Source organism: Pinus tabuliformis, chromosome 8 (assembly GCF_031772625.1).
Source record: "Pinus tabuliformis cultivar Carrire ecotype Pingquan chromosome 8, CPIR1, whole genome shotgun sequence".
Classification (NCBI taxonomy): domain Eukaryota; kingdom Viridiplantae; phylum Streptophyta; class Pinopsida; order Pinales; family Pinaceae; genus Pinus; species Pinus tabuliformis.
In genome coordinates this window covers 822,214,489-822,358,667 of record NC_142294.1, presented here as the reverse complement: position 1 = coordinate 822,358,667, position 144,179 = coordinate 822,214,489, and the positions used below count along the sequence as shown (strand labels likewise).

Sequence of the window (144,179 nt, the reverse complement as noted above, 5' to 3'; positions counted from 1 at the left end):
TGGTATGTATAGGTTGTCATCCCTTGAGATGGAAGAGATAAAGAAACAAGTATAGGAATTGTTGAAGAAAGGGGTCATAAGACCAAGTTCTTCTCCACGTGGCTCACCCATTGTGTTGGTTCCAAAGAAGGATGGCACATGGAGGATGTGTGTGGACTACAAGGCACTCAACAAAATAATGGTGAAGAATCGATACCCTCTCCCTCACATCGATGATTTATTAGATCAATTGAAAAACAACCTCTATTTCATAAAACTGGACTTTCACAGTGGATATCATTAGGTCAGGATTGAAGAATAGGATGTATGGAAGACTACATTCAAGACAAAACAAGGGGTTGTTTGAATGGATGGCATTAGGGGATTTTTTAGGTCCAAAATGGGCCTCTTAAGAAAATTTTACAACCAAAATAAACTTTATAAGAACCAATAGGATTCAAGATGACGCGTGTGGACTACAAGGCACCCGAAAAAATAATGGTGAAGATTGATACCCTCTCCCTCACATTGATGATTTATTAGATCAATTGAAAAATGATCTCTATTTCATAAAACTGGACTTCCATAGTGGATATCATTAGGTCAGGATTGAAGAACAGGATGTATGGAAGATTGCATTCAAGACAAAACAAGGGGTTGTTTGAATGGCTGGCATTAGGGGAATTTTGAGGTCTAAAATGGGCCTCCTAATAAAAATGTACAGCCAAAATAAACTTTATAAGAACCAATAGGATTCAAGATGATGATGTCAACCATGGGGAATGATTCTCCATTTTTGGAGTAACAAAGTAAAAAGATTAAAAACTAATAAAATAATAAAACTACTTTTTCAACTCGTATTTTCAACTTATCTCCCTAAGGTTTTACTCAAATTTCGAGCGACAATACTCCTTGGATGAAAACTTCAATTCCTCATCCAAGGAGTACACATGTTGCATACTTTCGATGGACCTTGCGACAAGAGAAATGAGAAATACATGAAAAAACGTGGTTGTAATCATGTTTTACATGTATTTCTCATTTTTCGTGTAGCAGGGTCCATTGAAAGTATGCAACATGGGTACTCCTTGGATGAGGAATCAAATTCTGCATCGAACAAGTCTTTTGTCTTGAAATTTGAGTAAACCCATAGGGAGATAAGTTGAAAATACAAGTTGAAAAATAGTTTTTTTTTTTTCCCTCTAAAATTGGATGACGTAATCTAATATTATTTTATTATTTTATAATTTCCTTAGGAGGCCCATTTTAGACCTCAAAACTCCCCTCATGTGATGTCATTCAAATTGTGCAATGCTTCGCCCACATTCATGAGGGCAATGAACGACATTTTTAGACCTTTTCTTGATGATTTTGTACATGTGTATCTTGATGACATTCTTATGTTCAATAGAACATGGGAAGATCATGTGAGTCATGTTAAAAATGTGCTTGATGTTTTGCAAAATAAAAATTGTATCTCAAAATTTCTAAGTGTGAATTTGGTAAGACCTCTTTGGTTTACTTGGGCTACATTGTTGAAGGTGAACAACTAAAAATAAATCCTTCTAAAGTTGATGTGATTGTGAAGTGACCTAAAACCACCAATGTTACAGAGGTTTGCAGCTTTTTGGGTGCAGTACAATATTGGGGAAGGTTCATTGCCAGCTTCTCCACCTGTTACATCCCCCTCACATGCATTGACAAGTGTGAAGCAAACCTTTTAGTTGGGAGGAAAGCAACAAAAATCGTTTGATACACTGAAAGAGAATATTAGTACCACACTAATTTTTGCCTTACCTAACCTCAAACAACCTTTTGAGATCGAGACAGATGTCGGTGGGTACGCAACGGGAGCAGTGTTGATGCAACAAATGAAACTTGTATGTTACCATTTAGAGACAATCTCCCAAGCCATTGTGAACTATCCCACCTATGACAAGGAGTTGTATGTCTTGCTCCAAAGTGTGAAGAAGTGGAAGCACTGTTTAATTGGAAAGGTGACCATTATTCACATTGATCACCAGCCTTTGCAGTACCTCCAGTCGCAAACCAAGCTTCAGCATGAATGTCCTTTCAGGTGGATGGCGTTCCTTCAGTAGTTTCACCTGGTAATAAAATACAAGAAGGTCACTAGCAACAAAGTGGCAGACATGCTTTCTCACCCTTCTATTTCTGCATCTATAGATTTTCAAAATGCTTCTTTATATTTTTAGATTTATGTTGAACAATATGTTGATGATCAATATTTTAAGGATATTTATGCAAAGTCGACTCATGGATCGCAGGTAGACAATTACCATTTGCAGAGAAATTTGTTGTGCCATCTTGGCAAACTTTTATATCTCCATCAATGAAAGAATACATGTAATTAGAGAGGCACATACCTCTTTTGTGTCGGGTCATTTTGGTGTAGGGAAAAATTTGGGTAATTTACAGAGCTTTTGTTATTGGCCTCACATGAAAAACATTGTGACTCAATATATAAATGGATCTGTGTTTTGTTTAGTTTTCAAGCCCACTAATAAAAAATTAGGGATCTAAACACCACTCCCTGTCCCGAGTCGTCCATGGGAAAGTGTGTCAATGGATTTTGTTGGTGTTTGACTTTGTCTAGGAGAGGTCATGACTATTTGTATGTCATTGTGGATCGATTTAGAAAAATGTGTGTCTTAATGCCTTGTAAAAAGAAGATCACTTTAGAGAAGATTGCTCATCTCTTCTTCAAATTTGTATGGGTCCACTTTGGGTTTCCCACATCCATAGTGTCTGATTGAGACTCTCATTTCCTTGGAGAGTTATAGATAATTCTATGGAGAATGATGAACACAAAGCTGAAGAGGAGTATGACATTTCATTCGCAGACTGACAGGAAGACAGAGGTTGTCAACCACAGAGTGATACACCTACTTCGAGGCTATTGTGGCAATTATCCCAAGTTGTGGGATGAGAAGCTTCCTTTTGTACAACATACAAACAACAGGGCAGTGCATGCATCCACTTAAATCTCACCATTCAAAACATGCTTTGGATATTTTCTTAACGATCCATTAGACATGGTATTTGGGAGAGATGAACATTCCAGTGAGCAAGACGACTTGGAAAAAGCATGGAAGTTCATTCAACAAATTCAGATGATTCACCAGGAAGTACAACAAAAATTGGAGAAAATTCAAGCTTAATACAAGGCTCAACATGACGAGCACAGGGTTGATCACCAATTTCAGGTTGGAGACAAAGTGGTGGATCCACGTTAATAAAGACATAATGAAAGGGGAATGAAAGAAGTTGAGACCGATTCAATATGGTCCTTTCACCATATTAGATAAGATTGGAGACAATGCTTTTTATCTTAATTTTCCAGCATACATGTAGATGTGATAAGTGGTGAATGTAACTTGAAGCTTTATGAGCCTCGTTTGATCATGGACACCAAAGCGGTTGGACAGGTTCCTACAATGGACAATTTTGCACCCGAATACTTGGATAAGCTACCTGAAGATATCATTCTTGACAGGAGGACTAGGACTTCATGATGGGGAGACGTGGAGTACCTTCGTATTGGTTTCAAGGGAATGCATCCAAGTAAGACCCATTGGATTGAAAAGGAGAAAGTGAGGGAGAAATTCCCTCACTTTCCAATTGACTTATAAAACTTATGGCGGCCCAAAAGCTCATTAGTGGGGGGAATGATCGATGAGGATCCCAAAAGGCCAAATTTTTGAATTTCTTAAAACACATCAAAATAAGTCTCAAATTGAAGAGACTGTCATTCTGAAATGAATGAAGTGAACAACACCTCAATCTGACATTGTATGGAGAATTTATGGCCCGCTGAAGTTTTTCAAAAACAATTAAAATTTTTGGAGGCATGACCCACTTTAACACTTGGCATGCTGACATCAACAACCATACAGATGATGATGTAAACAAATGAAGTGACAATACGGAAAAGGGAGATCCAACCAAAATGTGACACATGGCAGCTGACATCATCAACCCCATCAGTCAGCCAGTGAGTCGTACAGACCAATCAGGACACAACATATGGCAAGCCACTCAACATCACCATATTTTGCTAAGGAAGTTACAATTTGGACCAGTCTAGTGGTTGGCGGCGACGAATTATTTTCCTATTTAATTTGTCAAGTGACCTCCAAATCCATTGGCAGGAAAAATACCCGTTATGGGTTAAATTCAAATAAAAAATATATATTACCAATCGGTTGGTCGATGTTCAAACCTAGCCAACTGGGACGACGGGGGTATATATATATATATATATATATATATATATATATATATATATATATATATATATCAACGGTTAGCGGTGGTCTTGGTCCATCAGCCCATTAACATTATTTCATACAATAAACAATAACGGGCGGGTCGTGGGGTTTGAATCCCTAACCTCCCTTCTCCCACATGACTTAACAAGGACCAACCACCATTGGGCCAAACAGCCTAACATTAATTACAACACTAATCACGCATTACTTAAACCAATTCAACCCAGCACCAAAGGGAAAGCGAACGTGTGGAGCGTGAAGCCCAAATTCCGAAGCGTGTAGACCAAAGCCAAATTGGAACCCCTCGTGGGTGTGTTTTTCGATATAGATTCCTAGGGAATATTGGGGAATATTCCCACAAGGAATCTTGTAAGGAATCTAAAAGATTCCCTAGAGCCCATAGGTCACTAACATGGAACAAGGTTGACTTTATAGTCATTTTTCATGATTGTTTGCCAGGAATCCAATCGTGTAATCGATTTCTTCGATAAAGGTATACATTTTCAGGCCATCCCTAGAAGTGAAGGTATAAGGTGTCATTTTTTTATTGCTTGTAATTTGATTTTGCTACCGATTAATCAAAGAGGCCTCCCTACGTTGAGCAGGGCCTGAAGACGTAACCCGCACTAGGTGAACTTCTTTATCAAGTTGTTTGTGTGCCTTTGATATCATGGTTGAATTTTATTTATTCATCTTTTATGTGTTTATGTCACATGATTACATGTTATTTTCAAATGCAATTATGTATGCATCTTTGAAGTAAAAGGTTTAGATCAACATCGATGTTATTTTTCCATGAAGCGCACCACTAAAAAAATATTTTTAAGACTACCAACCACCCAAATTTTTTCAGTTGTGATGAAGTTTCATTATAATCTTTGCTAAAACATATGCTACCGAAAAACAGATTTTTTAACGGATATTTTTTTGACAATTTTTTCCAATTTTATAACACTAAAAACCTTCATTATAACCTATGCTAGAAGGTATTTTCCTTGTAGTGGAGGGAAAGAGCAAGGAAGAGTGAGAGATAGAGAGTGTGATGGAGGGGAGATGGAAGAAAGAATAAGAGAGGAGGAGGGAGTGATGGATATTAAGAGAGAAAGAGAGAGGTAGGGAGATATAGAAAGAGCTAGAGAGAGAGAGAGCGAGAGAGCTCCATCTATCTCCCACCACTCTCCCTCTCTCTCAATCACATGGTCACCTACTCTCTTGCTCTCTCTCTCTTTCTCCCTCTCCCTCTATGCCCCCGTCCCCTCTCCAATGACTCCCTCCCCTCCTCTATCTCTATCATTTTCTTTCCCTTTTAATTTATTGTATTTCCCCTTTAATCTCTCTTTATATCTCTCCCTCACACACACACACACCTATCTCTACAGTTGTCTCCCCCTAACTCCCTATCTCCCATCTCTCTCACTCTCTTTTGCTCACTACCTCTTTTTCTCTTCCCCTTCTCACTCCCTGTCCCTCTCCCTTCCTTTCTTTCTGCATTCCTCTCTCCCTCCATTATTTCCTCCATTACAACAACCCCAAAAATTTGTATCTCTCCCCCCATCCCTCCTTCCCTCTCTCTCTCTAAGCATTTATACACCTCTCTATTTAGGGGATCGTGGAGAAAGATTGAGGTTGCAGTATATTTAGAGAATCACGGAGAAAGATTGGGATGATACAAAAGCAATTTACAACTTGCAACCTCAAGATTAAAGGAAATTCTCCCTACCCTATTCTCTTGATTGAGGCTAGCCTCTCCCCCATTAAAAGCATGGTTATGTTTAGGTATTTGATGTACAAGAAGAAGTTGTACAACATGGAAGCCAAGAGGCTCCAAAAAAAAATTTCTAACTCTAATCAAAACCCCCACCTTCTGCTCAAGCAAGGTTGGCACAGGGATGCCCAATCATGGCTCATACATTGGGGGATAAATGAGGAGATAACCTTGGAGAATAAGGATGATATCAAAAACACTATTACTTCCAAATTTAAGGATAATTTGTGGGATGATAAAGAGTTAAATGGAAAAAGAAGCTAAGATATTATAAGGAGGTGATCAACCTCATTCTTTCTAACCAAAATGATATTTTTATCTTGATCAATGCTAATAAGAAAATGAACATTACAAAGAGAAGAACTAATTCTCATGAGCTTCAGAGTGAAACTGGGCGTTGGTATATTCCCAAAACACCTTGGGACAAAATAATTTGTCCCCTTTGTGATACTAAGAGAGTTGATGATGAAAAAAACTTTCACTTTGATTGTGTAACCTTTACATTCGTTCTCATTTTCAAAACATTTTCCACACTACCAACCTTCTTGACTTATCAAGTTAGCAAAACTATAGTGATCTCAGAACACTTATCTCCCTTGTTTTTTATCATAGATATAAAATATTAAAGAGCCCTAGTTAATCTCTTATTTTCTTAAGGTTTGATAAACCATATTGGTCTTTGTGGACGTTAACCATCATCATCATCAATAATGCACTATCAAGTATAAATACATTCTAGATATACATACTTAATATGAAGAGATTCTAATTTTATTTTAGTTCATCTTAATATCATATTAAAATATTCATCTTCAAAGTTACATAGAGAAAACATATCATATTGTTTTTAAAATTCCATTTTAATTATTTAAAAATAATTATTAAATGCAAATTATTATAAATATATGTTAAACAAAACCAAAGAGAAATAAATATTAAAACAAATACATTAGAAATATAATATTTTAAAGTGAAATTCTAAATTATTACCCATTTTGATATAAGATTAAACATTATAAATTTAAAATAATAATAATAACAAATAAATATTTTTATACATATATTCCATATATTTTTAAAAATTTCAATTATACTTAATAATTTTATTTACCAAATCATATTTATATACTTTATATTTAAAATTAACAATCATTTAAAAAAATATTAATTTTTAATTTTTTTATTTTGGAAATGTTTATATACTTTATATTTAAAATTAACAATCATTTAAAAAAATATTAATTTTTAATTTTTTTATTTTTATTTCCAAAACATATGAATTTTTATCCTTATTTATTAGTCGATGCCTTGAGCAGCGTGCAGACTATTGCGATCGATGAGCGTTTACCCAATATTAAATTGCTTTGACGAATCATTATTTTTACCTTTTAACCAATGTTTCAGCGGAAATATTTCATCCAACAGATTTTTATCCAAACTTAGTATTAAATTGCTTTGACTAATCATTATTTTCATCTTTTAACCAATGTTTCAGCGGAAATATTTCATCCAACATATTTTTATGCAAAATTTTATTTGAACTTCTTATTGCAAGGAAAGACTCTGATTTTATTAAAACTTACAATAATCTTTTCAAATTTCACTGGAATGCCACTTTAATGCTAACTTGTAATTTAGCATTACTTAAGATACATTTAATATTTTTCTTCTTCAGTGTAATACATATTGAAAGTCACCACTCCAATGAAATGCACAATGTCGTGGCAAGTTGCATGTATGTCACCTCCCTAGTGTTGGACACAATATTGTCTTTGAAGCTCGAGTTCTGATGGATTAATCACCCTTCCAAAAGCTACTTCTACATAGAGCTAATTCTAATAGTCATTTCAGGCCGACAACCGAACTACAAGCAACTGAACTATTGTTGAAGATTAATGCGGTCGTCTGAACGTAAGGAAGGTCACCGAGCCTCTGGAACTGTTTGAGATTATGCCAAAGAAATTCATATACAGCCATGGACAAAGCAGAGAGAGAGCATACTCTAGAACAATTTGAGACTATGCCAAAGAAATTCGTATGCAACCATGGACGAAGCAGGAAGAGAATGTTGAAGCAATAGAAGGACATATATATGGCTCTAGGAAACTTAATAGAGTAGGTTTGGTGCTTCGAGCATGGGCCGATTTGCTGAAACAAAGTAATTGTTACAAATTCAAATAATGATTTGAATTTACATATTTATTAAAACACTGAAGCCTGAAAAATACTTTGTAAAATACGTTATAGAAAATTGAGAGGGATAATTAACCTGGAAAAAGGGCTATTCTTACTGCTGGCCATATTTACTCCATCGATAACCATTTTTCTTTTCTCTTTCACTCCTATACAAATACAATCAGTTAGAAAAATCGTTGGAAATAAATAGATAAGTGGATGCCAGCAAGGTGGAATATGAAAGCCTCCCACCAAAGCCTTTCAATTTTAATGTAATTGCGTTCACTCTTATTCTTTGAATTTTAAAATGTTTTCAAAATTTGTCATTCAATTAAGTTTAACTAATAAAAATAAATTTGAATCTCAAGAATAATGTTAACAGAAGATTGGTTTTCTTGCTACCGTTGTGTCGACAAAGAAGTTGATCTATTTACTGGAAGGTTTTGCATTTCCCGTTCTTGATTTTTTTACCTCATATTCAGTCACTATCGCCTACGGCTTTCCAATGGCTGCAATGAAATATATGAAAAAATGGGAATAGTAAAGCACATTAAAGCTTTAAATTGAGATACTAATTAATTAATTATTTAATTATTTTAACTGTTTTGAAAGTGGATAGAGCTCTACATGTTTGAATTTTATTTGGAAAGACCGAAGTTGAATATAACGTACGGTTCAAGTATGGCAATCCCAGTGTGAAGAGATATTAAACATAACAGTTAACCCCATTAGTGTTCCAATTCCAATCCAATACTAGTAGTTATTGGTAATAATTCCATGTGATTGGAACATTATTGATTTTTATTTTGATTGGTTGAATCACATACATTTTAAATCTTTCTTGCAATAACCTAATAAAACAAGAAAACCTAATAAAACTATGGATGCTTCTAACGCATAATATATATTTGTCTCACAAAATTAATTTTATTTAATAAATAATGAGTGGAAATTTTAATAAATAATGATCCACTTAGATCTCCCTGCCAAATTTTCTTGATCTCCTGTCAAATCCCAGGACTACCATTGCTTGCAATCCTTGTTCATTTTTAAAGACGTATGGACTTTGATCCTAAGGCATACCCTAGTTGATGTTGGAAGTATATCTAAATTGAGAGATTAGAAACATTTGCAAGGGATGAGAATGAACGTCTCATGAATTATAATGTTTTCCGGTAATGTTGGCTCTTTATTTCTCTGATATTAGAGTCCAATCATTCATCATTGAAAAGAAGAAATCAAAAAAAGTTGGGATGTTGATAAATGGCTTTTGAGAATGATCTTTATGTTCCTTTTATTTAATAAAAGAAGAATGTGATGTCAAAAAAATATAGGGTTGGACATGAAATTTGGTTTGGTTGATAACCTTTTATTTAATAAAAGAATGTGATGTCAAAAAATTATAGGGTTGGACATGAAATTTGGTTTGGTTGATAATGTTTCTGTTGGAAACACAGAGAAGCTAAAATAGAAATTCACCCAAAACAGACGAACTACGATTCTTTTATTGATCACACAAAACTTGATAATTCCAATGAACCTGGTGAAGGGTCTTTAACCTTTTCTAACTAGTGACTCACATAAAATAACTTGACATGCAACCACACAACTTGACATGCAATCACACACTATAAGTTCGACTATGAATTAGCTTGACTTGACTCAATGCTCAGTTAATTGACTCCCTAACTTTAGCCAACTTCTCATGCGGGAGTAATTAGCTTATTTTAACACTACCCCTTAATTACGACCGCTAAACTAAGACATGACTCGTGACAACTCAAACATGCCTACTAGTCTATGTCTTGGCTGGGCTTACAACACCCAAGTTTCTTCTATGAAACTCAAACACATCTTTTGTTAATGACTTAGTAAATATATCACCAATTGATCACTAGATTTACAAGGTTTCAAGTGAACTTCTCCATTGCTCACAAGTTTTCTAATAAAGTGATATCTAGTATAAATATGCTTGCTCTTTTGATGAAACACACCATTCTTGGATATTGTAACCAGACTGCTTGACATATTGTTGATGTTGCTGCTATATATTCTGCTTCTACTAACGAAAGTGTCACAATGGGTTGCTTCTTAGATGCCCATGAAATCACACCTGAACGAAGATGGAACACAAAACTAGAAGTTCTCTTCCTATCATCCAAACTTCCTGCAAAATCACTATCTGTGTATCCAATCAAATCCTTCTTTTCTATGCTTATATGTACATTATGTCACAATCTCTAGTTCCCGCTATGTATCTTAGAATTCTTTTTCTTGCACTCCAATGTGTGTCTTTTGGAGTCTCCATAAATCTGGAAATCAAACTCACTCCTTGCATGATATACGGTCTTGTAGTTGTGAGATACATGAGGCTGCAACCAATATTTTGAATAGATTTGGATTGACATATGATCCTTCATCATCCTTGCTTAAATGTGTACATGTTGCAACAGGTGTAGGGGCAGGTTTTCAATTTTCCATCCTGAATTTTTTCAACAAATCTTTCGCATATTTATTTTGACAAATAAAATTTCTTTTTCAGATTGCTCAACTTTTATGCCAAGAAAATATTTCATGAGACCAAGATCTGTCATCTCAAATTATTTCATCATGGCTTATTTAAATTCATCTAACTCAAAATCACCTGTTAAAATCATGTCATCAACATATAAGAAAACAATCAAAATTTGTCCATGCTCATTTACCTTTGTGTACAAGGTAGGCTCAATGTTGCTTCTACAAAATCCATTCTTAATCATGTAGCTGTCGATTCTGCTATACCAAGCTCTAGGTGTTTGCTTTAGTCCATTGAGCGCTTTCTTCAACCTATAAACTTTATCTTTCAACTTCATAACCTTGAGGTTGTTGCTGCACATAAATTTCTTCTTCTAAAATTCCATTCAAGAAGGTTGATTTCACATCCATTGGATATACTTTCCACTTGTTCTGAGCTGTTGTGGCTAGAACTGCTCTTATAGTATCCAATTTTTCAACCTAAGCAAACATTTCTCCAAAGTATATTCTTGGTTGTTGCAAGAATCCTTTTGCTACAAGTCTTGCTTTAAATCTATCAATTTCACTTTTCTCATTCAACTTTGTCTTGTACACCCATTTCACACCAATGAGATTTTTGTCCTTTGGTAAATCAATCAAATCCCATATATCATTCTTTTCAATAGCTTCAATTTCTTCATCCATGGCTTGCACCCAATTTTCATCTTTGACTGCTTCTTCAAACGAAGAAGGCTGGAATGACAACAATGCAAAATTTGAAATAACATCCAAATCATCATAAATATCTTTCAGACTTCTCATCTTTCTCTTACCATTATTTGGTTCATCACCTGATTGATTTTTAGGAGAACCTCGATCCGTTGATCTGCCTGAATATCTATGCTTTTCATCAAATCTTAGAGTCCTTGTTGGTGTGTCTCTGTTTGGTGTCTTCACCTGTGATTCTTGCTGCTCCTTTTCTGCTACATCATATTCTTCCATCAGTGGCACTTGTGCATCAACTATTTTGTCTATACTACCATTCCACGACTCTCGTTTTTTGAACACAACATCTCTACTAATTATGGTCTTCTTGGTGATAGGGTTATACAATTTGTAAGATTTTGATTTCTCACTATAACTAGTAAATATACATTTTTCACTTTTATCATCCAATTTGCTTCTTCGCTCTTTAGACACATGTGCATAAGCTACACATCCAAATACTCTTAGATGAGATACGCTGCATGACATACTTGATCATGCTTGTTCTTGTACTCTATTCATCACACTCTTTGTAGGATATCTGTTGATCACATAAATAGCACATGCAACTACTTCTGCCCAATGCTCATTGGACAAGTTTCTATCCTTTAACATGCTTCTTACCATGTTCATAATTGTTTTGTTCTTTCTCTCTTCTACACCATTCTGCTGCGGTGTGTACCTAGTTGTAAACTATCTTTTGATTCCATGTTGTTTGCAGTAATCATGGATGTTCTTTGAGTCATATTCTCCACCATGATCTAACCTCAATACCTTGATTTTTTGATCACTTTGGTTCTTTTCCAAGGCTTTGAATTCCTTGAACTTTGAAAAAGTTTCAGACTTCTGCTTCAAGAAGTAAACCCAAGTCTTTCTACTATAATCATCAATGAAAGTGAGGAAGTAACAACTTCCACCAATCAACTGTGTCCTCATAGGTCCACCCAAGTCTGTATGCACCATCTCAAGAGGTTTCTTTGCTTTGTATGCAACTCCCTTTGGAAAACTTTCACGGTGTTTCTTTCCCAAGATGCAACACTCACAAGTACTAACAGATTATTTGATGGGAGGTATTCCTCTAACCATCTGTTTCCGCTGCAATAAATCTTAAACCAAGAAAGTGCAAGTGTCCAAATCGAAAGTTCCATAACCAATAATCATTAGAACGTGCAATTGTAAAAGAACTTACGTGATCACTGTAATTCATAATTAGAGGAAAGAGTATGTTCCTCATCATCTGCACCTTCACTATCAGTTGCTTGCTTTGGGGCTTGTCATATATAACACATTCTTGACCTTGAAAGATAACTTTGTATCCTTTCTGTGTCAATTGACCAACACTTATCAAATTATGTTTGAGACTAGGAACATAATATACCTCTGAGATTGTCTTCGGCTCCCCTTGCTTGGTCAGAATGTTGACCACTCCTTTTCCATCTACATCCACAGTCTTGTCAGTCCCCAACTATACCTTTGTTTTCACATATTGATCTAAATTTTCAACGAAATTCTTACTGCAACCACTTTCTAATAGCCACACACTCTCAGAAGGTTCATGCATGGTATGGCAAGCTAGGAACATGGAGTTAGTACTCTCTGCAGTGACATTATTTATCTGGTTCCCTTAACCAACTATCTTCTTCCTGCAATCATGAGCATAGTGACCAAATTTATTGCAATGATAACATCTCACCTTTTATTTGTCAACTCTTTGATTATTGTTGAAGCTTTTCTAGTTGCTTCCTCTTTCATGCTCTTCTCGACCATCTCTCTAACCACCATATCTTCCACCTCGTTCTCTACCTCTCAATCTACTTCTACCTCGACCTCTGTCTCTTGAAATAGAAACCTAACTTTTGAAGACAGTCTTTAAGGTGGAATCCTTATTTCGGTCTATCCTTGCCTCATGCGATAGAAGTGATCCCATCAACTCATCAACTGTTAATGATGCCAAATCCTTGGCTTCTTCTATGGTTGCTACCACAACATCAAATTTGGTAGACAAAGATCTGAGGATCTTCTCAACCATTATTTGAATTTTAATTTCTTCACCATAAATTTTTAACTGATTTACGACAGTTATGACCCGATTCATGAAAGAATTGATGTCCTCTATCTCCTTAATCTGCAGACTTTCAAAATCTCACTTAGTATTTTGCAACTTACCAATATTGACTTTGGCCATACCTTTATAGTTTGTCACCAAAGTATCTCATGATTCCTTTGCCAAAGACGTGATCCTAATTTTCTGGAACACTGCTCGGTCCACTCACTGCTGGATAAGCTACAACACTTGTGCATTCTTCTTCTTGTCTTTCTTCCATTGTTCCCTCTCTGCATTACTAAGAGCTCGTTCTTCTGCTTCATTCTTAGGTTCTGAAAAACCAAATTGGACATAATCCCAAACATCATAACCCTATAAAGTAGTCATCATCTTATTGACCCATACATCATAATCTTTCTCTATAAACAATGAGTACTAAGGCTAGAAATTTGAGAAAAGCATCTTCTTTCAAAAATCTCTTTTTAAAAACCCTAAATATTTTTTTTTTAAAGCTTTGCAAAACACTTTATAAAAATTAATTTATAAAAACCACCTTTTAAATAAAACCCTTTATTATTTTTTAATATAAAAATTATTTATATATAAAAAATCTTTATAAAAAAACGCTATTTATAATCACTCTTTGAAAAAATCATTCGATAATATTTAACCTTCGAAAAAACACACGTGAGAATATATTTAAAATCGTACTCACTTCGCTTTATGAATTTAGAAAGATCACGTAACTTTTGACTATGGCTTTCAACTTTCAAACATAAAGAAAAACGTTGACTACGTTTTGAGTTACGGCTGCTCCACTACGTGTATTAATGGCTGATCTTTACGCATAAAAACTGAGCATTTAAAAATTGCCCACTCAACTCGCATAACTAAGTTTGAAATTTCGCATATTCTAAGCTACATGTAAACTGCGCGGTTTTTTTTTTATTAATTAAGTGTGAAATTTGTGCGCTTTTCAACAGTTTTAAAATCTGTAAGGTTATTTTTTTTAATTATGGGTAATTTTTTTGGTTTTTTTTTAGCTTGTGCGAACATTATGGATCTTGTATTTTTTTTAGTTTCGATACCAATTTGTTGGAAACAAACACAAATTCACTCAAAACATACTAACTGCAACTATTTTATTGATCACACAAAATTCGATAATTACAATAAATTCAATAAATTTGACTATAAATTAACTTGATTTGAATCTCTAACTTTACCCAATTTCTTGTTGGGGAGTAATTAGAAAAAGTTTCAATGTTTAGATTGTGTTTTCATGTTATTAAAAATAGATGAGATTGATATGATATTGGGTTTGGCTTATATATGAGTGGTTGTTGGGGGAGTAATTAGAAAAAGTTTCAATGTTTAGATTGTGTTTTCATGTTATTAAAAATAGATGAGATTGATATGATATTGGGTTTGGCTTATATATGAGTGGTTAGAGAGGTTATAGTTTTTTAATACTAGGAAATATTTTTTGAGATTTTTGATTTGACTATAAATTAACTTGATTTGAATCTCTAACTTTATTTCTTGTTGGGGAGTAATTAGAAAAAGTTTCAATGTTTAGATTGTGTTTTCATGTTATTAAAAATAGATGAGATTGATATGATATTGGGTTTGGATTATATATGAGTGGTTAGAGAGGTTATAGTTTTTTAATACTAGGAAATATTTTTTGAGATTTTTGATGATATATTTTATGTTTTTTTTTATAATATAATGTATATGTATTTTTATTATTATTGAAATTTTTATTAAAAAATTAATAATCAAATTTTTATTTGTGAAACGACAAGATATTCGTGGATTGTCTTTTACTTTACATGGTATGGACTGACTCCAACTTATATGTTGCAACTAGGAATCATATAAGAATAAAAAGAGCGGCTTGTATACTTTAACGCCGCATATGATTTTGGGTACTCCTAAAAGTTAGAAAGAAAGTTGATGGTACGAGAGGTTGACATTCTGTTCTTAATCCGTTAATGCACAAAACATTTTGCCAGTTTATCAGGACAGTTGAGCATTGCATTTAAACATTTGAATGTTTATCAGGACAGATGAGCATTGCACTTGAAAAATCCATAAACAGCTTACAACGTTCATGAAGCAATAAAAAAATCCATAAACATGTTACAACGTTCATGAAGCAATAAAAAAATCCATAAACATGTTACAACGTTCATGAAGCAATCAATGGTAGGGTTAATAAAGAATTTAAAGAATGTTGAACTGGTAAAGCCCAGTATTATGGCCTTGTAGGGTTAATAAAGAATTTAAAGAATGTCGAACTGGTATAGCCCAGTATGGCCTTGTACAAGAAAAATGGAATAATTTCTCTTTAGAAAATCCATAAACATCTAAAAAAATTCATGAAGCAATTTTACAGTTGATAAAGAATTGAAAGAATGCCGAGCTGTGAAAGTCCAGTATGGACTTGTCTTGTACACGAAAAATGGAATAATTTCGATTTATAAGTACCATCCTTAACTCCCGGCGGTCGCGATCCCGAACATTGGCGGAGTTGGCGTGCCGTGAGAGTCCAGACTGCCACCATCGCAACCAATATTCCAATCGGGCACTCCACTGATTTTATCCACCTTTTTCTTCTGGCTTCGTGCGGCCTTTACCTTATTCTTTGATGAATTGCGGTCGCCAGGGCTGGGACTGGAGGAGGTCTTCCTTAGAGCGTTGGAGGATAACTGCATCCTCATTGTCGACGCTGATTTTTGCACATACGAGTGGCCTCCGCTGGGGCTCGGCCCTCCCGGAAGCTTTTCAAATATTGGAGTATCATCACTGTCCTTTCTATCCTCTGATGCTCTCTCTAATTTCTCCGGTTGATTTGCGTTGGTGTAAGAGTGGCCTGCTCCCGGACTTGAACCCGACGGGAGTCTGTTAAATGTTTTTATGCTCATTCCTTCCTCGTCTTTTTCTTTACCCATCTTTTCCATCGCATTCCGACCGTTGGTAGCCGAATTGCCTACTCCTGGACTTGGCCCAGACGAAAGTATATTCATCCTCATTGCGCTTTTCTTCTTCGATTGTGAATCTTGGGTGATTTCAGCTTTCTTCATCGATTCTGGCTGTATACTGATCTTCTCCATCATATTTCGCCCGTTTGTAGCCGAATGGCCAACTCCTGGACTTTGCCCAGAGGGCAGTATATTCATCATCGTTGCGCTCTCCTTTGACTCCGACTCTTGGGCCATCTCGGTATAGCCATTGGTGACCTTGTGCCCCACTCCCGGGCTTGGCCCTGAAGGCAGTTTGTTAAATGTTCCCAACTCTGATTGAGTGCCGGCAATACCACTTGTATGGCCATTCCCAACTCCTGGGCTCGGACCGGAAGACAACACATTGTTGGGTATTGTTCTTGCCGGAGATGTGGCCGAAAATGTAGTTGTAGATTTCTCCCAATGCCCCACGCCAGGGCTTTGTCCTGAGGATAATATATTTCCTTCGATCCCATCATTGAAGCTCACGTGCCCAACTCCAGGGCTGCTGTGTGAATTCAGCACCTCGTGAAGGATGTCCGGGTTGCCTTCGATTGGTGCGACTTCTTTAATACCTGCTGGCGCCTTGGAGCTACTGCCATCTCCTGGCGCGGCTTCTTTCTGTGAAAGCTCTGCTGCTATGATCGTATTATTGGCCGCGTGGGTCGAAATCTCAGAGTTGCTCCCTGGATTTGACTCAGAGTAGTTTGCCACATGTCCTCCCGAACCGCTGTAGTTTTGTCTGGAGGAAGCCACGGCCACGGTGTCGAGGTCGGAATCGAAGATAACTGCAGAATTCTGATGCGAGAGGGCGGCGTTGTCAAAATGATGCTCCAAAACCCTAGCGTCCGCAAATTGTAGAGCAGACAATGTGGTGAATAATAGCACCAGGAAACCCATTATGCGGAGGTGATCCATAAAATGAATTATAAAGAATATTGATGAAATGGCAATATCTAGAATAACAAAGGCTGCCTACAATTTGAGGCTTTCGTGACAATAAATTCTCCTAATCCTCTCAGAAAGCCAATCTTCCTCGGACAGACAAAAGGACCTTACCAAAGATTATGGTTGGTAATGCGAGAGAGTTGCAGAGAATACCCACCCGAGATCCCTGTGGTGAGGTTGTTTGATGGAGAGTGGAGTAAGTTGGCATGAATATATAGCTGTGGTTTCCAAGTTGGGGAGTTAGCTTCAGCAATGTGAAACAAAGGGGAAGTCTCGCAGCGGTTTGAGTCTTAATTCTCAGTCAACCAACGGATCTAATTTATATTATTTATGCTGTAACCGCATGATTTGACTTGAATGGATGGAAATAAGAATGAATTGAATTGAATTTTGAAGTAAGGTGTAATTGTTCAAGTAAAGCTTGAATTCGTGAAGTCATCTCTGGCGGCTTTGCAAATAACGCATGCAATTACAATTTCAAATGGCACATACATCATTTCGTGGTTTTGCCTTTGATTCATTTATGTAAACTCCTCTTTCAGACAACAATAAATAAGCTCGGTGATCAGCGTTGACCGTAATACAGTCCGCACACAAATATTGTTGTACTTGTTTCCCTAAATCTTGTACTCTGTAGGCTTAGGGTAGGTATGGTAGTCTCACCAACTCAAAGATTTACCGGGAGAGTGTTAAAGGGGTGTAAGAGTCCCTTTAATTGAAGTTTTAGATTATGACGAGTGAACCTCAAGGATGATTAAGTGGCGCGCCCTTGCGCAGGCAGACGCTCTGAAAGTCCGGCTCCGCCTTGACGATTCTGAGCGTGAGTCCCTTTAATTGACTTGAATTTTGAAGACCATCAGACAAAATACAACGGTGGTCATCCCCAAAGCCGCCCGGGATTCAAAAGGGGCGTGCTGCGTAATTTAGGCAGTCTCTTTGAGTGACTCTACACTGAAATTGCATCCCGCTTTCCTTTATTCTTTAAATTTAAAGAGAAACACGTTTAACAGTGACTATTATCTTTTTACCGAAAATCGATATAGATAGTCAACGAGTCTATAGATATATTATAAATGGAAATGTTAATGGCACTCAATAAGAGCAGTTGGCCGATGTGTTTAAAGAAAAATTATAAAAATATAAAAGAAAATATAAGAAATTAAGAGTTGTAGTAATCACTTTTCTTTCTTTCTTTTCTTCCCTTAAACCTTCTGCTACCTCTCTTTTGGAATCATTGCCCATTCACTCAAAATTGTGTTGGTGAGGGTTCTTTGTCTTAATCAAAACTTTTCAAAGCACGAACTCTTTTTCTACCCACCATCCCATCATCTTTGTGTGCCGCATCTTTCTATTGATATGATTCATTGATCATTTTTTATTATATACCATTCTATTTGTGTGTTGTACTTCCAACATGTATAAGAGTACTCTCTTCTTGGTTTGATGGGCTCTCTATGGTTTCCCATTCTTCCTCCTCTGTGATGAGGGGTTCAAAAGGTTATCATCCTTTTGTTTTGTGTTCCTACCCATTTTTCTTTTTGGGTACTTTTTTGCTTGGGGGCATGTGTCCTACAAATGTCATGTTTAGTAGCATGAGAAACAACGAAATGTCATATTTTCATAATCCAGAAGTTGGGTCCACTGGAAGGTTTTATGTTTCATTTAAATGCAGTCAGGTAGACTTTTACTTAGATCCATTTCCACACAGATTACGGCGAAAGTAAATAACCATTTATCCATTCTTTTAGAGTCCATCTTTCTAAATGACCCCAAAGTGTTTCCAATATCCTCAATAAACTTGTGATGCCAAAAGGGAAGGGGAATATTTGGTAACCTCACTAATATTGCCATTGTTGAGACCACTACTGTTGTGGAATCAAAATGTGGGAACCAATGGGTGATGAGAAGCCCTGCACTTTGCCAAAACCAAGGTCCTTCTTTCAAAACTCTCTCCAAGTCATCCCAAGCATTGAACTGAACAATGAAAAAACCTTATCAGCATAGGTATATGTCACAGTGGTTGGTCCAAGTTGAAAATACCCATTGATGCAAAGCATCAGACTTAGGCCAAAACCCACTGAATCTACAAATCACTACTCTGGATTGAAGAATAGAAAAAAGTTGTTTTACTTCTATTAGGTTTACCTCCATGGTGGGCGCTCGTTGTTGTTGTAATAAAATGTATGTTCTAGGAGTGTATTGTGGTAGATCCAATCGATTAGAACCATTACGTCATGTTGCATCCCTGTAGGAGACTGAACCTCCTAGGTTCCTAGATCCCAAATCACCCCCTTGTAGCCTTAAATTCAAGAAAATGGTGGAATTTCTTGAAATGTTGTAATATTCTAAATGAAATAGGTCCTGAAGTTGCTTCCCTTCATGAAGACGATGTTATATGTTTGTAGGAAATCCCAACCAATTCTCTATATTCTACTTGAGATTCACCACATGATACAGACCTAAGACCCAAAAAAGGAATGATTTCTAGTTAAGGGTCTTAACGAATATCTAAAATTCCTCCTCCTATTCCAATTCTTCCAACCATCCACACAACCCAGGTCAATAAGCATAGAGGGTTTTTTTAGTGGACTTGCATTATTCTAAGAGATGTTAGGGTTATGTAAGCGTTGATCTAAACTTGTGGCCCAAAAGGACTAGAGGAAGGGGCGATACATGCCTGATCCAATTTGATATGAGTCATATGCTCAAGAAATATGTACATAACATATCACGTGATATGCTCAACCAACCATCTTCGTCGAAAGGCCACCCCCTATAAAGTAGAATAAATCCCTTTAGGAAAGTAATCGAGAGTCTAATAAATGAACCAAGTAATCCCCCTTTAACCAATAGTTCAAATCCCACCACCTTACCATCTAAAGGTATTAAAGAGTTGTGGGAGCTTTAGGATGATGGTAGCCAAACCACTCTTGAAATCACTTCGATAAGTCATCGACCTTCACCTTGAATGATATGGTTCTTTCCTTCTATGTTCGCTAATAGTTATCAATTGTCTGGCTCGGCTGTGTGGTTGGAGGTCGCACGTAACAATAACCCACAAGCTCTTCCTATGCTCAAAACCCTAATACTCATATCTAGCAACATTTTTCCCAGCATATTATTTTAAATATATGTGTGTGTGTATTCTTAAGACTTGGGCTTACCAATGAGGATTATGGATTGTTCAATTCCCATGAGGGTATTCAATCTATGAATTTTCCATGGAGGCACTAGATGTAGTTCTCTTGTTACTAATCTTATTAACAAGGTTGGCAAGGTTTATGCAATCTATTGGATGGCACACATAAGGAAATCACTATGACCCAAACCTTCACCATTTAGACCCAACTTCCTCTTAAAAATTCAAAGTAAGAGTCCCATTTATACCCCAATCAAATCCAAATAAGAGTAGTGCCTTAAATGGGGTCAAAAAGAGGTGGGAGAGATAATTAATGGGGTTGTCTTATTATTTTGGTGTATGATAATGCAATAGAAAACTAAAACAACAAATAAAACCACACCAAATAATGTGAAATATAACATGTAACCATCTAAATCTTATGTAGAGAAAAAATGCTAATTGATTATGGTGCCATTTCTTGGTTTGGAAAGTTGGTTAAGGAATTATGGACCAAATTAGGTCAATGTCTTGTTACATTAGACTACAAAAATTGTAGTAGATAGCAATGACAATAACCTATTTAGCTCTAAACGCCCACCCAATGAGTTCCAAAACACTCTTTGATTATAGATCTAGGGATATGGGGCTTAGAAGATGAAATATAGGCCCTTTAAGACCAAATTCCATCCTATAGAAACAAAAATGACAACTTCCAAGTTGTATTTTCCAGTGGATTTGGGATCACATCCATCTAGATTAAGTGTCTAGAAAATTCCAGATATGAAATATACTTTAAATAAGACTAGAAATTAAATGTTTGACTCTAAAATAGTAAAATTAACAACTAAAAGTAATGTATAGTCACTAGAAAATATTTTTAAAGGATAAGTTACTTGTATGGGGATGGAAATATTGATATTTAATGCAATTTTTGTATGGTGAAACCAACAAATGGTTCATATTTGCATTCAATTCACTAGATACAAAGTGTAAAATATGCCCAATGATAACTAAAAACCAATGTATCTAACCCTAATTTATATATGTTATTTATCAAATTTTCCAAGTTACAAACTTGTTATTATGATAAGGCAATGTGAAAAACAACAAGCTATAATAGTTATTCTAATGTGAAAAATAAAAGTTCTGAATTTTTTTAAATAGAGCAGTTGTTGTAGATTATACATTGTACCAAACAATGCATACTTCACTTGTTGGGATGGGAAACATGTGCCCGTTAAGTTGATGTTGTAATTGGTTAAGGATGTGGGTTTTGTCTGCCAGAGTCACCCCCACATGTGGCTTAACAAGAATTTCTTGAACTTAGGCTTATACCAGAGGGGAATGAAACAATATAAGATCCTTCTTCTATTTTAAATGATCATTCATCAATCATTCATTAACATCAAAATATTAAATGCATGTAAACTCAAATCAGAGTATGCAAAGTTTAACGTGAAAGCCCTTGTGGGAGAAAAGCACATAAACTTATTTTTATAAGTGTCTATAGGTACCAACCTATTGTTACAAATATATTAGGCGCTAGCCTACCTGAGACAACAACCTCCTTAGTTGACCACCAACTCAACAAGATATTGTGTAGGAACCAACCTACTAGTCACCAATCTCCTTGGCTAGGCTCAAACTTAGTTTGACAACCCCAGTTGTATTTTTCTTAAGAACTCCATGTTATAACATCTTATGTATTTTGACGTTAAAATTTAAAAAATGGGGCTGAGTGAGGGAAACAGATTCTAGAGACTGGGTGGTTACTTTCTTGAGATGTTCAGTTATTTGTTGCAAGAGAAATTAGACTATTTTGGGACAACCATTGAAGGTTAGTTGTTGTGTTTTAATAGCAATGATGTTCTTAATTTATGGGTTGCAAAAGAGTACATAGACCAATGTTTCTTAGGGAAAGGAACAATACAACAAAGGGACACAATTTTAGTGAAAAACATAGGCAACACAGGGTATTGGCCAGAGGAGAAAGTTAATGGGGGTCATGATTGCGTGGAGGAGAGGAGAAAGGACACATGGAAGTTAGCAATCATGCATAGTGAAGCGTGTAGGCAAGGAAAGGAAAAGGAATAACATGAACACATAGAGAGAGGGATTACATAGAGAATTACGCAATAGGAGATTCAAGAAGAATACTGACAAAGAAGAACCATTGTGGACAAGAAATTGCAGAGAAGAACCACCATGGATGATAATGCATAGGGGATCACTCACATCTAGGAGACTCAAAGCTTCAATTATGTTGTTTGGATAGTTTGGGTGGGAAGGAAGAAAAATGAAAAGCAATTGAGAACACTCAGGATAATTGGCATTATGGAAGCTGAGAACCGGCAAGGCAGAGCATATTGTGCACTGAACTGTGGAAGGATTTTGTATAATTGCAGACAGAGGAAGAATTTATTGTTAGTGCAGTGTAATAGTGGAAGCACTTCTGGTCTATTCTAGGCTCTTAGAGGAGATTATTTATTTCTGGTTGGGCAATAGGGGTACAATAGGGGCTTCTCCAGGTGAGGGTAAATCTCAGGACATATTGGGGGGGTGTAGGGAGAATATGGGTTTTCTCCAGAGTCCCTTTACAACCTGGAATAGAGGTTTAGCCTTTGGAGTCTTGGAAAGAAGTTATGGAGTCTCCTTTTCTTGTTTCATTCAGTTTGGCAATGTCTTCTTGAGTTCCCATAGTGGGTGGAATCACTATGTGACAAGTTCAGGGTGATGGTGAAACTTCTCGATCCCCTAGACCTCATTATTATTAAACAATTGGAGGGTGGAGGTAGTAGTCCTCTCGATTCCCTAAATACTTTTTAATTGTTATTCGATTGGTGGTTGGAGGTAGGAGGACCTCTAGAGTCCCTGTTCCAGCCAGCAATTGGTATACAATCCCTTGAGAAAACCATCTTAGCCTGTGGAATTTAGCTCAGGGTGATAGTCGCAAGAGAGAATTGGCTACAATTATCTACAATTGGGTGTAGATTCATAGTCCCAAACTTAGTTTCCCCAAGAATTACAAGATAAACGTTTCTTATGTATGTCTCCCGGTAATGAATGTGAGATTCATTTTTAGTTGGAAATGGCGTTGTTGTGAAAAATACGTGATTGTGTTACTATTATTACACAAATGAATATAATACAGTGCAATATTTCAAGGCATTGAAATAGCCTACAAGAATCCTGATTTTATTACAACAATATTTAGCATGAGAATTGCTTCTTATTACAACGTGATAATTATATTGAAGTTGAATCTCCCAAGGCAAGGAGCCATATTTTGTTTGTTGTCCCAATGTCGTGATAATGTGGTAAATATTGGCTTGGAAGGCTAGCTACAACCATGCTACTCATCTTGATTGGTACCTTGCTAGTGTTTATGTATACACTGGTCAACTCTATTAGTGAGTTGCCTGGAAACCTCAAATAAGTTGTTGTGTTCATGCTTGTTATGTAGGAGAACATTTATATATGTGTAGATAACCATAGTGTGGTTGTAATACATGTTGAGTTAGAACTGTGGTGTGTGTTGTGAGCATTAGAATCCCTTCAGGAGGCACCAAGCCTTTAATAGAGGGTGGTTGATAACTATTAGTGCAACCATGCATAGAATTCCCTGTCCCTAAAGAGGGAATGTTGGTAGGCCCATGATCTAATCCATTATGTTCCTATCCATAAGGCTCTTATTTGTAATCAGACTTAAGGAAAGGAATCCCTATTTTCTTGAGGATTGTTGATCTCCTTATGAGCCTTTTAGAACCATATGCCTCATGGTGACTCTTATAAGCTCACTATGATTTTTTGGTCCTTGGATGAGACCTATAGATCTTTAATTCGATATCTGGCTGATCCCAATAAGGCATTAAAGACCTTAGGGAAAACAAATCCTTAAGGGACTGGATTGATAAGTCTATATCCTAAATGGATAGGCCCCTAACTAGTGTTAACCATTACAGATGACATGGACATGGGGAGAGGAAACATGTTGTATGCTCAAGAGAGATAGGACCAAAGAGTTCTTTAGCAAACCTTAGTTGCCATAGCTATAATCCGGCGCATGTCCAAATTTTTCTAGAACCACCACATTCAGGCCACGTTAGAGCTCCCTTGTGAATGACATATAGTGTAGGTGTTGGAAAATCAAAGTAATTATATTAGGGTGTGATTCTCCTTTCTTGATAATTACTTGTGAGTGAGTTGGCTTCTTTTGCTTCTTTATTATCTTATCTTTCATTAAGAAATTAAAATATTATGTGTGTATGAAGATCACAAAACAAGAGACACAAGATTTAGGCACATGGTAGGGAAAAATCCCTCTTGAAGGGAAAACCCAATCAAGATAATTCGTCCTTTCAATATTATTCTTTGAGACTATATACCCTAGACCAAGACGATACTTTCACTCCACACTAAGTCAGCCTCCCAGATCTTTGACCCCTTCCAGCAACTTCGACTAGGTAGCTACTTCCAGCAACATGCAACTTTTGGAAAAAACGAAATATTAGGAGACTATGATCTCCCAATCCAGACCACGAAATAGAGAAAGAGAGGCACCAAAATCTCGGTTTTCTTCCTCTATATAGACTTCCCCAAATGCGCACTTCTTTTGACCTCCTTGCAACGGACTACACACTTCTCCAGCTCTTCTTGAGATATCGAACTTACTTAAGAGTTGATGCTACAAATGACTTCGACCTCCTTCTATATATAGGCTTCTTGTGGGTTGAATTATGGTCCTTAGGCTGACTTAATCTCTCTTATGCCAACTTGATGTGGAGGGTACATAATTCATATTTGGCTTGACACAAAACCTTTTTACATGATTCAAAAGCCTAATAAGGGTCTCTTTGAATGTACAATGACTCTATAAACTCAATATTAATCCTAAGAGTACACAATGTGGACTTTTACTAATATAATGATGACCGAAGCCTGAATCTCATGCTTTAATAAGTCATTGTTACAATAATAAAATCTATTTTCTTTATTCTTTTGACAACTACATTACATAATGACTTAAGTACATTAATGAAGATCGAACATAGTTACATTTTCTAACACTCTCTCTTAAGTAGGGAGGTATTCACAATGTACATATACAATGGAATATCTCAAACTATATGAACCATGAAGAAATTTTAGGCACGACAATTCAGTGGACTATATTCCTGACCAGGGAAATATATCCAACCAGTCACTCAACAATTTAGGCACCGCGATGCCATGGACTAGATTTCTGACCAGGGAAATCTATCCAAGTGGGAATAAGGTGGACTCAAGATTTAAGCCCCTCTAGGTACCATTAGGCTTACTTGATAACCACCAACCCAAACATACAAGTGTGTATCCAAAACAGAGCTCAATAACCAACACCACCTCTTCAACTTCAGGACTCAGACATCAACACAAAGTGTCGACCATATGTCTCCTCAGGCAATGCTTCACTCGCAAAGCCTCAAAAAATCACTTCCACTTTCTTATCATCAATATAATCAGAAATACCTACCAAACCAAGAAAGTTCCTTAGATATTCAAACTTCTTATTAGGAAGAACCTTTGTCAGTATGTTTGCTACCTATTCATCAGTTGAGACATACTCCAACTTCACGATCCCATCATGCACCAAGTTCCTAATATAGTGGAACTTATTATTGATATGTTTCATCCTCGAATGAAACACAAGATCTCTAGACATCTTGATATAACTTTGATTGTCACAATTAATCACAGTAGGACCCAGAGACTTCTCAAACAAATGTGTCAGAAGCTTCCTTAACCAAAAATCCTCTTTTCCTACTTCACATGCAGCCAAATATTCTGCCTTGAAACTACTCAATGCAACGAGATCTTTCTTCCTACTCATCTATGAGATCATAATAGCTTCCAGACTAAAGCATCCTCTAGCATTTCTCCTTCCATCAGTCTCGCTGCCACCCCAATCAGAGTCTATGAAGCCAATTAGATTGACTTCCTTACTATAATACTTTAGGAAATGATGTATAGTGCCACAAAGATACCTCAATATATATTTGGCAATTATCCAGTGATCATGATGAGGCTCCAACTAAAAGTGACTAAGAATGTTCACTGCAAAACATATATCCAGCCTAGTATTAATCAAATACATCAGGGAACCCACCAACTTTCGATATGAGGTAGGATCAACGAGACTAGATTCAGAGCTCCTCACCTTCTTGAGGTTGGTGATCATAGGAGTAGTCCTTGGCTTGGAATCCATGATCCCAAATTTCTGCAATAACTTGATGATGTACTTTCCTTGTCCCAAATATATCTCCCCATGTCTCTGCCATACTTCTAGACCTAGGCAATAGTGCATAAATCCTAGATCCTTCATTGAAAATTCAGCTTCAAACATCTTCTTTCATTCTTGAATCCTTCTTTCTACACTTGTGATGAATAGATCATCCATAGATAGTAGAATAATGATGGGCTCATTATTAACAACCTTGATGTAGAGATTCAGATTAACATAACTCTTCACGAACCCAATTCTAAGTAGATATGCATCCATCCTAGCATACCATGCCCTAGGTGCTTGCTTCAAACCATATATGGCCTTCTTAAGTCTTCAAACATGAGAGTCCCTGTTATTCACTTCAAAGCCCTCGGGTTGTTCATTGTACACTTCCTCATCAATGGTCCCATTTATAAATGTGATCTTAACATCCATTTGATGGATATTCCACCCCATTGTAGTAGCCAAGGAAACCAACAATCTAATGGTAGTGTACCTTGTGTAGGTGTAAATGTTTCTTCATAGTCAAGTCTTCTTTTGAGAGAAACCCCTTGCAATGAATCTTGCTTTTCACTTGACTATACTTCCATCAACAACATGTTTGATCTTATAGATCCACTTCGATGTGACTACTAATTTGTCACTAGGTCTAGGAACAATCTCCCAAAACCCATTCTTCATGATGGATTGATATTCTTACTACATAGCTTTCTTCCAAACCTCTTCATGCTTAGATTCCTTGAATGTAGATGGTTCATCTTCAATTGACTTTGTCATATATGCAGCATAGCTATAGTATCTCTTTGGTTTCTTACTTTCCCTGAAGGAATTTTTCACAACTTCATGTCCTTCAACATACTCTAATGTAGCTTTCGACCAATTTGCCCTCTTCCTTTTGGTTGGGAAAACCACCAATTGAATAGGCTCACTTGGTCCTTCTTCAATATTTGTAGTAGAGTATTCATGATGAACTTCTTCTTTTTCAAATACGAGAACTTATTCATCATCAGAATCAATAGGAATGTCCTTTGATTTCTTGTAAGCTTGATTTTCATCGAATATGACATCCCTGCTTACTTCAATGTGTCTTCCTTCCTTTATGTAGATTCTATATGCTTTTGAGGAAAGACTATAACCAACAAATATTTCCTTGATACTCGTTGAGTCCAACTTCTTTCACTTGTATTTTGGAACATGGATATATGTTGGACTTCCAAAGATTTGTAGGTTATCCACACTCAACATCTTCCTTGTGAATAATTCTTCAGGTGTAGTATTATCAAGACTCTTATGAGGACTTCTATTTCGAATGTATACAACAATCATTGTTGCTACTCCCCATAAGAACTCCAGTAGATATTGATCAAGGAGCATAGTTCGAATTCCTTCTTCAATTGACCTATTCTTCCTTTCAGTCAATCCATTTTTTTCGGGATAGTAGGGAACAATGAGCTCCCTCTTAAAACCTACTTCCTTACAATATGCAATCAATTCTTTAGAAGTCTGTTCCCCACCATTTTTAGACCTCGGATTTTTTATCTTTCTTTCAGTTAGGGTTTCCACTTCAACCCTAAACTCCTTGAACTTATCAAATAATTCATCTTTAGTTTTGAGTAGGTAGAGCCATGTCTTCCTAGAATGGTCATCAATGAATGTCACATAGTAAAGATGACCTCCAAGTGATTTGTCAGACATGGTCCCACACACATCAGAATGGATGAGGTCCAATATTTCCTTAGACCTAGTTTCACTGTTATGAAATGGCTTTCTGGTATTTTTCCCCAAAGAACATCCCTTGAACACACCTTCATGATCTAACTTCATATTAAGAATACCATGAACTAGTTCACTAGGAGTAGGAATGACCTTATAATGTAGATGACCATACCTCCTACGGCATAGCTCAATGGGATTTATTTACATATGAATCAAAGCTTGAGGAGGTGATGTAATGGCCCAATAAAGAATTCATTCACGAACTCCAATAACCATAGCTTTATCATTGCTAGATTATTTTACCCAAACCAATACTTTTCCATCAACAAAAGAAACTTTCCCCATTTATATTCTAAATGAGAAATAGAAAGAAAAATATCTTCCAAACATGGAACATAGAGAATGTATTTGAGATGCAGCTTCGATCCATTATCTAGCTTCAACGATGTTGATCCCAAGCCTCTAATAGCATAGATTTTGTTGTCACCCAATTCCACTGCATCAGAAGATGGCTCCTTTGATAGTGTATGAAGTTGCTTGCTTTCACCTGTCATATGTCTTGATGCTCCACTGTTAATGATCCATGCATTGTCATTAGTAAAAGATCATGTAAGGGCATCCAAGAATCCTTGACTCTTGAACCTGTTGAACAAGTAGTAGATGACCTTATTTATCCAGCTTCTAGTAATATAGTAACCCATTCTTATGTAGTTCACCATAGAGGGATAATCCATGCCAACAAAGTGATCTTCGACTCTTCCTAACCTTAGATCTGATACCATGTTGGAAAATCAAAGTAATTATATTAGGGTTTGATTCTCTTTTCTTAACAATTACTTGTGAGTGATTTAACTTCTTTTACTTATTTGTTTTCTTATCTTTAATCAAGAAATTACCATTTTATGTGTGTATGAGTGTCACAAAACAAGAGACACAAGATATAGGCACATGCTAGGGAAAAAACCCCCTCGATGGGAAAACATAGTCAAGATAATTCTTCCTTTCAATAGAATTCTTTAAGGATCTTTACTCTAGACGAAGACCATAATTTCCCTCCAAACCAAGTCAACCTCCCAGATCTTCGACCAATTCCAGCAACTTCGATTAGGCAACAGCTTCCAGCAACATGTTTCTTCCGGCGACAATCAAATCTTAGGAGACTTTGTTCTCCCAATGTAGACCACAAAGCAGAGAGACAAAGGCACTAAAATATCGATTTTATTCCTCTCCATAAACTTCCCCAAATTCACACTTCTTTTGACCTACCAGAAACAAAATTCACACTTCTCCAACTCTTCTCGAGATACAGAACTTGCTTGAGAGTTGATGCTACAAATGACTTTGAACTCCTTGTATATATATAGGCTTCTTGTGGGCCAAATTATGGTCCTTAGGCCAAATTCATGTGGAGGGTACATAATTCATATTTTACTTGATAAAAAGCGTTTTACATGATTCAAAAACCTAATAAGTGATCAGGTGCTCAAAATTATGCTCAAAAATCAAAGTGTCAGAATCTTGTTAAACTTAGATTCAATTCAAAGAGCTTGTCATTCTAATTCCAACAATGTGAACGGCCCTCAAATTTGAGCTTGTATGCAGAAGTTATAGGAAGTCAAAATTCAGGTTTGACTTGCTCACATGGGAGGATTGGATGATGTGGCAAGCTCCATCAGCGAATCGAGAGGCACCAAGTGGCAGGTCGCCATTGGTTCTCCCACTTCACAAAATTGCATATCAACGAAGAGTGGTGTTACAGAATCGACTGTTGACAAGATCAGGGTTGTGATGCGATAAATCGCATATCACACATCGCAACAGGGAAGCAGATCGGCATTACAAAATCAGCCATGACAGGTTTGGTTTGCAATGTGATATCACAATCACAAATCACAACACAATGGACAGGTCTCGCATATGTATAAGACCGCCAGGTTTTTCCGTCAATTGTAATATCCGGATGCAATAGGGTTATAGGTTGCAGTTTAATGTCCCATTGGGTCGGCCGATATCGCAATCACACATTGCCCACCTTGTTCACGGATTATAAGCCCGCAGGACTTCGACGATTGTGATTTGCGATGGACAGTCGGTTTTGACGGATTATGGCGGCCACGCGGAAAAATTCTCGCTCGGTTAGCAGATTTTTTGAGTGAAATTGTGGGTTCCTATCAGATGTGGAAAAATTTGTGGAGCAAGTAAGGGGAAAACAAGGCAAATTCATAGCTTCTTCCATTTTCCATGAATTTGGTTGCAAAAAGAGGCTAGATGGCAATTTTTGAGTATTCTGAATTGATTGGAGAATGTTTCAGAAACATTTGAGCATTGTAAACACATATTTTTACAATTTTGAGCATAATAGAGAGGCACAAGCCATTGGAAGTTGGACCAAGGAGACGTAGCCCACGAGGGGTGAACCCCTTTATCATGTGCTTGTTGTAATGTTTTTTTGATGATGTTCTATACATGTTTATGAAGTTTTTAGTTTCTAGTTTATGTTAAATTGCTCATAAAATTAACATAAAAAATCTTCATTTCACTTGCAAAAAATGATGAATCCTTAAGCACAATGAAAGAATTTTGTTTATAATTTGAGGAAGATCTTAGCACTGAAAACTAATATTCTAAATCAGATCAATTTAGTATCAGAGCACTAGATTTTTCTTTGTGAAATAAGGATTTAATTGTTTGCAAGTTTATGTCATGCTTACAAGGTTAAAACTCAAAAGAGGTGAAGGAAAGTTGGTTGGAAGTCCTGAAGTTGGGTCAAGGGGAAGTAGAGCAAGGTTGCCACAATCTCCAAGACCAGTTTAGCCTCAAGTTGTAGTTAAGACTCCAGAGATCATATCTCATGAAGGAGAACCTACAAACATGACAAAATATGATAAGACCTTAAAAAAGGCTTTCTTTGATATGACAGAGATGGTGAAGGTCCTATATGAAGAGAGGAATAGAAGGTTGCAAGGAGAAAGTTCCAAACCTCTTTTTGTAACATTCTTGTTTTTATAAGTTAGCTATTAGATGATAAAATCAAAATGCCATACAAAAAATGATAAGTTAGGATATGGACCAAAAACAAATTGGAAAATAAAAATGTTAGGAATGATTATTTTACAGGTCCATATCAAATAAAATGATAGGATAGTTGCTCTTAAAAAAGGAAGGCAAAATGAAAATGTTAGATAAGAAATAAAAGAAAAATATTTGCTTTAGAAAATAAAATTAAGGTTGCTAGCTCAAAATGCACCTTTGAAAATGTTCTTTTAATTAATCATGCTTAAAGTTCCTTAAATATGATTTAATTTTTGTAAATAAAGCTTGATGACCTTATAAATAAGTCATATCATACACTTTTGTCATATTGGTGGAAGCGACAAAATGACACATTGGGCACTGATAACCAATGAGCACTTTTCAATGAGGATCGTTCACTCCACCCGGATCAACAGCGGAGGAAGCCTTTTCGCTGCCCTTCGGTTGTTTCCAGTTAACACGAGGGGGGGGGGGTTGAAAAGTAGTGTTCATGGCTACCGTTTTTGTGACATGGCACCTCCACAATATTTCTGACCCCCAAGGCTCAAAACCACAAACCATTATGCCCCCCCATCGAAATCCACTGCCGATTTGCTTCCATTCGACCATTGACTTCTTCCCGTGCCATATGCATCCATTATCTCTCATCCAATCACAAACCTCCACGTCACCAATACATTTCATTCATCCATTTACTATCCGCCACGTTATAATACCATTTCTATACGCTCCAAAGTCGTTGTTGTGCCTAATTAACCGTTTAAACATCCGTTAAGCATTAATTTGCATCCTTCTACAAATTGATTGCCTACAGCTAGATCTAAATAGTAAATTGAGCCCAATTGAACCTATAAATGCTCCATGGTTCCAATTTTTGCCACTTTTTGCTTCCATCCATAAATCAACAACACCATTTGTCATTCTGTGTATTTCCGCCACTGTTATCCATTTTTTATTAAAATAGCTTCTGAATTTCCCCTGCAGCGAGATGGCTCCTAAAGAAAAGATACAAAAGACTGCTGAAGAAGGGAATCCCTCCACAGTCTCCCTTGATCTGGATCATATGCCCCTTGTAGATTCCCTTTTTAAGATCAATGTCTGTGAATGTGAATTCGATTTTTATGAATTACATTCATGGTTAAAACTAAAATATGCTGATAAAGAGGACCCCATTCACTTCTGGGAGACACTTATGTCATTATATTATTTTCTTAAGACCCATCACTTTCCTGATTTAATCTCTTGGTGTCAAGCCAGGTATGATCCTGTGCAAAGAACAGTGATGACCCAGGATGGAAAAATCCTGATCACCATTACTACATAGAGAATAAATCAAATGTTAATGATACCTCTCTCTAATTCCCTTAGCTATTTCTCACTTGCAACTCTCATGGATCTCTACAATAAACTTGCCTTCCCACAGAGAGCCCTTATCTTTCAAATTTTCCTACCAGAAGATGTTGAATTACCTAAGGGAAATCCACCATATTCATCTTCCATGTTCCCTAAAGATACTAGGCACATTATCTCTCTGTTATAATACCTCATAGGTTATGAAAATGACCAATTTGTTGATGAATCCATCCTTGCATTCTTTTCTATTTTTAGCAAAGAATATCAACCTGCCTTCATGTATAATTATAGCCACTTTTTGGCTGATAATATACATGAACAATTTATTAAATTGACCACTCAAGGAGTTTTTAGGTACAGTTTAGTCATAATCCATTTAATTTTTTTTCAACAATAAGATATATTTCCCATTCAGCTGAACAGACAAGATGAGAAGGGAGTGAATCAATCAGTGATTCACTAGATAGATTTAGTAAGAGCAAGATCATATAACTTTACATTCTCTCAGTTCATTGATTCGTTTATACATCCAATTATTCAACTACTCAATAGTCAGCAGAGCCTAGAATTGGAGAAGAAATTAAAAAGACATTTCACCTATCAGAGCAGACCAAGACTGGTGACTGGTACCTATACCAGAATTACATTGATATTAGGATCTATTGAAGTGAGTTGGCTCCATATGAACCGCCTAAGTATGTTCCAATGAGAATATTCTCACTGGAATACATCAGGTAGATGATAAATATGGATGAAGTCCATTTTGTCTCAGGAAAGAAGAAATCAAAGTTTAAACTCAAAGCCAAGGTAGGAAATTTCATTTGTAACACTAGGTCTACAGGTACAGAAGCAGACAAATTACTAAATAACATGAACCTCCAGTCAAGATTTACTTAGCCTTATGATCCTTTTGGGATCATTTTAGCTCTCAGAGTGCAGTTGAAGGCAACATCTTACAACCATACTCTCGGGCCAGAATTGGAAAATTTATGAACCAAGAGCAATGGTATGAAGGTACTCTCATAGAAGTTGATGAACAGGTTATATCAACTCCATAGACAAAGACTCCAGCTACATAGAGTACTTAGCATAAAAGAGCCAGAGAGGAAACTCAGTCAGCTACAGAACCAGGTAAAGAGTATTATATCTTACAAAAGAAGTTGAAAACCAGACTATCAATGTCATCAGGAAGCAAGCCACCAGAGATAATTGATCTTGGAGAATTGGAATATGTTTCATCAGTAGGGACCACTGATCCCAAGCCTCCCTCTACTTCTTCAATTCCTTCTTCAACTGGACCTATGTAGATTATCCAATCAATTGAGACCAACTCAGCAGGAGATACTAATATCTTCTCAACATTTTTGGAAATCAAGCAAAAGAATGAAAGTCTTAAATCTCAAGTTTACAGTCGGTTTTGGAAATAGACATCCACTTCTAAACATAGACTTCTCTCTGCCTTTGATGGTGAAAGAGGAAGGATGTAAATGGAATTTTTGCAGGCTCGGCTTCCATTTCTCAAATCCACAGCAGACTACAAGAAGATCATCTTCTCATTTGATGTGAACCAGATACATCCCATTCATCATGGATTTGCATAGGAAATTAGGTGAGATGTTATTTTCAACAATGACTACAACTTCCATGTCTCTTTCCAAACTTAGAACTGCTTTGTCAAATGTACAGTCATAGCTTAATATTGAAAAGCTGGCATCCTTGTATAAAGATAACAAATTAAAGTCTTTAGAAGATATTATTATCAATATTGGATATGATCCCTAGGACTGTAAAGCAATTGAAGAAATACTACAAAATAAGAATGTGGAGATTACAACCTTGAATAAACAGTTGAAACTGCATTCAATTGAGGATCCACAGACCAAAGAAATGACAAAAAATGAATAGCACAGGGAGGAGATGTTGAAGCTCGTCATTGAGAAAAACATACAAATCAATAAAATGGAGGAGCAGATAGAACAATTGCTCAAAGAAAAAGAGACAACACAGCTTGTTGTGACCTCAGTGACAACAATGCCAAGTGCATATTTAAGCTCATCTCCTATTGACATTGCCTCATATTCAGAAACAGGTGAAACAACAAGGTTATCGCAGGAGCTACAAGAACATAAACAACAAAATGAGAAGTTACTCCAGAAGTTCCAAGCCCTGGAGTCACAGAAGGTAAAAAATGATACATTGTATGTAGAGTTAATGAAAAAATCACACAGGTTAGAGCTCAAGGTTAAATAGTTAGAGAGAAAGACTCTAATAGCAGACACTTTGGCCCAAGACAAAGAAAACAACTGGTTAGATATTAGCCACTCTATAACAGAAGTATGGCCATCCATACAAATCATTTTTGAGTAGCAAGAACTAATTGCTAAATGCAGGGCAGAGATAGAAACCCAAAAGGCAGCATTAGGCACAAAACCCAAAGAAGCATCAAGGATGATCAGGATATTAAACTCTAAAACTAGGCAGCAGTTACAAGAGATGAACATTCCAGATAGGATAGCTACTATTTTGGAAATTAAGAAAGTCCTAGTAAAGGAGAATCTATTAACTCATCTAAAAACAAAATGTGAAGCTTTGAACACTACAGTTAGAAGGTTTCATTCTAAATTTAGTATGTTGTGTAAGAAAGGGTTACCAGAAATAGTGTCATCAAATGATCATCTAGTAAAATTGGAGGATTTCTATGAAACATTATATACTATTGTAGCAAACAAAAATCAATTTGCAGGGATAAAAAGACATATTACTGGAAAATAGTTTCTGGAAGCCTTGAGCTCTGACCTCACCATCAAATATGAATTTGGACACCTTTTTCTCACTAAACCCAATTTTGAGAGATATACTAAAGTTGATGAGATACTTAGAAGGATGGTAAAAATCAAGATACCTGGTGAGAAAAGGTGGGATCAATTGTGTGAAACAATTTATTAACTTTTCATTCCAACAAGAACATAACAACAACAAATTTTGAAGGAATGGTCATCAACAACTTCCTATCTACTAGAGACACATCATGCAATAGTTTTTCTTTTCCTATCTTCTTTCAAGTTATTTTGTAACTAGTTCAGGATATTTTGTTTAAACTTGTATAAATAACTCTCTTCTATGAAGTATTAAAGGTGGTACCTTTCCATAAGCAATCTTGTAAAAGCATTGATGTAAAATCTCTTTCTAGATCACTGATAATAAAGCAAAGGATTCTGAATTTGGTGTCATACAGTCTCATTTTCTTCTGTAAGTTTTCACTATGTTTCAATTCAATTTGTTTATTCTGCATATGCTTAAGTTTTACAGAGAAATCAGGTGAGAATAAATGTGTTACAATTATTCTTAAAATTCCTTCTGAAGTTATTATCATAAAGAGACTGAGATATTGGACTGTTTGTCTGAAATTCTCCCTCTAAATCATAAAATTGTCAACATGTTATGTAATTTTAAGCATAGGTTGTTTAACTTTTGAACATTGGACAAAGCTTTTCCCACTTATGATAATTTATGTTTCTGTCTGAAATCTAAATTAATAATATCTCCTTACTATTCTTTCTACACACCTCATAAATTCAAATCATTGTGTGAAGTTAAATATCATCCCTTTGATTATCTATTAGTACAACCTAGAAGAGTTAATACATCATTCTTACAGTTTGTTCTATGCATTGGTCCACCATAAAAACCAAAACCCATACCCCTAAAACAAATATCTTAGATGCTCTGGCATGATCAATTGACTATTATCATCTCAGAGGAACACCACCTCCCAAAGGAGAATGCTCTTTAGGAGGAGGTAGTTGGAATGGAGACAAACCTCCACCCTCTCCACCATATTCTTCATCTTCTTCTTCACAAGCATCTTCACCCTCTTCCAGTAACACAACCCTTACTCATACTCATCATCATTCTTCAAAAGGCATTGGTAAATCACCTTTTTTAAAACTTGATGTTAAATTCGAGTTGCCCATGTATAATGGTGAAGTGAATGCAGAGAAGCTTGATAATTGGATTCGTCAGTTGGAGGTCTATTGCAGGATTCAAAACCTTCAAGAGGATGAAATAAATATTCAGTTAGCTTCCTTGAGAATGGAGGGTGCAACAATTGTATGGTGGGTGTTGGCTTAGTGGGTCCTAACCCAGGTTCAGAGTTAGTTGTGCCAAACAAAACCCTACACTACTGGCCCTTTCGGCATCAATCCATGTAGCATGGATTGAAGTCTCAAGCGAAGTAGTATGGGGGGATGCTGGAACCAAGTTTCTACATCCAGAGATCAGTGTGATGTCCTTTTATATCCTAGATCTGCCTTCGCGCAGATTGATAATCCCTTAGGGCTTGGTACTGCAACTCTATTAAAACAGCCTTTAGACCTTCACGAAGGTCCACGATCAGTCTTTGTGGACCCTTAACAGTCTATTCATCCACTTACATGCACCAGAAAACAATCCTAGATCAGAGTTCGCACAGATCTACTTAAGTATTTAATAAACATAACATAATTTATCATAGTCTTCGCGAACTCACATAAACATGCTTGCATACATTATTTAATAGTTATTCAATAGGATCACGTACATTTAGATCAATATTTCATAACACATTATTCATCAACAGCATATATTGCAAGCATAAATAAACAGAGATAAACAGATATACACAAGATTTCTTTGGTAACTTTCTTTATTGATCTTTAGTTTGGATTTACAGACTCAAAAATTCCGTGCACACTTCGCTGCAGGGGTCTGCACACTCAGTTGTGAACTCTTCTCTAGGCCTCCACGCACTCAGTTGCAGAGCCTTTCCCTTCTCTATGACTCACTTTCCGCACTATCTCCTATTGGAACATTACATTCCTCATTATCTCCTCTATGACATGCCTTAGACTCTCTAAGACACACCTATTTATAGCTTTCTACATATAGTCCCATGGTCTGTGGACCATGGGTGGATCTCAAAACCAACTCAATTTTACATAATCAAAAAGCTCCTTTTTACTTCTAACTATCTACGTGCTCTACGTCCATAAATCATAGAGACTTTACATATTTTTACAAACTTTACATCAAAACTTGGGTTTTTAACCCCAAAACTAACCTGGGGGACCCCATCCCAACAAACCCCCAACACAAAGGTCGTGACTCGCCCTCGAGTCACTCGGATGTCATGGTGATCTTACTACAAAGATCCCCCAACTCCACCTGCACAACTACTACCTCAACAACGCTCTGTGTAGCTGCCTGCTTCACTTGTTCGATGAGCTGCTCCATAGCTAGTCCTTCGCCGACCAGCTTGATCTTCTGCTATGTGAGATGTAAGTTTGTCAGCTTCTCCTGAATGTTGTTCACGACTTGGTAGGCTTCGTCCAACCAGGGCTCCAATCTGGCCTTAAGCAAGGCCTCCTTCTTCTGTGCTGCCTCAACTTGGGCAAGGAGCTGCTTCCCTTCCTACAATTTGGCTAGGCATTGTGTTGGAGCAATAGAGCACACCATTGCACTGACTTCCTCATACTACTTTTGCAGCTCCTTAGCTTCTGTGTTCAGCTTCTGTAGGGTTGGGTCTTCTTGCAGAGTAGTTACCAGTTCCGTTGCTTGCTCAAATAATGTTGTGCACTTTGCAATGGTGGAATCCAGAGTGGCCAATCCTTCCTTGATCACAACACTACGTAGCTCTCAGACCGTCAGTGGAGTCAATGGCTGCACCTTCAATTGTAGCTTGATTATTTGCATATTGAGTTCAAATTGAACTCAAATAACCTCGGCCTATGCCTCGCTCACACCGATAGCTAATTTTCGAACCTTTGCTTCTGGTTGTGCGTCGTCCGGAATATGGAGCTCCGGTACTATTCGGCATGCCTCTGCAACTGTGGACTCCAATCGTGAGTTGTGTGCCTAGAGTGCCTCCTTTTCTTCCAATACTTGAGTCTTTTCGGCAAACAGCTATCGATTATTCACCTTGATTTTGTTGACAACACTAATGGCATGTTGTTCCTGAAGGTGAAGCTCACCAACGATTACATGTAGCAACTCATGCGATGTATCTAGTTTGATTGAGGCCAAGTTCAAGCCCATTTTTGGTATGCTATCTAGTTTGGCGTGCTATTCCTCGGTCTCAGCGTGAACTTACCCTGTAGGAAAGTGAAATACTGGCACATCCATCGTCGATCATAGAATTAACTCCATACCAACACATTGTTCTAGTACTGAGCTTCTTGTTGTGCCCCTGGCCTTACCTACCTCTGCCTGGATCTTAGTCGCCTGAAGCTGCAACTCGTGAAGGTCCTTTTGGACTCCCCCTAAGGACTGAGTGTATTTTTGTTCCAGTTGTTGCAGTATTTCTATTGAAACATCTCGTACTTTATCACCTATTGCATCTAGGATGCTTTATGTAATCATCAAATGATCAACCTGTGTTTTCTGCGCCTTCTGCTTCTTCCTTGATCCTCCTTGATGTTCCAAATCTCTCTTCTTCCACTCAGAGGTTGTGCACTGCCCTACCACGCCATCTTGCCCTATTTCTATCTCAGTTTCTATTGAAGGTGACTTGTCACCTTTCTAGGCCTCGCGCTGCTTGTGTTATGCCCTTTCCTTGGCAGCGCGTTCCTCCTCGAGCCGCACTTTTTCTGCTACACCTTTCTCCTTTTGTGCCGCCAAGTTCTGCGCAACCTTCTTGGCTGCCTCCTTTCTTTTCCTTGCGGTCGTACTTTCTGCACCAGTGCTTGGCCCGGTAGGAAAATCCAAAGGGGCGCGCCACTTGGATGGCTAGCACCACACATTAGAATCTGAAACCAAATAGGGTAGGTCATACCATTTCTGTGTGGGATCCTTCCGGGCCTAGATGTAAACTCTATGAAAGTCATATTTAAACATGGCAAAGGTGGACATCTGCGTGTACAAGGTTGGGGACAACCTTGGGCGCTGGTTGATGGCCATGTGGAAACTTGCTTCCATCAAGACCCAAAAAATCTTTGTCTCCATAACATGCGTGGGGTTCTTCGTAGCCCATAGGGAAGCGAATTGTGCTACCTCTGACAACCCTTTTTCCAGCGGAGGAAATTGGCTATCCTCCAGCAACTCCCACACAACCAGAACAATAGATAGCATCAACCAAGTGTAATGGAATAACTTGGTCTCATCTTGCACCTCGTAGCAATTCGGGAGGAACTCTTGGTAAAGGTATTTGGACCAATTGAATATGACACTTTCCGTGCATCGGGCTGCTCAAGAAATGACAGGTGCTGGAACTTCATCTGTGCGACACTTCCTCATTAACTTGCCTACCAATATTTGTATAGCCAACTAAACTGTAGGGTCAAATATGGACAGGATGGAGTATCCTCACAGCTTATTTACCAGCTTATAAGTTCTTTTCATGCGCTATGCAAGGTCCCTTTCCCCTATTTTCCAACCAAATTCCTTGGCCGGATTCAGCCCGTCATGCGGCAAGTGTGTAAGACTGTGAATCAACATATCAGTGATGGGGATAGGCCCTTCGAGCCATAAACACCCATCATGTACCAGTGTGAGCAGTTGGCATATACACGCTATGTTAATTGGGGTGCGGTGGTAGTGTGGCACCCAAAGCAAGTAAAGCATCCCGAATTGCTCAACGCCTCATGCCCATTCATCTATTTCCAATTCTGTCATAACTATGTCTTCGTAAACTATGCGCTTCATGAAGGTATATGTCGATAAGTGGGGTAACTTAGTGAGATCTACTAAATTCCAATCCTCCATCTTCAACAGTAGAAGTTAGGCAAGTTGTGGTCTTCGAATGGAAACTTCTCGAGTAGCAGGGATGTGGAAACGAGGAATTTGTCAGAATCTAGGTCTTTGGGAATCTTTTCCTTACCCTTCCTCGGAGGGAAATATTGAGGGAGCTTTGTGATGGGATATTTTCCTTCATCCTCTACATCTTCGGCTCCCTGGCTGTCTTTTGCTTCCAAGTCAATAAACTTCTCTTTGCCTTTGGTTGGTTGTTTTCCTTTTTCCTGGGTTGGGGTCGCTGTATGTCCCCTTGGGGAAGCGCGTGTCTATACCGACTTTTTCATATTTTCTTCAGCCATGGATTTTGTCGTCCTTGGCGTTGTAGCTTCAACATCATATTTTTCAGGGCCTTGGGCATCAAAGGCTGCTATGTCCATACTCATATTCTCCATAAATAGTTCACAGGCCTCAATAGACACTTTTGTGAGGGCAAAGAAATCTCCCAAAAGGCTCGACTCATCAACAAACAACAAATTTTGGAGAAATCCTGAAATGTGAAAAGTTTAATTTTTTGGATTGACACGTGTAATTTATAGGGGTTTTTGGAGTCACATTTAACCATTCCCTCAAAAATATGATCATTAATGTTGTATTGGCGGTCGATCTTTATAGATATTGACCTTAAATTCTTCCAGCCCACTCTTTGTACCCGTCTTCGGGCCGTCAAATCGTCAATAGTCACTTTCTAGTTGTGTGGCGTGGTACTATCGTCCATAGCGTAGCTACCTTTGCATAAAGTATGATACTACACCATCGCCAGCTTTTGTGTAGCCAATTCGTCGCGTAGTCTTCTAGCCATGGCAGGGTAATTTATACTCACATGCTCCCTTACAACTGCCCGAAGCACTAACACTTTCCTGCCACCATATAGTCATTGAGTTGGGTCTCTTTTATATGGCTTCAATCGGTCTCCATTCACTCTTCCCGGAAAAGGTTCTCCATTCAGCTTCACGAGCAGAATTTCACCTCCATATGTAATTTCTTTGATGACATATGGCCCCAGCCAGTGCATCTGAAACTTTCCTTGAAACTTAGTGAAATTAATATCATATAATAAAACCAAATCGTTTACCTTGAACGTGCGCAGCTTGATGTGTCGATCATGCCATGCTTTTTCATGCTCCTTATACACTTGCTAATGGAATCCAGCTAAGAATTGGTCTTCTTCGAGGTCCATCAGTTGCACGAGCCATTCTTCCAAGGCTTTGCAGCTTGACATCCCTTTGAAAGTTGTTATGCGCAGACTAGGCATGATATATTCCATTGGAATCACAGCTTCGATGCAATATACCAATCAGAAAGGTGTTTGACCTGTTAGCTTTTTGCAAGTAGTCTTGTACGCCCACAGTACTATCAGTATGCGCACATCCCAATCATTCCACCATGTGTTGCAAATATTTGTTAGCGCGTTCTCTAAGATCTTATTAAAGGCCTCAACTACCCCATTATCCTACTAATGATACGGAGTGCGCTTCTGATGATAAACTTGGAACTCTTCGTTCAACATGTTGATTGCTTCATTAAGGAAGTATGTTTCGCAATCACTCATCAATACTTTTTGGTAGCTAAATTTGGTTAACACGTACTCAAATAAGAACTTTGTTGATGTGGCCCTCGTACAATCCTTCACTGGTGTTGCTTCTGCCCATCTAGTTAGATACTCTGTCACGGTGATGATATAATGCACACCTGTCTTGCCTAGGGGCTCAATCAGTCCTACAAAGTCAATGACACCTGAGGGTTTAGTGGCTTCATCCCTCCGCGATGGTCTACCTGTTCTTTGACATGCATCGCATGCCCTACAATATGCTTTAGAAGCTTTATGCAACGTAGGCCACCATAATCATGCGGCAAGATCTTCTGTGTTGTTGCCTTTCCTTCGTAATGTCCTCCTACAGCCCCTCCATGAGTTTCAAATAGGATGCTACTTCGTTCAAAATTGGGGACATACCATCGCAATATCTCATCAACACCCATCTTATACAAATTTCCGGTGATCACTGAAAAATTTGTTGCGTGCACCACTAGTTCTTTCTTTTGTTGACTAGTATATTTGTCGGGATCTGTTCTAGTAGTCAAAAAGTGGATAATATCCACAAAATGATTATTTGTTACGCATACCATGAAGAGCTGCGCGTCGGGCAATCCCTCCTCCAAATCAGTAGGTTCCTCCCCTGTTTCAATTCGCAAAAAATGGTCAAGTCCTGCATTCAACCTTCCTGGCTTCAAATTTACCTCAAATTCATATTCTTGAAATAACAACAACCATCTACATATTCCCCCCCCAACACATGTTAGGATATTCTGACACATAGGAAATAGTTAAGTATAACTTGGTCTAGTGTATAGTTAGGTAAAGTGTGTTTCTTTACTATGTACTTTTGTAACCGTTCATGAGAGAAGTTTTGGTGAAATTTGTAACCATGTTAATAATACTTGTGTATTGATCTGTGATCTATTTGTGAGCATTGTACTTTAGTGTTTTGTATGAGGAACTTACCCTGTAAATTCCTACATGGTATCAGAGCTATTTGAGCGCCGCATTTGTTGGTTATCCAAATTTGAAGCCCATAGAACTGCATCCGACTGTCATTTCCTAGATTTATAGTTTTTGACTACTTTCGGGCCAAGAGGACTGCTCTATTGTGTTAGGAGCATTTGTTCCAATGAGGAACCCCTTTCATTTCATGCAAAAAGGTTTTTAATAGCCCTAGCTACATCATTTTTAAGATCTGGAGGTAATAGTCTTTATTTGCAGTTCTAGCTATTCATCTCTCTGTTTATTTTGGTTTATTTAGCTCTCTGTTTTTTATTACCGGATCTATACTTTTTATTTCTGTGTATGTTCTTTTCCCCGCGACTTTGTGTGATCTAGGAAAATCAGAGACAAAAAGGAAGGATTTTTCTCATGCGTATGCTCTTTTTTGCTACACCTTAGTGTGATCTCAGAAAATCAGAAACATTGAGGAAAATATTTAGTTTCCGGCTAAGGGTAACTTCAAGCCGTAAGGTTTGTTTTTTTTGTATGTCCGTGTTGGGTTTTGTGGTTTTAGTTTTGTGATTTTTTTCAGGTAAGTACGCACCCCAAAGCTTCAATGACTTTAAAAAAAAAAAAAAAAAAAAAAAAAAAAAAACCACCCTTCCTCTTTTCCAAAAATTACTAACCTTTTAAACTAGCTCACTTGGTCCAAAGTTACTTTATGAGAATAGATGTCTTGAGTTCAAGTCTTTCTTTTCGTTGAGTTACTTTTTCAAAAAGCACATGTAACTTATGTTTTAAAGTTACTTTATGTAAAAGTTTTCTCACCCATAATAAAAAGTAAGTCACTTATAATTCTAAAGTCTCTTTCTCTTTTATTTAAGTTACAATTTAGTGGGTAGCTCATAAAGTCCCATTGTAAAAGTGACTTTCACTTATTTATAAAAGTGAGTCACATTTTTTTTTTATTGAGATAATTAGATTAAGTTTGGAAAGGGGGGAGATTTTTTTAAATATAACATTATCATCCATTTCCGCATATTCACGCACTTCGTCGATATCTTCAACAACTTTTCTTTAAAAAGCCATAACTTCTTCATCCGGAAGTTGTTTTCAGAGCCGTTTTTTTTAATCAGCCTAATTTTTCAAGATATTTCTATTGGAACACTTATTTTTAGCATCTACACCTTCAGTTTCTACTAAAATGGAAAGTTCATGCCAAGTTATTCTTGACAACACTAACTACTTCCAATGGTGGTTCTACATTGTGGATTTACTTAGAAGTAAAGGTCTTTATAGAATAGTCTCAGGCCAAGAAACCAAACCTCAAGATGAAGATAAGGAAATCAAATGGGAAAATAGGCAAGATCAAGCACGTGGGTTGATAGGGATGTCTATTTCTCTAGACCTTAGATTCCATATCGCAGAACTTGATACTCCTAATGAAGCAATGAAACAACTCACTAAAGTTTTTGGAATTAAAAACGAAATTAGAGCCCTTCAACTTGAAAATGAGTTGCTTAAATTGGACCCCAATAATTTTTCTTCCATTGAATATTTTTTGTCCAAGTTCAAGACCCTTAGAATTCTCTTGGAAGGTGTTAAGGTTAAGAATGGTAGCCTTATCTATTCCATTCTTACTAAGTTGTTACCAGCCTACTCTGTGTTTGTTTCCATCTTCTATTCTACTAGAGAAGCCTTTATTTCTCAAGGACAAGACTACAAGTCCCCCTCTTTTGATGACTTTTGTGATTCTTTAATAAGAGAACAACAAAATGTCTTATACCTTGGTCTTCTTAATCTTCGAAACTCTTCTAAGAAAGACTTGGCTGCCCAGTAGCAACCAAATTCAAAGAATCCTAAGAAGTAGTATCTTAAAAAGAACAGTCCTAAACCAAACAAGGGTCATAAGCAATTTCAGTCTCAAAATGAAAAATCATTTCAACAAAATGATAAGGAAAATAAAAAAAAGGGAAGAAGATTGATAAGAATTTCCACTTTTGTAATCGAGATGGCCACTTAGAATCCAAATGTTGTAATAAGATGGAAGCCTTGGAAGCAGCAATGAAGAAGCATAACATCCATTTGGAGCACTCTTCAACTTCAACTTCATCTTCAGGAATAAAACTTTATGCATGTGGTTGTCAAGCATCTCAATTTGGGTATGCACAAAATGTATCTTCTTCTTCTCATTCTCATGAGTGGCTCATTGATTCTGGAGCTTCTTATCACATGGCCAAAAACAAAGCCATGTTTTCTTCTTTAAATGATTGTAACACCAAAAATATATATGTTGGTGATGATAGATCTCTTAGTGTTGTAGGGACTGGAACTGTTCATCTAGACAATGGTCAATTTAATGATGTATTATGTGTTCCAACCTTATCCTGCAACATTCTATCTATATATCAGATAACTCAGTCAAGTGAAGGTAAAATCGTTGAATTTTCACCTCACGGTGTTTTAATTAAGGACCTAAGAGATCCTAGACAAATTTTAGCTACTAGAATTGTTGATGATTCTACAAGGTTGTATAAGTTTAACAACTTTGGGTCATCAAATCTTCCCTCAGTATTTGTTGCTCATAATGATGAAGTCAGCAAACTTTGGCATGAGTGATTTGGTCACTTAAACTATCACTCCCTTAAAAATCTATGTAAAGAAAATATGGTGACAGGTCTTCCAATGGTATCTTGCAGAGATGGTGTTTGTTTTAGATGTTTACTCAGGAAATATCATCAGGATAGTTTTGAAAAACGTGCCTCTTGGCACACCTCAACCCCTTTATAGCTTGTGCATAGTGATTTACATGGTCCACTTCTAGTTGTTTCATTCTCTGGCTACAAGTATTTCTTAACTTTCATTGATGATTTCTCCAGACACACTTGGGTATACTTCTTAAAACTCAAGAGCGAAGTATTTAACATGTTCTTGGCCTTTAAGGCCTTTGTTGAAAAACAATCTGGACATCAAATTCTTAAGCTAAGATTTGATAATGGCGAAGAATATGTTAACAACAAATTCATCAACTTTTGCACTGAGAATGGAATTCAAATGCAACATACTATTCCATATACTCCACAACAAAATGTTGTAGCTGAAAGGAAGAATCACACCTTAAAGGAAATGGTTAATTGTATGCTTCAATCTAAAGGACTTAGTCTTAATTTTTGGGCAGAAGCAATTAACTATGCAAATTACATAGTAAATTGCACTCTTACTAAGGTTTTAAATAATATCACTCCAGAAGAAGCATGAAACTCAATTAAACCAGATGTAAGTCACTTTCGTGTTTTTGGAAGTGAAGCATGGGCCCATATTCCAGATGAGAAACATAAAAATTTAGAACCTAAGAGTGAAAAATGTATTTTTGTTGGATATTCTGAAGATGTCAAAGGATATATAATTATTCCTCTTAAGTCCAAAAATGTTATCATTAGAAGAGATGTAAATTTTGCTGAAAATATATCGGCCTACAACCCTAGTTCGGCGGATGTGCCACCTCTCTCTATCCCTTCTACTTCTGAAAATATTTCTTCTTTAGATGATGACAGCGAGGATGACAATCCTCGCCCACCTTCTCAGGATCCTCCTTCAGCTCCTCAGCTTCCAAAATGGGTCTGTGCTACTCGGGATACAGTAGGTGCTCTTTCCAGTGATCCTACAGATTAGCAACGTACACATTCTTAGTTCGATAGAGCCTCTTCTTTACTAGCTCAAGCTTCAACGAATTATGATCCTGACACCTTTGTAGAAGCTTCAGGCCATCCATATTGGGACGCAGCTATGAATGAAGAATATCATTCATTATTGGCAAATGATACATGGGATCTTGTTCCTCTTCCAAAGGGACATAAACTTGTTAGATGCAAATGGGTTTATAGAACCAAGTATGGACTAGATGGAAAAGTTGATAAACATAAAGCTCATCTTGTTGCTAAGCATTTTTCACAATTTGAAGGCATTGACTATACTGAAACCTTCTCCCATGTTTCCAAAATGAACTCTATTTGCCTTGTTCTTTCCCTTGTTGCCTCTTTCAAATGGGAAGTCCATCAGATGGATGTTAAATCTACCTTCTTGCATGGGGACTAACATGAAGGAATATATATGGAACAACCTACTAGCTTTATACAAACAAACTCCAGCCTTGTATGTTGGCTTAAGAAATCCCTTTATGGTCTCAAGTAAGCCCCTCTCCCTTGGTATGCCAAAATGGATAGATTTCGTTTAGAAACTATCTTTTCTAGGTGTCATTCTGACAATACTATCTACACCAAGAAAGTGGGAAAGTCTCTTGTCATTCTTGTTCTTTATGTTGATGATCTTATCCTTATTGGTAGTGATCCAAACCTTATAAGCCATGTGAAGTCCAGCCTTAAAAGGAAGTTTGAAATGACAGACTTAGGACACTTGCATTATTTTCTTGGTCGTCAAGTCTTGCAATCAAAGGAAGGTATTTCCCTTTCCCAGTCCAAGTATGCATGTGATCTTCTATGCCCTTTTCACATGGAAGATTGTAAGCCATCCCCTTCTCCCTTTCAATCTAGAGCCAAACTTTCAGTCACTTGTACTTCCCCTGAAGTTGATGCTACCTTATACCATCAACTTGTAGGAAAACTTTTGTATCTGACCCATACACGTCCTGACCTTTCCTTTGTTATTGGCCTTATTGCTTGGTTTATGCAAAACCCACATGAAAGTCATTAGAAAGCAGCTAAAAGAATGCTTCGTTATGTTTGAGGTATAGTTCAGTTTGGGATTCATTACATTGTAGAAGCATCTCCTCTATTGGTTGGTTTCACTAATTCCAATTGGGCTGGTGACCCTGATGATCGGAAGTGTACTGTAGGTTATGTTTTCACTCTTGGTTCAGGATCTATTACATGGGCTTGCAAGAAACAAAGTGCCATTTCTCTTTCTTCAGCAGAAGCAGAGTATCGTGGTGTCGTAGAAGCTAGTAAGGAAGCCCTGTGGCTTCGTCAGATCTTGTCAAAGTTTGGCTTTTAGTAGTAGCATCCGACTACACTTTGGTTTGATAATCAAAGTGCCATTCAACTATGAAAAGATCCAGTCCAACATCAGTGCAACAAACACATTGAACTACACATGCACTTCATCAGAAAGCTCATTCATGACCATGTTCTTGAAGTGCAATATTGTTCAACAAATGATCAAGTTGCAGACATATTTACAAGGGCTCTCATAGAGAAGAAGTTTACTAAACTTCGATTTATGGTTGGAGTTTAGGAAGTTGTCACTAATGTGAGATAGGCTCTAATGTCTCCTTCCTTCTCCTATTGTTTCATATTTGTACATCCTTCAATCATTTCCCAAGTTGTTCTTAAGGGTGGATGTTAGGATATTCTGACACATAGGAAATAGTTAAGTATAACTTGGTCTAGTGTAGAGTTAGGTAAAGTGTGTTTCTTTACTATGTACTTTGGTAACCATTCATGAGAGAAGCTTATGTAAATTTTCATTCTTTTATTAATAAATTGCCTGAAGTGGCCACGTTGGCTCAGGCCATGGACTGTTTCCTTCTTTGAGGTTTTAACCATGTCAAGAATGCTAGTGTATTGATCTGTGATATGTTTGTGAGCATTGTCCTTTGGTGTTCTGTCTAAGGAACTTACCTGTAAATTCCTACAACACGAGCTTATTGACTAGGTATTTCAAGGCGAAATGATCTGTGTACATCTTCAAACGTCCTTCGAACAAATAGTGTCTGAACTTTTGGAGTGCATACACCATAGCCAATCCTTTGCGCTCTATCATTAAGTAATTCTTCTCAGCCTTTGATAATTTCCTGCTCGCAAAGGCTATAGGGTGATCCATTTCTCCTTCATCGGCTTGTGTCAACATTGCCCTCAACGCAATAAACGAGGCATCAACGTGCACATGGAATTCCTTCATTCAATCCAGGAAGACCAAGATCAGCGCAGTGACCATCTTTTCCTTTAATACATCCATACTGCGCTGACATTCTTCATCCCAACAAAATTTAGCATCCTTCTTCAATAGCGCCTCCATAGGCATGGTAATCTGAGCATAAGCCTTAATGAAATTTCGGTAATATCAAGTATGGCTTAGCGTTTCAAGCAGTTGTTTGACACTCCTCCGGGCCTCCAAATTGACGATTATTGCGATCTTGGTAGGGTCCACCATTAGTCCTTTCTTGCACATCATATGACCCAGCAAAATCCCGAAGGGGATGAAGAATAAACACTTCTTTAGGTTCAGCGCGATCTGTTGTAGATCTAACCCAGAAACATATGAAAATATAATAAACCCAAGAAATAACAAGATAGAAATAGATGGAAATGCTTCTTTATTATCAAACCCTTAAGGTAGGGCAACACCATAAATTCACTCCTTAAGGAAGGAGAACACTCCACAAGCCATATGCCTGTTCATACAATAATACTTCACTATCTCCCATGTGGAGTCTCTAGCCTCTATATAGGCCCCATACATACAATACCATGGGTCATTACCATGGCTCCCTCATACCATCAACTAATACCATGGAAACCATTACATTATTATTAACTACTTGTGGTCCCTTACATGACATGGGTTAGCCACCTTATTTATTACTATGGCCCCTCCCATTATTACATTATTACCTTGGGTACCTCCCTTGGTACCCCATATTATCCCCCTAGGTATATAATATTCCACCCCCCTAAGCATGTTTCGTCCCCAAAACATGGGAAGAACATAGATAATAAGATCTACTCAAAGAGTAGTCCACTGGTACTATGCACGTGGATCTAGCCATCCAAGAGAAAGGTGAACCCTCGATCTCGCTGGTGCCTCGCTCGCTTGAGATGGAAGTTGACTGTGGCAGCTCTTCTGTGTTGATGTGTAGTGGGTGGATCTTATCTCCTCGCTATCCGTCATGTGACTACTTGGTTTCCATCTTGATGATTGTCTTGCGGGGTGATGCGGGTGATGATATGTTGAAGTTTTAACCCACGATGTCGTTTTCTTTAATTCACCCTGCTGTGGTGCCTGTTGTGGTGTCTTCTTTTCCAATATGGCTTCAACCACTGAGCCGTCCTCTGATGTATCAGCACCTGTAACCTTTTCTGCTTCAGCCTCTATATAGGCCCCATACATACAATACCATGGGTCATTACCATGGTTCCCTCATACCATCAACTAATACCATGGAAACCATTACATTATTATTAACTACTTGTGGTCCCTTACATGACATGGGTTAACCACCTTATTTATTACTATGGCCCCTGCCATTATTACATTATTACCTTGGGTACCTCCCTTGGTACCCCATATTTTCCCCCTAGGTATATAACACGATCAGATATCTCTGCCACATATCCAACATTAAGCATAGACTAGCTACATGGCGCTTTACTAACCCAAACGTTGTCTAGTCATCAAAATACACCTCCAAGAACTTGTGAATAAACTTCTTGAACACCGTGATGACTACGCGAGAGAATATCATTGGCGCATTCTTGAGTCCAAATGGCTTTACCGTATACTGGAAACAACCCCATTCCATCGCGAAGGTTGTTTTACTCTTGTCTTCTAGCGCAACCTTAATCTAATGGTATTCGGGAGAATCCATCAGTGAATGAGTAGGCCTCCTGCCCTCCAACATTATCCATAACTTCATCAATAAACGATGTTGGAAAAGGATCATGGATGCAAGTGTCATTAAGCTTCCTTAGATCTACACAAATCCATATTTCTCCCTTTTGTTTCTTTTCTTGGACCACCATTGGGCTCTCCTAATCAGATTCCTCCACAGGTTTGATAATTCCTGCCTCAGGCATCTTGTCCAACTCCAAGTGGACCTTTTCCTTGTATTTGTGATTAAGGCGATACGATATCTTCTTAATAGGCTTCGTGTCCGCCTTCAAAGTAATTTTCATCACACCCAAGTCACCTATGATGCATTTTAAGTCTGAAAATTTTATAGGAAAAATATCCTGTACTCGTACTCGTCAACATTATCCACTATGCATCATCCCTGTAACCTCCAATCTTCACAAATTTTGATTCTGCTTCAGTACAATTGTTCACTTGCTTGGTTTTCAGTGGCACAGTGATGTCCATATTTTCTATCTGCAAGCCTTCGACCTCACAGTGGCCCTATGCCTCTGGGATATTAATATTTCTTGGATCTTCATCCTCCCCCTTAGCAGTCATATTATAGCATTCCAGCACATGGTGCAGTTGGGTGCTTCAATCTGGTTGAATCAATTCTAAAGGATCATGCGGGATTCGGAAGATCATCGCCTTAACCTCCTGCAGAGCTTCAGCAATGCTTTCGAACCCATCCTCAAAACTGAAGGTTATTATGAATCCTTCCCTTAATATTTCCCACTCGGTAGTGCCATGGTGGAGTTGCATTTCCAGGTACAAATTCATAGGGATGATATCCAGAGTGTGACAGAATAAGTGCACCTGCTCTGGCTGTGGCTCTGTTCCATAGAATTTAGTCCATCTTGCAAAATAATCACATGGATCATTTCTCCCATCATATTTCTCGGTTAATCGTACCTTCGGAGGACCAAATCACAACCTCATCGTCCTCCTGTAATCGTGTCATTAATCAAAGTTGTCTTCTTGCATACCCCACCACTGTGTGGGCGTAGTGTGTTGTGCCAAATCTAGCACTTGAAAGCAATGATCCTTAGGTACTTCTCTTTCAAAGGCATCCAAAAACTTATCTACATTAGTTAAACCATCGTAATAGGGTAAGTTTCTTACCTCTAATGACACACAGCACAATGATTTAGTCATCATGTTACAACACATCGTAGATACTTCATGCAACCAATTCTGCCAATGCTCCAATTCTTCATTTGAATCCAAGGTACAAGAGCTTTCACGGTCCCATGTAATTCTTCCATTCGTTGTTGGATTAATCTAGTCTTGGTCTCGTGCTGTAATTTTGTAGATTTGATCCAAATCATCATCACTTTCTTCATAGTCGCATACCTGTTTAGTATAGCGGTCATTATGTAGGGTCCAATGATACCACAATGCGGAGCTATTTCCTTTCAAATGACATTGTCCGCTTCTTCAAGTTGATGACCCCATTCATATCAATAGCCCAATCAATTCCAAGGAGCACGGGGTATGGATTGCTATCATCAACAATTTCTATCACTTCAAAATCAGCCAGCGTGATCACACCTTCTATATCTATGGTGACTCCATATAGTCGTCCCATAGGGATAATCTTTTGCTAGTTCGCCATCCTTAGTTGAATCAGAGACCATTGCAGCGCAGGTCTCCCCATTCTCTCCCATATCCATTTAGGAAAAATTTCACATCAGATTGCAGATCCAAAATAACCTGGTCCCTCTCGTAGTCTCCTATTTGCGTAGTGAGCCTCATCACCGCCCTGTTCTTGCTTATGTTTACCAATCTTTTTGACTACTCGGTGTCCATCGGGAGAATTTTATTTACCAGCACGCTTGTTTATCAATTCCTGTAATCCCTTCACAGCCTTACTATCATGCAGAAGTTTCATACAAGTTTCTAAGAACGTGGTGAGTACAGGGGGATCAATCTCTATGGGCGCAATGGTTTCTGGTAGTTTGTCCTAACTTCCTGAGGTAGATGCATCAACGAAGCTTTGCTTCACTTCCATAAATGTCTCCTTCGTGCATTCTAGATTGAAGCCAACTTCCCTTTCTGGGGCCTTGCGGACCCACCCATTCTCTTCAGGTTGTTTTCCTTTATCGTCACCAGTCATTATTCTGCTTCTGAGCACGATATTCACATTCAGATCTTCCTCGTAGGGCTTATCCATCATCATTTGCAAGTTTTGTGTAGGGCGCTGAGTTGAGCCTTCTTCTCCTGCATCTTAGCTATCAACACATGCCATTCTTATATTAGGTGGTCAAACTGAGTGCAATATTGACATGACAAGTGTGTCTGATTCGGACACTCCCACGCGTAGTGCCCTAGTGTCCCGCAATTACAACAAATTACCTATCCACAACCTCTACGAGGTCCTCCTCCTCGGCCTTGTCTGCGCCCCTGATATCCTCCACGTGCTCCCCTAGTGCCCTGATCTGGAGGCTGAGTTTCTGCTTGCATTCGATAGGTAGGCGTTCACTCCATCATCAATTCATAGCTATGACAGTGGCACTCATCGTGGCCCACCGATTTGTAGAAATCGTAGAACAATTGTTGTGGTGTTTGAACGAGCATTTGCAGCAAATGACAATTATCTGTTACATGTTTTCCAACCACGTGACAAATAGCGCACTATAGCGCAGACCCCGTACTTGGTCCTACTGGAGCTTCCTGCCTCAAGGGCATTGGTCCCCCCCATGATATAATTCGCGAAGACAGGGTAGTGATATTTATCGGTCTTTGCATACCCTTAACAGTCTATTCATCCACTTACGTGCACCATAAAACAATCCTTGATCAGAGTTCACATAGATCTACTTAAGTATTTAATAAACATAACAGAGTTTATCACAGTCTTCGTGAACTCACATAAACATGCTTGCATACATTATTTAACATTTATTCAATAGGATCATGTACATTTAGATCAATATAACACATTATTCATTAGCAGCATATATTTCAAGCATAAATAAATAGAGGTAAACAGATGTACACAAGATTTCTTTGGTAACTTTCTTTATTGATCTTCAATTCGGATTTACAGACTCAAAACTTCCCTGCACACTTAGCTGTAGGGGTCCCCGCACTCAGCTGTGGACTCTTCCCTAGGCCTCCGCACACTCAGCTGTGGAGCATTTCCCTTCTCTACGACTCATTTTCCGCGCTATCTGCTATTGACCCATTACATTCCTCATTATCTGCTTTATGACATGCCTTAGACTCTCTAAGACACACCTATTTATAGCTTTCTACATACAGTCCCATGGTCCACAAGCCATGGGTGGATCTCAAAACTGACTTGATTTTACATAATCAAAAATCCCCTTTTGAATTCTAACTATCTACGCGCTCCGCGTCCATAAATCATGGAGACTTTACATCTTTTTACAAACTTTACATCAAAACTTGGGTTTTTAACCCCAAAACTAACCCGGGGGACCCCATCCCAACAGTGCGAATCAAAGACCCAAGAGGAGATTAAAAAACACAGTAAGATCTCTATTTCTTGGAATTATTTCGTTGTTGCAATACAAGGATAATTATACCCTCTAGCTTATATATAGAAAGCCATCATGAATTGGCAGAACTTTAGACAGCTTAAAGGTCAAAATGTGCAAGATTACACCCAATAATTTAGAAAAAAGGTCTCTGATGTTAGGTGTATATTTGCAGTCACAGGACACTTTGCTGAAGTACATAGGGGGTTTACACAGTTACCTTAGGTATACTATCTTAATGTTTAATCCCAATATTCTAGTTGATGTGTGTGTGCAAGCCACTCATCTCGAGGCAAGAGGGAAAAACATCTCAGAAGAAGGTAGTAAAAAGTCGTTTAAGGGTAAAGAGAAAGAAAATGGTTTCAAGGGAGAGAAAAATACATCCATTAAAAGGAAGGAGAGAAAACAATTTGTAAACATTGTTCCAGAGAGGGTCATGATGAAGCTCATTGTTGGAAGCTTCATCCCGAAATGAAACCAAAAAGAAACAACAACAAGGGAAAATAGAAGACAACTGCAACCACACAACAAGATTTGGGATCCGATTCGGGTGATGAAACAAAAATCATAGCCATGGGGTTTCAAGGAAAGGAAACCATTGCCAGCACTAGTTCTTCAAACTCACATAATGAAACTCTAAATGAAAAGAGGAGGATAAAATTGTTTCACATAAGGGCGATATCGAAACATAACAAGATTGATACATTGTTTGATAGCCACTCTCAAGCCAATCTTATCTCAAAAAACATTGTCAAGAGTTTAAATTTGGAAACTATTCCACATCATAAAGCGTATCCACTTGGATGGCTATGTGACAATGCGCAATTGCAGGTTACGAGAAAGTGTAAACTAAAATTTGCTATCACTGCAAAATTGATAGATGAAATGGAACTTGACATTGTCCCATTAGATATTTGTGGCATTGTTTTGGGCAGCCCATACCTTTATGACAGAAAAGTTATCTTCCATCGACATGAAAAAAATATCACATATTCAAAACTGGAGTAGAATATATTGTGATAGCTCACAGCAAAAAAACAAATCTTTCGATTGTTAATGCAGGGCAGATGAAAAGGCTAGTGAATTTGAGCAACAATTTTCTGCTTCTCATGATCAAACCCAAGAATGATATTGATTATGAAGCGTTTGATCTTTGTAATTCAAATTTGAAAACTGATTTGGTTGACATTGTTAACCAATCTGATGAAATGTTTCAGGAATCAAAGGGATTACTTCCCAAGAGGGGAATCCAACCTGAGTTACAGTTGTAGCAAAAGTGTCTTCTTCCTAACATTGGCATGTATAGGATGTCAGTGATGGAAAGCATAGAAATTAAGACACAAATCCAGGGATTGTTGAATAAAAGGATCATTCGGCCTACTCCTTTACCATGTGGTGCACCTCTTGTTTTGGCACCCAAGAAGAATGGTAAGCATTTCCTTGAATGGGATTCAAGAAGTGGTTTTCATCAAAGTAGAGTTGTTGAAGGAGATATAGGGAAGACGAAATTCAAAACTAGGCAAGGTTTGTTTGAATGGATTGCTATGCTTTTCGGTCTTTTCCATGCTCCTACTACTTTTATGCATATGAAGAAATATGTGTTGAAGCCATTTCTAGATAGGCTAGTCTATTTGGATGACATTTTTATTTTTAGAAAATTTCATTATGAACATGTCATGTGTGAGAAAAAAATACTTGATGTCGTATGTCAAGAACATTTGTTTCTGAAGATGACAAAGTATATGTTGGATAAAACTTCTTTGATTTACTTGAGGCATGAAATTGGTTCTTCCAAGTGTGTTCATGTTCCCAAAGGATTTTTGGTAGTCTGCATGGGATGTGGAAAAGGTGAGTTGAAGTTAGACCTATCTAAGATTGATGTTGTAACAGTTTGTGGTGGTATTGATGTTGGGTTGTGTTATATTCTTTCCACATAGTTAACAGGGGGTTTGACGGGCACCCATAACCCCACTTTATGGGGTCCGGGGCAGCGCCCCGGAAAATTTTGGTTTTGGACCCTATGTTAGGTTGGGCGGACCCACCTATGGTTTTGTGCATGATTTTCACACATGCTTTTTGGATGCGATGGTTTTCGGTCCGTGGTATTGGACGCGATGGTTTTCGGTCCATGGTACTGGACGCGATGGTTCTCGGTCCATGGTATTGGATGCTTCGGCATGTATAAATACATATTATAACATTGAAAGGAACATAATGAAAAATCAAGCTGATAATCCCGATTTTGGGATCTAGTGGGAAAATCTCTGTGTATATGTATTTTATGTGTTATGCTCTCGCATTGTTTGTTTTTCTATGTTTTAGAATTCATATGTAGGTAATTTATGTACGGGGTTAAAACCTACAATTGACTCCATGCCTACAGACACAGGTGAAAGAATCATACATCCCCGTGAAGCCGCAGATGCCTTTACTTTGCTCGCAATTTACACAAGCGGGCTCAAGATAGTCATTTGGATAAGAGGTCTTTTGGGAGCAACCCAATGTTGGAGGAGAAATTTTGTTAATTTTTCTTCTATTGTAGTTCATTTTCATTCGCTAGTAGTTGTGAAAAAGGTCTTCCGGTGGGGAGGCAAACAATGAGAGGCATTTGATGCTTTAAAACAAAAGATAAGTACAACTCCAGTACTTGATTTTCCAGAATTGAGACAATCATTTAAATTTTAGGTTTTTGTATGTGAATATGCCATGGGCACAGTCTATTTGCAATATGGTAAGCCCATTTCTTTTCATTCAAAAATTTTCAATGATAAAGTTTTTAAGTTGCAATGACAAAGGCACTTCCATTAGTTGTGTTTTCTTCTATTCCACTCAATCAAAAGGTATAAGAAAGATATAAGCGACACATTTTTTGATGCGATTTCTAGGCCTATAATTTGCATAAACTATTTTCAAGATGTATATTCAAGCTTGAGTCAAAGGAATCAAGTGGATGAATTTGTTTACCATTTGCATCATAATGTATTGTATCATTTTGGTAAGAAGGATGTTTCTACTAATAGTAACATGGACAAGGCCAAAGAGTTCATTGAACGACTCTAAATGGTACATCAAACAGGGAAATAACAACTTGAAAAGGTTAAAGGCAAGTACACAGAAAGGCATGACAAGAATTGTGGAGATCACAAGTTCCAATTCAGTGATCAATGGGTCGAGATTGGAAAGGTGAGGAAATTGTACCCTCAATTGCTAAACATGGTCCTTTTGGGGTCCAAAAGGCTTCTAGTGGGGAGGAGTGATCAAGTGCTCAAAATTATGCTCAAAACTCAAAGTTTCATAATCTTGTTAAACTTAGCTTCATATCGAAGAGATCGTCATTCTGATTCCAACAGTGTGAACGACACTCAAATCCGAGATCTTATGCAAAAGTCATCGCAAGTCAAAGTTCAGGTTTGACTTGCTCACATTAGGGGAATTTTGAGGTCTTAAATGGGCCTCCTTAGAAAAATGTACAACAAAAATAAATTTTTTAAGAACCAATAGGATTCAAGATGATGATGTCAACCATGGGGGATGATTCACCATTTCTGGAGTAAAAAGGTAAAAATATTAAAAACTAATAAAATAATAAAACTACTTTTTCAACTCGTATTTTCAACTTATCTCCCTAAGGTTTTACTCAAATTTTGAGCATGAGTACTCTTTGGATGTAAAATTTAATTCCTCTTCCAAAGAGTACCCATGTTGCATACTTTCGATGGACCCTGCTACACGAAAAAATGACAAATATATGAAAAAACGGGATTGCACTCATGTTTTTCATGTATTTCTATTTTTTCATGTAGCAGGGTCCATCGGAAGTATACAACATGAGTACTCATTGGATGAGGAATCAAATTCTACATCCAATGAGTGTTTCCGCTTGAAATTTGAGTAAACCCATTGGGAGATACATTGAAAATACGAGTTGAAAAAATAGTTTTTTTTCTTTCTCCCATCTAAAATTTGATGATGTAATCTAATTTTATTTTATTATTTCCACTATTATTTTATAATTTCCTTAGGAGGCTCATTTTAGACCTCAAAAATCCCCTAATGCATGGTAGGATTGGATGATGTGGTAGGCTCCATGAGCAAATCGAGAGGTGCTAAGTGGCAGGCCGCCATTGGTTCCCTCATTTTGCAAAATCGCATATCGGTGAATGGAGGTGTTATAGAATCAGCCCCCGGAAAGATTAGGGTTGCGATGTGATAAATCACATATAGCACATTGTAATAGGGAAGTGGGTTGGCGTTATAGAATCAGCCTAACAATTTTGGGTTGCGATGTGATATCTCAATCGCAAATCAAAACACGGTGGACAGGTGCAGCATATGTATACGATTATCGGGTTTTTCCGGTGATTGCGATATCCCGGATGTGATAGGGTTATAGGTTGCAGTTTAATGTCCTATCAAGTCCATCAACATTGCAATCACACATTGTTTGCCTTGTTCACAGAGTAAGCCCACAAGACTCTGTCAATTGCAATTTATGATGGACAGTCAGTGTCGACGGATTATGGCCTACCGCGTGGCAAAATTATCACTTGGTTAGTGGATTTTTGGAGCGAAATTGTGGGTTCCTGCCAGATGTCGAGAAATTTGTGGAGTGAATAAGGGGAAAACAAGGAAAATTCATAACTTCTTCATTTTTCCACTAAATTTGTTGCGAAAAGAGGCTACATGACCATTTTTTAGTATTCTAAACTAATTGGAGTAGGTTTCAAAAGCATTTGAGCACTGTTGTTACATAGTAATTTGTCATTGTCTCCCTGTCAGTCTCCCTACTGTGTCATGAAACCAAATTAATCATACTCATGCTCTCTAAACTAGCCAAATGACCCACTTTGCCAAAGTTTATTCCATCATCGCGACTGTTATTAAAATAACCGCGCTGAATGGCGCCTCATAGTGCAACTGATGTGCTGTCAGCGCGGAAGCACACGGGTTTTCCGCGCTGGTCGAATTTCATGAGCCAGCACATCCTATGTTTGTATTAAGTCGCGTTGACACAGCCTGCTCCGTTATTAAGATGCGATGTCAGCACTACAGTGCAGTTATACACCCGCGCTGATCTAGTTTGGGCGAGTTTGTTCTAACAGCCAGCCTTCCAGATGACTCCAGACCTGGTTGTTGGCCTTGTAAATATCGCCCTCCCTTCTATGGCATGTCTGTTCATCATTTGAACCACCTTCCTTGGAGATAAGCTCATCCTCCCACCATTCATGGAGACTCCTTCTCCTATTTAAACCTCTACCATTGCCATGAGCAGCTAGTTTGGATAGTGTGGAATTCACAGTGCTTAGAGTGCTGCTGCTAGTAGGTAGTTGGTGTGACAAGTGTGGATTTGCTAGAGAGCTTAAGGAAGGTTGTGAGTATTGCTTGTGTGAGAGAGAGTTTTTGTCTTGGGAGATCTACCTCCAAGGGTGAATGCTTAAGAGACTTGCTGGCTTGACCCTCTTGAGAAGGACTCGACGTCAGAACTTTGGTTGTACCTTTATCTCTTATTGATTAATAATAGATGACTACTATTATGGTTCCATTCTCATTTGTCTTTGTAATGGTTAATGTGAATTCCGTCCTTTCTGACTGATGTATAATTGCATTTATTAGATTTCACGCTTGTGTTTGTGTTTCTCTTCGTGTGTGCAGGTATCTATCTACGGGGATCGTGGAAGATCGTGACCGACCAAAGCGAAGGAGCGAGAACGACATCTCTTCATCAAACAATAGCGTTGGAATCCAAGTAGGTGTTCATTGCCTATCTTTTAATTGCAATTAGGAACCTGCATAGTAGCATTGACTGATTGTTGCTAGACCCATTCTGGGCTAGTAGGGATCGCCTCTATCCGTAGAGGGGATTTACCTCTCCAACAATTTGGCGACTCTGCTGGGGAGTGGCCTTTGTCTCTTTTTGTTCATCCTTGTTTTTGAGTTTGATTGTTACTCTCTTTTCAAAGATTGGGGATTATTGCTCTGTTTTTAGACTTCCTGGTTCAGTCTGGGAGGTGCCTTAATTGTTTAAAGAGTTATTGCCTTGGTTTGGGAGCTTTTGGCTTGATTCTGCCTGTTTTTTAGCCTCAGCGCGGTTTATATCAAAACAGTCGCGCTGACAGCGCATAGCTATTTCTTTGACTCCGTAGTCATCGCGCTTGTACACTTAACAGTCGCGACGATTCTGAAAAACGAACCAGCGCGACTAAGCCGTGTGCTTCCGCGCTGACAGCGCTTTGTTGCTATGCGTGACTTCTGGTCAGCGCATTGTTGCTGCGTGTTACCCGCGCTGATCCTGTAGAATTGAATTTGTTTCAATTTTACCTCCTGAGCTTGTTGGTTTGACTATCTCCTACTCTTTCCACCTGGTTTATGACTTGATTTTTATTGTTTGAACTGTGAAGCACTTGCTTGCGAAGTCTTGTCGGGCGGATCTTGTTTTGTGTCCTGTAACCTAGTGTTATCATCCCATTTTTGCTGGGTTGACTTTGTTTTATCACTCGTTCACAAAGATTCGTTGCTACTTGCCTTTGCTTTTGCGAAAACCTTCCTCTTTTTCTTTCTCTGCTTGGTTGTTTAGGTGATTGTCATCGGACCAGTCTTTGGATTGTTTCGATTACTTCTCGCTACCCAGACACGGATTACAATTGCTTGGGTTCAACTGGCTCTTTTTGCGCTTGTTGTGTTTTTCATTGAGTGATTTTATTTCTCTTTACTCGATGTTGCTGTCTCCCAAAATTCATTTTAAGTGCATTGTGCCATTGGAAAAAGAAATCGAACTAATATCTTTTGCATTCAATAGTTAATGGGAAAAAGAGCATTTCATTGATTTGTGTTCTCAAAAGAAAAGTCTCATTTCTTTGCCATTAGTTGCATTAGATTGCTTGATTGATTGAGTTCATTTTGTTTGATTGAAAACTCTTAACCCTCTCATAGTTAGAATTCATCGAACGAAATGGTGTTCTTTGTCATATAGTTTGCATCTAGGTAATTGTGAGAGATCACACGATAGGGCCTGAAACCGAAACTTAATTCAAGATCAACCATAAAATAAACTGAATAAACCTAAAAACGCATTGGAACTTAACGCAAACATCTAGAGGTCTAGGCTAGAGATGTGTTCCGGCGTCTTTAAACATAGTCACTATTGTTTCACATTACGGTTGGGTGATTCCTCCTTCTGTGACTCGATAGTGGTCTAACACGGACTGTGCTCCCACGTACCGTCGCGTATATAGGGAGACCCCACTAGGCTTTTATCCTTGATCCATAGGAAGACGAGTCTGCCGCCTTGCGAGCCGTAATGCACCGAACACAGCATTCAGGAAGATTGACTGCAATACGGAAAGTCCTTGGTTCTCATACGATTGCCAAGGTGTATAAGAAGTTTTACGGATTGCTTGGTAAACCCTTTGCCTAGAATCTCCAGAGCATTCACTTTTGATCCTTTTCGGACTCCCTAAAAGAAAAGGTGCCAGTGAGCGTCTTGTCACTTCGTGCTCATTAAACATTTGAAGGAGACTAGAGTCATTTTTTCGTCCTTTTCTCGACTCTTGAAACATGAAAAGGTCAAGTTTAGTTCTTGTGTCTTAAAAATTTATTCGGCCACGATAACATTACCTGGTTAGATCTTGTGTGCGTTAGCTTGAGTAGGGTCTTTGTCGTTAGTTTCCTTTAGGTTTTGTGTGGGGTTTGTCATCCTGGCTGACCCGTCAACTCCCGGTCCAAGTGATCAAGGTTCTCCATCTTCTGTTGCTCTTGAGGTACCAGTTGTGAGCGATACACTTCCTGTTATCCCAAGTATCCAACCTATCAACGTACGTGCCCCGGGCGACGAGGATTACGAAGAAGATTGGAACCCTATCTGGGAGCCTGACGAGGACGATATTCCTGTTACCCCTCCTGGTGTTTCGTCTCCAATGTCTACTTCCCACATGGATGAGACATCTCCCAGCGCAAGTGAGACACCCGTGGTGTCGAATATTGACACTCCCATTCCAGCTACTTCTCCACTCCCCCCACGATATCAGTCGATGAGGGATAGAATAGCTGCCAGGACTCCTGCTACGACTATGTGGGATCCTCATGTCATTCCCACCATGGAACCCTTTGTTTCACAACCCCATACTACACCTGTTACCTCAGTTCCCACGAATCCAACTGTTTGTGTAGCATACTCGACTCCGGTCGTCAGTGCCGTGACAACGTCTTCATCTACAAACACTGGTGCTGATCCCTCTCACGGTCAAGTGAGTAATGGCCAGCCGGAACTTTCGTCTGGAGTCGTCGACCCTGCACAAAGTGCTCAACCCTCTTCTGGTCCTGTTCCAGGAGGGGGGCCATATGATGCCCATGGGCAACCCATTGTGGACCCAAATGCGCAAGGTCCACTCTTTTATTATGATTCTACTGGTCAGTACCTCCAGTTTACTCAAACCACGCCTCTTCAACCTTTCGTTGAAGTCTCGGTACCGTTATCCATCACTTGGGACGCCAGTACTCATTCTTTTCATGGGGGCCAGGCAATCCCTGGACAGCCTCAAGGACCACCTAATCAAGGCCAGCCGCCTTATGTGCAAGCCCCCCAAGGGCAACCACTTTATGGCCAGTCTTACCCAGGACAATCTGGGGGCCCACAAGGACAACCCTATCCGGGACAACCTTCGGCCGCTGGTGGTCCATCATTTTCCTATCAGAGTCAACCTTCTGGTTATCCAGGGCAACCTGGTACCCAGCAAGGTTACCCGTCTGGACAACCAGGACAGCCTTACATCCAACAAGGCCAACCTGGTCTCCAGCAGGGTTACCCCTCTGGACAAGCTGGGCAAAATTATATTCCTCAAGGTCAACCAGCAGTCCAATAGGGGTATCCTTCTGGGCAAGGGGGACAACCCTGCGTACAGTAGGGCCAACCCACTGCTCAGTCTAGTCATCCTTCTGGGCAAGGGGGGCAACCCTACGTACAGCAGGGCCAACCCACTGCTCAATCTATGCATCCTCCTGGGCAAGGGGGGCAACCCTACGTACAGCAGGGCAAACCCACCACTCAGCCTGTGCATCCTTCCAGGCAAATGGGCCAGCCTTCTATGCAGCAAGGCCAACCCACCGTCCGCCCTAATCATCCATCTGGACAGGCTGGCCAATCGCAAGGTCAACCGGCCGTCGAGCCTGCTCGGCCATCTGTTCCGCAAGGAAAACCCTTGGTTGCTCAAGGACAACCTAGCACCCAGCAAGTACGTCCTTCTGGGCAAACAGGTCTATCCCAAACTCAACCGGGCCAACCTTCCGGCCAGATGATCCAAGCCCAACCGGTTCAAGGACATTATTCTGGGCCCCAAACTCAAATGGTTTATCAAATGCAAGGCGGGCCACAGCCCCAACCTTCTTACCAAGCGCAACCTTCTTATCAGGCTCAGTATGGAGCTCAGCAAATGTATGGCTACCAGCAACCCCAGGGGCAAACTCAGTTTACCCCTTATCAAAATTATCAACAGATGCAGGTCACGCCTTACCAAAATTATCAGTATGCTGCACCTGCAGGTCAAGTTGCTAATACATGGGGTGCTGGGGGGCAGACCTAGGGACAACTATCTGCATATGGACAGAATCCGTATGGACAGAACCCCTACGGGCAAGGTCCCTATGGGCCAGGCCCTTTTGGGCCCGGTCCATCTGGACAGAGTCCATGGGGGCAACCACCACCTGGTTGGAACCCTGGTACTGCCTCGCTTCCACAACCACAAATGTTCTTTAACCCTCAGTTGCCTTTCTTAGCGACGTTGGAACTTCTAGATGTGTCCAAGTTAACGAATGACCCCATTCTGCATAATCCGTATTGGCCACCAGTTCCAACTAAAATACCCGGTGATTGTCCAAAATTTGATGGAAAAGCTGGTGAAGATCCTCAAGCCCATGTCATGACCTATCACCTCTGGTGTTCATCGAACTCATGGCTTGAAGACTCTATCCGGCTTCGCCTCTTTCAGAGAACTCTCACCGGCTCAGCCGCTAAGTGGTACATTGCGCTGAATCGCGGCACGTTTCAAGATTTCAACTCGCTGGCTATGGCGTTCTTAACTCATTTTCAGTTACCCATTCAGTATGAGACGGGGACACATCTCCTCACATCTCTCAAACAGGACACGGCTACGCATATATCTGATCATATACATGAATGGAGAAGGCGTCGTCGCTTGATCAAATTCTGGATTCCTGATCAACTCCTGACCGATTGGTTCACGACTTCCTTTGTCCCTGCAATTGCGCGGGACATCGCCATGGGAGATTGTGTAACTGAAGAGCAAGCTATCGCGCGTGCTCAGTACCTTGAATTAGTGTAATCTCAGTCGGTTACTTTATATGATTATTTGCCAGACGCCCCGAGGCCTGGACAGTCCAAGGCTCCGCCAAAACCATCTGTTGACGGAGTCATTGGTTCTGTAAACTCGTCATCGAAGAAATCGGCCGTGAACCCTGGGAAGCAAAAACAGAACGCTTCTAATGGAAATGCTTCTCAGGGCCAATCTAATTCTGGGAGTACCTCCGAGGTAAATGCCGTTCAGTCCACCGCGGCGGATAAATCCTCAAAAGGGAAAAAGAAAGGGAAAGCTAAAGATAAATCTGGACAGCCCAAGCAGGATCCCCCTAAGCCTCCGTCCGAGGAAGGAGCTAAACGAAAACCTAAGTATCCTTGTCTCATCTGTGATGAGGATCACTACACTAAGGACTGCCCAAGGCGGTCCGAAGTTAGTCGACTTTTGAAAGGTGCTCCTGGGACTCCTGTCGTGCTTAAAGAGCCTTTCCCTTCCCAGCAAACTCAAATGGTGGCAGACCCGTCTCAACCCTCTTCCTCGTTCGGTTCTCAAGTGTTCATGGCTGGAACGATTCCCATCCATGTTTAAACTCGAGCAAAAGACTATCCATATCATGCCGGGAAAGAGCCGGAGGTTCCCTCCAGCACTCCTCCGTCCAGTTTTGGTCCTCTCCACATCGAACGGCCCAGCGCTGAGACGATCCCCCGACCCCCTCCAAAAGGTGTACTCAGGAAGTCGTCTTACAACCCTAATGCTCGTGCTGCCCAGCATTATAGCATTGTTGAGGAATTAGCTCAGGCTCCGTCTGCTATGTCCGCTCTAGAAGTCCTCCAGAGCTGCCCCTCCCAGAGGAATTCCTTGCTATCAGTTATTGGTGGCATCGACCCGGCAGATTCAGATTTGATTTCTTTTGATCTCGAGGGTTTTACACAGAGACTGCCTCACCAAGTCGCTTTCCTTATACAGGTCATCATCAATGGCAAAACGATTCATCGTACGGTCATTGATGAAGGTGCCTCAACTTGCATCATGTCTGTTGCTTGCTGGAAGGCTATTGGTTCTCCTACTTTGAGTCAGTCTCCTACGACGTTAGAAGCCTTCGATGGAAGAGAGTCCCGTCCTTACGGTATCCTCCAACGCTTGCCCATCTCTTTGGAAGGGAAGACCGTAGAAGTGGAGGTCGAAGTTGTTGACGCCAATCTTACCTACAACCTCCTCCTCGGACGGAGCTGGACATATGCCATGCAAGCCGTGGCTTCCTCCCTGTTCCGTGTCATTCGTTTCCCTCACCAGGGGAAGATTGTCACGGTGGACCAGCTCTCCTTCTTCGCCTCTTCTTCTGAAGGTAATGTGCCATTCGTGGAGCATACCTCTAAGTCACTCGAGAGCGTGGGTGCCGGACTTTTCAAAGATCCCACTTTAATGGGAGTCGTTCCCCTCCCACCTCTGAATCTCGCCCCTATTAACATGATCTCTGTACACTCTGATCCATGGGTTCTTCCTCCCGCTAATCAGGAAGACTCTTGGGGTGATATGATGCCGTTGAGTCCTACCGAACTCAACTACATCGAAATCGTCACTGCATCGGCTCCCCCTGCTGAACCTGCTCTCCCGAGCAGTGTTCCTGATTCATATGTTCGTTTCCCTTGGCTAGGAGATGAGGCTACTTCGGATCCATTGAAGGAAATATTTCCTTCCGATGAGGCCATCATAGAGACAATGTCTCTCGAAGAGCTCCCTTGGTTAGATCACCACCACCGCTCTTCGTTTCTCCCTCCCCATCGGGAAATGATCGCATGTCTTGAGCGGTTTGCTTCATGTGTCCCATCCCCGCCCCTCCAAACACCTATTCAGCTTTATCAAGTGTATTCTGAGGGCAATATGGGAAACATCACGCAAACCCAACCTATCGACATCTCTGTCAAACCAGGGATTGTCGAGCACATTCATATCAGAGTCACTTGCACTCCAGAGGAAGTTCAACTCTACACTGCTCTATTTCGCGAATTTCGTGATGTCTTCGCATGGTCCTATGAGGAAATGCCCGGCATCGACCCTAGTATAGTGGTGCACGAAATACCTACATATCCAGGTGCTAAGCCTGTTCGTCAGCGCTTACGCCCTGTGCACCCCCGAAAGGCCGCAGCTATCAAAGCAGAGGTCGAAAAGCTTCTCAAGGCTGGTTTTATTTACCCCATTCCACTTACGGATTGGGTTTCTAATATAGTCCCTGTGAATAAAAAGCAGGGTACTATCCGAGTCTGTGTTGATTACCGTGATATCAATCGTGCCTGTCCGAAGGATAACTTCCCTACACCCTTCATCGATCAGCTTATTGATGAGTGTGCAGGAAGCGAAATTTACTCGTTTATGGACGGCTTCTCTGGCTATAACCAGATCAACATAAGATGGATTTTATCTGTCCTTGGGGCACTTTTGCCTATAAGAAGCTCCCTTTCGGTCTAAAGAATGTCGGCGCTACGTTTCAGCGTGCAATGTCTTATGCCTTTCATGACATTCGTCACATTGTACAGCCATATCTGGATGACCTCCCAGCTCATTCAGCCAAGCGTCAGGACCATCCCTCTCATCTTTGCGAAATTTTTCTCCGCTGTCGACACTACCGCATTAGGCTCAATCCTCATAAGTGTGTCTTCTGCGTAGAATCAGGCCGACTACTCGAGTTCATCGTCTCCCGAGAAGGCATCCGTCTGGATCCCCTCAAAGTCGAGGCCATCCTGAATCTTCCTCCCCCTGCTTCTTTGCAGCAGTTGCAGAGCTTGCAGGGCAAAGCGAATTTTCTTAGACGATTCATTCCGAATTATGCCGAGGTGGCTAAGGGTTTCACACGGTTATTGAAGCGAGAAAAACCCTTTCATTGGGATGCTATCACCCAAGAGTCTTTCGAGCGACTCAAGGACCTCCTTGTCTCGGCTCCACTCTTAAGACCTCTGAACTACCACCGTGATTATACTCTCTATCTAGCTGCCGCTGACACCACCATCGACATGGTTCTGGTGCAGGATAATGATGACGGCAATAAGCAAGTTATCTATTACCTTAGTCGCAACCTCTTGGATATGGAAACTCGCTACGCATATGTCGAGAAGTTGGCATTGGCAGCTGTCTGCGCCGTCCAACGTTTCCGGCACTATATCCTGTTGCGCACCACGACTGTGATTTCTGACTGCAACCCAATGACGTACATCTTGTCGCGTCAGCTACTGGGGGGCAAGTACTTGAAATGGATCGTAATCCTACAAGATTTTGACTTGGAATTTACTGCTGCCAAGTCTAAGAAGTCTCTGGTCTTTGCAGAATTGCTCTGTTCTTTGCCATCTCCCTCTGCACCATCTCGTTCGGAAGAGCATATCTCGGATGAAATGTTGTTTCTAATCAGTACCCTCGACCCTTGGTATGGGGACATCATCGTATATTTGCAGACGTCTTCCTTCCGTCCCAATGTATCGAAAGATGCTCGACGGAGGATTCGTCATCAATCTCAACCCTATCACATTATTGGCGATACCCTGTACCGCTTCGGCGCTGATTCTGTTCTCCGCCGATGCTTGACTCTCGAGGAGGCTGAGCGGGTATTGAATGACTGCCACTTCGGTGCTTGTGGCGGCCACATGTCCAGATATGCCACCGCCCAGAAATCCTTCGTGCTGGTTATTTCTGGCCTTCTATCTTCAAGGATTGCATCCTTGCCGTCCGTGCATGCCATGAGTGCTAGATCTACCACCGGAAAATGCGTGCACCTCCTGCACCATTGCACCCTGTTGTTACCGTAGGTCCATTTGCCAAATGGGGCATCGATTATACGTCCTGTAACCCTCGTTCGACCGGGGGGCATGGGTATATCATCGTTGCCATGGATTATTTCACCAAATGGGCCGAAGCGATGCCTACATTGAACGAAGACGGTTACATAGCTGCGCAGTTTTTGTTTAATCATGTCATTACTCGGTTTGGAGTCCCTCAGGCTATCGTCACGGATAACGGAAAACATTTCCGTAATCACATGATGACGGAACTAACGACCCAACTAGGCCTGCGTCAAGATAGTTCGACGCCGTACTACCCTCAATCCAATGGCCAAGTTGAAGCCGTGAACAAAGTTTTGATCACAATGCTCCAACGTACCGTTGGTACACACAAGTCTAATTGGCATCTGATGTTGTTCCCCACCTTGTGGGCCTATCGGACCTCTGTGAAGGACGCCACCGGTTTCACCCCTTTTCAGCTTGTTTATGGACTGGAGGCCACCCTTCCTGTTGAGTGTGAGATTCCTTCATTAAAGTTAGCTGTCGAGTTGCTTCCCAACACCACTCCGGTGGAGGAACGACTTCTTTATTTAGAACGGCTAGACGAAACTCGTCGCTTAGCTTCTCTAGCTATTGAAGCAAAGAAGAAGAGAGTTAAGGCTCACTTCGACAATACCATTCAACCTCGTTCCTTTGTTGAGGGAGATCTAGTACTACTCTATGATCAAGCTAAGGATAAGCTAGGGGCAGGCAAACTCGAATCTATGTGGCTAGGCCCCTATATCGTGAAGAAAGTTCTGCAAAAGGGGGCATATGAGCTGATCGACTACGAAGGAAATCCTCTCGACAAGCCCCGCAACGGGCTCTATTTGAAAAAATACTATGCATGATTTCGTGCACCTAGTTTGTACATACGTGTGTTTTTAGCAAGTGTGTTATGTGTGCATGATTTCATGTTTTACTTTGGTGTGAAGGCGTGTTTGCCACTTATTGTGTTTTCTGCTCCTTGTGCAGATGTCCAGTGCACCTTATGTTGGTTTCGCTGATGGCGCCTGTCGTAGCACTTGCAATTTTTCTTCTGCGGAGTGGGCGATCTATGATCCTCACGGAGAGTTGATATACCTTCAAGGTGTGTGCTTGGGTCGTACCACTAACAATGTTGCCGAATACAGTGCTGTAATTGAGTTACTAGCCGAAGCAGTTGATCTCGGCATTCGCGCATTGGAGGTGAACCTGGACTCTCAACTTGTCATCCATCAACTCAACGGGCGATATTCTGTCAGAGACCAACGCATTCTAAGGTTGTATTTACGTGTAAGATTGTTAGAAAGGAATTTTGATTACATCACATATCAACACATTCCGAGACAATTAAATACGTTAACTGATGCATTGGCAAACCATGTATTAGACAGACATTTGCGTAATAGATAAACATCATACAAGAAGACATAGAAAGCATAATAAGACCATAGAATAAGCATATGTAAATAAATTCTTTTCCAAGCATAGTTTGCATGTGTGCTTTTAAGCTTGCATTAAAAATTAAAATATGTGGATCGTATGTTGTGCAACTGATACATTAGATCACATTTGTGTTAGACATTTGCATAGCATATAAAAACATCATCATATGTAAAAGATCCATCCAAAATCGGTATATATATATATATATATATATATATATATATATCGTGTGGCACACCAAGGCGCTCAAAAATAAGTGTATATGTCTAAGATAAGGCCGATGTCCTCAGTACATCTGAGACGCGTGTCTCTCAAAAAACATCAGTGAGACCTAGATGTCTACTGTGGTGGGTTATGCTCTCTGTAGCATACAACTGCCCGTGCCACCCGCCTCAAAAGGTGGTGCATCTTGGGTTCCACTCCCACTGTGTGGATCTGAGATGCTATGGGGACCTCCTCTATCCCCTGGTAATCTGGCACCCCCGCCAGTAAGCCCTCGAGGTTGTGCGCCACAGTCTCCACCGTATCGCCTCCTGGAGGAGCCAGGGCCAGAACTCCAGCGCCTTGTCCCTCTCTCCGTGCCTCCGGAGCTAGACCAAGGGGTCTCGTGGGTCCCACATCTGCATATCATAGCATTCATCAAGACATGTACATGAAAAATTTAAAAACATTACAAAAGATAAAAAATTAAAAAGAGATCAAGTGTCTTACCTCCATCGTCCCAATGCTCTCCCGCAGGCAGTGGCATGTCGGGATCACCGCGGAAGTCTATACCGGCATATGGCCAGTCCTCTACGAAAATGACCTGCCGATCCAGCCACTCTCGAAAATAAACACCCCATGCCACTGGACGGCCGCCACCTCCACGCAGCATGACATGGCCTTATCGACTGGCCCTCGTCTCCCGGGGACCTCTGGGTGGATCCACGACCATATCCTGTAGCTGTAAGGCCGACACCCACTCCAACATCTGCGGAAGTAAGAGCGACCCATAACCGAACTGCTTCGACTCTCCGCGTCGACAGTTGCTCAGTTGTCTCTTCATGCTGATCGTTACTGTTGCTGCCTAGTTGAATATGGTGGGCTGTAAACACTCGAGAGCTAGTAGTAGATGGGTCTTCGAGGCCTCGTGATTGGCCAAGTAGACCACTGCCCGGGTCACCATGAAGAGTATGGTGCGAAGGAAGATATCATCCACCATTGGAATGCCCACCTTCCCACTCCATGTTTTACATGCCCGTGGGCACACTCGAGCCATGAGCATGTCAAGGGTCTCACCACTGGGTCGTTGCCCCTCTAGAATGGGCATCTCACCCCGGCGTGATAACCCAGTCAAAAAATAAGTATCCGTGTAATCGAAATCGATATCACGACCTCGGATTGTGAATTTTCCGTCAACTGGGTTCCAGGCTCTGATTAAGAGCTCGAGGAGATCCGGTTGTGCTCTCAGGCGCGGAGTGAGGAAAAATTTGAGGAACCCGCATGCCCGCATTGCATTTCGGCACTCCGCATTGGCATAAGCTGCTATATCTTCGTTATCGTGAGCTCTCTCTTGCCAAACAAATGCCATTGTGTCTTGCATAACCACAAAAAAATATTAGAGCCCTGATCGTTGGAGTTTATACGTTCAAATTGTCAAAAATATAACTTCACGGCGTCAGCGTGACTATTTTTAAAACAGTCGCGCTGATCATGGCGCCCTTTGTTTTTTTCCTTGGGTCAGCGCGGAAGCACACGTGTTTTCTGCGCTGATCCGGAGGTGGTGTGTGTAAAATTTAATCGATCAGCGTGGACCCGATGAGGAAATCCGCGCTGACCGAGAGCGCATCAAAGCTCAAAAAATTTGCCCAAATGGCCAATTCCCACCATGGAAATGCTGCAAAAAGGACTCAAAATGAAGCGCAGGAGAAGGAGAACCTACCTGGAACGAGTTGCAGGATGGATGGTGTCCGCACGGGATGGAAATCGCTCCGTCAACCTCGCAGCTCCACAACGTTCTCCACAACTCAAAATGGTAACAATGGTAAAAAATGTCTTTTACCCCCCTATTTATGGTACAAAATTTATAATTGACTATGGTTTTTTATAAATGTGGGTTTTTGTCATGTTTTTACCATGAATTTAGTGCTAATGTCGCTATATTATGCTTTTATGCATGTTTTACTATGTTTTTTAACATGTCGAACAGGTTTACGCATGCGGTGTTCTTGTGCAGATTCTAGTAACCGGCGGGGTCACAACGATCCTATACACACTTGATCCCAAAAACGTCGTCTTTAAGCTCTTTTTCGACGTAAAGCAAGAAAAGATGGCCGAGCTTCCTTTCGGCTCGTTAAAAGGAATGAGAGGCGGTCGCTTTTAAAACTCTTTTTTCGACCGTTTAACTTAAAAAGATTGCCGGGTGTTTGTCGTTTCACACTCGTTATTGGTTCCAAAACGACGTACTTTTGACCGCTTTTTTACTTTTTTGGGTCGAAGTCACTATTCACGAAAAGTACTCCTCGATCATACTAGTCGGGCGGTTCTTTCGAGCATTGTTTTATACTTTTTCGGGCTCGAGAGACACAACTTTACGAAAAAGGACCCCCCTGGAGTTTTCTTTTCCGCTGTCTTTTCAGACTCTCTAAATAAGAAAAGACGCTGAGTTCTTCCTTTGTCAGACTCGTTAAAACTTAATGACATCGGACAACGTCGAAATGACGCTTCCCAAGAATATGCTATCCCCGTCAAGATTTTCACCCAAAAATAATTAGGGTACCTGCCAGAAATGGTGGGGAAAATGGAACTGTAATAATTGTCGTGTCGGCAGTATGTCGCTCTTGAACATGGCACTCGTCTGCATTCGTGTCTGGGTGGAATTTCTCATCTTGTTTTACACTAGCCTTCGTGGGTTTGGGTTATCCTATTTGACCTCTCATCTGCTCATTGCCTTGTCACCATGACCTCTGCTCATTTGATGTCAGATACTGCCAAATCTGTTGTCGTGCCGCCGATATGTTCAAGAAAAGTTGACCTCTGCAAACTTACCACCTCCCTCTGATGTCTCACACAAAATCTTTTATCCTTCTTTGTATCATGTCGATGATGTGGGAAACATTATGGCCCACCTTCGATCAAGGTTACTTCCTGTCGACATCAGCTCATTATCCAGGAAAGTGACCTAGAGACTCCCTTCAGGTGCCTTAGAGCCTGCATGCCTCAATGGCAGGTTCTTCGTGTTCGACGTGAGGTTTTCATCATTGGCCTCCGATCGAATGATTCTGCGGGTGTTCGACACCAACTCATTGATTCACATGCTGCGGATTGTACCTATAAGTACCTTGAGGACCATTGTCATTATTGGTGGTACCTCTCGCGTCTGTTAACAGTTTTCATTATTGGCTGGTAATCAGACGATGTTCATGCATGTTCGACTTCAGCTCATGTATTCACATGCTTGGACTTGTACTTTTTTCGGGTTGGGATGGAGCGCAAGACCCTGGTTTTTGTCTGTTGCGAACCAGGCTACGATTTTGTGGATTGTTATTACATGACTCATTGATGGATGGCTGCGCCCATACCTGAGCCTTTTGGGATGGCTGCGACCATACCTTCTTATCATCATGGTCTCTTCATCTGGGTGGCTACATCCATACCACATACCTTTTCGTATGTCTTTTGGATGGTTGCGCCCATGCCTAGACTACGTGTAATAGAGATATCAGTTGTATATATATGCAGGTTCTTCCTGGTGGTGTTCCAGTTTAGCGAGTTTTGTAAAGCATTTCACCCCTCCCACTCTCTCGGGCTTCATGCTTTAGGGGGCATCTGTTACACACTAATTTGTCACTGTCTCCCTGTCAGCCTCCCTACTGTGTCATGAAACCAAATTAATCATACTCATGCTCTCTAAACTGACCAAATGACCCACTTTGCCAAAGTTTATTCCATCATCGCGACTGTTATTAAAATAATCGCGCTGACTGGCGCCTCATAGTGCAACTGATGCGCTGTCAGCGGGGAAGCACACAGGTTTTCCGCGCTGGTCGAATTTCATGAGCCAGCGCATCCTATGTTTGTATTAAGTCGCGCTGACACAGCCTGCTCCGTTATTAAGATGCGATGTCAGCGCTCCAGTGCAATTATACACCCGCGCTGATCCAGTTTGGGTGAGTTTGTTCTAACAGCCAGCCTTCTAGATGACTCCAGACCTGGTTGTTGGCCTTGTAAATATCGCCCTCCCTTCTATGGCATGTATGTTCGTCATTTGAACCACCTTCCTTGGAGATGAGCTCATCCTCCCACCATTCATGGAGACTCCTTCTCCTATTTAAACCTCTACCATTGCCATGAGCAGCTAGTTTGGATATTGTGGAATTCATAGTGCTTAGAGTGCTGCTGCTAGTAGGTAGTTGGTGTGACAAGTGTGGATTTGCTAGAGAGCTTAAGGAAGGTTGTGAGTATTGCTTGTGCGAGAGAGAGTTTTTGTCTTGGGAGATCTACCTCCAAGGGTGAATGCTTAAGAGACTTGTTGGCTGGACCCTCTTGAGAAGGACTCGACGTCAGAACTTTGGTTGTACCTTTATCTCTTATTGATTAATAATAGATGACTACTATTATGGTTCCATTCTCATTTGTCTTTGTAATGGTTAATGTGAATTACGTCCTTTCTGACTGATGTATAATTGCATTTATTAGATTTCATGCTTGTGTTTGTGTTTCTCTTCGTGTGTGCAGGTATCTATCTACGGGGATCGTGGAAGATCGTGACCGGCCAAAGCGAAGGAGCGAGAACGACATCTCTTCATCAAACAATAGCGTTGGAATCCAAGTAGGTGTTCATTGCCTATCTTTTAATTGCAATTAGGAACCTGCATAGTAGCATTGACTGATTGTTGCTAGACCCATTTTGGGCTAGTAGGGATGGCCTCTATCCGTAGAGGGGATTTACCTCTCCAACAATTTGGCGACTCTGCTGGGTAGTGGCCTTTGTCTCTTTTTGTTCATCCTTGTTTTTGAGTTTGATTGTTACTCTCTTTTCAAAGATTGGGGATTAGTTCTCTGCTTTTAGACTTCCTGGTTCAATCTGGGAGGTGCCTTAATTGTTTAAAGAGTTATTGCCTTGGTTTGGGAGCTTTTGGCTTGATTCTGCCTGTTTTTTAGCCTCAGCGCGGTTTATATCAAAACAGTCGCGCTGACAGCGCATATCTATTTCTTTGACTCCGTAGTCATCGCGCTTGTACACTTAACAATCTCGACGATTCTGAAAAACGAACCAGCGCGACTAAGCCGTGTGCTTCCGTGCTGACAGCGCTTTGTTGCTACGCGTGACTTCTGGTCAGCGCATTGTTGCTGCGTGTTACCCGCGCTGATCCTGTAGAATTGAATTTGTTTCAATTTTACCTCCTGAACCTGTTGGTTTGACTATCTCCTACTCTTTCCACTTGGTTTATGACTTGATTTTTATTGTTTGAACTGTGAAGCACTTGCTTACGAAGTCTTGTCAGGCGGATCTTGTTTTGTGTCCTGTAACCTAGTGTTATCATCCCATTTTTGCTGGGTTGACTTTGTTTTATCACTCGTTCACAAAGATTCGTTGCTACTTGCCTTTGCTTTTGCGAAAACCTTCCTCTTTTGCTTTCTCTGCTTGGTTGTTTAGGTGATTGTCATCGGATCAGTCTTTGGATTGTTTCGATTCTTCTCGCTAGCCTGACACGGATTACAATTGCTTGGGTTCAACCGGCTCTTTTCGCGCTTGTTGTGTTTTTCATTGAGTGATTTTATTTCTCTTTACTCGGTGTTGTTGTCTCTCAAAATTCATTTTAAGTGCATTGTGCCATTGGAAAAAGAAATCGAACTAATATCTTTTGCATTCAATAGTTAATGGGAAAAAGAGCATTCCATTGATTTTTGTTCTCAAAAGAAAAGTCTCATTTCTTTGCCATTAGTTGCATTAGATTGCTTGATTGATTGAGTTCATTTTGTTTGATTGAAAACTCTTAACCCTCTCATAGTTAGAATTCATCGAACGAAATGGTGTTCTTTGGCATATAGTTTGCATCTAGGTAATTGTGAGAGATCACACGATAGGGCCTGAAACCGAAACTTAATTCAAGATCAACCATAAAATAAACTGAATAAACCTAAAAACGCATTGGAACTTAACGCAAACATCTAGAGGTCTAGGCTAGAGACGTGTTCCGGTGTCTTTAAACATAGTCACTATTGTTTCACATTACGGTTGGGTGATTCCTCCTTCTGTGACTCGATAGTGGTCTAACACGGACTGTGCTCCCACGTACCGTCGCATATATAGGGAGACCCCACTAGGCTTTTATCCTTGATCCATAGGAAGCCGAGTCTGCCGCCTTGCGAGCCGTAACGCACCGAACACAACATTCAGGAAGATTGACTGCAGTACGGAAAGTCCTTGGTTCTCATACGATTGCCAAGGTGTATAAGCAGTTTTACGGATTGCTTGGTAAACCCTTTGCCTAGAATCTCCAGAGCAGTCACTTTTGATCCTTTTCGGACTCCCTAAAAGAAAAGGTGCCAGTGAGCATCTTGTCACTTCGTGCTCATTAAACATTTGAAGGAGACTAGAGTCATTTTTTCGTTCTTTTCTCGACTCTTGAAACATGAAAAGTTCAAGTTTATTTCCTGTGTCTTAAAAATTTATTCGGCCACGATAACATTACCTGGTTAGATCTTGTGTGCGTTAGCTTGAGTAGGGTCTTTGTCGTTAGTTTCCTTTAGGTTTTGTGTGGGGTTTGTCATCCTGGCTGACCCGTCAACTCCCGGTCCAAGTGATCAAGGTTCTCCATCTTCTGTTGCTCCTGAGGTACCAGTTGTGAGCGATGCTCTTCTTGTTATCCCGAGTATCCAACCTATCAACGTACGTGCCCCGGACGACGAGGATTACGAAGAAGATTGGAACCCTATCTGGGAGCCTAACGAGGACGATATTCCTGCTACCCCTCCTGGTGTTTCGTCTCCAATGTCTACTTCCCACATGGATGAGACATCTCCCAGTGCAAGTGAGACACCCGTGGTGTCGAATATTGACACTCCCATTCTAGCTACTTCTCCACTCCCCCCGCGATATCAGTCGATGAGGGATAGAATAGCTTCCAGGACTCCTGCTACGACTATGTGGGATCCTCATGTCATTCCCACCACGGAACCCTTTGTTTCACAACCCCATACTACACCTGTTACCTCAGTTCCCACGAATCCAACTGTTTGTGTAGCATACTCGACTCCGGTCGTCAGTGCCGTGACAGCGTTTTCATCTACAAACACTGGTGGTGATCCCTCTCACGGTCAAGTGAGTAATGGCCAGCCGGAACTTTCGTCTGGAGTCGTCGACCCTGCACAAAGTGCTCAACCCTCTTCTGGTCCTGTTCCAGGAGGGGGGCTGTATGATGCCCATAGGCAACCCATTGTGGACCCAAATGCACAAGGTCCACTCTTTTATTATGATTTTACTGGTCAGTACCTCCAGTTTACTCAAACCACGCCTCTTCAACCTTTCGTTGAAGTCTCGGTACCATTATCCATCACTTGGGACGCCAGTACTCATTCTTTTCATGGGGGCCAGGCAATCCCTGGATAGCCTCAAGGACCACCTAATCAAGGCCAGCCGCCTTATGTGCAAGCCCCCCTAGGGCAACCACTTTATGGCCAGTCTTACGCAGGACAATCTGGGGGCCCACAAGGACAACCCTATCTGGGACAACCTTTGGTCGCTGGAAGTCCATCATTTTCCTATCAGAGTCAACCTTCTGGTTATCCAGGGCAACCTGGTACCCAGCAAGGTTACCCGTCTGGACAACCAGGACAGCCTTACATCCAACAAGGCCAACCTGGTCTCCAGCAGGGTTACCCCTCTGGACAAGCTGGGCAAAATTATATTCCTCAAGGTCAACCAGCAGTCCAACAGGGGTATCCTTCTGGGCAAGGGGGACAACCCTACGTACAGTAGGGCCAACCCACTGCTCAGTCTAGTCATCCTTCTGGGCAAGGGGGGCAACCCTACGTACAGCAGGGCCAACCCACTACTCAATCTATGCATCCTCCTGGGCAAGGGGGGCAACCCTACGTACAGCAGGGCCAACCCACCGCTCAGCCTGTGCATCCTTCCAGGCAAATGGGCCAGCCTTCTATGCAGCAAGGCCAACCCACTGTAGAATATTTAGTAGAATATTTTGAGGACAAAAAGTCTCCCAAAATGGTGAGGTGTGATCCATATTGGATAATTATATTATTTTTCATCCATCTCGATGCATTCAGATTTGAAAAAGAGGACGACTCAGCTCAAGGGATCGTTTTTACCAACGGGTCCCACTTTGGAAAAATGAGATTCGAAACATTCTAGGAGAATTTTAAGGCATAAAATGACATTTTTTGGGGAAAAAAATTTACTAATTTAGCATAGCACCATTTCATGTTGTTATACACACAGATATATTTCCAATGGCTCAGGAAGCACGTCAATTGGAGTCCATAAGAAAACGTTATTCCACTCAAAACTTGACCTTCTTGTTTTCACACCTATAATTCGGGAGGATGTTGTTTCAGCCCCCATTATTCATGGAAAAGGGGATAGCCATGTGTTTTTGATGTAAAATTCTCTAGAAGAGTCTACATTGTAACTCTACTTAAGAGTTTATGTAGTCAAATTTAACAATTAGTAGGATATCGAGTTGTGTTATAACTGGGCCACTAGGAGGAAAAGGCATTCCATTCATTTGAGAGTATTTTGTTCCATAGTTAAGAAAAGATAGATAGGAGAGATAGGAGCTAGGGCACACAGAGAGGATATGTGCACTGTAGCAGCGCATAGACCATATGCATTACTTCTTTGTACCTGCAACCATATTTTCTAGACAGAGAAAGAGAGCAAAGCAGCCTCACCCTCCAGCTAGGTTTTCTCCCGAAAGGGTTTCCCAGGGCATATTTTGTGTCTTATGTGTGTGTATGAGATTATTTTGCCATTCTCTATTTTTTTGCGTAATTTCCATTCCCATGCATGCATTACTTATAGTTAAATCTACAGATCTCAAAGTTTAATAAAACTGTAATAATGTAGAATCTCATATTTCTAATATAGTATTATCAAGAATGTTGTGACAAACTGTCTAGTGGAATATCCACTACAATTTACGAATCATTTGGTATAAGAGCAAGTTTCTTTGGGTATTTGTGGATATTTGCAGGGGATCTAGTTCGATGGTATCGAAAATCATAAAACCTTAAGCATGGCTAATGAATCTATAAACGAACCTCGTGATCCTATAGAGGTGAGGATTTTGCAGCTCAAACAACAAGTCACAGATATAGCTGTAATGTAGACCCCCTCATGGCAGCCCTAAGAGATAAGCTTGGGATATTTGGAAAATATTGGGGTTTGAATGCAAAGGAAAAATCAAAAGGGGGGTCGAGAGATTGGGAAGATACGGAGAACCAACTGAAGAAAGAACCCCAAAAATATCAATCTAGTTAGAGTGTCATGAATCAATCCCTATTTAAAATGGAAGAAAAAGTTGATATCAATTCATAAGAAAGTGAGATCGACGCTCTGAAGCTGAACCACTCGTTGCAGCAACTGGAAGTTTATTTCAGCATCCATCAGATCAAGGAAGGGAAAAAGATCTCATTCGTGTGACTAAAATTTGAGGGCCATGCACTGACTTAGTGGGAGAGCCACAAGGAAACCCTGATGTTGGAGGGAGAACCTCTAGTGACTAAGTGGGAGGATTTCAAAACCCTCATTAAGTCACAATTTTGTCCCATTGGATACGTGGAGGACCATTTCATTTGGTGGCATTAACTCAGGCAAACGTCAGGCCAAAGTGTACAGGAGTACACCACATAATTCAGAAAGATGGCTATAATGTTGGGTATCTCTCCAAAGAACCCAGATGTACTTCTCACGTATTTGGGGGGTCCGCACCGCCATCTACGTGAGAAAGTGATGTTGTTCAAGTCCAAATGGGTGGACGAGGCATGTGTATAGGAACAATACCTGGAGAACATATGCCTAAAGAGAGTGCAATCAAATGGATCGATGCAGAAGGAGAAACAAGATGCTTTTAAGGAGGGGAAAAAGAAGCAAAAAGGGGAAAAAGATAAAAAGGCGATAACCACAATGCACCAGTGCAAATATCCTATCAACCATTACAACATTGATGGTCGTACATAGGAGAAGTGATGGAAGTTGCATCCAGAGATAAACCCGAAGAAAAAGAAGAAATATAATAGGAGGAAGAATCTGATGGCCACAGATTCGAGAAACCAAGTTGAAAGAAAATCAGATGTGGATGAGAAGAATGTTTACACGTCATTTCAAAAGGAGGTGAGTCTGAGTATCCTTTAGCAATAAGAAGAGAAAGAAATTACAAAACTCTTCCATATAAAGATATAGGTCCTGAAGACAAATATTCATGTTCTAATTGACTCAAGATCACAGGCAAATCTCACTGCCGAAGAGTTGGTCAAGATGTTGGGGATGCAATTTTGTGATCATCCAAACCTGTATCCATTTGGATGGGTAAATAAGGATGCAAAGTTGAAGGTAACAAAAAAATGTAGAATTAGATTTGCTATCGATGTCGATTTTATCGATGAAGTATATCTACATGTGGTTCCCCTTGATGTATGTGGAGTCATGTTTGGGAGTCCATACATGTACATGTGAGATGCAATATTCATGAGGAGAGCCTAATTAGTATCATCTCATGAAGGATGGAAAATCTTTCATCATCAATGCCCATAAAGGCAAGTCGAAAATTTCACTGGTAAGTGCCAACCAAGCCAAGAAATTGATTAGTTCTAGCAAGAAGTATGTTTTATTTTTTTAAGAGAAAGTCAATGTGAAGAGGAGTCAATAAGGGGCAAGGTATCCCTAGAGGGGTGTACTAAGAAAAAAAATATAAGAATTAGATGAGTTGTTACAGGCATACATGGATGTGTTCTGAGAACCTAAAGGGTTACCACCTAAGAGAAAAGTGGAGCATGAAATCCAGATATTGCCAGACTCCCTCCCTATTGCCAAATATTGGTTGTACATGTAGTCTATTATAGAAGCAAGTGAGGTGAAGAAATAACTGCAACAATTGCTGGAACAAGGTGTCATTTGACTAAGCACATCACCATGTGGTTCATCCATCATAATTGGGCCAAAAAAGGATGGGACTTGGCAGATGTGTATAGATTATAGGGTGTTGAAAAAAATCACACTCAAGAACAGATACCCCCTGCCCATAATAGATGATTTGTTGTATGTTGGGTCCCTATAATACTAGTGATTACCCCATTACTATTGTAGTTATACCCCTTATTTATATTGTTGTGCCCCTATTACCCCCATATTGTTATTTCTGTGCCCCATAGAATCCCTATATTGTTATTTTTGTGGCTTTATATTATTATTGTTAGGTCGGTTGGATTATATTGTGGCTCCTTAGACTCCTATATATAGAAAGGAGGTTTTGTCATTTGAATCATCCAAGAATTTTTCATTTATGTAATGTAAAGGAGGTTTCCCCCTCGAAGAGGCTGAATTCTAAGGCGTGGATTTATCTTTTCTATCTTTTCTTGACCTGGTTTCATAACATTTGGTATCAGAGCTTTGGATTCTAGGGTTTCACTGCTCCAAACAGGTCATCGTGGAATTTTCGCTATAACTTTTTTTCTGTGACGTTTCAGAAGTCACAAAAAAAACCCATTTGAGAAGAAATCGCACTGAACCTTGGGTCCAAATTTTAGAGCTTTGCGCGCTATATTTGCGGAGATATGATCTGAGGAAGTTGGTCTTTTTGCAGACTCCTGAATTAGAGTCCAAACAGGTGACCTGGGGAAAATCGTCATAACTTTCTCTTTGGGGATCAGATTGAAATTTCAAAAAAAGGTACAGAAAGAGGACGGACTGTAGTTTCTTTCAGGCATTTTTTAGATCCATGGGTTGAAAAAGTGACTCGTGGCACGTCGTACAAGTTTGCTCTACTGAACTAGTCTATAATCAAGTCACTGTGGGAGATTTCACATAACTCTTCCTTGGAGAAACCAAATTGGATTAGACTTGTGGTATTGGAAAGAGGACGTAGAAGGATACCACAGGTTGCAATTTCAGAATTGGATGATCCAAAATTACAGAGATACATCAGATTCAATATCAGGCTTCTACAAAGTGAAAAAAGGTGTGTAGTTTTTTTTATTATTTTTGTATAAGCTTGGTTTGAAGGAATTCAAAGGGCATAGTAAAGCATTATTATCGGTAACTGATGCCTCGATGAAAGAAAATGCAAACACCTAGTAAGGAACCTGAAAGCTCTAGCATGACTCATGAAGAAGAGGAAGAAATGCTACATGATATATCAAAATTACAAGAACAAGTGCAACAAATGTCACACTCATAAAAGCTAACAGAAGCTAAGATAAATGGCGTGGAATCTAAGATAAATGACGTTGAATCTAAGATAAAGGGCATGGAAGCTAAGATGGATGATTTGAAGATAGATTTGAAGACAAACATGGCAGATTTGAAGACAGATTTGACAAATTTTCTACAAGAAATACATTCTAAGGGTGAAGAGGTTGTAAAGGAAACTCATGATGTGAACCAAAGAAATGTTAATCATGATTCCATAGACTCTAATGTTGGATCGAAGACCCACCATATTCCAAAACTCGATATGAGAAAGTTTGATGGCACGGATCCCGCCACATGGATATTACAGATGGAGCAGTTCTTCGATCTTAATAATGTGAAAAACACACAAAAGGTACGTATGGCAACTGTATATTTGGAACCAAATCAGTTTGTATGGTATCAATGGCTTTGTTCTCGTAAAAAATTTATCACTTGGGCAATTTTTACGGAAGAATTGATAGCACATTATGCGGATATAAAAAGAAACACTTTTTTTAGCCAATTGATAAGTCTCAAACAAAAGGGTTCAATAATGGAGCACATTGAGGAGTTCCAAAAATTGAACATAAGGGTAAAAGATATTCCAGAGGAGCATAGCATTGATGTGTTCATAGGGTCTTTAAAGGATAATATCCAACATGATGTTCGCCTTTGGGAACCTGATTCATTAGAGAAGGCATTCAGGTTAGCAAGAAAAATGGAAAGCAAAATTATGGCAACTAGGAAGCATACCACTCACAACTATAAAGATGGAAGTGTTGTTTCCCCTAGTCTTCCACAACCTATAAGGTTGACACCACAACAATTGGAAGAAAAAAGAGCAAAAGGGCTTTGTTACAGTTGTGATAGCAAATACACTAAAGGTCATAATTGTGCTGAGAAGAAATTATTCTACATAGATTGTGAAGAGGAAGAAGAAAAGGAGCAAGAAAGGTCAAAAGAAGAGGATATACTCCAGGAACAAAGCCTAGATGAAGAACAAATAAATCCAACCATATCTTGTAATCCATTGGCGGGAATTACCACTCCTCAAACCATCAAGATAGAAGGACAAATCAGGAAGAAAAAGGTAATAGTGTTGATTGATTCAGGAAGCACCCACAATTTTATTCATTGTAGGGTAGCAAAAGAATTGAATTTCTTCCTATATCCAGCACCAGAGTGTCAAGTGATGATTGCAAATGGAGGAACAATAAATTTCTCTGGAAAGTGCCATAATATCAAGCTATCCATGGGAGAATATGTATTGACTAGCCCAATGCTTTCCATTCCAATGGGAGGTGTTGATGTTGTACTAGGAGTCCAATGGCTACAATCCTTGGGTACAATAGCTTTTAATTTTCAAGAACTTTTCATCAAATTTTCTACAGAAGGAAAGGAAGTTGAATTAAGGGGTATCGCAGGGAAACTAGGAAAGATAATCAGCTCTAATGGTATGACAAAGCTTCTAAAAAAGGAGCAAAGAGGTGTAATTGCACAATTATGTTCAGTAGATGTTTCCACTTCGGAATCATCTATTTCTCCAGATCTCCAAAAAGTCCTGGACAATCATTCCAAGGTATTTGAGACTCCCAAAGGTCTCCCACCTATGCGTGATCATGATCATGCTATTCATCTGATTCCAGGAAGTGTTCCTCCAAACATCAGGCCGTATAGATATCCCTATGTCCAAAAAAGTGAAATTGAACGTATGGCTGCAGAAATGCTAGAGGCTGGTATAATTCAACCGAGTCAAAGTTCTTTCTCTGCTCCAGTAGTATTGGTGCACAAGAAGGATGGATCATGGCGCATGTGTCTGGATTATAAGGAGCTCAACAAGCTCACTATTAAAGATAAGTTCCCCATTCCTGTCATTGATGAATTACTGGATGAATTGCATGGATCAATTTACTTCACCAAGTTGGATCTTCGTTCGGGATATCATCAAATCAGAATGAAGATTGAAGACATTCCAAAAACGACATTTAGAACTCATGACGGTCACTATGAATTTTTGGTCATGCCTTTTGGCCTTACTAATGCACCTTCAACATTTCAAGGTTTGATGAATTCAATTTTCAAACCATTCCTTAGAAAATTTGTGTTAGTATTTTTTGATGATATACTAATCTACAGCAAGTCTTGGAAGGATCATGTTGAACATGTTGAAAGGGTGCTACAACTATTGGAGGAAAACAATTATATGCAAAAAGATCCAAATGTTTCTTTGGAGTCCAGGAGGTGGAATATTTGGGTCATATTGTATCTCATGAAGGAGTTAAGGTAGACCCTAGCAAAATTAAATCCATTAAGGAATGGAAAATCCCCACATCCATAAAGCATCTACGAGGATTTCTTGGGTTGACAAGTTATTATCACAAGTTTGTTAAGAATTATGGGAGAATAGCAGCACCTCTAACAACATTATTGAAGAAAGATGCATTTTCATGGACTCCAGAAGCAACAAAGGCCTTTGAACATCTTAAAGAGGAAATGTGCCAAGCACCGGTCTTAGCTACACCGGACTTCACAAAAACCTTTATTGTGGAATGTGATGCTTCAGGAAATGGAATTGGTGCTGTTCTAATGCAAGATGAAAGACCCATTGCTTTTGAAAGTCGTCCAATCAAGGGAAAGTTTTTAAGCAAAGCTATTTATGAGAAGGAAATGTTGGCAATACTCCATGCACTTAAGAAATGGCGACCCTACCTAATGGGAAGACACTTCAAGGTAAAAACGGATCATGATAGCCTTAAATACTTTTTAGAACAAAGATTATCCTCTGAAGAGCAACAAAAGTGGGTCACAAAGATATTGGGTTATGACTTTGAAATCATCTACAAAAAAGGGAAGCAAAATGTGGTGGCAGATGCACTCTCAAGAAAGGATGAGGATGTGGAAGCATTGTTGTGCGCCATTTCTATTATCCAACCAGATTGGATAAACGAAGCAAGGGAGGAATGGAAGAATGACGAAGAAGTGTGGGCACTTATTCGAAAGCTACAACAAGATTTCAGTACGTCTGATACATTTAGCTGGAAAAATGATTCGTTATGGTACAAAGATCGCTTATACCTCTGTAAGAATTCCCAGCTATAACAAAAGATTATTATGGAATTGCACACTTCTCCCTTAGGAGGGCACTCAGGATTTTTAAAAACTTACCACAGGGTTAAGAAGCAATTTTTTGGGATGGCCTTAAATCAGATATTCAAAAGTTTGTGGCAGAATGTTTGGTTTTCCAACAAAATAAAGTTGAAACAATTAAGACACCGGGTCTATTACAACCTTTATCCATTCCAAGCCAATGTTGGGAAGAGGTTTCAATGGATTTTATCACAGGTTTACCCAAGTCTGAGGGAAAGAGTGTCATCATGGTGGTAGTTGATAGACTTACCAAGTATGCACACTTTTGTGCATTATCACATCCATTTAATGCCAGTACAGTTTCTACTGCATTTATGGAAACAATTCAAAAGCTACATGGAAACCCAAAGATTATTGTAAGTGACAGAGATCCTATTTTCACTGGAAATTTTTGGACAAAATTATTTTCTTGTCTTGGTACTCAGTTAGCTCATAGCTCATCTTATCATCCTCAATTTGATGGGCAAACTGAGATAGTAAACAAATGTTTGGAAGGATATCTTCGTTGCTTTGTATTTGATAAACAGACACAATGGGTCAAATGGCTGCCTCTGGCTGAATGGTGGTATAACACTTCCTTCCATACAGCAACAAAAATGACCCCATTTATGGAACTTTATGGGTATCAACCACCATCCATCACATCATATTTAAGACAAAATTCTAAGGTTCAGGCAGTGGAACACCACATTGAACATCAACAACAAGTCCTCCAACTCTAAAAGGATAACCTCGTGTTGGCACAAAATAGAATGAAACAACAGGCGGATCAACATCGCACTGAAAGAAGTTTTGATGTAGGTGTTTGGGTATTCCTTCTACTACAACCATATAAGCAAATGTCCCTAAAGCAAGCTAAGAAGGATAATAAATTATCACCAAAGTATTATGGTCCGTACAAGGTGTTGCAAAAGATTGGTACTATGGCATACAAATTGGAGCTTCCTGCAGCTTCTCAATTGCACCCAGTTTTCCATGTTTCATGTTTAAAGAAGGTTATAGGCGACAAGCTCCCAGCTCAAACAATATTTCCAGAACTTGACGAGGAAGGAAAAATTATATTGGAACCAGAAGCAGTCACAAAAACAAGAACTCGACAGCTACGAAATCGATCAATTTCAGAGTATCTTATCAAGTGGAAGAACTTATCCGCTGAAGATTCCACATGGGAGGATGAGAATTTTATGCAGAAGTATCCAGAACTACGCAAGCGTTGAGGACAACACTTTTTTGAAGGAGAGGGGCATGTTGGGTCCCTATAATACTAGTGATTACCCCATTACTATTGTAGTTATACCCCTTATTTATATTGTTGTGCCCCTATTACCCCCATATTGTTATTTCTGTGCCCCATAGAATCCCTCTATTGTTATTTTTGTGGCTTTATATTATTATTGTTAGGTCAGCTGGATTATATTGTGGCTCCTTAGACTCCTATATATAGAAAGGAGGTTTTGTCATTTGAATCATCCAAGAATTATTCATTTATGTAATGTAAAGGAGGTTGCCCCCTCGAAGAGGCTGAATTCTAAGGCGCAGATTTATCTTTTCTATTTTTTCTTGAGCTGGTTTCATAACATTGGATCAGTTGCAACAAGAAAAATACTTCACCAAGCTGGAATTGAAGTCTATATATCACCAGGTTCGAGTTAAAGAAGAAGATACCTGGAAATACCTTCAAAACCAAGCAAGGTTTGTATGAGTGGTTAGCCATGCCATTTGGCCTATGTAATGCACTAACTACATTTATGAGATTAATGAATGATGTATTGTGCCCTTTCATACATCCATTTGTTATTGTCTATTTGGATGATATATTGGTATATAGTGATACTTGGGAGGATCATATGTCACATTTGACGCAAGTGCCAGAAACATTGAAGAAGCACCAACTGCTAGAAAATCTCAAGAAGTGCGATTTCGCGCAGTTGTCTTTGGTGTATCTAGGGTATGTGATGAGTGGAGGAGAGATGAAGATAGATCCTTCCAAGGTGGAGACCATAATGAAATGGATAGTGTCTACTAATATTTTTAAAGTCAAGAGTTTCATTGGGGTAGCATAGTACCTGAGGAAATTCATAGCCTGGTTTTCAGCGTTAGCAGCAATGCTCCATGCATAACAAGTGGCAAGAGTTTCCAGTGGGGAAAATTTCAGCGAAGGGATTTCAAAGAGATAAAGAAGAAGATGAGTCAAGCACTAGTTCTATCATTACCAAACTTGTAGTGGCCCTTTGAAGTGGAGAAGGATGCGAGTGAGTATGCTATGGGATTTGTCTTGATGCAGGGAGGAAGGCTTATATACTACCATTATGAAGTTTTTCATGGGGTAGTTCTTAACTACCTGTTGTAGCGGCTACAACCACCCACCAAAATTTTGCCTTAGCCTACTTTGGAGCCTCCTTACCAACCTTCACAACATCTTGCCTTGCTTTGTCAAGTCCTCAAGTTTTAGTGTCTTTCTTGCTCAAATTCAATCTGTCAATCACAGTTTGATCTTTTCCCTTCACAGGCTGCTCACTCGGACTTGATTCAGCTACAGTCTGAGCATCTTCCCAGTGAAATTTGCACGTTCTGAGAGGGAAACTAGCCCTTCCCTCCAAGAATTTCGCAATTCCCTTTGACAGCCTGCTAGGCTCTAGGATTGCGCAATCCTGCCAGCCAACCCTCCTAACAGGATTTGTGAAATTTTTCCCATCAACGGGCAGTTCAACCCAGAATTTACGTAAATCTGGGTAGCAGTCAGCTATTGGACCCAGAAATTGCGCAATCCCCTTGGGCAGTTAGCCCAGCTTACAATCAGAAATGTGCATTTTTCTCGAGCAGTCGAGCAGTCATTTCCATGTGTAACTGAGTTGACTAGTTCCCTCAGGACTGAGAAAAACAGACTTGCATGCATAGGCTACTTCTCCAAGGTAGCATGCAAAGGCATACCTTATTTTAGGGATCTATGTTTAGCAGCTAGAGGTTACATGCAAGGAACAATTCAGAAACCTCCCTCCAAGTGTCACTTCCCCTAGATTTGTGGCATGCGCATCATAACCTCAATATTATCAAAACTCATCAATCAGATGCTGCAGAGATGATTCCTCAAATCAACCTTGTAGCTATGACATCCCACATCAAATCTAGGAGAGATTGGCACATTCAACTCAATTGTTTTGGGGTAAGCTCGCTTACCATGCCTTGTGCTACATTTCTATCATTTTTTGTGTATTCTCTTGTGTAAGTGTTATTTGCTTTATTTGTCTGAACACCTATTGTCGTTTACATGTATTCTAGCTTGTCCTAGCCCAGTTTTAGTTTTCATTTCTATCTCACTACTATCGCATGCATGAAACTATTTTGCACAGACGTTCGCCCAACCGGTGAACGACCTCACCACATGCATGTTTATCTATTTTCTCAATCCTCCATTCATGTTTTTCATGCACTGTTTATCACTTATACTATCACTTAGTGTCGCCATGCCTTTCATCAACTTGCTTTTAGTTGCTCGTTGGCGAGTCGGGCCTATTGGGTTGTGTTATATTCTTTCCATGACTAGCCAACATAGTTAACCGGGGGGTTAGAAGGGGGGTGGAGCACCCCCTTCGTTGCACCGATTGCGTAGCGCGGGGGGTCACAGGGGGTTCGAGGGGTGCAGGTAACCCCACTCTATAGGGTCCACTGCAGAGCCCCGAAAAATTTTGGTTTTGGACCCTATATTAGGTTGGGCGAACCTACCTATAGTTTTGTGCATGTTTTTCGCACATGGTTTTGGATGCGATGGTTTTTGGTCCATGGTATTGGATGCTTCGCCATGTATAAATATGTATAAATTCGTATGCAGGTAATTTCTATACAGGTTAAAACCTACAAACCTTGGCCCAGTCTCTTCCTTCACCAAGGCTACATTGCACAATATGGAGAAGGAAGGCTCACCTTCCTCTCCATATTTGTGCATTATGGCCCAGCACTGGCCTCCTGGTCTAAATTGTGCATTTCTAGAGGTCAATGGATGCTTGGCCCAAAAATTTGCGTAAATCTGTCCCTGGGCCAACAGTCTTTCCCAACTGGAATCGTGCATTCCGCAACCCCAATAGCCAACTGTCCAACTGGATTGCGCATTTTGCAGTTCCAGCAGTTAATTAGTCTCCCAGTAGCTTGAACTGTGCCTTGTGCAATCTTGCCAATCGATCTCCCAAACTCCCGGCTGAATTTGCGCAACCTTCACGATCATTCACCCAGGTACGTTGTAGATCAGTTCTAACGTTCATTTTAGTTTTCGACTGACGTATTTCTTGCTATGAGTGTTTCCATGTCTCCAGGTATCACAGGTGTTCATCTTCCTCTCAGCAGTACAGGTACAATGGTTTCCAAGAGAGCAGAGATGAAGACACTGTTCAGAGCACACTTGGGGATGCAGTCAATCAAGTGCCCATGGGCTTACCTACTCACAAACACATCAAGTTTTTCATGGAAAAGGATATCAAGCAGCAGCATCATGAACAACAACTGAAGGCAACATACCAAATATAGCAAATGCAGCGAACACAGCGAATGCAATAGATGCAAGAGGAAGGTTGTTGACAACATAGAGGCAGAGAAAAGTTGCAAGATCAAGCAGATCCACTGATAATGAAAGCAACTTTGGAAACTCAGAATATGAAGTGACGACGCAACGAAGATCACGCGAAGGCAGAAGATGGAACAAAGAAGGATTGCATGTGCTGAAGTAGCAACTCAGGAAGAACATGAAGCTACACAGACTGTCCATGAGTTGCAGTAGGAACATGAGCAACAATGGGCACACCATGCACTCACAGATGAAATTGCACCAGTACAAGTTAAGGATCCATCCCAGCAGCTGACACAGAGAAAAAATGGTGAGTAGTGTTGTTGACTGCATGCAAAGGATCCAGCAGCATGCATGTCGTTAAGCGCATGCATGAAATCTAACCCATTCAACACACTCACCAAGGCAAAGACAAGATGCAAGTCCAACTGGCGCTGAACATGCACTTCAAAAAGTTGATGCACATGACCACCAACACACACTTGAAGATCAGCATGAACACTATGCATCAATGTGTTACCGGTTCAACCGTACCCAAGAAGACCATGCGCATGTTAGCAGATGAGTTGGATTAAGGGGCTGAACCAATGCACCGGTTGCAACGGAGGAAAGAGTTCACTTTAGAAAGATGTCACCATGAGGTGCATGCACACCATCACAGACGACCAAGCTTGGCATCAACTCACCAGCTTCACCATCACAAGCATGTCAAAGAGTTGTCTCACCACAGCGGACTGAGTGTTAGTGATGTCTTTCAAGGCTTGCTCAAGCCATGTTGTCTCACATGAGTACATGTGCATTGTAATGTTGAGTCATGTCAAGTGTAAGTCAAGTGTCAACAATTGGATGTAATAATCATAGAGTGGGCGAAGAGTCATGAGGGTAGTTGAACTGTCACAAAGGGGAATGTCAAGGGTCACCCCACCCTTATCTATACATAGTCCCTCATAACTCATTGTATAGGATTTTGGTCAGCCAAGCTTCTACAAAGACTATCTTGAGGAAGGCTTGGAAAATATTGTAATGCGCCTTGGCTTCTCCATTGCACAGAGCTAGTAAATCTCTTTGGAGGAGTAGGAGGATGTGGCTGTAACGTTCTACTGATAGGGCTAGCAGGTTAACATGGTGTATTGTATGATTGTGACTTACACTTCTTTATATAATAAAAGCCAACACATTTTCATGCATATGTTGTTATTGTAGTTGGACTATTCCAGTTGCCTTAATGATATATGTTGTTTAACTTATGTACTTGTATATGAACTGATTCACATGCAATTATATGAATCTTGTTTTTCATGTGTTGCATATGTTGTTAATTTTGTCACCATCCGTGTCGATTGCTTTGTCGAACACTAGATAGACTTTTCTCTTAATCTTGTTATATCAATTGTCACACTCATCTCAGATTGATCTATGAGTGTTTTTCATGTTATCTTACCTTGTATGTTGTGACTGCCACATTCGTGTCAACTGCTCTACCGGAAACTGTGCATGTCCTTTGTGTTGTGTGTTCCTAGACAAGTTGGGACTGATCCCTTTCAACGTGGAACTCACCTTCACCTTCCTCCCATTTGAAGTGTTGGAACCTCTCATACTCATTCCTTGACTCAGTGCATCAGTCACACCCTTGCTACTGATAGAGTTATCTTACTTTCCTCTGTACGACATCACAGTCAAGGCATTACCTTACAACCCACTACTGGGACTCCTACACCAAATGATCTGAGGTCTAATTGGGACTTATTACTGGGGAGATCCCCTTAACATGTTGGCGGGTCAAGCACCGTCAACATTTCAGGCGCTAGAGGGAGGGCTTGATGACAAGCAGTGTCCTCTCATCCAGTTTTGAACCTTTACATATATTTCATGGAATCTTACATTCTTCTTCCCCCGAGGTGTTTTTCGAATCGTGAAGATGTCTCCATCTCGGGGAATCTTTTCAATCTCTTGCCCAGTCACACGTATGATGGTGAAGGAGAAGTGGCCTGGCCTGAGCACTTACATAACTTCCTTTCCATGATTTATGAGGAAGATGAGTTTACTGACGAACAGGCAGTCTAATGCTTGCATTTGCAGTTCACGAATCCCCATTTTGTTGGGTGCTCAGCCTACTGGCTGACACCGTGCACTCATGTGAGAACTTCTGTGATATTACTGAAGACACGTTCCATCATTTTGATCTAGACCATCTTGACCGGAAACTGTTACAGCAACAGAAGGCCCTGCATGAATCTGTTATTGATTTTTGGCAGCGCTTCCGTGACTTACAGTTTCAAGATCCGAAGAGCCAGATGAAGTTCGCTTATCTCTGGGACTGGTTCGAGTACTGCCTTAAGAAATATGCCCGTCCCAAGAGAAATCTTGATGTCAAACCTTGCTCAACCTTCTTCGTTGATGGAATTGCACAATCCCATGCGGAAGCAGGTACTGTCTCAATGGACTATCCACCTCCCTTTCATTCAATAGTTCCACCATCGCCTAGTGATGCTAAGGATCATGTTCTCACATCTGTTCATTCTTCACACCCTCCCAACATCACTCCACTCAATTTTTGTGTAGAGTTGGTTTTTATTCCTTCGAGTTCCCATATGCATTCTTTTCTTTGACCTTCGTCTTCGCACCGAGGTGTTCCTTGGATGATGTTATCTTTTGTTCATCCATTCCAGACTCTTCACTTGTTGTGAACGAGGAAAAACCCACTGACGGAGTTGGTGTTGCATAACCAATATGCACAATCATTCATGAAGAGTATGAGTGGGAGCTTGAACATCAACACTTGGCGAAGGATGACTCCTCTCCATCCGAGCCCCCTCCATTCCTTCCTAGCTTCTTTGGTGAACCGGCCATCCATGATTCTGTATGTGTGTCTTCATCTATGAATGCACCCATTGTTGATCACTTGCAGGATTCACAGAATGCTAGTCCATCATTCGACAACGGACAGGATAATTTATTCATTGAAGATCCACTTGATCCTTCATCTGTCTTTTCCAGAAACATAGAGGATGAGTTCGTTCGCTTTTCATCTGCCCCTTTGTTTGATTCAATTGATCATGAGGATGCCGAAGAATTCATTTAGTTTTCTGATCATGCCGGTCGTGATCCATTTGCTTCCATATTTGATCACGATCATGAATCTATTGCAGTTGATCTTTCGAAGCCACCGATTTATGATGATTTACTTGATGATGAAGTTGAGACACCCAATACTATCAAGGAACTTCAGCCCAAGCTAATGATTATGTCAGGCCCTCGCTCTCTTGGGGTCAATCTCACTTCCGACCATGAAATTGTTCAAACACTCGAGGCTCCTCATCACTCATCTATATGCACTCGAGATCAATCTAACACTCAGATCACACTTCCTCCACTTGAATTTCATGATACCATTGCTCATGCATTGGAAGAGTCTTATATTGCAAGCACTAGTGTGCGACACAATTTATCTTTGTTTCTTTCATTTGTTTGCATGTCATAGTCAAGAGTGTGCTTATGCTTCAAAGTTGCACGTAGTGTCACATAACACCATGATAAGTCCACGAACTATCCGTCATGCACATGCACTCACCTATGTCCTGTGGGCACTTTGAAACATGGAGTGTGGCTGTCTTCACTATTATATATTTCTTGTATGCTAGTCCACACAACTGGGTTACTCGCAGACCAAGCCTTCACCAACATGGGTCTACCAATGTGTCCATGGCTGCATTGGAAGTATCACTTCATGTGATCAGGCCCATACATTGTTAGTATAGGAGTAGGAGTAGTGTTTGCCTTCGATTTTTTTCTTTCATGCTTGTTTTCTTACATGCTTTACTTGCTTGTTTGTGTGCTAGCTTATTTTCTTACTTGTTTTTCTTTCACTTTTATTTCTTCTCTTGCTTTGATTTGTTATTTGTTTCATTCATTTGTAGGTTAGTTTGCATGAGGCCATGTATCAGTCATCTTTCCTCTGTATGATGAACTTGTTACTCTTAGTCCATGATACGTTGAAGGAAAATACATATTCTTCGAAGTGAACCTTGGTGTAAACACAACGCTTGCGTGTTAACTAATGTCACCTTCTCTAGTTGATTGTTTTTTGGTTAACCCTTGTCAACTCAATCAAGTAGAGTAAGGTGAGGGGGAAAACCTTAATAAGCATGTCAGAGATATAATAAAATACTTCTCTCTAGAACAACCTCCTCTACTCTCAATAAGTTGGGATCCCTTTTCTGCCTCTAAAATGAATAAGTGCTATGCACAGTGAAAAATGAATAAGGTGAAAGAAGAGAAAGGCTTCCTGCACAGGGAGGTGATGCAAGTAACTCCATCGGGGTACTGACTAGGCTCACTGGTAGCGGAGCCATGCTTGTGTTCCTATGTTACTCCACCGGGGTATTGTATAGGCCTGCTGGTAGTGGAGCAACATCAGAGATGAAACTAAGACTCTGACGACTATACTACTTGTGCACCTATATACCCCTCAACCCCAATCGAAACAACCGTGTTGCCTTGGCTTGGAATGTGTGTCATTCGATCAAGGGTTTGGCAGATGCTACATCTTACATCAAGCTAGTGTGAAGCCAAGATGAGCTAAGAATTGAACAATACTTCCAGAGGTGTTAGACTCATTTTCACGAACAATGTCCATTTAGAGAGCTGGAGTTCTACTAGTGTGTCACCAAGTGTTGTAGTGGCTACAACCACCCTCCAAAATTTTTCCTTAGCCTGTTTTGGAGCCTCCCTACCAACCTTCATAGTAGTTTTCCTTGCTTCGTCAAGTCCTCAAGATTCAGTGTCTTTCTTGCTCAAAGGCAGCCTATCAAATGCAATTTGATCTTTTCCCTTCACAGGTTGCTCACCTAGACTTGGTCCAGCTGCAGGCTGAACAACTTCCCAGTGAAATTTTTGCATTCTTGGAGGGTAACCAGCCTTTCCCTCCAGGAATTACGCTATTCTCTCTAACATCCTGCTGGGATCCAGGATTGCGCAATTCTACTAGCCAACCTCCCAGTAGGATTTGCACAAATTTTCCCATCAACAGGCAGTTTAGCCCAAGATCTGTGCAAATATGGGTAGAAATTAGCTACTGGACCCATAAATTACGTAATTCTCTTGGGAAACCAACCCAACTTACAGTCAAAAATGCACATTTTTCTCCAGCAGTCGAGCAGTCGCTTACATGTGCAGCTGAGTTGACCGGTTCCCTCCGGGACTGAGCAAAATAGACTTGCATGCATAGGTTGATTCTCCCAAGGCAACATGAAAAGTCATCCCTTATTTCAAGGATCTATGTTTAGCAATTGGAGGTTACATGCAAGGAACAATTCAGAAACCTCCCTCCAAGTGTCGCTTCTCCTAGATTTGTGGCATGCACGTCATAACCTCAATATTATCAAAACTCATCACCTGGATGCTGCAAATATCATTCCTCCATCAACCTTGTAGCTTTGACATCCCACATCACATCTAGGATTAGTTGTGATCTGTTAATGGAAATGTATTATGAACAGTGTATGAATTTGCCTATGTTACTTAGTGCAACAGATCGAAAAGATTGAGAATAACATAAACACTTAAACAATTAGAAAACACATTCAAACCATCAACACAATCAAATTTAATAGAGGAGTTCACCAGGCTTCTTGGCTACATCTCCTTGGTCCTTTTGCTTCCAGTGCTGACCTCTATATTATGTCTTCAAATTGTTGTTACAAGTGTGAGCTCAGAAACAGAGTCTCAAACACCAAAATGGATGTCACCACTGTGTTCAACTCAAGCTTTCAAGTCAAAACGAGTATACACTCGACCGTACTTGGCCAATATAACCTCCAAACCCCCTGGAATGACTCAAAACTACACTTTCAACTCCCTGTCTACTCTTTTTTGTGTTATGGTATTAATATACCACATATAGTTACAAACTGTGATAATTGTGAAATAATACGATTACACTAAAAACAGAGGATAAACCAAAGGACCGATGGGCATGGAGTTGACCCCGAACGTCTGGCATTTTCCGGGCGTTGATATCAAGATCAAACAATCTGATAGCTATCCCATCTCGCTCATCAACTAATCCGGACATTCCGCACCGTTGATCTATCTTGTGGGATCTGATAGCTGTCGCACAATCTTGCGCTCCAACTAGCACGTCTGCTAATTCCCCGAAGGCATGCAAGAAAGCGGTTTTGGAATTCTACGTGTCGACTACTGAGTGGAATTGCATAGATTTCTGAAAAAAAACGTTTCCTGCCTTGAAGGCACATGATAAACCACTTACCGCTTCCCTGCCGGAACTCATAGGAGTTTAACTTCTTTTGCATAATTTCATCGTGTCTATTTTCTAGGATAACCTACTTGTATGTTTCGACGTGATATGCGTCGATCTCCGCTCTTGTTAGCTAATCCCATCACCTGTGGTATGAACCAATCACAGGCTGCCACATCTCCTTCTGTGTTGACATCATCAAGAACCTATGACTCTTTCCCGGGTTGTTGCATGTCCTACTGACATAGGCATTGACTTTTTGGCCTAAATCTTTAATTGGCTCTAATTTCTTCATCCAAACTCGGATTTACACACTATTTGCACCGTTGGCTTCGTATTAATGAGCACTTCAACATGATTCCACTTTCACCTGTATTTGAAGACTTTTGATATGGAGGCTTTACTGAATCCACTTTGGATCAAGTTGGTAAATTCATCTCAGCTATTTTGGGGTAAGCTCGCTTCCCATGCCTTGTGCTACATTTCTTTCGCTTTTTGTGTATTCACTTGTGTAAGTGTTGTTTTCTTGATTTCTTTGAACTACTACTGTCGTTTACACGTATTCTAGCTTGTCCTAGCTCTGTTTTAGTTTTCGTTTCTATCTCACTGCTGTTGCATGCATGAAACTGTTTTGCACGGATGTTCGCCCAACCGACAAACAGCCTCACCCACATGCATGTTGATTTGTTTGCTCAATCCTCCATTCATGTTTTGCATGCATTGTTTATCACTTCTGTTGTCACTTAGTGTCGCCATGCCTTTCATCGACTTACTTGCTTTCAGTTTCCCGTCGACGAGTCGGGCCAAACTTGGCCCAGTCTCTGGCTTCACCAAGGTTGCATTGCGCAATTTGGGAAAGGAAGGCTCAACTTCCTCTCTAGATTTGTGCATTTTGGCCCAGAACTGGCCTCCTCGTTTGAATTGCGCATTTCTGGAGGTCAGTGGCTACTTGGCCCAAAAATTTTGCGCAAATCCCTCCCTGGACCAGTAGTCTTTCCTAGTTGGAATCGTTAATTCTGCAACCCCAGTAGCCAACTGCCCAACTGGATTGTGAATTTTGTAGTTCTAGCAATTAGTTAGTCTCCCAACAGCCCAGATTGTGCCTTGTGCAGTCTTGGTAGTCGATCTCCCGACTTCTCGGTTGAAATTGCACAACCTTCACGTTCATTCACCCAGGTATGTTGTAGGTTAGTTCTCATGTTAATTTTTGTTTTCAACTGATAGATTGCTTGCTATGAGTCTTTCCATGTCTCTAGTTATCACAGTTTTTCATCTGCCTCTCAGCAGTATAGGTACAATGGTTTCCAAGAGAGCAGAGACAAAGACACCGTTCATAGCACACTTGGGGATGCAGTCGATCAAGTATCCATGGGCTTACCTACTCACGAATACATCAAGTTTTTCATGGACAAGGACATCAAGCAGCATCATCACAGTGAGCAACATCATGAACATCAGCTAAAGGCAACATACCGAATGTAGTGAACACAGTGGATGCAAGAGGAAGGTTGTTGACAACATAGAGGCGGAGAAAAGTTGCAAAATCAATCAGATCCACTAATAATGAAAGAAACTTTGGAGACTCAGACTATGAAGTGACATCGTGACATGAAGATCGCGTGAAGGAAGAAGATGGAACAAAGAAGGAGTTGCATGTGCTGAAGCAGCAACTCAGGAAGAACATGAAGTTGCACAAACTGTCCATGAGTTGTAGCAGGAACATGAACAACAGTGGGTGCAACATGCACTCACAGATGAAACTATGCCAATACAATTTAAGGATACATCCGAGCAGCTGACATAGAGAGGTGAGTAGTGTTGTTGATCACATGCAAATGATCCAACAACATGCATGTCGTTAAGAACACACATGCAATCCAACCCATTCAACACACTCACCAAGGAGAAGACAAGAAGCAAGTCCAACTGGGGCTGAACATGCACTTCGGCAAGTTGATGCGCATGACCACAAACACACACTTGAAGATCAACACATACACTATGCATCAGTGTGTTGTCCGTTCAACTGTACCCAGTAATACCATGCTCATGTTAGCACACGAGTTGGATGAAGGGGCCAAACCAATGCACTAGTTGCAACGGAGGCAAGAGTTCACTTCAGCAAGATGTCACCATGAGGTGCATGCACACCATCACAGACGACAAAGCTTGGAATCAGATCACTAGCTTCACCATCACAAGCATGTCAAAGAGTTGGTCTCACCACAGCGGATCGAGTGCCAGTGATTTCTCGCAAGGCTTTCTCAAGCCATGTTGTCTCACATGAGTACATGTGCATTGTAATGTTGAGTCATGTCAAATGTAAGTTGAGTGTCAACAGTTGGATGTAATAGCCATAGAGTGGGCAAAGAGTCATGAGGGTAGTTGAACTGTAACAAAGGGGAATGTCAAGGGTCACCCCACCCTTTGCTATAAATAGTCCCTCACAACTCATTGTATAGGCTTTTGGTCAGCTAAGCTTCTACTACGACTATCTTAAATAAGGTTTGGACAGTATTGTAATGCGCCTTGGCTTCTCCACTACACGGAGCTAGTACATCTCTTTGGAGGAGTAGACACATGTGGTTGTAATGTTCTATTGATAGGGCTAGCAGGCTTACATGGTGTATTGTATGATTGTGACTTACACTTCTTTATATAATAAAAGCCAACAAATTTGCATGCATATGTTGTTATTGTAGTTGGACTGTTTGGTTGCCTTAATGATATATGTTATTTAAATTACGTACTTGTATATGAACTGATTCACATGAAACTATATGAATTTTGTTGTTAATGTGTTGCATATGTTGTTAATTCTGTCACCGTCTATGTTGACTGCTCTGCTGGACAATAGAGAGACCTTTCTTTGAACCTTGTTATATCAACCGTCACACTCGTCTTGGACTGATCTATGAGTGTTGTTCGTGTTATCTTACCTTGTATGTTGGGACTGTCGCATTTGTGTCGACTGCTCTACCAGAAGTTGTGCATTTCGTTTGTGTTGTGTGTTCCTAGTCGAGTTGGGACTGATCCCTTTCATCCTGGAACTCACCTTCACCTTCCTCCCCTTTGAAGTGTTGGAACCTCTCATACTCATTCCTTGACTCACTGCATCAGTCACGCCCTTGCTATTAACATAGTTATATTACTTGCCTCTGTGCGACATTGCAGTCAAGGAATTACCTTATGACCCACTGATGGGACTCCTACACCAAACGGTCCGAGGTCTAATTGGAACTTCTTACCGGGGAGATCCCCTTGACATGTTGGTAGGTCTAGGACCATCAAAACTACCCTACATATGACAAGGAGTTATTTTCCATGGTGGAAGCTGTGAAGAAGTGGAAACATTATTTGATGGGAAAGGAGGCAATAATCCACAAAGATCACTAGTCGTTACAATACTTGCAGGCCTAGAGTAAACTACAACATACCAGGCATTACAAGTGGATGGGGTTCTTAAAACAATTCCATTTAGTGATCAAGTATAAGAAGGGAAACGCCAACAAGTTTCCCGACATGCTTTCAAGTCCACCCACATCGAAGATTACATCTTTGGGGATTCTTATACACATGGAGCCATTCATCCATGATGAATATAGAGAGGCATATTCAGAGGATGAGGACTTCAAGGAGGTGTATCAGCAGTTGTAGATTCAGATTCATGTGCACGATGGTGACAAAACCATTGACTACCATCTCTAAGACGAGTTATTGTACAGGCTACATAAGATATGTGTTCCAAAAGGTGAGCGATTGCAGTTGAGCAAAGTGGTTCACACCTCTAAGGTTGCAGGGAACTTTGGTGTCAGGAAGATGATGGCTAACTTGAAGAGGTATGTGTATTGGCCCAAGATGCAATAGAAGGTAGCTAGGTTCATAAGGTGATGCATGCTTTTTTGTACTAGTAAGCCTAACCATAGGAAACAAGGTCTATCTCATCCCTTACCTCTACCTACTCATCCTTGGGAAAGTGTTTCCATGGAATTTGTGGCAGGTTTACCGACAATGAGGAAGGGACATGACTACCTATTAGTGCTAGTTGACAGGTTTAGCAAGATATGTGTTTTGATGGCCTATAAAAAGACCATCATCAAGCAAGAAACAACAAACTTGTTCTTTGGATAGGTTTGGGTGCACTTTGGGATACCAAGGAGCATCATTTCAGACAAGGATACGATATTTCTTAGTGCATTCTAGACTACATTGTGGGAGAATATAGACACAAAGTTGGAGAGATCAACAACATTCCATCCACAGACAGATGGACAGACATAAGTAGTCAACATGACTTTGGTGCAACCTCTGAGGGGATACACCAAGAAGCATTCAAAGACCTGGGATGAAAATATGGTATATATACAACTTCTTACAACAAAGAAGTTTGCACTTCTATAGGAAAGTTCCCATTTGAGACTTGTTTTGGATATTGTCCACCTTCACCTTTGGATATTTCATATGGGAAGCAAGGAGTGAAGGGAGATCTTATAGGAGATGCTTTAAGGGATGAAAAATGAATATACAATATTAGTAAGATTCATATATAGGTAAAAGACACACTACAGAAGTTACAAGAGAAGTATAAGTCCAGGCATGATCAACACATAACAGATAAATCATTCAAGGTGGGAGACAGAGCATGGATAAAATTTAACAAAGAGAGGTTGCAGGGGCTTGGTAAGAAAATCAAGGCATTGAGCCCTTTGAGCTAATGGAAAAGGTGGATGATAATGCCTATCGACTCAATTTACCACCATATATGTTCATTTACTCAGTTGTGAATGTGGAGAATTTAAAACTCTATGAGCCTTCGATGCTAGATTAGGAAGAGGAATAGGTTCTACCTTCTGTGGATGATTTAGCACCAGATACTCAGGCATATTTAACAAGAGATACAGTTTTACACAAGAGGTCCAAAAAAACAAGACAAGGGCGACATGATCTTTGGAAGATTGGGTTGAAGGGACAACTTCCAGGCAAAGCTAAATGGTACACCAAAGAGAAGGTGGATAGAAAATTTCATCACCTCATTTAGTAGAAGCTTTTGGGAACCAAAAGCCACCCAAAATGGGGAGGTGTATTCCAAATTGGATCATTATATTATTTCTGATCTATCTCGATGCATTTAGACTCTAAAAAGTGGAGGAATCAACTCACGAGACTCTTTTTACTTATGGAACCCAGTTTGGCAAAATGGGGTTTGAAACCTTCTAGGAGCGTTTTAAGGTATCAAACAATGTTTTTTGGGGGAAAAACTTTTCCTCTTTAGCATATAACCATATCATGTTTTTCTACACACAAATATATTGCCAATGATGCAATCACGTCAATCAGAGTGTGTATGCAAAAGTTATGCCACTCAGAAGTTGACCTTCATGTTTTCACACCTATAATTCAGGAGGATGTCGCACCAACCCCCATTATTCATGGAAAAAGGGCTAGCCACATGCTTTTTATGTAAAAGACTCTAGAAGAGTCTATATTGTAACTCTATTTAAGAGTTGTGTTGATGGTGCTGGAAATCCGTAAACCAAGGGGATCTCTCCAATGTGAAGTCCCAACTAGACCTCACACCCTTTGGTGTAGGAGTCCCATCCGGTATAAAGGCCCGATTTCCATATACTCAAAGATCTGCCTTGGCTCTAGCTGTCAGCACATGAGAGTGTTACGCTAATATCTTCAAACAACAAGGTAAGTGTGCATGGTGAGTACATAACGTAACTGTGTCAAGGTTCTATTACTGCAAAAGGGGAGCAAAAAGTGAGCCTCTAAGTGAGAGGTAATAATACCACCCAGGAAGAGACACATGTGAACCAGGAAGGTCTATTTGGCATCCATGGAATAGTCCACAGTGGATGTGACAGTCGTTAAAACCAAAGTACGAGGGAATACATGTCCACCATCCAATAGAGTAGTCCATAATGGATGTGACGGTCGTTATAACCAGTAAGAGAGGAAGTTCTGTCTAGTATCCTGCAAAGTAATCCATAAGGATGAGACAACAGTGATAAAAAATACAAAACATTCCCAACAAGGTAAGTATTAAAACAACCGAAATAGTTCAACTATCTTAGTAAAGTTGAAACAAACATGAATTACAAATGCCGAAAGAATAGTCTTACAAACATCTACAAGACATGCATGAAAACATGCTAGCCTGAACATGCTTCTGTATTAAGAAAAAGTTCTAAGACACATATGTACATCATAGATCACTAACCCCAATAGTGGTACATTAGAGCCACTCCTTTCTCCTCAAAGAACTAATTGAAAACTCTCTATGCTTCATGGGAGGAGCCAAGGTGAAAAGTGCTTGCTCATACAATGGGGGGGAGGGGTGGGGGTGGGGGTTATATATAGCCAAGGGTGATGCTTGACCCTTGTGACTCTTGGACTACCCTCATGACCGTTCAGCTTCCTGTGAATTTTCAACTGACATGACTCTTCGTCTTCATTGTGTTTCCATTGGAATTTCACTTTAAATTACATTCAGTTACAATAGATATGGCCCATGGTAGTGATGTGGCCTTGACAACTAATGACAAAACTTGACATGACACTACTGCATTGGACTGGCTGGCTGTGGTGGAAATGTCAAGATGATTTTGATGTTGAGTAAATGATGTGTTCTTGGATGTGATTTATCCTCTCCGCAAGGCTTGATGTTGCGAGGTATTCAATGATATTGGTCTTATAAGATGATTACATGCATTTGTTCTTTTCACTTACTCTTTGATGAGCTTCTTTCATCCATCCAGCTGCAACTAACTCTTCTAGCATGTTCACTCCTTCTTCATCTCATTCTTCATCTTGCCATGATCCATCAGTGTCCCTATTCTTGCAATTCACTCATGACTGGATGACATCAAATCCAAAGCCTCCTAGTCTAAGATGATGTAGAGTCCAAGAACTACTTTACCTTGACACCCTTTTTGCTCATCTTTCCTCCTTTTTCCTATCCCTATCATCTAAATAAATGCAACAAATATAAAGTTTTGTTATTAAGGTAAGCACTTACATGTCCTCTTTTTCATATTTTTTCCATATACCTTATATTTTTATTAAAGTTTTCATTCAGCTACGGAACTGACTTGATTCTGAAGCTAATCCACAGATCCGTAGCTACCTCCATTGTTGACAGGATTCAAGTGCACGATCTCAGGAAAAGAATATATGGAAGATGAAGAATGATCCCCTCATGGATTATTTCCTATTTTCTGGAGCTAATCCTTCAAGATAATCTCACTACAATGTGGTCAACCTCAAAGTCAACTGCAAGATAATGTGCTGGAACAGAATCCGAATTTCACAAAATATTGTCGATTTTCTTTTCCAAATAGAAAATTGATGATTAAGTGATATAATTTGATTTGACAGGGATTGTAATGAAGATACTTAGGCTTAAAATTTTCATGTTGTTATTTGAGAAAATGTTATAAGAACAATGGTCTCTCTGTGTTTTGGGTGTACGCCACTATATGTAATTTTTAGAACATCCTATTAAAACTATTTCCGATTAATAGACCTTGGTTCATACTTTTCATGTTGCGTTGATTAAATTTTTTGATTGTCTCATGGAGGGCCCCTACATATAGATCAAGTCTTTGACTCATTGCAAATATATTTTCTTTGGTTTCTTAGAGTTAAATTATGGATGCTCTGTTTTATGTTTTAGGATGCAGTCCAATGGAGTTCGCGATTAAATTGACATCTGCATCAGCAATTTCATTTTCTTTCTACCTAGCATAATTTGAACATTTCATTTGTTTTCTACCTTGTATAATTCAGTCATCTCATTTCACAGTTTGGTTGTTTTACAGCTTATCGATTTCATTCTTGTTTTACTTTTGCATTCAGTGAAGCTGCAATAGTTAAAGAGTGATAGTCCTTTTCTCAGTAACTGAATTCAAGCATAATTCATTTTCCAAATCAGTAAGGTAGATCTACTTTACATCATTTCCTGCTTTCATAGTTAGTTTAGTGTGGCTACATCATAAAAATCAAAATATAATAAATAATATTCTAACATAGTAGAGTTTAGGATCTCTCTTCAACCATCCCACAAAACTTGATTCAATTAATATTAATTTCAAAATAACCAGTTAACAGATCTTAAGAACAATACTCTAATATAGACAGTAACACCATTTCCATACTAATTCTAGATTTATACTTTAACTATAACATAAATACCTTAACAACATGAATAACTTCTAGCACATACAATGCACTTGTGCTTCATCAGTTTACCTGCCCTCGTCGATAATTTATGCTTATAATTTAAGAACATTAAATTGACTAAACAGATGATGCAATGTTTTCCATGGCCCGGGCCCAGGATAGATGAAAGGCTGGGAGGAGGGCCCAGTAACTATGCACTACTTAGTTCCAAGTGACAAGGAGGGATATTGGTCACTAAATTTGTGCATAACACAACTTAGGCTTTGATGAGGAACTTCGGGGCACAATCTTCACTGTCGGGGAAAATTGTGTAGTGGCCACTGGGAGGCAGGATTACGTAGTTTGGGTCACTAGTGGCGGCTGCAAGGTGGGACCCTGGGAGGCACCTCTGTGCAATTTTTTGAGGGAAGACAAGACAAGGTAGCAGAGGGACCATAGAGGACAGTTCTATGCATTTTCTGGGAGCAGTGCGTCCCAAATGAGGGAGCCCATTGGGAGGACATCTCTATGCAATTATGGGAGGAAAAATAGGCTTAGGTCTTTGCGCATTATGGGGTTTGAGCAGGCAGGGAGGATGCTTGATGACTGATCTTGTAAAGTGCACAATTCAGGTTGGGCTTTGAGGTAGTTTATGCGCAATTCTAGGAAAGAAGGCAGACTGCTCACCTCTAGGATTGCGTAGTGCAACTATCAAGGGGACAACCTTAATCACTACGCAGTTCCAAGTAGTAGAGAAGCACCACTGAGGGTTGACACTGTGAAATTCAACTCAGTCGGGGTCCGCTGAAGTGGAGTTGTTGAGTCGAAGGAATTTCAAGAAAATAACAAAGTGCGGGAGGCAAGTGAACTTGTGAGGACTCGAAATTGTGATCACACACTTAGCATACTTCGACAACATGAAGACCTAGACCACTAGAAGAACAAGACAAAGAATTTCCCTCTATTAGAATATCTAGAGTTAAAAGCAACAAGTGCGACACTTGGGATAGACCTTTGGACGACCGTGATGAAAATTGTGCGAAAGTGCTTACAACTTTGTGTATGAGTACAATAGGTGTTTACATGGCTAAGAAAACTTTTATACACAAATACCAACCTTCAAGGTGACCAAAACAGTTCAAAAACATGACATAACAACCAAACATGTCAAAAGACAACACTTGATCAAACAAGCGAAATGAAGCAAGACATGTAGAGGAAAAACATGGAATGACTTTCAGTGCTTGCAACCATGCATGTCATTGAAGACAATATGATATGAAAATGATAAGTAGTCCTTCAAGCTACACTAAGAGGTGTATTTCAAAATATGTGCTTTGTTTTCAATACCTACCCTCCAAAGGGTTATACATCAGATGGAGTCTTCATGTGGTCCTGATCTTCCATCAATATTGGGTTTCTTGGTCTGCTTATCTTTCTCCTCATATCAGTGAGAGTCATATAGCATGTCATCCTTCTTCGTGGCCCCTGAGAGACATAATTGTGCAGTTTCAGTGGGCAATGACTACTGCAAGATGAGGCCTTGGGAGGACACATCTGCATAGTGTCAGGATGCAAGGCAAACTGGGCAGCTGAGGGAAAAACCTGCGCAGTTTTAGGATGCAAGCCACTGTTGCGAGATGAGGCCCTGGGAGGAAACATCTGTGCAGTTTCAGGCTGCAAGGAAGACTAGGTAGTTGAGGTACAAAACTGTGCAGTTTTAGGATGCAAAGCGAATTAGGTAGCTAAAATTCCTGAGGGACAAAATTGCACAATTTCTAGAGATAGTGGGTTCCAGCTGAGGGAAGGACACTAGAGGAAACCACTGCGCAATTTTGAATGCTAAGGAAGGTTGGGCTTTCTGTGAATTGTACAATTTCAGTAGGCAAGGGAAAATCTTGAGGGATACATATGCGAAGTGTGTGGTTCCGGAAAGCTGGATGAGGCTAGTTGCTAGGGAAACTCCATAATTTGGCTAAGTCTGGGATCAAAGGAATCGATGTGAAAATTGATAGAACTTGACTACGATCACACATTTGAACACTTAGTGATACAACATAGGCCATCTAGAACATATATCACATACTTCACTTAATGCAACAACCTTTGTGTCAACATACAACAAGAGTGGATCTGATGATAGAATTTGGGAGGATAAGGCGACAGTTGTGTAAGAGTGTGTGAAATTAGTGTGAAACATGTCTATGTGGTGAGGAAAACCCATTCTCACAAATATTTCCCCTTGAAGCAAAACAAACTTCCCTTTTCATGGCAAGCGATAATCCCCATGTCCAAAGATGACACATATTATATAAGATAAAAGCGTGAACGACTCTTAAGATTGAAGAGGGAAGCTTGGATCATCATCTTACAAAATACGTGACTAAGGAATGATTAATCACAGGATCCACTGTAGGCTCTGAAATTAAAGTATAGGCCAAAATTTTGGAGGGTGTTGCAACCGCTACAACAAGTTGATGTAGTCAAACTTAACGGCTAGTACGCTATCGAGTTGTGTTATAACCAGACCACTAGGAGGAATAGGCATTACATTATTTCAAGAGAATTTTGTTCCATAGCTGAGAAAAGATAGACAAGAGAGATAGGAGGTAGGACAGACAAAGAGGATTTGTGCACTATAGCGTCCCACGGACCATAGGGATTACTTCTTTGTACCTGCAAACATATTTTCCATACAGTTAAAGAGAGTGAAGCTACCACACCTTCCATCTATGTTTTCTCTTGAAAGGGTTTCTCAGAGCATATTTTGTGTCTTATGTGTGTGTGTGTGAGATTATTTTTTCATTCTCAAATTTTCTGCATAATTTCCATTCACATGCATGCACTAATTACAGTTGAATGTACATATCTTAAAGTTTAATAAAATTGTAATATTTTAGAATCTCATATTTCTAATATAGTATTATCAAACATGTTGTGGTGAACTGTCCAGTGGAATATCCACAACAATTTATGGATCATTTGGTATCAGGGCATGTTTTTTTGGGTATTGTGGATATTTCCATGGGATCTAGTTTGACAGGGTCAAAAATCCTAAAACCCTAATCATGGCTAATGAATCTGTAAACGAACCTCATGATCCTACAAAGGTGAGGTTTTCACAGCTCGAACAACAAGTCACAGATATAAACTGCAATGTAAGCCTCCTCATGGGAGCCCTAAGCAATAATCTTGGGATATTTGGAGAAGACAGGAGTTCAAATGCAGAGGACAAATCAGAAGGGGGATGGAGAGATCAGGAAGACACAATGAGCCAACCAAAGAAAGAACCCGTAAAGGATCAATCTAGTTCGAGTGTTGTGAATCAATCCATGTTTTAAATGGAAGAAAAAGTCAATATCAAGGTGTATCATGGTGAGATCGACAATCTGAAGCTAAATCATTGGTTACAACACCTGGAATTTTATTTCAGCGTCCATTAGATCGAGGAAGGGAAAAAGATCTCAATCACAAGGCTGAAATTAAAGGGCCATGAAATGAATTGGCGGGAGAGCCACACGGAAAACTTGAGGTTGGAGGGAGAACCTCCAACAACTAAGTGGGAGGATTTCAAAACCATCATTAATTCATAGTTTTATCCCATTGGGTACATGGAGGACAGTGGATCTAATGGCATTACTTTAGGCAAAAGTTGGGCCAAAGTGTGCATGAGTACACCACAAAATTTAGAATGATGGCTATAATGTTAGGTATCTCTCCAAAGAAACCATATGTACTCAAGTATTTGGCAGGTCTGCACCTCCATTTACGAGAGAAAGTTATGTTGTTCAAGCCCACATCGGTGGATGAGCCATGTTTAGAGGCATAGTACCTGAAGAACATAGGCCTAAAGAGAGCAAAATCAAGTGGATCAAAGCAAGAGGAGCAACAAGATGCTTCTAAGGAGGGGAAGAAGAAGAAAACAAGGGGAAAAGATAAAAAGATGACAGTCACAATGCACGAGTGCAAAGATCCTAGCAATCACTGCAACATTGATGGCCATATAGAGGAGAAGTGTTAGAAGTTGCATCCAAAGCTAAACCCAAAGAACAAGAAGAAAGATAATAAGAAGAAGGATCCCATGGCCATGGATTCGAGCAACCAAGTTGAAAGTAGCTTGGACGTGGATGAGAAGATCGTCCGCATGTCAATGTAGAAGGAGGTGAATCTGAGTAGCCTTCAACAACATGAAGGGAAAGAAATGACCAAACTCTTCCATATAAAGATACAGGTCAAGAATACAAATATTGATGCTCTGTTTAACTCAGGATCGCAGGCGAATCTCATTACAATAGAGCTAGTCAAGAAGTTGGGGCTGGACATTAGTGATCATCCAAACCCATATCCATCGGGATGGGTAAATAAGGATGTAAAGTTGAAGGTAATAAATCAATGTAAAATTAGATTTTATATCAGTGTTGATTTTTTTGATGAAGTAGATCTAGATGTGGTTCCCCTTGATGTATGTGGAGTCATGTTTGGGATTCCATACATGTACATGCGAGTTGTAATATTCATGAGGAGAGCCAATCAGTATGAGCTCGTCAATGATGGAAAATTTTTCATCATCAACACACACAAAGGAAAGTCTAAAATTTCATTGGTATGTGCCAAGCAAGTCAACAAATTGATTAGTTCCAAAAAGAAGTGTGTTTTATTGTCTTTAAGAGAAAGTCAATCTGAAGAGGAGTTAATAAGAGGCAGGGCATCCCTAGAGAGGTGTACTAAGAAACATAAACAAAAATTAGAGGAGTTGTTATAAGCATATAGGGATGTGTTCCTAGAGTCTAAAGGGTTACCACCTAAGAGAGAACTGGAGCATGAGATCTAGCTATTTTCAGACTACCCATTGCCAAATATTGGTTGTACATGCAGTATATTATAGAAGCAAGTTAGCTGAAGAAACAACTATAACAGTTGTTGGAAGAGGGTGTCATTCGATTGAGCACATAACCATGTGGGTCACCCATCATCATTTTTCCAAAAAAGGATGGGACTTTGATCCAGGAATCTTTTGCTTATAGATGTATTAAAAGAATCACATGTGAAAATTGCAATTTCACCACATAAAATTAATGTGCACATGAAAGAAGAAGAAGAAACACATAAGGCATGAAAAGAAGACAACAAGACTTGATAACGGAGTTCATCCAACTTGGACTACGTCTTTGGGCCCTGCTCGATCAATGGGGAGGCCTTCATTCATTAAATGGCATGAAAGGAAGAGAATATCATCATCAGTTACATAAAAGGAGTCTTATACCTCCCTTCTGGAAAATGGCTAGGAAATGGAGACTTCAGATGGAGAAAAGGATAGCACCTCTGTGTCCATGGCATCGAGAGGGGCTGAAAACATATAATATTTGTCCAATCTAGACCGAATGCCCTTTCGCCCCTCTTGCACTGCTTCTACCTCGAACTGCATGCCAAAATAATCCTCCCCCTGTATTTTTCCATGCTCATCGGGTTTTATAACACAATGCCGCTAAAAAATTGGGGTCTGTTGTTTAGAATAGAATTTGTTCTATCGAATGGATCAACGAGCGCAACAAACCCTGAAAATAGGCCTTTTTTGTTTATACACAAATGCACGCCGAAACGCTAAAAAACGAAAGTCCCGAACTTCAAATTTTATCAAATTTGGCTTATAGACCCATTAGGTCTGGCCCTTTATCGCAAATCGCTATCACTGATGTCAATGGCCCTGTATATCGAGGGATCACCGATCGTCGATACGCCGATCCGATGATCCCTAATATGCCGATTAGATCTAGACCATTGATTTGTTCCTTGATCAAACGGTCTAGATTGCATCACATGTCACTATCGCATCGCCCCTTGGTATTTGGGATCGTCGATATCCCAACCGCCGATTGAATCCTAACCGTTGATCTGTTTTCCAATTCGATGATGGAGATCGCACATCACTGATTAGCGTATTGCAATTTCAATGGCCTAGAGGTCTTGGTCTTATGCCTTTTGTTTCGCCGACCCGATCCACCGATGCTGATCGCTCCATCGCATGTCTTAAGTCCTCGATATCGCCAATAGCCTACCTTCCTCCAACACGATATATCGATGATCGCTGATCGGGGTTTTAGAGGCCATGTGTTAAGTCCGCCCTTTACACTTATTCCGATGCAATTTTCCCTTTTAAGGCTAAAAACCCATTTTTTTTGGGAAAAAGCCTCATTTTCCAAAGGAACAAAGCAATCTTCTTTCTACCATAACTTCATCATTCGGACTTGGATTGGAGTGTCGTTCATACCATTGGAACTAGGGTGACGGGCACTTTGATCTAATGTCAAGATACTTGCTTTTCTACCACTTTGAATTTTGAGCTTTTCCATGCCATTGTGTCTGAAGATCAACCTGGATCAGACTTGGCAGATGTATATAGATTACAGGGTGTTGAAAAAAATCAAGTTTAAGAACAAATACCCCCTACCCAAGATAGATGATTTTTTGGATCAATTGCAACAAGCAAAATACTTCACCAATCTAGACTTGAAGTCTGGATATCACCATGTTTGAGTTAAATAAGAAGATACTTAGAAACACCTTTAAAACAAGGCAAGGTTTGTACGAGTGGTTAGTCATGCCATTTGGCCTATGTAATGCACCAACTACATTTATGAGATTAATGAATGATGTAATGTGCCCTTTTATAGATTCATTTGTCATTGTCTATTTGGATGATATACTAATATATAGTGCTACTTGGGAGGAGCATATTTCACATTTGTCATAGGTGCTGGAAACATTGAAGAAGCACCAACTGCTAGCAAATCTCAAGAAGTGTGAGTTTGTGAACCAGTCTTTGGTGTATCTCGGGTATGTGATCAGTGGAAGAGAGTTAAAGATATATCCTTGTAATATGGATGCCATCATGAAATGGTTGGTGCCTATTAATGTTTCTAAGGTCAATAATTTCCTTGGGGAAGCACAGTACCTGAGGAAATTCATAACCTTGTTTTCAGTTGTAGTAGCACTACTCCATGCCATAACAACAAGTAGCAAGAGTTTCCAGTGGGGAAAAGGTTAGCAAAGGGATTTTGAAGAGCTAAAGAGGAAGATCAATCAAGCACCAGTTCTGGCATTACCAAACTTGCAGTGTCCCTTTGAAATGGAAACAAATATGAGTGGGTATGGTATGGGAGTTGTCTTGATGTAGGGAGGAAGACTTGTATGCTACCATTTTGAATTTTTTATTTGGGCAGTTATTAACTACCCTACTTATGGCAAGGAACTTTATGCCATGGTGAAAGTTGTGAAGAAGTGGAAGCATTATCTTATACGAAAGGAGGCAATAATCTACACAGATCACTAGTCTCTATAGTACTTGTGGGCCCAAAGTAAGCTACAACAGACCAGGCATTACAAGTGGATAGGGTTTTTACAATAGTTCATTTTGTGATCAAGTATAAGAAGGGAAACACCACCAAGTTTCCCGACATGCTTTCAAGGCCACCCACATCGAAGATTAAAGCTTTGGGGACTCTTATGCACATGGAGCCATTCACCCATGATGCATATAGAGAGACATATTCAAAGGGTGAGGACTTCAAGGAGGTGTATTAATAGTTGTAGAGTCAAATTCATGTGCACGATGGCGACAACATCGTTGACTATCATCTCCAGGATGGATTATTGTACATGTTGGATAAGTTATGTGTTCCTAAAGGTGAATAATTGCAGTGGATCAAAGAGGCTCACACCTCCAAGGTTATGGAGCTTTAGTGTAGGGAAGACCATGGCTAACTTGCAGAGGTATATGTATTGGCCCAAGATGCAAGATCATGTAGGTAGGTTCATAAGAGGATGCATGCTTTATTGTACCAGCAAGCATAGCAACAGGAAACAGAGTCTATATCATTCCTAACTTGTACCTACTCGTCCTTGGGAAATCATTTCCATGGATTTTGTGGGAGGTTTACCAACAACCAGGAAGGGACATGACTACCTATTTGTGGTAGTTTATAGGCTTAACAAGATGTGTGTTTTGATGCCCTGTAAAAAGACCATCAACAAACAAGAAGTAGAAAACTTGTTCTTTGGACAGGTTTGGGTGCACTTTGGGATACCAAGGAGAATCATTTCAGACAGGGATACAAGATTTCTCATTGTATTTTCGACTACATTTGTGGGAGAAGATGGACACAGAGTTGAAGATATCTACAACATTCCATCCAAAAACAGATGGAAAAACAAAGTATTCAACAGGAATTTGGTACAACTTCTGAGTGAATATAACCAGAAGCATTTGAAGACCTGAGATGAAAATCTGGTATATATACAACATTCTTACAATAGAGAAATCCACACTTCTAGAGGAAATTCCCCATTTGATACTTGTTTTGGATATTTTCAACCTTCACCTTTGGATATTGCATATGGGTAGAAAGGAGGAGAGCAGGAAGATCTTACAAGAGATGCTTTGAGGGCTGAAATATTTATAGAGAAGATTAGGCAAATCCATCTACAGGTACCAGGCACACTTCACAAGTCGCATGAGATGTATAAGGCCAAGCATGATCAACACAAAATAGAGAAATCATTCAAGGTGGGAGAGATAGCATGACTACATTTGAACAAAGACAGGCTACAAGGGTTTGGTAAGAAAATTAAGGCTCTGAGGTATTGTCCCTTTGAGATACTGGAAAAGGTGGGTGATAATGCCTATCATCTGAGTTTGTCACCATATATGTGCATTTATGCCATTAGAAGAATTTAAAACTCTATGAGCCTTCCATGCTAGATCAGGAAGAGGAACAAGTCCTACCTTCTGTGGAAGATCTGGCACTAGATACTCATGCAGAGTTGACAGAAGATATAGTTTTGCAGAAGAGTTCTAGAACTACAAAATAGGGGCAACATGACCTTTGGCTTATTTGGCTTGTTCTTTGCTCTAATACTTTATCTTAATACCCTATGTTTTATGCTTTATCATAAGTTTGAAGGCTTATTTGGCTTATTCTCTACCTTATTACTCTATCATATTAACCTATGTTGTATTACTATATCAATTACCCTAATTACTCTATTTCTTATTCTCTACCCTATTACCCTATCATATTTTATTACTCTATCCATTATCCTATGGGTTATGAATTTATTATAGAGTAATGGGTTTATTTGAACTATTTTATTGTATTCTTTAAGTTTGAGGCTTATTTAACCTATTCTATACCTTATTACTCTATCTTATTACATTATGTTTTATGTTTTATCCTAAATTTGAGGGCTTATTTAGCCTATTTTCTACCTTATTACTCTATTTTATTATCCTATGTTTTATGACTCTACAATTATCCTAATTACTCTATTGTGTGTTATCTACCCTATTACTCTATCCTATTACACCTTATATTTACTCTTTCCATATCCATTATACTATGGGTTACCCTATCCTATTACACTTTATATTTTATTACTTTTTCCATATCCATTACCCTATGGATTATGAGTTTCTTTGATCTCTTTTACTTCATGCTTTATCCTATTACACCTTATATTTGATTACTCTTTCCATATCCATTACCCTATGGATTATGTGTTTATTTGATCTCTTTTACCTTATGCTTTAAGTTTGAAACTTATTTGGTCTATTCTCTATCTTATTCTATTACACCCTATATTTTATACTCTATCCATTACCTTATTCATTATAACCCTATTACACCCTATATTTACACCGAAAATGTTGCCTTTTAAAACTCTTCACCATCCACTTTTGTCTACACTTTTTTTTCCACCGTCCATTGTGAAAACAATTGTCATTACATCCACTATCCGTTTTAGAAAATGAGGGCGTTACATAGGGCATTATCGTGTGTTTCATCTTCTTCTTTATCTTGACGATTGGAGAATTATTAACATAATGAATTATTGTTGATCGTTCTTTTGCACTGATGCTCTTGGCAGCCAGTGACATAGCCTTCATGAAATACATATTCCCCCAGTCCATGGATTCTTCAGTATCACACAGTGAAGGGCCTCTTCTCATCTCCGAATTTTTCCAGGCTTCCCATAGGGAAGAACCTACATACAATTTGAAGCTTCCACTTCCTCGCCGTAACCGTTGCTCCAAGAATGCGTGAATATTCCACAACATTGGGAATTCAGGTGGAGGGAGTAGAAATCAACCACCCTGACATGTTCAATGACAGTCAGTTCTTGGCCATTCTTGGCATCGACACTTTATTTAAGGTGGAGAACAATGTAAACTTTGAAACGGGAACTGATACTGTTACCCGTTTCGTAGAGATAGCAAAAAAGTGACTTGATTTTGAAAAGGGGTGATGCAGAACGAACATGTTTTTTTTAGAGCATACTTTTTGACACTTTAATTTTTTTATGTACATTACATTTTAGAATCGTTTTAGAATGGTAGTGATTTTCATGCTGATTTAAAAAAGCGAGTATTCTGCATCACCACCTTTTTTTAAAAGACCTGTGTTTTGGCTTTAAATTTTCTAATGTATAAAATGTAAATAATTATTTTGTAAATCTGATCATTTTTGAAGTGGCCGTTTTCTTCACATTTTCTTGTTTTTTATTTTAATTTTAACTTTTTTTTAGTGAAGTTTTTATTGTTTTGCATTTTTAAATTAGGAGGTCGATATTTAGAATTTTCGATATTCTACATATTTATACATCCTTAATTAATTTTTGAATCCACATGAAATAATTGTTTCTAAAAAATAATATTTTTTAACAATGGACATAAAAATAACCATTTTTAACATAAATATAACTAAAAAATTACATGTTTTGATAATTTTTTTCTAGAATTGACATGTCAAAATCACAATTTTTATACGATAATTTTAACCAAAAACAGTTAAATAATAGCTTTTTTTATGAATTTCATGTCAAAAAATAATAATAATCACTTTTTTTTTCAAAAAATAATGATTAACTTAAAAATCAATGCGAAAATCACATATTACAAATATTGAACGTATAACAACCCTAATTGAGTGTTTATTATTCTCATAAAATGTCAAAGTCAAAACATTGCAAAGCTTGATTTACAAGCATAACTTAAATTTAATCAACAATGTCACGTAATCCAAACTCTTCGTCCTCTAGAGTTTCATCATTGTCTTCTTCCACAATATTTTCTGTTTCCTTTTGCTCACTTTCTTCTTTTAATGGGTCTTTGATATCTGCGAATCTCCCAATGTATGTCTTTCCAAAAATTCCATGTAATGGTGGTTGGCGTTCCTTTGCCTTTTTTGCCACACGTGATTCACTAAAGTCCCCTTTATTCAACCCAATTTCTTGCATTGCATCTGGAAGAAATTGAAGAACATTAATTCTTTGCTGAATGAAATTGCACTGTACTGGATCTTTTTCAATTGCAATGCAATTTCTTCCTTTTTGAAGGCAACATGCTAGCGTTGTACCTAATTATCAAGCACAAAATAAATAATGAACTAAATTAGTACAATGACATATTAATTAAAAAATAACATATTGAAATTCAATTCCATATAATAAAACTTACCTGAGCCAGAAAATAAATCCAGAACCCAATCTCCTTCATCTGACAAATGTCTATAAGATAGTTAATCAATAATTGTGGTTTTTGATAAATGTTAACTATCTCTCCTTTTGCTTTTGATTCCAGGAATCAACCAGCCACCAGCCGGGCGGGCGGCTGGTGGCTGGGTGATTCCCACCAGCCGGGCGGGCGGCTGGTGGCTGGGTGATTCCCACCAGCTGAACGGGCGGCTGGTGGCTAGTTCATTCCCAGAATCACCCAGCCACCAGCAGGGCAGGCGGCTGGTGGCTGGGGGCGGCTGGTGGCTGGGGGATTCTGGGAATCAACCAGCCACCAGCCGACCACTGGTTGATTCCGGAAATCAACAAGCCACCAGCCAGTCGGGAATCAACCAGCCACCAACCAGGCGGCCAGCTAGTCGTTGGTTGATTCCCGGAATCAACTAGCCACCAGCCGCCTGGCTGGTGGCTGGGTAATTCCGAGAATCAACCAGCCACCAGCCCGGCGGCCGGCTAGTGGTTGGTTGATTCCGGAAATCAACCAGCGACCAGCCGCCCGCCCGGCTGGTAGCTGCGTGATTCCGGGAATCAACCAGCCACCAGCCGGGCGCACAGCTGGTGGCTGGTTTATTCGGGAATCAACCAGCCACTACCACCAGCTGGCCACTCAACTGCTGGCTGGTTGAATCCCAGAATCAACTAGCCACCAGCCGGCAGCACCAGCCACCACCCGCCAGCCTGGCTGGTAGCTGGGTGATTGCAAGAATCAACCAGCCACCCGTTGGGCGACTAGCTGGTGGCTGCCGCCCAACTGGTGGTACCAGCTAACCGTCTGGATGGTGGCTGGGTGATTCCCGGAATCACGATGGTGGCTGGGTGATTCCCGGAATCACCCACCCACCAGCCGGGCTGGGAAATGACCCAGCCACCAACCGGGCGGCTGGTTGATTCTGATCAACCAGCCACCAGCTAGCCGCCCGGCTGGTGCCTGGTTGATTCCGGGAATCAACTAGCCACTAGCCGGGCGGTCGAGTGGTGGCTGGTTGATTCTCGGAATCAACCAGCCACCAGCCGTCGGCCCAGTCGGTGGGTGGTTGATTCCGGGAATAACCCAGCCACCAGCCGGGCGGGAGGCTGGCGGCTGGTTGATTCCCGGAATCAACTAGCCAATAGCCGGGCGGCCAACTGGTCACTGGTTGATTCCCGGAATCAAACAGCCACCGACCGTCCACCCAGCTTGTGGCTCCACCCAACTGGTGGCTGGTTGATTCCGGGAATCAACCAGCCAACAACTCGGTGGACAGCTGGTCGCTGGTTGATTCGGGGAATCAACCAGCCACCAGCCAGGCGGAGCCACCAGCCGGGCGGGCGGCTGGTGGCTGGGTGATTCCGGCTGGGTGATTCCCGGAATCACCCAGCCACCAGCTGGGCAGGCGGCTGGTGGCTAGTTGATTCCCGGAATCAACCAGCCACCAACCGGGTGGCCAACTAGTGGCTCCGCCCGGCTGGTAGCTGGTTGATTCCCGGAATCAACCTGCCACTAGCTGGGTGGCCAACTAGTGGCTAGTTGAATCCCAGAATCAACCAGCCACCAACCAGGCAGGTGGCTGGTGGATTGCGGCAATCAACGAGCCACCAGCTGGCCGCCCGCCTGGTGGCTGGTTGATTCCGGGAATTAACGAGCCACCAGCCGCCCCCCCGGCCGGTGGCTGGTTGATTCTGGGAATCACCCAGCCACCAGCTGGGCGGGCGGCTGGTGGCTGGTTGATTCCCAGAATCAACCAGCCACCAGCCAGGCCACCAGCCACCCTCCTAGCTGGTGGCTGGTTGATTCCCGGAATCATCTAGGCATCAGCCGGGCGGCTAGCTGGTGGCTGGTTGATTCCCGAAATCAACCAGCCACCAACCGGGCGGCTGATTGAATCCCCTGCCCGGCTGGTGGCTGGATGGTTCCGGAAATCAATGAGCCACTAGTCGGGCGGGCGGTTGGTGGCTGGTTGATTCCCGGAATCAACCAGCCACCGGCCGGGCGGCCGTCTGGTGACTGGTTGATTCCGGGAATCAACCAGCCACCAGCCGCCCGCTCAGCTGGTGGGTCTGCCCGGCAAGTGGCTGGTTGATTCCCGGAATCAACCAGCCACCAGCCGGGCGGGCGGCTGGTGGCTGGTTGATTCCCGGAATCAACCAGCCACCAGCGGGGCGGCTAGGTGGTGGCTGGTTGATTCCCGGAATTAACTTGCCACTAGCTAGGAAGCCAGCTGGTGGCTAGTTGAATCCCGGAATCAACTAACCACCAACCGGGCGATCGGTTGGTCGGTGGCTGGTTGATTTCGGGAATCAACCAACCATCAACCGGGTGGCCAGTTGGTGGCTGGTTGATTCCAGAAATAAACCAGCCACAAGCCTGGCGAGTGCTTGGTGGCTGGTTGATTCCGGGAATCAACGAGCCACCAGCCGCTCGCCCAGCCGGTGGCTGGTTGATTCCAGGAATCGTCCAGCCGGTGGCTGGGTGATTCCCGGGAATCACCCAGCCAGCAGACGGGCGGGCGGCTGGTGGCAGGTTGATTCCGGGAATCAACGAGCCACCAGCTTGCCGCCCGGCTGGTGGCTGGTTGATTACGGGAATCAACAAGCCACTAGCCACCGGCCAGGTAGGCGGCTGGTGGCTTGCCACCAGCTGCCTGCCCGGCTGGTGGCTAGGTGATTCTCGGAATCAACCAACCACCGGCTGGGCGAGCCGCTGGTGGCTCGTTAATTCCGGGAATCAACCAGCCACCGGCCGGGCGGGCGACTGGTGGCTCGTTGATTCCCGGAATCAACCAGCCACCAGCTGGGCGGCCAGTTGGTGGCTCGTTGATTCCCGGAATCAACAAGCCACCAGCCACCAGCCGTCCGCCCGGCTGGTGGCTCGGTGATTCCTGGAATCAACTAGCCACCGGTCAGCGGGCAGCTGGTGGCTGGGTGATTCCCGGAATCAACTAGCCACCGGCCGGGCGGGCGGTTGGTGGACCAGCCGGCTAGTCAGCCGTGTGGCTGGTTGATTCCCGGAATCAACCAGCAACCAGCCACCCTCCCGGCTAGTGGGTCCGCCCGGCTGGTGGCTGGTTGATTCCCAGAATCAACCAAGCACCAGCCGGGCGACCAGTTGGTGGCTGGTTGATTCCCAAAATCAACCAGCCACCAACCGGCCACCCGGTTGATGGCTGGTTGATTCCCGGAATTAACCAGCCACACACCGGTCTTCCGGTTGGTGGCTGGTTGATTCCGGGATTCAACCAGCCACTAGCTGGCCGCCCAGCTAGTGGCAGGTTGATTCCGGGAATCAACCAGCCACTAGCCGGGTGGGTGGCTGGCTGATTCCGGGAATTAACCAGTCACAGGCTGGCCGCACGGTTGGTGGCTGGTTGATTCCCGGAATCAACCAGCCACCAGCCGGGCGGGCGGCTGGTGGCTAGTTGATTCCGATAATCAACCAGGCACCAGCCGCCCGCCCATCTGTTGGCTCCACCCGGCTGGTGGCTGGTTGATTTTCGGAGTCAACCTGCCACTAGCTGGGCGGCTAGCTGGTGGTTGGTTGATTCCCGGAATCAACCTGCCACCAACCGGGCGACCGGTTGGTGGCTGGTTGATTACGGGAATCAACCAGCCACCAGCCGGGAAGAGCCACCAGCCGGGCGGGCGGCTGGTGGCTGGTTGATTCTGGGAATCCACCAGCCAAAAGATGGCCGCCCGACAGCTGGCTGGATGATTCCGGGAATCAACCAGCCACTGGTGGTTGATTCCCAGAATCAACCAGCCACCAGCCGCCCTCCCGGACGGTGGCTGGTTGATTCCCGGAATCATCCAGCCACCAGCCGGGTAGGGGAATCAATCAGCCGTCCGGTTGGTGGCTGGTTGATTCTCGGAATCAACCAGCCACCAGCTGGCCGCCCGGCTGGTGCCTGGTTGATTCTGGGAATCAACAAGCCACCAGCCGGGAGGGTGGCTGGTGGTTGGTTGATTGCAGGAATCAACCAGCCACCAGCTGGCTGGCCGGCTTGTCCACCAGCCGCCCACCCGGCCGGTGGCTGGTTGATTCCGGGAATCACCCAGCTACCAGCCGCCTGCTGGCCGGTGGCTGGTTGATTCCCGGAATCAACCAGCCACCAGCGGGGTGGGCGGATGGTGGCTCATGGCTTGTTGATTCCGGGAATCAACGAGCCACCAACTGGCCGCCCAGCTGGTGGCTGGTTCATTCCGGGAGTAAATGAGCCATCAGCCGCCCGCCCGGCCAGTGGCTAGTGGCTTGTTGATTCCCGGAATCAACCATCCACCAGCCGGGCGGCTAGCTGTTGGCTCGTTGATTCCCAGAATCAACGAGCTACCAGCTGGCCGCCAAGCTGGTGGCTAGTTGATTCCGAGAATAAACGAGACACCAGCCGCTCACCCAGCTGGTGGTTGGTTGATTCTGGGAATCACCCAGCCACCAGCCGGGCGGGCGGCTGGTGGCTAGTGGCTTGTTGACTCCGGGAATCAACGAGCCACCAACTGGCCGCCCGGTTGGTGGCTGGTTGATTCCGGGAATCAACGAGCCACCAGCCGCCCGCCCGGCCGGTAGTTGGTGGCTCGTTGATTCCCGGAATCAACCAGCCACCAGCCGGGCGGCCAGCTGGTGGATCGTTGATTCCTGGAATCACGCAGCCACTAGCCACCAGCCGCCCGCCCGGCTGGTCGCTGTGTGATTCCCGGAATCAACCAGCCATCGGCTGGGTGAGTGGTTGGTGGCTCATTGATTCCGGGAATCAACCAGCCACCAGCCGGGCAGCCAGCTAGTGGCTCGTTGATTCCTGGAATCAACCAGCCACCAGCCACCTACCCGGCCGGAAATCAACCAGCCACCCGCCCGGCCGTGAATCAACCAGCCACAACCCAGCCACCCAGTTGATGGCTGGTTGATTCCCGAAATCAACCAGGCACCAACCGATCGCCCGGTTGGTGGTTAGTTGATTCCGGGATTCAACCAGCCACCAGCTGGCTGCCCTGCTAGTGGCAGGTTGATTCCGGGAATCAACCAGCCACCAGCTGGCCGCCCCGCTGGTGGCTGGTTGATTCCCATAATCAACCTGCCATTAACCGGGCAACCAACTGGTGGTTGGTTGATTCCCAGAATCAACCTGCCATTAACCAGGCAACCAACTGGTGGTTGGTTGATTCCCAAAATCAACCAGCCTCCAACCGGACGACCAGCCGGGCAGAGCCACCAGCCGAGCGGGCGGCTAGTGGCTGGTTGATTCCGGGAATCAACCACCCATCAAACGGGCGGCCGGATAATGGCTGGTTGATTCCCGGAAGCCCGGCTGATGGCTGGTTGATTCCTGGAATCATCGAGCCACCCGCCGCCCGCCCGGCCGATGGCTGGTTGATTCCCGGAATCAACCAGCCACCAGTCGCCCGCCCGGTCGGTGGCTCATTGATTCCCGGAATCATCCAGCCACCAGCCGAGAGGGGGAATCAATCAGCCGCCCGGATGGTGGCTGGTTGGTTCCCGGAATCAACCAGAATCAACCAGCCACCAACCGGGCGGCTGATTGATTCCCCCGCCCGACTGGTGGCTGGATGATTCCGGGAATCAATGAGCCACCGGCCGGCCAGGCGGCTGGTGGTTGGTTGATTCCCGGAATCAACCAATCGCCGGTCGGGCGGGCGGCTGGTGGCTCGATGATTCCGAGAATCAACCAGTCACCAACCGAGTGGCCATCTGGTGGCTAGTTGATTCCCGGAATCAACCAGCCACCAACCTCCCGCTCGGCTGGTGGCTCTGCCCGACAGGTCGCTGGTTGATTCTCGGAATCAACCAGCCACCAACCGGCCACCCGGTTGATGGCTTGTTGATTCCCAGAATCAACCAGCCACCAACCAGTCGTCCGGTTGGAGGCTGGTTGATTCTGGGAATCAACCAGCCACCATCTGGCCGCCCCGCTGGTGGCTGGTTGATTCTGGTCGCCTGGCTAGTGGCAGGTTGATTCTGGGATTCAACCAGCCACCAGCGGGGCGGCCAGATGGTGGTTGGTTGATTCCCGGAATGAACCAGCCACCAACCGGGTGGGCGGCTGGTGGCTGGTTGATTCCCGGAATGAACCAGCCACCAACGGGGTGGGCGGCTGGTGGTTGGTTGATTCCCGGAATCAACCAGCTACCAGCGGGGCGGCCAGCTGGAGGCTGGTTGATTCCTAGAATCAACTTGCCACTAGCCGAGCAGCCAGCTGGTGGCTGGTTGAATCCCGGAATCAACCAACCACCAACCAGGCAATCGGTTAGTGGCTGGTTGATTTCGGCAATCAACCAGCCACCAACCGGGTGGCCAGTTGATGGCTGGTTGATTCCGGGAACCAGCCATCATCCGGGTGGCCGGTTGGTGGCTGGTTGATTCCGGGAATCAACCAGCCACCAACTGGGTGGGTGGCTGGTTGATTCCGGGAATCAACTAGCCACCAGCCGGATGGGTGGCTGGTTGATTCCGAGAATCAACCAGCCACCAGCCGGGTGGGTGGCTGGTGGCTGGTTGATTCTGGGAATCAAAAAGCCACCTGCTGGCCACCCTGCTGGTGGCTGGTTGATTCCAGGAATCAACGAGCCACCAGCCGCCCGCCCGGCCGGTGGCTGGTTGATTCCGGGAATCACCCAGCCACCAGCCGCCCGGCCGACTGGTGGCTGGGTGATTCCCGAAATCTACAAGCCACCGCCCGGGTGGGCGGCTGGTGGCTGGTTGATTCCCTGAATCAACCAGCCACCTGCCGGGCGGCCGGCTGGTGACTCGTTAATTCCCGGAATCAACCAGCCACCAACCGGGCGACTGATTGATTTCCCCCGCCCGGCTGGTGGCTGGATGATTCCGGAAGTCAACTAGCCACCGTCCGTGCAGGCGGCTGGTGGTTGGTGGCTGGATGATTCCGGGAATCAACCACCCACCAGCCGGGCGGCCATCTTGTGGCTGGTTGATTCCGAGAATCAACCAGCAGCCGGGTGGGCGGCTGGTGGATGGTTGATTCCGGGAATCAACCAGCCATCAACCGGTCGCGCCACCCGCCTGGTGGATGGGTTATTCCGGGAATCAACCAGCCACCAGTTGGCCGCCCGGCTTGTGGCTGGTTGATTCCGGGAATCAACTAGCGACTAGCTGCCCGCCTGGTGGCTCGTTGATTCTCGGAATCGCCCAGCCACCAGCCGGGCGGAGCCACCAACCAGGCAGGCGTCTGGTCGCTGGTTGATTCCCAGAATCACCCAGCCACCAGCCGCGCAGGCGGCTGGTGGCTGGATGATTACGGGCGGCTGGTGGCTGGGTGATTCCGGGAATCAACCAGCCACATAGCCGCCCGCCCGGCTGGTGGCTGGGTGATTCCAGGAATCAACTAGCCACCAGTCACCCGCCCGGATAGTTTCTGAGTGATTCCGGGAATCAACCAGTCACCAGCCGCCCGCCTTGCTGGTGGCTGGGTGATTCCGGGAATCACCAGCCACCAGCCAGACGGGCTGCTGGGGTGGGGTGGCCCAGAATCTCCACGCCACCAGCTGGGCGGGCGGGCGGGCCACCAGGGTGGTGCCACCTTAGGCTGCGCCACCTCGGCGGTCCACCCGCCTGCCCGGCTGGTGGCTGGTTGACTCTGGGAATCACCCACAGCCAGGCACAGGGAATCTCCCAGCCACCAACCAGGCAGGTGGGCGGGCCGCCAAGGTGGCGCGTCCTAGGCTGGTGCCACCCCGGTGGCCCGCCCGCCTGCCCTGCTGGTGGCTGGGCGATTCCGGGAATTGTCCAGCCACCAGCCGGGCGGGCTGCTGGTGGCTGGGTGATTCCCGGAATCACCCAGCCACGAGTCGGGTGGCGCGAGCAGCTGGTGCCTGGGCGATTCTCGAAATCACCCAACCACCAACCAGCCGGGCAGGCGGGGTGGCGCAATTCACCCAGCCACCAGCCGGGCAGGCGGTCGGGCCACTGGGGTGGCCCGCCCTACACTGGCGCCACCCTGGTGGCCAGCTTGCCCGCCCGCCTAGTGGCTGGGCGATTCCGGGAATCACCCAACCACTAGCTGAGCGGGCGGGCAGGCCGCCGGGGTGGCACAGCTTGGGCTGGCGCCACGCTGACGGCCCGCCTGCCCACCTGGCTGGTGGCTTGGCGATTTTGGGAATTCCGTGGCCACCAACCACTCGCCCGGCTGGTGGATGGGTGATTCCGGGAATCACCCAGCTACTGGGCGGGCGGGCCGACTGGGTGGCGCGGCCAGGGCTAGCGCTACACCGGCTGCCGGCCAGCTTGCCCGGCTGGTGGCTGGGGGATTTCGGGAATCACCCAATCACGAGTCGTGCCACCCCTGCGACCTGCCCGCCTGCCCAGCTAGTGGTTGGTCGATTCTCGGAATTACCCAGCCACCAACCGGGTGGGCAGGCTGGCCGCTGGGGTGGCTCGGCTGGGTTGGCGCCACCCCAGCGGCCCGCCCGTCCACCCGGCTGGTGGCTAGGCAATTCCTAGAATCATTTTTCTTTTGTATCTAGCATGTTATGGTTGAAAACATGTTGAATTTATACTTAGGAAAGAAAAATGATATCCTACCAAAAACATTAATGTGTTTTTTTCCTCATAAACAACTTTGTTTGGCACATAAAAATTTGGTTTTACTAGCATTTTTTAAAAATTTTGATAATTGACCCTAAAAAAAAAGTCATTGTTCCAGTATCATCACTTTTGTTTTTAAGCTATATTTTGCATGAAAATTTCGTAGTCACTGCCATTTTTAAAACATGTTCAAAATTGACCCCTAAAAAATAAAATCATCGTTCCAGTATACACACTTTTCATTTTTAGCACTGTTTTTGATGTTTTTTCGGGGTTTTTTGGCCAGAGTTCCCGTTTTGAGTTTATAGTTCCCGTTTCAAAGTTTACATTGTTGTTGGAAGAAGAACTTTCAGTTTCTTTGAAAGCGCGGTGGCAGCAAGAGCAACAGTTGGGGATGAGGAGAATGACATATCTGTTCACAGAAGAGATGATAGAGCTAATATACAGAGGGTACAATGCTCTTCACACTAGCTTGCGTCTTTCTCCCTCCATTCTTGACAACATCATTGTGTTCGTGCCAAACGATAACTCCATTTTCTTGGAGGCGGGCCAAGACTACTTCAATCTTCTCGGCTACCACGTGCTTCCCAATTGATGTGTGATCTATGTCGATCTGGCCATCTTCCCATGGCCACCACATTGAAGACGCTCATTGTAAGGTCCTTAGGCGTGAACGCAACGGGCGCCGGGCGAGTCACCATGCACGACGGGCGCGCGGCCGGGCACGCGGGCGCACAAGGTGGGCGCGGGCTGCACGACGGGCGGGTAAGGGCTGCACGACGGGCGGGCACGGAAACACAGAGGTGCGACGTTCCTGCGAGCTATGTGCGACGAAAACCTAAATGAAGTTTTACAACACTTAATGAAGTGCAATGAAACGATGGTGGGTTTATACCATGACTTGGAGTGGCTTGCGATGGGCAAGGCCGACCTATGAAAGGTGCGTTGCGGGGTGTGTTAGCCATGGTTTGGGGGTCGGCTGGAGTGCCACCACCCACAAATGGTTCCACACTAAAACGCATATAAATACACATGCGTTGGAGCTCATTTGAACAACGAAACATCTCAAGCATCTTCGCATAAGCTTAAGGAGGAGAGAAGTGCACAGTTTTGAGGAGGGTGCGCATAGCTCATGCGCAATACTTAAAGGCACAGTCTTGGTGTTGTCTTAAGCCGGTAAAGGTGTGGGCAAGGTGTGCCCAAGATTCGGTGAAAGTGCAGTTTTGGTGTAGGACTTGGCAAAGGTATTCTAGGTGGCTCGGGTGAGCACTGCCCTTTGTGCAAGAGGTGCACAAGATTGTAAAAGTCAGGGTTGCCTGTGATTGTAAAAATTGGCTAAGTATGAGACTTGGTTCGGCCAAGACATACTTGTACATTGTAAATTGATATTCTTAATATATTGTCGGGCAGACTCATATTACAGGGAGTTGCCCCTCCCTTTATACTATTGCAATTGTTGTCGTCTTTTATAGTTGCTATGGATAATGAATGAGTATGGGCTTCATTGGTATAAAGGATAATTGTATGTTTACTTAGTTGCGAAACACAAACTAAGTAATGTTAAAGTGAAAGTAGGCGTAGTCCATGAATGTTAGTATTGGTGAAAAGAAAACATTCGGTGGTGCCGCACCTTGCTACAAGCGGTTGGAAGACTACCACAAGTGTAGGGGCGTGACAGGTGGTATCAGAGCTCGGTGAAGAGCTTATCAAAGCTTCGGTTTGGAGCTATTGAGCAGGGTTGCTCGTGACAGTGAAAAGGGTACTTGCAGGTGAAGGAAGCTATTTCACACAAGTGGAACAAGGGTTGGTTCAGGTTGCATGTGACTCGGTGAAGCTGTTGGGTGGTCGAAACTAGATTGCAGAAGAAGAAGAAGCTATTGGAGATGGCAGCCGAATCTCAGGCTGGGTCTAGTCATGGACAAGATGCTACTATAGCACTTATGGAGAAGATGCTGTTGAGGATGGAGGTTATGGAAAATTCATGGGAAAAGAAGATGGACTTGCTCACTAAGGAGCAAGAGGCCAACTCGAAGATAAAGGAAGATTTTGATGAACTCCGGACACAGCATGAGTACACTGATCTTATGTGTACACAACTTGAAATAAGGGTCAAGGAGGTTGAAGAAGCAAGGGATCAGGGTCTTGCAGAGATCGTGAACTTGAAGAAATCTCTTGACGAAGCCAACAAATTTCTTGATGAAGCCAGGGATGAGATCACGGTGTTGAAGAAGGTCGTGAGGCATAACTCAGGTGGAGGAGTGCCTCATGTGAATGTCAAAGAACCGGAATATTATGATGGCACAAGGAATGCAAAGACTCTTGGCAACTTTCTATGGGACATGGAGCAATACTTGGAACGGCTGGGTCTATCTGATGAGGAGACAAAGGTCAAAGTAGCTGCTCAGTTCTTAAACAAGGATGCTAAGATGTGGTGGCGAAGGAGGATGGACCAGATTGCCAATGGCAGTGCTGCTGACATCACTTCGTGGGATGACATGAAGAATGCTTTACAGACCCATTTCAGTCCTTAGGATGAAACATGGGAAGCAAGGACGAAGATTAAGTACATAAAGCAGACCGGGAGCCTACAAGCATACCAGCGAGAGTTTGCAAGTGCAGTTCTGGAACTTCTTGACATGGCGGAGAGGGACAAGGTGTTCAACTTCATTATTGGGTTGAAGCCTTGGGCACGGAATGAAGTGAAGAGGCAAAATATTAGGACACTTGAGGAAGCTTTTGCTACTGTTGATAGGTCGGTGGAGCATTATGATGAGACTTCTGATGAGAAGAAGAAGTCCGATAAAACGAAAGAAAAGAAGAAGGATGATGCTTCGAAATCGGATGATGGTTCGAAGAAAAAGAAAGCCTTGAAGTGTTGGATATGTGCAGGAGCACACATGGTGAAGAATTATCCTTCTAAACCAAAGGTGGCTGCTATTGCACAGTCTGATGCGAGGAATGAAGATACTTCTGTGGGGATGATGCAGATACTTGGTGCTTCTACTACTACGGAGGTGGCCTCTAGGAGGGATCCTGAGAGGAACAAGTTGGAGTATGTTCGAATGAAGGTTGGAGGTGCTGATGTGCTCACTATGGTGGATAGTGGGGCTTCTCACAAATTCATGGGTGAGGATACTGCGAGAAGAATTGGGCTGAAATTTGTACCGGCAAAGGCACAAATGAAGACAGTGAATTCTCCTCCTATTGAGATTCTTGGTATAGCTGAGAGGGTGGACACTACACTTGGTGAATGGACAGGGAAGGTTGACTTCACTATAGTGTGGATTGATGACTATGAAGCTGTATTGAGGATGGAATTCATGAAACAATTTGATGCTATGATTGTTCCACATTTGAAGAAGCTCTACATTTATGATGGAAGGGAAGATGTACCCATTGGTGTTCCAACCATTGGTGTAACAAGACCTGATTGTAAATTGGGAGTGATGCAAATGGAGGATGAGAAGAGAATGAGAGACATGAGTAAGCGGTTGTCTACTATTGAGACAAAGCTTACCAAGTAGTCATTGGTCATCAAGTCACTTTCAGATAGCATCTTGGATTTGTCAAGGAGGCTAGAGTTGGTTGAGGATGATGATGATGAGGAGGAGGTATATGTGAGGCCGGATGTCCAGAGGGAAGACCGGGTTTCTTATCTACAAAGGATGGAGATTGAGGATCCTGATAGGTGGATCGAGTTGATTAGTGAGGGAGAGCCTTCAGGCTCTACTCCCTCTACATCTTCTTAGATGGATGAGAAGATGGGGCTCATTGTTAGCTGCTCATGGCAGTGACTCCTTAAACATGTTTGAGCTGGTATGACTGATGGTGCAGGGATGGCTTGGCATCAAGCATCGTGACATGTTGCAGATGAGATGGATGGAGTTTCCATGGACCTGAGCATGGATTATGGAGATAGATTCTTGATGAGTCAAGGATGTGGCAGGATGTTTTGAGGAACAATTGATGATGGCATGAGGATGTTCACTCTCATGGTTTGAGTGTGACAATTGGATTAGCTACCCAACTAGTTCAGACATGGGGTCACAAAGTGTGCAGAGATGTGTTAGCATTTTGTTGGAGTATCATGACAGAGGGTCACATGGTGACACATGATGAGGTCGGCACGAGATGTTGCAGTGGAGATTGTGGCAGAAGGGTCGATGATCATGGATCGAGATGATACCTGATGGAGGACATACCGTAGAGGTGTATACCTTGGTATGGTTATCTTGGTGGCAGTTGGTCACTAAGGTGAGACATGATGGAAATGGTGTTCTACATATGTTGCAGGGATGTTTTCCTTATGTGGAGGAGTTGACGTCATGGATAGTGATGATCTTGGTGGATGGCTACCGGGATGGTATGTTGTCGAGGACGACAACGATTTCAGGTGTAGGAGAATGTAAGGTCCTTAGGCATGAACGCGACGGGCACCGGGCGAGTCACCGTGAACGACGGGCGCGCGGGTGGACGATGGGTACGTGGGCAGGCGCGCGGGCGCATAGGCGGGCGCGGGTGCACGAGGTGGGCGCGGGCTGCACGACGGGCGGGCGAGGGCTGCACGATGGGCGGGCGCGGCGACACGGAGGTGCGACGTTCCTACGAGCTATGTGCGACGAAAGGCTTAATGAAGTTTTATGACACTTAATGAAGTGCGATGAAACGATGGTGGGTTTATACCATGACTTGGAGTGGCTTGCGATGGGCAAGGCCGACATATGAAAGGTGCGTTGAGGGGTGTGTTAGCCATGGTTTGGGGGTCGGCTGGAGTGCCACCACCCACAAATGGTTCCACACTAAAACGCATATAAATACACATGCGTTGGAGCTCATTTGGACAACGAATCATCTCAAGCATCTTCGCATAAGCTTAAGGAGGAGACAAGTGCGCAGTTTTGAGGAGGGTGCGCATAGCTCATGCACAATACTTAAAGGCGCAGTCTTGGTGTTGTCTTAAGCCAGTAAAGGTGTGGGAAAGGTGTGCCCGGGATTCAGTGAAAGTGCAGTTTTGGTGTAGGACTTGGCAAAGGTATTCTAGGTGGCTCGGGTGAGCACCGCCCTTTGTGCAAGAGGTGCACAAGATTGTAAAAGGCAGGGTTGCCTGTGATTGTAAAAATTGGCTAAGTATGAGACTTGGTTCGGCCAAGACATAATTGTACATTGTAAATTGATATTCTTAATATATTGTCGGGCAAACTCATATTACAGGGAGTTGCCCCTCCCTTTATACTATTGCAATTTTTGTCGTCTTTTATAGTTGCTATGGATAATGAATGAGTATGGGCTTCATTGGTATAAAGGATAATTGTATGTTTACTTGGTTGCGAAACACAAATAAGTAATGTTAAAGTGAAAGTAGGCATAGTCCATGAATGTTAGTATTGGTGAAAAGAAAACATTCGGTGGTGTCGCACCTTGCTACAAGCGGTTGGAAGACTACCGCAAGTGTAGGGGCGTGACACTCATGGTCGGAGATCCTTCATTGTCATTGTTGGTGACCACCAACTTATCTACTTCTTCTTTTCCAAGACACTAGGTACATTACTGTGGGGTTTGTGCGTAGTGTCATGCTATTCTGTCTAAAATTACAGATAGGGGCATTAGCACTAGCTATTAACAAGGGTTATAACCACAATGGAGGAGTGGTTATAGCCATGGTTGGCCATAACTTCGAATGAGGCACATAAATTGGCCTGATGCCCCCAAAGTTGGCACATAATTACACTTCCAAAAGCATATGGCTGCGATTAATCCACGCATAGCGGCCAGTACTCCCAGAGTTATTCCAAGCACCACAGATCTTTTGCCTCCTACAAATTTGACATGAAGCCTTGGTAAATTAACACTGTCTTTTCTCGGAAAATGAACAAAATCACTACATCACTTATGATTGAAACCTATATATGAAAGAAGATACCAAATACTGGATATCATAATTGGCAGTGACGGCGACGATGGGAGGGGTAGTGGCGGTGGATGTAAGAGAAACAGTGGTGGGAGCTGCAACTGTTGGAATAGCGGTGGCAGGGTTGGCCATCGTGGGATAAGCGGCCACAGTTGCTTTATCAGTAGTGGTGGTGGGAGAGACTGTTGTGGGAGGAGCGGTGGCAGGGACGGCGATGGTGGTAGGGTTGGTGACAACTGCGGTGGCGGCCTCAGGCCTGTTGGAAGTATGGAAAAAGCCATAATTCTCATAACGCAAAAGGAAGTGCGTACTCATGTAGCATGCTCCAATAGCTCTAGTTTAATCGGTCGACTAGGACCAGATATTATCGACTGACCGACAACTAAGCACAACTAGAAGTTTATTCAGGAAGGTACCAACACTGGGTTAAGTGTTTGTGGGTTTAGAATTTATGTGTAGCGAAATGTGTGGGACTCCCCACAACTTTTGTTTGTGGGTTTAGAATTTATGTGTAGCCAAATGTGGGGACTCCGCACAACTTTTTAGATAATTTTTTAGAGTGTATATTCAGTAGTATTTTTAAGTGTAAACTGTTTAAAGTGCAAACGGTTGGAAAATGTAATTTTTATTTGTCTCAGTTGTTGGAAAATGTAATTCTTATTTTTCTCAGTTGTGTTTTTATATGTAAAGAAGTTTGTTTCTATTCTATAAGAGTGGTTCCCCTAGTTTGGTGTGTGGTTGAGATATTCTCTCAACCCACTGATTGTGTGTCCAAGATAGTTTCCCTATCTTGAGACAACACTTCTTATATATATATATGTAATATCATAATTTGATCTATGTGAATAATTTTTGCACTATCAAATTTTATCTTGGTATCAGAGCTCTTTTGGCCCCTCCTAGGTCGAGGGAAATAAAGAGTTTGGTGAATGTTGTTCGTTCATTCATTTTTTGGTTTGTCTATCAAACTTGTTTGCCGGAGACTTGAAATCAGCATGGAAAATCGCTTTCACTGACAGTTGGCTAGGAAAGGACCGTTGAGCACTGTGAGCATTGTGAAGGTTGATCGAGTCCGATTGTGAAGGCCAAATTGTGGTTGAATCCTGATGCAACTATCGACTTGTGAGTCGATGGACTACATGGAGGTTGGGCACTGGAGCCATCATTTTCTATCAAGATCAAGTTACAAAGCATGAAGTTGCGTGAGTGTTTTTAAGGGATGTGTGCGTGAATATCTCCACAAATTGGGTTAGCGATTTGCGTGGAGAGTTGACCTGCCACGTGAGCTGACCATGGAAGTGCAGAGGAGTGGTGTAGTGGAACCAACAAACACAGTGTTGTTAGCTGTCGTTGGAAGTTGCAACCGTGTTTGACATATACAAAGTGTGATCAACATTGAAAAAGCGTTGAAATATGTGGATCTGTGTATCAGATCTATGCCTCTGCTCAGTGAATTTGTGGTGTGTCTACTAGTGGATTCGTGGTGTGTTTTTCAGTTGGAGAGTGAAATCTAAGCTATGGTACTGGAACGTGTTCTGCGGTGCTTCCATGCAGGTGGCTGAGATCACAAGATCTGCAGGGTCGGAGAGGATCGTTGATTAGATCATTGACAGGTGGTTGAGATCACGAGATCTACAGGATCAGAGAGAATCATTGTTGAGATCATTGGCTGTGTTGGAAGCTTGAGCCAGTATCATGTTGTTGTGGCTTTAAAATAACAGAAATTTCTGACGTCTGTTGGTGACTAGAATTTCGTCGCGTGGGCTCCAGTAAGCTCAGGAAATGGATAATTTCTCTTGGCATCAGCAATTGGCACACCATCGTTACTCTTTCTTGCAATCTTGGACATACGCAGTAACCTCATATAAGAGGCGAGGCATGTGAGTTGAATGTTGTGGAGTTCGTGCCTGCTGTCGAATTGTTCAGGTGCATATAGGGTACCACTGTGGCTTGACGCCTTGTTTGGTGCAAGGATGCAAATTTTGGAGTCTATAGGTTTTTCGCCTAGAGTTGGCTCTCCATGTGGCAAAGAGAGTGGGGAGGAAGAGCTCACCATGTTGCCAAGGCATACGAAAGTTATGGTGACTGGAAATAATCAAACAAAATCTGTTTTGGTTGGGCTTCATGGGCAAATCAGTGCCACATCCTATTGGCAGATGGCTTGGATCTCTTTTTGTGGCGACTATTGTAGGTTTTAACCCCGTACAGAAATTACCTGCATACAAATTCTAAAAGACAGAAAATAAACAATGTGAGAGCATAACACATAAAACACATATACACAGAGATTTTCCCCTGGATACCAAAACCGGGACTACCAGCTTGATTTTTCATTATGTTCCTTTCAATGTTACAATACATATTTATACATGCCGAAGCATCCAATACCATGGACTAAAAAACCATCGCGTCCGGAACTATGGACCGAAAACCATGTGAGAAAATGATGCACAAAACCATAGGTAGGTCCGCCCAACCTAATATAGGGTCCAAAAAACAAAATTATTTGGGGCGCTGCCCTGGACCCCATAGAGGGGGGTTACCTGCACCCCTCAAACACCCTGTGGCCCCCCCGCTACGCAATTGGCACAACAAAGGGGTGGCTCCGGCCCCCCTCTAACCCCCTGGTTAACTACATGGGCTAGTCGTGGAAAGAATATAACACAACCCAACATTCTCCCACTTGTTGTTTTCTTTCCACAAGGGTCCACAAGAGAGATTAGTCATTTATCCAACCCTGCAACGCCCATTGTTTCTCTACACCAAGATAACTTCTCAGAGCTCACAAATTTTGTCAATGCATCTGCAGTATTCTTCAAAGTGTCCACCTTTACCAGCAACACCTTTTTGTCTTCTATTATATCCCTCACAAAGTGATACTGAACATCAATGTGCTTTGTCTTTGAATAATATGCAGGGTTCTTTGCTAAGAAAGTTGCACTTTGGCTGTCACAGTCTATCCTTATAGTTTCCTGTACTAACCCCATACTTGAACAAAATATTTGCAACCAAACTGCTTCCTTGCTTGCATGAGTGGCTACCATGTATTTTTCCTCTGTAGTTGATAGTGCCACTACAAATTGTTTCTTACTCATCCAACTGTCTGCACCTCCAAATAGGTTAAGCAGATACCCACTTGTAGATCTTCTCTGATCCAGATATGCAGCCCATTCTGCATCAACAAAGCCACGAATATCCAACACTCTGTCCAATCTTGGTCTTCCTTGGTAGCACAAACCATAATCACTAGTACCACGCAAACACTTGAAAACCCACTTAACAGTTGTCTAGTTCTCCTTCCCTGGTTTTGACATAAACTTGCTCAATACTCGCACTGCATGTCTGGTCTGGTACAGACCATTACATACATCAGGCTACCGACTGCACTTGCATATGGAACACGGGACATGTCCTCTTCCTCTTCTTGTGTCTTAGAACACTATTCAACAGATAACCTCACACCTACAGGAATAGGAACCTTCACCAGTTTAGTATCCTGCATATTAAACCTCTGTAGTATTATCTCAACATACTTCCTCTAGTTTAACCAGAGCTTCTTCTTTTTCTGGTCTCTTTTAATTTCCATGCCCAAAATATAGTTTGCAGCACCAAGATCTTTCATGTCGAATTTGGAAGACAATTGGGTCTTCAAATCCTGGATAATTTCTTTGTCATTTCCAACTAGCAACATATCATCCACATACATGACCAGATAAATAACACGGTCACCAATTAATTTAAAATACATACAGTGATCTGCTTTGCTTCTGGTGAAGCCAAGTCCCCGCATTAATGTATCAAATTTCTGATACCACATCCTTGGTGATTGTTTTAACCCGTACAAAGAATTTTTTAACTTGCATACCATTTTTTTCTTACCGTTCACCGCAAAACCTTCAAGTTGCTTCATGTAGATCTCCTCTCCAGATCCCCGTGAAGAAATGTTGTCTTCACATCCATCTGTTCTACCTTAAAATCAAAAGCAGCAACAACAGATAAAAGTAATCTAATAGAAACTACCTTAGCAATAGGAGAAAAAATATCAGCAAAATCAATTCCTAGCACTTGGGAATAACCTTTTGCTACCAACCGGGCTTTGTATTTCTCCTTCTTTCCTTCTACATTTATCTTCTTCTTGAACACCCATTTGCTACCAATGGGTTTCCTTCCATCCAGCAACTCCACCAGATCCCAAGCCTCATTTTTGTGCAAATATGTCATTTCATCAACCATGGTGTCTTTCCAGAGTTTGCCATCCTCTGAATCTACTGCTTCCTTCACAATTCTGGGATCATCATCAGTAACAGATAAAGAAAAATTTGAACATAAAGCAGATGGACTATACCTTTCCAGCTGCCTTTTTTCTTCAACTGATCTTCTCACACCCGGAGTTTGTGGCTCTTCATCTTCTGATTCCTCCTCTGTTGTAGAGTCTGATTCTTCCTCCTTAAGCTCAAACTCTATAATCTCAAGTTCCTTTGGTTGGACTTCATGTTTAATAACATCTTTCACCTCTATGAACACCACATCTCGGTTGTACACAACCTTCCTTGTTATGTTGAAAATAATACTGAGAGGGGGAGGGGGGGGGGGGGGTTGAATCAATATTATCAAATTCTTTTTCAATTTATACAAAGATTTGTAGATCTGACTAATGAAACTTGCGTATACCTTCCAGACTTATAATTTAATTTATTCTTCAGATGTTGATCATTAGTCTATGTGTCAGAACCATATAACAGTAAGCAGGAATAGAAAAGTAGAGCAGACAGTCACACAAAAGAACACAAGATATAAGGTGGAAACCCAATGTGGGTGAAAACCACCTGCTACAATATGTCTCTATCTTCTTTCAATTAGAAACTTATTTTTACAATGATTCTGTACTGGTGCAGTCTTATACCAGCACGCAGGCTTCAACCTGCAGAAGGCTACAACCTTCTCTCGTTCTCCAGACTCTCCTGGAAGGGAGCTACAACCCCCTTAGCTCTTGTACTAGCTGATGTACTAGTACGTAGGTGCTGACCTACAGAAGACTTCTCTTTTCTTCCAGGGACCACGTTTCATAAATTTTCAGACTGGATCCAAGAATATCAATCAAACATCAAATAGATCTGCAATCAACCAACTTCCTTGTACAAATACTGAATCAATAACTTCTCAAAACATAGTACCAGTAACTAGGCACCAATTCAGAACCTGGAACACTGCAGTAATAAACAAAAGTAGCTAAAACATATTTCAAGAAAAGTCTGCTACTTCATCAATAGAAATTTGCGTACGTACACAGTATTCACTTCCTTAACCTGCGAGTATCCGCGCCTCCATTGTGTCGCGCCTGCAGGTATCTGCGCCTGCTCTATGTCAAACCCGCGTATATCCGTGCCTCTTCTGTGTCGATCTTGCGGAATATGCGCCTGTGCTATGTCAAACCTGTGTATATCGGTGCCTTTGCTGTGTCGATCCTGCGGAATACGCACCTGCACTGTGTCAAACCTGCGTATATTCGCGCCTCTGTTGTGTCGATCCTGGAGAACACGTGCCTACGCTGTGTCAAAATTGCGTATATCCGCGCCTTCGCTATGTCGAACCTGCGGGTATACGCGCCTCCACTGTGTGGGAGCTGCGGGTATAGATCTATAAATGATAATTTATCCCTTTTCTTAATCAGACTTCAATTATACCCAGATTATCAGATCTAATCATGCGCCAAAGAGATCTCAACCTATCACTAGATCTTAACCATCTTGTAATGCTCAAGTTCCTCTTTAATTCAGATCCATCTATAACTCACCAACCGATCACCAGTATTTCAGATCTTACTCTTCTCAAGATATTCAACTCAACAGTCTACCCAAGCCAAATGATCTCCTTTCCTTTTTATAGTCTAGGTCTTACTCAAACCATGGTCCAAAACCATAGAGATCCAATACTAGGGACCCAATACCTGGGTTCAATACTTTAGATGCAAAACCACGAACCAAAACAATAGGTTCAAAAATGTCGGACTAAATACCATGGACCAACCATAAGATTTCCCATGTGTGTGCGCGTTTCTCTACATGAAAGTGCGTGTACTGTACGAACGCACTTTTTGTTCGGTACACCTGCATATATGTATGCACCTTTTGTTCGGTGCACCTGCGTATGTATGTAGCTTTGTGAAAAGGAACCTACGGGTGTCTCATGTTCTACCATTCTGAAAGCCTGAACTGTGATCCGCTATTTGGGTGAGTTGCCATCAAGGACAACACTTATGTCATCGAGCCAAACCTGTGTCATAATGCCAAAAATCTCCCCCTTTGGACTTGATGGCAACCCAAAGTCACTCAAAGTATTTTCTCCCCCTTTGACATCAAGGGCAAAGGGTTATGCTCCCCCTGAGTACATGCTGAAATCTCTGCTCTGCTGTGTTGTCCAAGCTCCCCCTGACATATAGGCAAGATCTGCAAGAAGATGTTCTACAAAAGAAATCTGACTTTATACATCATAACTGACCTTCCTATCACCAAAGACTCATACATACGACTCCCAACCAAGTGGGGATACATGATATAATAAGAATATTACATTATCCATCCCAGGCATAGTGGGGCAACCAAGATAGGTCGTTACATGACCTTGACAAAAGAAATATAGAGACAAAATATCAGCAGCATCTATCAATCATTATTCAAATCAGTATCCATGTTCTCCTTCTGCACTTGCTCCTCCTAAAATTAAAATAACTGAAGAATTGAACCAAGATCTTCTACGATAATGCCAACAATGCATTATTAGAAGAATATATGCTCCCCCTGAACCTGTGCCAGATGGTCTCTGATAGACCCATATCAGACTCTTCTCATCCTTGCTTTTCTTCAAGTCAACATATACACGACTGTACCCACATAAACCAGCGTATGTACGCGTATACCCCATATGAAACTCACGTACAACCAACAATCTCTGAAACAGGCAAGATTCAACAACAAGATGATGCATCAACTACCCCCAGCTTTTGTCTAAGGTATTCAAAGGTCTCCTTGGGTAGTGGTTTGGTGAGAATATCAGCAACTTGTTCCTTAGAGGGAACGTACTCCAATTTGACCTTTTGTTCAAGCACTTGTTCTCGGAGAAAATGATACTTGATTGGTAAGTGCTTAGTCATTGAATGCATGACATGATTCTTTGAAATACTGATTGCACTTGTATTATCACAGAAAATGGAGATAGGCGGAGTGCAAGTGATTTGCATATCTTGCATTGTTTGCATCATCCGAAGGAGTTGAGTGCAGCAAGATGCAGCAGCTACATATTTTGCTTCAGCTGTAGATAATGAAATAGAACTTTGTTTCTTGCTGAACCAAGATACTAATCTAGGACCCATGAATAATGCACCACCACTAGTGCTTTTTATGTCATCCACACTTCCTGCCCAATCTGCATCTGTATATGCATGAAGTGTGAGATCTGTACCTCTAGGATATCATAAGCCATAGTTTTGAGTTCCTTGAAGATACTTTAAAATTCTCTTAACTGCCTGAAGATGAGTTTCCTTTGGATTTGCCTGAAACCTTCCAACTATTCCCACTACATGCATAATGTCTGGTCGGGTACCTGTTAGATAGAGAAGACTACCAATCATTGATCTATAGGTTGGTTGATGTACTGCTGTCGATTCATCATTTGCGTTGAGGCTGCATCCTGTCACCATAGGGGTACATACTAGTTTTGAATCCTCCATCCCATATTTCTTCAAGATCTGCTTGAGATACTTGGTTTGTGATAGAAAAATGTCGTCTTTGTTTTGTTGGACTTGTAAACCAATAAAATATGTGAGCTCACCAAGCATGGACATTTCAAACTCTTTCTGCATCACCAAGGAAAAATTTTGACTCATGTCTTCTTCATTGCTAGCAAAGATGATATCATCAACATACGCAACAAGTATTAGAAACTTATCATTGTCAATTTTTACATATAGATTGTTATTAGTTGATCCTTTTATAAAACCTTGCTGATGGAGGTACTTATCCAACCGATAATACCACGCCCTTGGAGCCTGTTTAAGGCCATAGAGAGCCTTTTTGAGTCTGCATACAAGTTTTGGATCATTTCCAAGAATAAACCCATCTGGTTGTTCAATATATACTTCTTCATCCAAGTCTCCATTCAGGAAAGCAGACTTCACGTCCATCTGAAATTCTTTGAACTTCTGAAAGCTAGAAAGGGCAAGGAACATCCTTATGGCCTCTAGTCTGGCAACTGGTGCAAAAGTTTCTTCAAAGTCTATGCCTTCCTGTTGAGCATACCCTTTGCAAACAATTCTAGCCTTGTTTCTAATCACATCTCCATTTTCATTCAGCTTATTTTTGAATATCCATTTTGTTCCTATGACATTCTTATCATTTGGTCTAGGAACCAAATCCCAAGTGTTATTCTTTTCGATCTGCTCAAGTTCTTCCTCCATGGCTTTTACCCAGTGTTACACAGTAATTTGTCACTGTCTCCCTGTCAGTCTCCCTACTGTGTCATGAAATCAAATGCACCATGCTCATGCTCTCTAAACTGGCCAAATGACCCACTTTGCCAAAGTTTATTTCATCAGCGCGACTGTTATTAAAATAACCGCGCTGACTGGCGGTTGATAATGTAACTGATGCGCTGCCAGCGCGGAAGCACACGGGTTTTCCGCGCTGGTCGAATTTCATGAGCCAGCGCATCCTATGAAAGTATTAAGCCGCGCTGACACAGCCTGCTCCATTATTAAGATGCGCTGTCAGCGCTACAGTTCAGTTATATACCCGCGCTGATCCAGTTTGGGCGAATTTGTTCCAACAGCCAGCCTTCCAGATGACTCCAGACTTGGTTGTTGGCCTTGTGGGTATCGCCCTCCCTTCTATGGCATGTTTGTTCGTCATTTGAAACCACCTTCCTTGAAGATAAGCTCATCCTCCCACCATTCATGGAGACCCCTTCTCCTATTTAAGCCTCTACCATTGCCATGAGCAGCTAGTTTTTGGATAGTGTGGAATTCATAGTGCTTAGACTGCTGCTGCTAGTAGGTAGTTTGTGTGACAAGTGTGGATTTGCTAGAGGAAGCTTAAGGAAGGTTGTGAGTATTGCTTGTGTGAGAGAGAGTTTTGTCTTGGGAGAATCTACCTCCAAGGGTGAATGCTTAAGAGACTTGCTGACTGGACCCTCTAGAGAAGGACTCAGCGTCAAAACTTTGGTTGTACCTTTCTCTGTTATTGATTAATAATAGATGACTACTGTTATGGTTCCATTCTCATTTGTCCTTGTAATGGTTAATGTGAATTACATCCTTTCTGACTGATGTATAATTGCATTTATTAGATTTCACGCTTGCGTTTGCATTTCTCTTCGTGTGTGCAGGTATCTATTCACGAAGATCGTGGAGGATCGTGACCGGCCAAAGCGAAGGAGCGAGAGCGGCATCTCTTCATCAAACAATAGCGTTGGAATCCAAGTAGGTGTTCATTGCCTCTCTTTTATTTGCAATTAGGAACTTGCATAGTAGCATTGATTGATTGTTGCTAGACCCATTCTGGGCTAGTAGGGATCGCCTCTATCCGTAGAGGGGATTTACCTCTCCAACACCCAGCATTCATCTTTGCATGCCTCTCTTACATTTTATGGTTCAGTGGAGGAGAACAATGCTAGATAGCTTGAAGCTTCTGACATGGTTCTTCTTGTTTGTACATCTGCCTCTTTTTGCCCCAAAATTTGAGATTTTGGATGATTCTTCTGAACGTACCTGGATGGAGTCTTTTCTTCTATCCTTATCTGTTCTTCTGGTGCCTCATGGGTTTCTTCTTCATCATGAATCTAATTTGATGTTGATGGATAGTCCTCATCATCTTCGAAATCTTCAGATTTTACCTGCCTAGGAGTGTTTCCTTCTTCATCAACCACTACATCAATACTTTCAACAATTTTTCCAAGTCTTTTATTGTCACACTTGTATGATTTGTTGTGAGGAGAGTAACCAAGGAGAATGCCTTCATCTGCTCTAGGTTCAAACTTGCTAATATTTTCATCAGTCTTATTGATGTAGCAATTGCTTCCAAAAATTTTGAAGTATTTTACCGTGGGAGTCTTACCATACCAAAGTTCATGAGGAGTCTAAGTGTTGTTTACCCGGACATTTGTCTTGTTGAGAATAGTAACTACAGCAAATGTGGCTTCACCCCAGAAGGTTGCGGGAGTTCTAGACTCATCAAGCACAGCACGAGCCGTTTGTTGAACCGTTCTTTTCATCCTTTCCACTACTCCATTTTGTTGAGGAGACCTAGCAGTAGAGAATTCCCTTCTTATTCCATGTTCTTCACAAAAATCGAAAAATTCATTCGAGGTAAATTCTCCTCCTCGATCAGATCTGAGGCATTTGATTTTGCGATCTGATTTGTTCTCCACCAAGGCTTTGAATGATTTGAATTTTTCGAAAGCTCCATCTTTATGCTTCATAAGTCATATCCAACACATCCTAGAAAAGTCGTCAATGAATAATATAAAATATTCTTCTCCTCGAGGTGATCTTTTCCTAGATGGACCACATACATCAGTATGGACAAGTTCAAGTGGCCTGCTAGCTGATCCTTCCTTCTCAGGGAAATTAGTTCTGGTTTGCTTACCAAATTGAGATGATTTGCATATTGTATTGTCTGGAATTCTGATGTCAGGTAGATCACGAACTGCCTAATATTTGCATGCTTTCCTTATCTGTGAGAAGCTTAGATGCCCCAATATTTTGTGCCATAGCCAGTGTTCATCATTCTTGCTTAGATAGCATTGTTGTTGTCCTCCCTTGAGTATATATAAATTATTTGGAGTTATTATGCCTTTGATCACTGTTTCTCCTGTATCAAGCTCACGAATAATGCATCCATTTGATCGAAATATTACTTCATTTCCTTGATCACACATTTGACTGACACTTAATAAATTATGCTTCAAGCCATCAACATACATAACATTTCCAGCCTTGACCTTTTCTTTCAAAAGAACAGAACCTTTACCTTTTATGAGTGTAGGGGTGTCATTTCCAAATGAGACCTTCTTTTCCTTTTCTAAGGCACTATATGACTAAAGTTTATCTTTATCACCTGTCATATGTTTTTAGCATCCACTATTGATGTACCACTGATTTTCCTATCCTTCTGCATATAAGGCTATCCCACATCTTTCTGGTTGCACGCCTTTCTTTTTCCATGTTTTGGGAACCAATGAAACTTTCTCCTTTTGAATTGTTTGTTGAAACCTGCTCCTGCATTCAGAATCTTCATGACCGAAATTGTTACAAATAGAACATTCTACTTCATTCTCAAGAGCAACAAAGTTATTGTAGGTCCTGTTCATGGTCCCAGTCATACTCCTTTGTTTTTGAGCTTCTCTAGTCATGATTGTCTTGTAGGCAACACATTGAGCTGCTTTGTGACCAAAGTTATGACAAGAGAAACATTGGCCATTGAAGAAGCTCCTACGATTATCAAATCTACCAACCAAATGATTGTAGTTTCTATCCATTCTTGAGGCAAAATGATTTACCTGTGGTTGGTTGTAGCTTCTGTTCATCCTTGAAGTAGATTGCCCCCAATTTACCTGGTAGTCCTTGTTCATTCTTGAGGTAAATTGTCCCTGACTTACGTGGTGATCAACATTATGCTTTTGTTGAGGATTGTTACCCTTGTTCACTTCTCCTTGTAGCTTCAAGATAACTTTTGGAAGTAGATGGCTTCTGTGCTTGAGATGTTTCTTTGGTATACCCAAGACCTGTCTTGATTAGAGGAGAACGTTGCACTTTGATAATCTCATCTAAAGTTTCAGATCCTTTAGCGAATCTAAGATTAAGAGCTTTCGTTTTCTCAATTTCCTTTCTAAGCCCCACAATTTCACATTCTAACTTTTCATTGTGTTCCTCCATTTCAGCAAGTTGGGAAGTCAGAGTATCTATAATCATATTTTTCTCTTCTAAGCAAATTTTGAGTTTAGAAATTTCTTCATAAAGACTTTCTTCATCTATAGCATCCAAGAAATCATCATCTTCAAAATCCATCAAAAGTCTATAATCATTACCTTGTTCATCTTCATCGATATTTGAAAGACTATCACTGTCTTCATGTGTGTAATAATTTTTCTTACTTACATTCTGTTTTCTGTTCCATCTAACTGGTTCCTTACCTTTGTCAAGCTTATCTTTATGAGGACACTTGGTAGCATAGTGACCGACTCTTCCACAAGCAAAACATTTGAAAGGGAGCTTACCTCTGAATTTTCCAGAACCCCGTTGAAGCTTCTTGACAAAATTTGACTCTTCCTCTTCTTCTGACATGTGTCCTGAGTCATTGTAATCTCCTTTTCCTGAGGCTTTGAATGCAGCTTTTCTCCTATCTAATGGTCCACCTTTTCTCATTTCGTAAGCAGTTAGGATTTCGTGCAGCTGTGACATGGTAAGGCTTTATAGATTCTGCTTTTCTTCAATGGAAAAAAAAAATTGAATCAAACTTAGGAGACAAAGATCTTAGAACTTTTTCAACCAAAACAACTTCTTTTATTTCTTCACCGAATTTTTTCATACAATTAACAATCTCATCTATGCGAAGGAAATAGTTAGCCATGCTTTCATCATTGTACATTCTGAGATTTTCATATTGAATTATGAGAGTTTGAAGTTTTGCTCGTTTTACCTGATCATCTCCTTCATAGCTCAGAATGATCTTGTTCCATATTTCTTTTGCGGTTTTGAGCTGCATAAACTTGACGAATTCTGATTGAGATAGACTCCCTAATATGGTATTGACAGCCTTTGAATTTTTTTCATACTGCCTTTTACCAGTCGTATCTGTAGGAGTTGCTAAAGGAAATGTGTATCATGTTTCCACAATATCCCAAACTTCTGTACCAAGAGATTGAAGATAGGCATTGATTCTTACCTTCCAATAGACAAAGTTGCTCCCATCGAAAATTGGTGGTCTGATTGATGCTTCCTTTTCGTAGTTGCTCATGATGATAGATCTTCCTTCAAGCGATCAAGCTTCCCCTGAAGGACCTGCTCTGATTCCAATTGTTGAAAATAATACTGAGAGGGGGGGGGGGGGTGAGTCAGTATTATCAAATTCTTTTTCAATTTATACAAATATTTGTAGATCTGACTAATGAAACTTGCGTATACCTTCCAGACTTGTAATTTAATTTATTCTTCAGATGTTGATCATTATTCTATGTGTCAGAACCATATAACAGTAAGTAGGAACAGAAAAGTAGAGCAAACAATCACACAAAAGAATACAAGATATAAGGTGGAAACCCAATGTGGGTGAAAACCACCTGCTGCAATATGTCTCTATCTTCTTTCAATTAGAAACTTATTTTTACAATGATTCTGTATTGGTGCAGTCTTATACCAGCACGCAGGCTTCAACCTGCAGAGGGCTACAACCTTCTCTCGTTCTCCAGACTCTCCTAGAACAGAGCTACAACCCCCTTAGCTCTTGTACTAGCTGATGTACTAGTACGTAGGTGTTGACCTACAGAAGACTTCTCTTTTCTTCCAGGGACCACGTTTCATAAATTTTCAGACTGGATCCAAGAATATCAATCAAACATCAAATAGATCTACAATCAACCGACTTCCTTGTACAAATACTAAACCAATAACTTCTCAGAACACAGTACTAGTAACCAGACACCAATTCAGAACCTGGAACACTACAATAATAAACAAAAGCAACTAAAACATATTTCAAGAAAATTCCACTACTTCACCAATAGAAATTTGCGTACGTACACAGT

General features: G+C 41.4%; 1 pseudogene; it reads left to right on the top strand.

Moving 5' to 3' along the window:
- Positions 1-34,910: 34,910 nt before the first annotated feature.
- On the top strand, positions 34,911-130,016 carry LOC149238126 (uncharacterized; annotated as a pseudogene).
- The last annotated feature ends 14,163 nt before the right edge of the window (positions 130,017-144,179 follow it).